The sequence below is a fragment of the Dreissena polymorpha genome, chromosome 14 (assembly GCF_020536995.1).
Source record: "Dreissena polymorpha isolate Duluth1 chromosome 14, UMN_Dpol_1.0, whole genome shotgun sequence".
NCBI classification, from domain to species: domain Eukaryota; kingdom Metazoa; phylum Mollusca; class Bivalvia; order Myida; family Dreissenidae; genus Dreissena; species Dreissena polymorpha.
Genome location: NC_068368.1, coordinates 55,883,744 through 56,008,760, shown reverse-complemented (window position 1 = coordinate 56,008,760; position 125,017 = coordinate 55,883,744). Strand labels below are relative to the sequence as shown.

At 35.0% G+C, this 125,017-nt stretch overlaps 2 protein-coding genes and 1 long non-coding RNA gene across 3 annotated transcripts; 1 reads left to right on the top strand and 2 right to left on the bottom strand.

Annotated features, from left to right (window-relative positions):
- Positions 1-21,159: 21,159 nt before the first annotated feature.
- On the bottom strand, positions 21,160-39,209 carry LOC127856938 (uncharacterized). The gene is made up of 4 exons (XR_008038240.1): positions 39,069-39,209; positions 23,070-23,094; positions 21,582-21,635; positions 21,160-21,234 (listed from the first exon to the last, which is right to left on the bottom strand). It is a non-coding gene; the product is annotated as an uncharacterized LOC127856938 (long non-coding RNA).
- Positions 39,210-53,733: 14,524 nt separating this feature from the next.
- LOC127857954 (arginine-hydroxylase NDUFAF5, mitochondrial-like) lies at positions 53,734-73,318 on the bottom strand. The gene is made up of 10 exons (XM_052394736.1): positions 72,948-73,318; positions 70,177-70,217; positions 69,108-69,219; positions 67,935-68,041; positions 63,669-63,708; positions 61,357-61,467; positions 59,228-59,314; positions 57,573-57,633; positions 56,277-56,360; positions 53,734-54,017 (listed from the first exon to the last, which is right to left on the bottom strand). The coding sequence occupies exons 1-10, from the start codon at positions 73,155-73,157 to the stop codon at positions 53,791-53,793; spliced, it is 1,080 nt and encodes a 359-aa protein (XP_052250696.1). The 5' UTR covers positions 73,158-73,318; the 3' UTR covers positions 53,734-53,790.
- An 11,085-nt stretch (positions 73,319-84,403) lies between these two features.
- LOC127857383 (uncharacterized) lies at positions 84,404-85,333 on the top strand. The gene is made up of 2 exons (XM_052393779.1): positions 84,404-84,544; positions 85,127-85,333. The coding sequence occupies exons 1-2, from the start codon at positions 84,404-84,406 to the stop codon at positions 85,331-85,333; spliced, it is 348 nt and encodes a 115-aa protein (XP_052249739.1).
- The last annotated feature ends 39,684 nt before the right edge of the window (positions 85,334-125,017 follow it).

Below are 125,017 nucleotides of genomic sequence, written 5' to 3'. Positions count from 1 at the left end.
TATAGGATAGACGTGTTTTACTACACACGTATTGGCAGTTGAAGGGATGAGATTTAGTCCCAACCGTTAATCAAAATACATTTTAAAAACGTTTTTTTAACGAATTAAATCCTATATTATTTCCTAGTAGATAATTATTATATGTGAATAGTGAGATATGTATTTTTATTTATGGTAAAAATGTGCATGTAAACATTTAAATACAGTTCTATTAATTGATTTGATTAAACGCTGTTTGCATCAAGAAACTTCAAGTTAAGCAAATTATTGTGTTTTTTATAAATTCATTAATACTCAATCGGTTTACAAAGATATACTGTATGTTTTGGACTTTGTAAATCGGTACGGAATGCCATCGTGGTTACACATTAAAATTCAGAGGGCGACAATGCGATAGTGCGACAGTACGATGGCGACAATGCGATAGTATGATGGCGACAATGCGATAGTACGATGGCGACAATGCGACAACGCGATAGTACGATGACGACAATGCGACAGTACGACAATACGATGGCGACAGTGCGATAATACGATGGCGACAATGCGATAGTCATATCGTACTGTCGCCATCGTATCATCGCATTATCGCCATCGTACTATCGCGTTATCGTACTGTCGTCATCGTATTATCGCATTGTCGCCATCGTTCTATCGCACTGTCGCCATCGTATTGTCGCACTGTCGTCATCGTATTATCGCATTGTCGCCATCGTACTATCGCATTGTCGCCATCGTACTATCGCACTGTCGCCATCATATTGTCGCACTAATGTCATCGTATTATCGCACTGTCGCCATCGTACTAACGCACTGTCGCCATTGTATTGTCGCACTGTCATCATCGTAATTTCGCATTGACGCCATCGTACTATCGCGTTACATTGTACTGTCGTCATCGTATTATCGCATTGTCGCCATCGTACTATCGCACTGTCGCCATCGTATTGTCGCACTGTCGTCATCGTACTATCGCATTGTCGCCATCGTAATATCGCATTGTCGCCCTCTGGATTTTAATGTGTAACCACGATGGCCCTAACGGTATTCAGTAAATCGGTGCCATTCATCGAAACATGCATTTGAAGTGTTGCATGATGCGTATTATCCCGGTGACAGTTAAAGAGTTTTCTTCAAGTTAAACGATCTTGAACTGGAATAAACAACACCATTTATAAAAGGTTTACCAAGACACAATTAAGTGTAATGAGGTGTTACCTTATTGAATATACACACTTACTAACTTAGTGTATCGCGTGATGACAATAAAAAACAAACGCATATTATTAAAGAACAAGATAAGTATTGATGCAAAGCATCAAAGGGCATCGGGAATTTCAGTGTCAAAGGCACTCAATGAAGTTACATGGAACGATTTTTTTTCTACTGTAAATATTAATATATTGGCCGATTATTTTAAACAAAATAGAAAAGATACTGGTATAACCATTATCTATGATTGTGTGTTATAACCCCCAAAAAACCATTATCTATGATGTTGTGTTATAACCCCAAAATAACCATTATCTGTGATTTTGTGTTGTAACCCCCAAATATTCCATAGTTCATTTTATTTACATTGGTTTCCTTTTTTACTGGCATCCGTGTGCAGTTTTCATTAATGGAACAGAACTGTGTATGTTTTAAAAAATCTGCTTCATCTTGTAAGCGTAATTTCATATTTTTCTCAACTTCAAGGGGAGATGATTCATAACTTATTCTTACGTTGCTCATTTACGATAGGGGTTGAGTACTCATTGATATGAAAACACTGTTAAAGTTTTAATGTGTTTACGAACCTCCCCCCCCCCCCACCCTCTCACACATATATTTCATGGGCATAATAAAAACAAACAAGAGCACCGCCTTGCGGGTGCAGACCGCTCATCTATTTTCTTTTTAAAGGTGAAGGGACTCTCATTTTCATTGTGCATTGTGTGGGGGTGTGGACATTTATTACATTATCTTCCAAAAATGCGAAAAAAAGGGAAAAAAAATCGGGGGTGGGGGGGGGGGGGTGGGGATTCTTGGGTGCGATGGTTGGACAGTATTTCAAACATAAAATAATAAAAATAAATATTTGTGTTTTTTAACCGTTTCAAAAAAAAAATTGGGGGTGAGGTGGGGGGGGGTATAGTGTGAGGGTGTGGTGGTAATTTGAGATGATCGTAGAAAAAAAAAATAAAAAAAAATAGGGGGGGGGGCGGATTCGGGTGGGGGGAGGGGGGTGGGGGGATTCTTGGATGCGATGGTTGGACGGTATTTCAAACATAAAATAATCAAAATAAATAGTTTTGTTTTTTAACCGTTTAAAAAAAAAATTGGGGAGGGGGTGGGGGGGGGGTATAGTGTGAGGGTGTGGTGGTCATTTGTGAGATGATCTTTAAAAAAAAAAAATCGGGGGGGGGGGCACGGGCGATGGTTTGGGTGGAGTCTATTGTGGTATGTCAGGTAAGAGTAGTTTTGTCAAAGTATCAATCAAATCTAATCATAAATAAAGAAGTTATGGCAATTTTAGCAAAATTTAATAATTTGACCTTGAGAGTCAAGGTCATTCAAAGGTCAAGGTAAAATTCAACTTGCCAGGTACAGTAACCTCATGATAGCATGAAAGTATTTGAAGTTTGAAAGCAATAGCCTTGATACTTAAGAAGTAAAGTGGATCAAAACACAAAATTTAACTATATATACAAAGTTACTAAGTCAAAAAAGGGCCATAATTCCGTAAAAATGACATCCAGAGTTATGCAACTTGTCCTTTTACTGTACCCTTATGATAGTTTGCGAGTGTTCCAAGTATGAAAGCAATATCTATGATACTTTAGGGGTAAAGTGGACCAAAACACAAAACTTAACCAAACTTTCAATTTTCTAAGTATAAAGGGCCCATAATTCCGTCCAAATGCCAGTCAGAGTTACATAACTTTGCCTGCACAGTCCCCTTACGATAGTTAATAAGTGTTGCAAGTATGAAAGCAATAGCTTTGATACTTAAGGAATGAAATGGACCTAAACACAAAACTTAACCAAAATTTTCAATTTTCTAAGTATAAAAAGGGCACATAATTCTGTCAAAATGCCAGTCAGAGTTACATTACTTTGCCTGCACAGTCCCCTTATGATAGTTAGTAAGTGTTGCAAGTATGAAAGCAATAGCTTTGATACTTAAGGAATGAAATGGACCTAAACACAAAACTTAACCAAAATTTTCAATTTTCTAAGTATAAAAAGGGCACATAATTCTGTCAAAATGCATGCCAGAGTTATCTAACTTTGCCTGTACAGTCCCCTCACGATAGTAAGTAAGTGTACCAAGTTTGAATGCAATAGCATTGATACTTTCTGAAAAAAGTGGACCTAAACGCAAAACTTAACCAAAATTTTCAATTTTTTAAGTATAAAAAGGGCACATAATTCAGTCAAAATGCACGCCAGAGTTATCTAACTTTGCCTGCCTAGTCCCCTCATGATAGTAAGTAAGTGTACCAAGTTTGAATGCAATAGCATTGATACTTTCTGAGAAAAGTGGACCTAAACGCAAAACTTAACCGGACGCCGACGCCGACGCAGACGCCGACGCAGACGCCGACGCCAAGGTGATGACAATAGCTCATATTTTTTTTTTCAAAAAATAGATGAGCTAAAAATGGTTAAAATAAAACAGCATATTTATTTAAACTAAAATGTCTACATCAAAACAAAAAGTTAACATAGAACACAAATAAAATAATTTGATTCTTCTGGGGCTCGAACCTTGTGCCTCTCACATGTGAAGCGAGCGTGTACCACTACACTACGGAACCGCTTGAAAAATTACCTATTAAATAAGATATTAATAAGCTATTAATAGTCGCTTTAATGTAAACCCGGAAGTTTAAACGCTGGATAGTGAGCGGGTTTAAAGGTCCAAACCAAAGGGTCCATACTACTGGCAAGATACGGGTCAGGCCTGCGGCCTTCTATATTTGGTTCTTAAAAAAAAACTGTAAGAGGACTTGATAGTAATGAGACTGGGGTGCTGTGAGGGTGCTCCTCATTGATAAGCGGCTGCTTCCTTTACCAAGACTCATTATTACAATTAATAATACGTGTCGCGCTTCGCGCTCTATAGCGCCTTTATTAGTAACTAGGTGGTTGCTAGGATAGTGGAACAAAGAAGGTTTTAATGTGTTTATGAACCCCCCCCCCCACCCTCTCACACATATATTTCATGGGCATTATAAAAACAAAAAATGGTTACAACAAAACAGCATATTTATTTAAACTAAAATGTCTACATCAAAACAAAAAGTTAACATAGAACACACATAAAATAATTTGATTCTACTGGGGCTCGAACCTTCGACATCTCACATGTGAAGCGAGCGTGTAACCACTACACTACGGAACCGCTTGAAAAATCACCTTCTAACTAAGATATTATGGTAGTGGGAGCCTAATGGGTACTTTTCCAGAAACACTTTTTGTTATTATTTCCGCATAGTAAATTGTATAAGACAACTAATTGCATTATTTTACAACTTTTACAACTTTTAACCAGCCGGTTAACTTTTTATACTTGGTTGAATACACCTACCCCTTGACTCGGTGTGGCATTTTCTATGGTTTTACCCTATAGCCAAAATATATAGTTTTTTGTAATGGGATATACATATATTTTGACAATTAACTTAATAAACGTACTCGACTGTATTTTGCTAGTAGATACAGAATTAAAAAAGTGTCATTGAAAAAGAATTGTGCCTTTGATGTCCAATAGTATATGCACTTATCTGGATAAAATGGCAAAAACGACAACAAATGGTTCAGTGACAAGAAACTTTAATTGCATTTTATGTAAACTGTAGTGTGATGAAATGCATATATTGTACATATTTATTTAACACAACATATTTTTGCTACACACTGAATGAATTTCAGGAAGTTTAACCGTTCCTTTCTCAAGAAATTTTACTTTGAGTATGCCTACCCCAATTCATTTTCACGCAATGAATTTAAGTATAAATTTCTATATCACTTCTTTTTGGGGGTTTTCTAGTTGCTTATTAAAAGCTACAGTTATAAACCATGACAGGTGAAGAAATTTAGCTAACTTTGAATTAATATTGATACAATAATACATTAACTAGAGCACCGCATAACAGGTGCCACGCTCGGCTGCGAAAGATTGTCATATTTTTTTTAGAGGTCACAGTGACCTTGACCTTTGACCTAGTGGCCCAAAATGGGTGCGGCGTGTAAAACTCATAAAGGTGCATCTACATATGAAGTTTCAAAGTTGTAGGTGGAAGTACTGTGATGTTAGAGACAAAGTTAAAGTTTAATATTATAGTCACAGTGACCTTGACCTTTGACCTAGTGACCAAAAATTGGGTGTGGTGTGTAGAACTCATCAAGGTGCATGTACATATGAAGTTGTAGGTGGAAGCACTATGATGTTAGAGGCAAAGTTAAAGTTTTATATTAGAGGTCACAGTGACCTTGACCTTTGACCTAGTGACCCAAAAATGGGAGTGGCGTGTAAAACTCATCAAGGTGCATGTAAATATGAAGTTTCAAAGTTGTAGGTGGAAGCACTATGATGTTAGAGGCAAAGTTAAAGTTTTATATTAGCACGACGGCGGACGTCGGACGACGAAGAGGCTATGACAATACCTCGGAGTTTTCTCCGAAAACAGCCGAGCTAATAATACAATCTTAAGGTCACCTAAAGTCAAAAGGCAACATATGAATACAGGCGCAGTTCACCACAAAATGTCAAAGTTGTCCCAATATTACGTTGCATAAAGATGTACAAGTTATCATGTTTCTTTAAACATGTAGCACACTAATATACAACTTATATTTTAATAAAAACAGCCAGATTAATGACAACTAGATGTACATAATTTAGTATCAGTATAAAGCCATTGCGTGATTTTGATTGGCCGCGTGTCATTTGAAAGCCATATTATCTCTTTCCGTCACTTTTCGTCACTGAAAAACTGACCGATTTTAGGGACCACTTCAGATAAAATATTTTTTTGCGTTTGTGACTTTGGGTAATCCCTCATTGTTTTTAGCAATGAAAGTATCCTTAAAGTCATCCTCTCCGGAACTAGAAAATATGGCTTTCAAATGACACAAGGCCAGTCCATACCCCGCAATGTTTTCAGCTGTTGGTCGCTTTAGAGTTCCTCTATGCAACAGCACGTCTAACAATCTAATGTTCTTTGCCTTTAAGGCTTTTCATGACTTAAACAAACTGAATTATGGATTGCAGTAACAGTAAAGATGTGGGCCACATTGTCAGTAATTTTACATGTTTTAAGCAAAGATCCCAGTGCTTCAACATCATCAGGAGCACTGTGGGCGTTGCAGGTTGCCTGGAGAACGCGTTCACTAGATCTTCCTGTTTGTGTGACTGTCCAGGATACGATTTTTGAAAACCGGCAAAGAGTCAACAAAACTGTTTACACAATTACAAAACGTTTCAAAACAGTGTGTGTTCAGCAATGCACTTACCAAAAACTGGAAAATCAAACCTGCGTCCATTATGAGCAACACAAATGGCTCTGGGAAACTTTGCAAGCCACATCATACAATCATGTAGAGAAGTTTTAATTGATACACTATCAACACTTCCACCATTTACACGCATTATGCCATGATCATCAACAGAGATGCCAATCATTTTCTGAGCTTCGGAAGAAATTGGCACTGTTGTCTTCACATATGTTGAGAACTTAAAACCCGTCTTCAAATGCACAGCAGCAATCTGAGTAGAATCAGACATTACTGTACCTCGAACTGAAATACAAAATTAAATTCACACAATGCTTATTTCATAAATTTTTTAATTCCCCTTAAAGTTTCATTCTGACGCTTTATATGATCGTTGGTTATGAGAAAAATCAATTTTCAGCACAACAAGCACATTACATATTTTACCAAACTATGAACACAGTGCCTTTAATAAAACAATTATGTTTCATGTTCATCTGGAATAGGAAATAAGAAGACAGTTGATGAGAAAAAATACTAAAATTTGGCACTAGAATAGTCAATAACATTGTATTAAAAGTTAGTTTTTACACTTACTCCATTTCTTTCTCATAAGCATCAATGGCAGCCTTGCTAGACGACGCAGTTGAGATTTTCTTGATGGCCTCCCCAGCACGAGCCTCCGTCTTCTTAAGATTTCTATTTGCAATAGGCGTTATGTTTAGAGAGGTTAGGAAGTGATTTACCTTCACCGGCCTTCCCAAACTGACTTTCATTGCTGAAAAGAGAATTGAAAATGATAAGAACATGAAAACGAAATAAGGCCGTAGTTACTTAATAATGACGTCACAATGTATTTTTTATAGAATCCATTCGTGTCATCATTACATTATTAAATAACATGAATGAGCAATCAATTGGATTTAACAACACAAATGCGAAACTAAATTTGAAAACTGAATATGATGGACACTGGAATGTTTCCTTACATATAACACGATAAAAAAATATTCACTGGAAATGACACTTGGAATTTTAAGGGGTCTGAAAATGTGTAAAAAGTCCAAAGATCAATGGCAATTGTACAATGATAAAACATTGATAGAAATGGCAGGTTGAAAAATGAAGACATGCATACCTGTTCCAAGGTTGGTGTTTACGTCAAAGCATGGCATTCCCCTGATCTTGAGATGGCGCTGCTTTCCATAAGCAACACGGTTGACTTTTCTAGTCAGGGTTTTCACAAACAACGAACAAATAACCACTGAGGCCATTTTTGACGATGCTGGAACAGCAGCGTCCAAGGTTTGATAACCAGTAAAAAAAATCTTCACAATGGCGCCCTATGTAAAAGACCGAGCCAGTCCGATTGAGATAACTCGATTTTTCAGTTACTTCCCTTGGCATTCGCCACTGCGTAGGAGATTGCTCGTTGATTTTCATTGATAACATTCTCCTAGCAGAGTTGTCGTTCGTGTTGATAAAGGCAAATATTAATAGAACAGCATATCTTGGGGAAACAGATTCAATAAGTGTATCAGAACGTTAATTTCAAATACATTATTTTACATCCATTTTATTTTTATGGACCAATGAAACAACTTTATATTTTCTCTATTTTGTTTGACATTTGTTCTCGATTTAGTAAATAAATTGCGAATAAAAACATGTAAAATTAACTTTTTACGTGATCACACAACTAAAGAATGCGAACGATTTCGAACCTGCAAATTGTAAACGCTGCATTGCTATGATATATATAGATAAAACAACAATTCTTTGTTAAATTGTCCGTCCCGCTAGCGCAGTGGTAAGGACGTTCGCTTTTTCACCTTTACGACACCGGTTCGATTCCCGCTACTACTTCCCCGTACCCCTAAACTTTTTTCGTACCAAAAATGTTTCGTACGCCAATTTTTTTCGTACCAAATTATTTTTCGTACCCAAAATTTTCGTACCCAAATTTTTTATCGTACACAAATGTTCGTATCAACATACACAATTGTGGTGATATAGATAAACTTAAATTGATGTTTTATATCCTCTTCAAAATCATCGTCACACCAGTACTGCCAGTACTTTGATTTAGTTCGCCAACAATGTCATATATTGTCAAAAGAATGGGACACAGATTACAAAACTGACCATACTGTAATTTGTTTAGCAAAACCTCCAGCTCAACGAGTCAATCAATCTTCTTCCATCCCCCACCCACTTCTGCTTACTCTTTTCACGCCATTTAAAATGTCAACAACCGTGACGTCATGAACATAAATATTTTATGAAACGAATTAATTTAATTTATATTTGTATTGTATAGTTATTAAATCTTAAAGAGATAAGCAAATTAAACTCTTAAATAAAAAATACAAATTTATTTCGTGTATTTAGTATAATTTCCGGACTTTACCGTAGATATCGCTTATAGCCAAAACGCTTTCCGAATACGGCGATATCGACCGACTATTCCCGATCTCACTAGGCACCTACTGCCTTAATAAGTGACTGTAGTGTAACGGTTATCAATAAAGCAATAAACCGTGTAATCGCTGTCGTCTTGTTAAATTGAAGAAAATACACGTTAACCAAAACTCGAACAGCAAAAGTCTGCGCTATTGTTAGAAAACCACAAAATAAATATATTTTTATTATGTTTTGTTTTTTTACAAAACCAGAAAGTTTCGCGTATTTGCCCAGTCCCTGTGATCTTTCCCCTGTGATCAGTTATTATTCAAAACAATTGGCTTTGCATTATTGGCAATAAATGTTGTAATGAATGTAATAGGCACAAAAGCAGTACTAATTTACACTAATTTACACAAAAAAATCACCACTATGAAAGATATTCTTAAAACAAAAATATATACATTGATCCGTAAAATAACTTCTCCCATAAGCGAAAAAAAACCGCATTACATACTAGTCGCCGCACTCCAGTGCGACGCCAATAAGTAAAAACTAACAAAGGTGAGCAGGCCGCGACAGGTGAGCGGGTTTTGACAGATGAGCTGGCCTTGACAGGTGAGCGAAGCGGGCATCGACAGCAGAGCGGGCATCGACAGGTCAGCGGGCATTGACAAGTGTACGGGCAATTACAGGTTAGCGGGCCTCTACAGGTGAACATCGACAGTTGACCGGGAATCGACAGGCGAGCGAGCATCGACAGGCGAGCGAGCATCGACAGGTGAGCGGGCATTGACAGGTAAGCGAGCATCGACAGGCGAGCGGGCATCGACAGGTGAGCGGGAATCGACATGTTAGCGGGCATCGACAGGTGGGCGGTCATCGACAGGTAAACGGACCTTTTCGTCTTAGGTTAACATTACATGTACTTGTGTAAGAAATAAAAGGCAGGGTACTTAATCACTATCAACATCACTCCATATTTAATCACATTCATACATTAAATTTTAAGAAGTCAATAAAGAACGATAATCTTTTCGTGTACAACTTTCAAAATTACAACCAGTACTCCTATATTGTTCGATAACTACATCAAAGCTTTCCGTCGCTTCTCTGTAAATACACGTTTATCATCAAAGCAATGCACTGTGTCAACTCAATTCGAACATTTGTTTTCATAAGCATATTAAACGGAATTATTCCGACTGCGAAAAAGGGGAAAGGAAAAAGTTCTCGTAATATGCATCAAAACTACCGAACTTTGGCCGAAATCTAGTTAATGAAAAATAACTATCGCTAATTTCCCACTTCAAAATCAACTTAAACGTCTACAATCAATACGCCACCTATATAAAGAAGCAAGGGGCGATCATAGATGTCCGACCAAGCTCCGTCGTGTGTTATCGTTTATAATACATATCCCATTAACCTATTGTTTTTTTCACTAAAAGTTATTACCGAACCGGATTTCCGTACTTTTTTCATTCGATTGATTACGAAATTTATGAAATACCCCAAGGAGCGTAATTTCTATGACAATACACACCAGTTCAAACAAAACTGTCCGGATTTAAGGGAACACAAGGAAGTGGTGCTCTATCAGTTAATGGTTTAAGCCTTGAAAAAAATATCGAAAACCTATTTCGGATCATGTGTAAGTCATGCATTATTGGAAACTACGATTGGAATAAAATCAATCGCTCCGACTAGTCATTCGATTTCGTATATCTTGTTTATGGTTAGCATTTGATACAAATGTTTCTAAACGAAGCAGTACGGTTACAAATAAACTTTAGATAAAGGAATGGAGCGGTATCATGCTCTTATTTTAGAGGTTGATTTTTTGTTGTTTAAAGATCATAATTATATACCTTTTCAACATTTGATGCAACCATGTAAGCGACACATTTTTGCAAAATGTCGCAATTTATTTTGAACACAATAGTGCGAGACGAAGTTACAGTCCCCACAAGATACTCTGTGTAAAAATAAATCGGTTGACCCGTTAGTGTAACTGGCTTTAGCGGTAAGGAGACTTTCACACTACACGACTTATAATATCTTGACATGCTGAATGCTAACCTTTTAGCTAAATTACCATAAATGAAGTGTGACATTCCCATTTGAGAAACGGACATAGACACTGCTGTTAGATCTACCATCCCGCTATCTTTACGTGATACATAAACATGTATTAGTTGTAATATTCTGGATTTGGAATTAACGAGTATTGCACGGAACACCACATAATCACACATGCATGAAGAATTTACCATCTGCAGGTCAAGAACCTGTTTATAGAATATAGTTTCATCCTAAGAATGTGTGTCTTACGCATAAATTCGGTCTTTAAGTAAAGAAATAATTAATAGCGTTGAAACATTTTCATCCTGAAGCTTTGCAATTAGAAACACAACAATAAAACACCATAATAAGAAATGTATAAAAGTCAGTGATAAACTGATATGTACAGATCGCTGAATCTCTGTTTACCTGTTTCCATTCACTGGCGCTGGTCGATACAGTGTATATTGATTCAAGAGGGCGGAAAAGATAGCATTTATATGCTACTTTAATATGAGAATATGTGATGACAAGTTTTGGTGAAATACCAATGGAATATTGCTGATTGCGGCTCATTAAATAGAGATTTTTAAAATTTATTCTTGAGATAATTAATAACACCTGTTGATATCGCGAAAAGCAACACATTTGGTATAAATTTGCTATTTGGTAGCTAGTTTTCTGATCAGGATCAAGTGTACAAACCTTCAAACACAGCTGCCAACAACATTGCCCCACTGTTCATGGTGGTTTTGAGATGACCATGATGAAATGAATTACGATAACTTTGAATAGTTTTTACATACAGGGAAGCAGAAAGACGTAAAATCAATTTTCTGTCAGGTTTGAGAAATTGTATTACACTTCATACCGGTATATTGCTTTTGTTCAATGAGAGAGTTTTAGTTCTACATTTAACAGTTATTCAGACTTTCTAACATGTAATATCAATATCAATAACGTAAAGGAATGTAGCATTTAGAGTTGACTTATACAGATGTATACATATAAACACAATTGATCCAATCTGATAAAAAGTGCATAATCTCTCTAGAAATTAGCAATTTCAAAAATTTGATGATACTGTAAATAATGTGTGTGTTAAACAACAAAGTTGTTGGATATAAAAACACACACAAATATGAGCAAAAATAATCGTTATTGCAATTTTCAGGTATGGTTGAACAAACATTAAGATATATATTTAAAAAAATAATTTAAAAACATGAAAGGGAAACGTATGCAAATTACTTTTTATGCCACAAAGAAGAGCAAAAACAGTAATTCTAGCAATTAAAATTCATTCTGCAAATGTTAATTTAATTCTCAAACTACAAAACATGTGCATGGCAAAGTCGAACATGCATTAAAAATGTTTTCGGTAAGTCAACAAACTTTTTTAAATACAAAGAGCTGGATTTTGATATGTGTACATGAAAGTCTGATACAAAAAGAGAATAAATATGCAAAAAAATATGTAAGGTAAAAACAAGGTATGTGCAAAACATTGGTCAAAGTCACAAACTCCATCTGAGATAACATCAAGTCCAGAACACAGGCTACTGTTTCGTCCTGGGCTATCAAACACACAGCATGGACTCTGTGAGCAATGCCGAGATTTTGTGCTGAAATAACAAAACATGCATTTTGGTTATGGTACACTTAATATTGACTTGTGAGTATCCTAAATTTGTTTGTACTGAAACAATTAGACAAACGCAATATTCTATCTGTGAAAATTGGTGTGATTTTTATTCTGAAATGGTCATAAAACAGACTCTGTGCAGAACTCCAGATAAATTTTCAGATTATGGGCGTTAAATAACTTTTTTAAACCATGTGCAAAATACAAACATTTTGTTTTTAAGAAGAAATGTATAATGCTCTATATTTATTACTCAATAACCATATGTAATACCACACCCAGACCTACATTTTTGTGTGCAAAGCAAATCCTTTCCTTAAAATACCTTAGTTCTAAAACTAAAGTTATGTACTTACAAGATTATATAATAAGCATACATTGGATTCCAAGGTCAATATTTATCATAATGTTAAGTAAGGCTTTACCCATCTTAGTACATGTGCATTTCGTCACTCATACAGTGAATTTATAATGTATATAACAACTTTTTTGTCTGTTTACTCATTGAATTCGTAATTCATGGGTATTTAGACATTTTTAAACAATACCACAACATCCGACTTTAAAAGAGCACTATAAGTGGACAAGGATAAGCCTCTTGAAAAAGATTTAATGGTGGACAATATTGTATCACATAACATATCGAGTTCTGTAAAGTTACCATTCCTTCCATCAGCCCATCAACGCGTGGTCATTCATTTCAACTGGGCCTCGATCGCCGCCACTATGCGGTCCACCTTTTTGTCTGAGTCCACATACCCGTCACTTCCCTGCAACAAAGGACAGCCATTTTGTCTAAATCAAGTAGTGCTAAAATCGCCACATCAAGTGATTCAACGACAAGATGCTTTCAAGCTTCCCAAGGAAAAGTCTGGCACACACAGTTTACACGGTTTAGCATAATCGGTCAATCAAGGAAATCCTAGCTTTGTGAAAACACCGTCAATCAATATATTGTAAGATTTATTGAGTACTTCAAATTGTACAGATATTTGTGTAATTTTGAGAAATCCGGGTCTTTTCCTGGCCATTATGGCAAAAATCAACCCATGCCAAAGAGGTTGGACCGTAGAAATTTCCTTTAAAATTTACTGAGGTCTAGTATGATTTCTGAAATTGTCAAACTTGTGTTTGACAAAAAAAATAAATGTAAAAATGTTTTGGTTAAAATGAAACAAAACTATGAATATGTAAAAAAAATACATAGAGTGGGTTTATGTTTATTTTACTTTAATCGATTATTTAACTTTAAAATAAAACTGATTTTACCAACCAGTCGAACATGCTATCTTTGCTGGCGACGTAACAAACTCCAAGTGCAATTCTTACATGTACATGTAGAACAAATCAAATATTGCACCTTGTTTTGTAATGAAGGGTACACAACACATTTTTGAACGGTTGAATTAAATTAAACTGGTTTCAATCCTTGTGATAATCGTAAATCAAAAGTGGGAAACCACACAATCGTTGCCTGTTCCATGTCAATATTTTATGTGAAAAACAGCAGTAGAAGCAGCTGTTTCAACAATCAAAAAACTTATATTAAATAAGGTACAAAGCTTTCTTCACTTTTAATTGAAAGTTTTATTGTATCTTTGAATAGAACACCTTTATATTGAGTGTATTTAAGAATGGTTTTACATTGTGAACGTCATTATAATAACAAGAGTGCTAAACTGTCACAAGATATGCCCGTTCGAAGGTTTTGGACACCATGCTCAATGCTTGAAATGCACTAAGTGACCTCAGGACCTAGTTATTGACCCGGCATGACCCATATTTGAACTTGACCTAGATATCATTAAGATGTAACATCTGCCTAAATTTGGTGAAGATCAGATGAAAACTACTTCAATTAGAGAGCGGACACCATGCTAAATGCTTGAAATGCACTATGTCACCTTGTTTTTGACCCGGCATGACCCATATTTGAACTTGACCTACATATCATCTAGACACAACTTCTGACCGAATGAGGTGAAGATCAGACGAAAACTACTTCAATTAGAGAGGGGACACCATGCTAAATGCTTGAAATGCACTAAGTGACCCCGTGACCTAGTTTTAACCCAGCATGACCCATATTCGAACTTGACCTAGATATTGTCTAGACACAACTTCTGACCAAGTTTGGTTAAGACCGGATGAAAACTATATGAATTAGAGAGTGGACACTGCTGTGGACGCCGCCCACCCCACGCCTGCCTGCCAAGGGTGAAACTATAATACGTCCCGTTTTTAAAAACAGGCGTATAAAAATGAACTTTTTAAAAGGTATTTTCTATGGTTTGGTTAGAGAAGAACAAGGTCTGGTAAAATCTGGTTAGGTCCGGTAAATTTTAAAAGTTGTCCGAGCTCATTTCCAGTAAGATTTTTTTTGTCTATTGGCTGGGGAAAACCAATTTAATAGTGCTCATAAGTCTTTGATTCACATCAAGAGAAAACAAGAGCACCGCATAACGGTAGCCACGCTCAGCTGCAGGTGCAGTTTTTAATAAATGAAAGCTTGTCAGATTTTTTTTGTAGAGGTCAGTGACCTTGACCTTTGACCTAGTGACCCAAAAATGGGTATGGCATTTAGAACTCATCAAGGTGCAGCTACATGTGAAGTTTCAAAGTTGTAGGTTGAAGCACTTTGATTTAAGAGCCAATGTTCAAAACCTTAACAAAATGTAAAGGTTTTAGCAGGACGTGGACAGCGGACGCCAGACAACGAGCTGGCTATGACAATACCTCGGGTTTTCTCGGAAAACAGCCGAGCTAAAAATCATATAAATTATAGTTATATACTTTGTTACATGTAATTGTCATGAAATTGAAATATAATAATCAGTATACAATAATTTCAGTTTTCCCTTTTTTGTAATTAGTTTTTCAAATGAGTATTTTTGTTTCCATTTCCCTTTGGGAAAGGGTTTCTAACAGACCCATAGATACACCAAGGAAAAGCCTACAATCTCATTAAATGAATTTTCCAACAAAACTGAGACATTTCGAATAGTTTTAAATTATCATAAGACACACAAATAAAGAAACAAGAACTGTCAGAGGACAGCACGCTGGACTATTCGAGTGCTTGACAGTATAACATTAGCCATCATGGGGAAATTGTTCATATTCAATAATATATAGACGATATTTCAAAAAAAAAATAAACTGCTGCGCCATGAGCGCATGATACGCCCGTCGTTCGCCAATGAAGTAGTAAGGTAATAAATAACCCTTTGAATCATTTTTTTACTTCAGTTTATTTAATGAAATCACGAAATTTTGACGAACAAAGTCGCATAACTCTGGAACGACAATTCAGAATTCCGTCAAAAATGAAAGGGGATCAGGGTTTATGAATATTAAGATTGTGTTAAAATTTGAAAAAAATCCATCGAAGGATATTTGAGCTACGGTAGGACATTCAATGAAATCACGAAATTTTGACGAACAAAGTCCCATAACTCTGGAACGACAATTCAGAATTCCGTCAAAAACGAAAGGGGATCAGGGTTTATCAATATTAAGATTGTGTTGAAATTTGAAAAAAATCCATCGAAGGATATTTGAGCTACAGTAGGACATTCAATGAAATCACGAAATTTTGACGAACAAAGTCCCATAACTCTGGAACGACAATTCAGAATTCCGTCAAAAACGAAAGGGGATCAGGGTTTATCAATATTAAGATTGTGTTAAAATTTGAAGAAAATCTGTCAAAGGATATTTGACGTAGCGTACGACATTAACAGACGGACGGACGGACGGACGGACGGACGGACGGACAGACGGACGGACAGACGGACGGACAGACGGACGCGGGGTATACCATAATACGTCCCGTCATAGACGGGCGTATAACAACAAGAGTTCCGCGGTCGGAGATGACCGCATTGAAGCCGGATTTTTGATTTAAATGACAGGAAAGTACCTTTCGTGTTTTTGTCAATGCAATACTTAAATTACTGAAATATTGTTCAAAGGTCAAAATGAAATGTAAGTACTTTTCAAGGCATGAGCAAACCTTGTGTTATGTTTTGAATGCATGCATATACATGAACAACAATAACATTAAAGGTCACAAATATGAACTTGAATTGACAATTAGGAAAGTTTGATCTCAATTTTTTTATTAGCAAATTAGTAACATATTGTTTGAAGTTTCCAGCAATTTCATTATCAAATGTAAGAAAATAAACTTAGATGAAATAATACTATTTATTGTTTTGCTTTCACATACCTTTCACAGTGACCTTGACCTTCAAATGAATGACATTGAAATGAATGACCTTGAAATGACCAGTGGTCATCTAAGTGTGCTTGCAAACCTTTACGTCAAGTTTGAGATTCTAGGTCCAAGCATACCAAAGTTATAACAATTTTAACATTTTAACATTGAAGGTCACAGTGACCTTGACCTTCAAATGAATGACATTGAAATGAGCAGTGGTGATCTTCTAGTACTGGCCAACCTTTATGTCAAGTTTGAAGACTCTAGGTACAAGCATACCAAAGTTATAACATGGAATAAGAACTTTAACATTTTTACCTACCAAAGTTATAAGAACTTTAACATTTTTACATTCAAGGTCACAGTGACCTTGACCTTAGAATGAATGACCTTGAAATGACCAGTGGTCATCTAAGTGTGCTTGCAAACCTTCATGTCAAGTTTGAAGACTCTATGTCCAAGCATACCAAAGTTATAACAATTTTAACATTTTAACATTTAAGGTCACAGTGACCTTGACCTTCAAATGAATGACATTGAAATGACCAGTGGTCATCTTCTAGTACTGGCCAATCTTTATTTCAAGTTTGAAGACTCTAGGTACAAGCATACTAAAGTTATAACATGAAATAAGAACTTTAACATTTTTACATTCAAGGTCACAGTGACCTTGACCTTCAAATGAATGACCTTGAAATGTCCAGTGGTTACTTACTAGTTCTGGCCAACCTTCATGTCAAGTTTCAAGACTCTAGGTCCAAGCATACCAAAGTTATAACAACTTTAACATTTTTACATTCAATGTCACAGTGACCTTGACCTTCAAATAAATGACCTTGAAATGTCCAGTGGTTACTTACTAGTTCTGGCCAACCTTCATGTCAAGTTTCAAGACTCTAGGTCCAAGCATACCAAAGTTATAACAACTTTAACATTTTTATATTGAAGGTCACAGTGACCTTCACCTTCAAATGAATGACCTTGAAATGACCAGTGGTCATCTGTTAATCCTGGCCAACCTTCATGTCAAGTTTGAAGACTCTAGGTCCAAGCATACCAAAGTTATACCATGAAATAAGAACTTTAACATTTTTACATTCAAGGTCACAGTGACCTTGACCTTCAAATGAATGACCTTGAAATGACAAGTGGTTACTAACTAGTTATGGCCAACCTTTATGTCAAGTTTCAAGACTCTAGGTCCAAGCATACCAAAGTTATAACAACTTTAACATTTTTTATATTGAAGGTCACAGTGACCTTGACCTTCAAATGAATGACCTTGAAATGACCAGTGGTCATCTGTTAATCCTGGCCAACCTTCATGTCAAGTTTGAAGACTCTAGGTCCAAGCATACCAAAGTTATACCATGAAATAAGAACTTTAACATTTTCGAGCACGCCGCCACCCCGCCCGCCCGCCCGCCCCCCCCGCCCGCCCGACAACATCAATCTATAAGCCGAGATTTTTTCGAAAAAAATCCGGCTAAAAGGAAAAAACAAAAAAAAAATTTTTTTTTGGGGGGGGGGGGGGGGGGGGTTGAGAGGGGGTATCATGTGGGGGTGTGGTCATTTATTAGAGGATGTTTCAAAAATAAAAAAAGTATTTAAAAAAAAAAAATTGGGGGGGAGGGGGGGGGGGGTATAATGTGGGGTGTGGTAATTTATTACATGTTTAAAAACAAAACAAATTATTTTTTTTGGGGTGGGGGGTGGGGGGGGGGGGGGGGTAGGGGGAGTGAGAGGGGGGTATAATGTGGGGTGGGGGTAATTTATTAGATGTTTAAAAGATAATTAAAAAAAAAATTGGGGGGGGGTTGGGGGGGTGGAAGGGATTCTGGGTAGGGGCGTGGGGTATTGTTTGGGTGGAATCCATTGTAGTATTCAGGTAAGTGTTGTTTTGTCAAAGTAATAATAAAATGTGATCATAAATAAAGAAGTTATGGCAATTTAAGCAAAATGTTCAATTATCTAAGTGTACAAGGGGCCATTATTATGTCAAAATGCTTGATACAGTGGTCTGCTCTTGTTTATAGGTTGGGTCATGTTGGTAAACAAGTATGCAACATATAAAAGCAATATGTTAAAGGATATAGGAAATATTTGGGGTAGTACGCAAAGTTTAACATAGATTTATCAATAATATGCATATTCTAAGTATAAAAGGGGCAATTTTTATGACAAAATGCTTGCTAGAGTTGTCTGCTCTTGTTTATAGGTTGGGGTGATGTTGGTAAACAAGTATGCAAAATATGAAAGCAATATGTCAAGGGACATTGAAAATAGTTGGGGTAGTACACAAACTTTAACATTTGCTGCATATTCTAAGTGGAAAAGGGGTCATAATTATGACAAAATGCTTGACAGAGTTGTCTGCTCTTGTTTATAGGTTGGGGTCATGTTGGTAAACAAGTATGCAAAATATGAAAGCAATATGTCAAGGGACAATGAAAATAGTTGGGGTAGTACGCAAACTTTAACATATGCTGCATATTCTAAGTGGAAAAGGGGCCATAATTATGACAAAATGCTTGATAGAGTTGTCTGCTATTGTTTATAGGTTTGGGTCATGTTGGTAAACAAGTTTGCAAAATATGAAAGCAACATGTCAAGGAACAAAGAAAATATTTGGGGTAGTACGAAAACTTTAACATTTGCACGCTAACGCTAACACTAACGCTAACGCCGACGGTCACGCCAACGCCGGGGTGAGTAGGATAGCTCCACTATATATATTTCATTTATAATAGTCGAGCTAAAAAGGTTCCAACTCTGGGGTTCAAACAAGGAACCTCAAGAAGCAAAACCCTGATAAACAAGAGCTTGTCACAGTAGTGCCAAATCCCCACCGAAATGTGTTTGCTTGAATGAGAACATTTATTTTAGAGAGTAGAATAATATTAGTAAAACATGGCACCTGTGTCATCTATTTATATTTTAAGGATCAATTAGTTATATAGTGTTGAGCAATGCTGTACAGAATAAAATATATGGAAATGAAAAAAGGGAAGTAATTAAAAAACTGCAGTTGATAAGAGTTATGGTTCATGTTCACTGCACTTCTCCTAGTTGCCATCTGTTTATATTTCTAGTTTCAAGTAAATCCCTTCAGTAGATATAGAGTTATGCTCCGGACAAAAATTTACTTTGAAATTAAATAAAGGGTGATAATTCAAAAACTAAGGTAGGTAGAGTTATGGTTCTTAGTCACTGCACTTCTTCTACTTGCCATCTGTTTATATTTTAAGTTTCAAGTAAATCCCTTCAGTAGATTTAGAATTATGCTCCGGACAAAAATTTACTTTGAAATTAAATAAAGGGAGATGATTCAAAAACTAAGGTAGATAGAGTTATGGATCTTAGTCACTGCACTTCTCCTACTTGCCATCTTTTTATATTTAAATTTTCAAGTAAATCCAATCAGTAGATTTAGAGTTATGCTTCGGACAAAAATTTACTATGAAATTAAATAAAGGGAGATAATTAAAAAACTAAGGTAGATAGAGTTATGGTTTTTAGTCACTGCACTTCTCGTACTTGCCATATGTTTATATTTAAATTTTCAAGTAAATCTCTTCAGTAGATTTAGAGTTATGCTCCGGACAAAAATTTAGTTTGAAATTATTTAAAAGGGGAGATAATTCAAAAATTAAGGTAGATAGAGTTAAGGTTCTTGGTCAATGCACTTCTCCTAGTTGCCATCTGGTTATATTTGAAGTTTCAAGTAAATCCCTTCAGTAGTTTTAGAGTTATGCTCCGGACAAAGTTTCGGACGGACAGATGGACGCACAGACAGACAGACAGACGGAGACTATTACTATATCCCCTCTGAATATTTTTCGGCGGGGATAATAATTACTACACCATACAGTCTTTGGAATAAGGAATGTATTGCGAATGCTATTTTGGTAATACATGTTCGCTCATATTGATGAAAACCGTTACAAATTGTTTAGTTCTCAAATTTCCATGTTTATCAGTTTTGAGTTTCATATTGTTTGTTTGCTTATCAGGTTACACAAAGCTCAGCATGTAGGAATTACAAGGATTTGTAGTCAGAAAAGAATATTTTACCATCGTCTGAGTTTAACTACATTGAAATGTTAGTTTGGGGTAGACTAAATTGACTAACACATACAAGTTAACTAATGGTTTTTAAAATTGCATCCATCAATACATGTACATTTCAATACTAATAATGAGTGTTCTTGAATCCAAAAAATGTTTATTTTGTGTTCTACGTAAATATAATCAATTTGAAACATCACAGTTGTATTCCAAAGGTATATCAACAAAAATAGTACTAATCAGACATGCCCATCTTTCTGCATAGCATTATTACCTTCTTGGAATGAACAAGCTTATCGCCAACAGTCACCTCAAACCAGCCGGTGGTACCAGGAGTTGCTTCCATAGACTGAAAGCAACAGACATGTACGCATATATTTTAAAGGGTATGATAATAATTGTCTTTCCCCATGACTTTTCAAATCAATACACTTTTAGGAGGCATTTCAACCTTTACCTAAAACATGTCATGAATATGCTTAAAAGAAAATATGTTAAAAGAAAAAGTTATTTAAACTTCTGTAATATTAAAAACTACAGTAATGTGCAAGATGTTCATTGTTATTTAATTTAAAAAAAAAACTCTTGTAAGCTCCCTAACACAATTTATTTTCTAATGAGAAAAGTGAAATTTTGATTGTAACAATCAATTGATTCAATATCTTATAAATACTGACATAATAATGCTTATTTTACCATTTCTATCTTGCCAGGCAACTTCTTTTCCAACACGGCCTTCAGATTGAGGGCCTGAACAAACAGAAGTGTTAACGTTCAGCTCTTTTATTGATTTTGTTACATTCTAAGAAAATCTGCAAAACTTACCAAATTGAGCCAGAGTCAAGGCGATGAAATCTTAGCTTGTACAACAGACAAATTGACACTCAATTGCAAAATTAAACTAAAAATACTAAAAAACAGAAAAGACTGTTGGAAACAAACAAGACTATTGCCAAGCAGTATAGTCCCCTACCGGCTCCACCATTGTCAGAAATTCCACCATTGTCAGAATTAAAAAAAAAAAGTTTCCATAGCAGCCAGATTTTTTTATGTAAAAACACAATGAAATGACGTGCATAATGTCCATATTGCCATCTATCCATGTTTCAAGTTTTATGAAAAAATATTAAGACCTTTAAAAGTTATAGCAGGATCCAGAAAACCACAATTTTCAGCAGTTTTTCTAGTCTATTCGTTGCCATAGCAACCACAATTTTTGACGTAGGAACAAAATGAAATGACGTGCATAATGCCCATATTGCCATATTGTTTGAAGTTTCTTAAAAAAATATTAAGAACTTTTAAAGTTATCGCAGGATTCAGAAAAGTGTGACTGACTGACAGACAGACAGAGCGCAAACCATAAAAACCAAGATAATAATCAATTCATGTATTAAAAGGTATTAATAATTAAACTAACGTCACTTGTAGTATGTATTTTATATCTGTTTTGAACTTTCTTAGACATGCAAGAAAATGTTAAGTCCAGATGGTTGTTTCAAAACAACGTTACCAGTGTTTTTTTCGTTCAAATTTCAACATACTATCTGACCAATTTCATCAAAGCTCGAGTCATATTGTTGCCCCAAGTGAGGTAAGATTCTTTTTCAAGGTTCAAACTTTGCCTTAGTATTGTCAAGAGATACATTCTCAGCAAGTTTCAAAAAGATTTAGTCATAAATGATGCCTCTAGATAACAAGGTTATTCAAAGATATGACATGTTACTTTTTTTTATGCACATGATTCAGAATCCTGACCTGTCTAGAATATGTCTCAATATATATTCTGACAAAGTTTAATAAAGATTGAGTCATAAATATGCCCTCTAGAATGGTAACAAGGTTTTTCTAACACACCAGTTATGACTAGTTTTATCAAGTTTGGATGAAAAATTAGGACTATAGAGAGGAAACAATCTGCAATATGACAATTCACACCACTGTCACAACACAACACTGGACAGAAAACCCCTTATTGGAGTATACAAGAAGTGTTTTTGTCCTTTTATAATGTCACTGAAAAATAAGTATTAACTTTTTTTGCTGTACACAATTGCTTCTTTGCTATGCATTTATTGCAACGTTCCATAGCCCTATTTGCTATGATGACATATGTTAACAAAATCCAGTAACTGGTACTATCCCACATATCAAACTATGAAGATTTAAGACTGACCAACTTACCTTGGACTTGTACCCTCACCCTCCACTGTAACAAAAAAGAAGAACAACTAAGTCATGAGAACTTTTCATTTAATTGTTATCCACTTGCTTAACAATAATTTGTAAAGCATGTATCATTAACTGCACTTATGGTACATGTCTTGACACTAACTGTTTTTACCTACTGACCCAAAGGACCACCAGCTTTCTGAAATTACTGGTCCTCCAAGATCTAAATTGGTGCGACAATTTCTGTTATTTGACCTAAATTTCAACTTACTTTCCAAACTATCCACAATGTAGTGTGCATTTATTAAAAAAAAACAACACTATACTACATGTGTATCTACTAAAGTATCTCTTATCTTTTTCATATTTTCCCTGATCTAGAAAAATTGGAATTTCCAATATGTTGCTATTTTATCCTGGTCACGAGACGGCCCATAAAATAATGACGAAATTATCGGTATTATGAACATACAAAGTTGTTTTATTGATAACTAGAAATGGCGCGGCAGAGGCCGACGCGTATCCCCACGCCGAATGTTTGACCTAGGTGTGCCCCAGGGTTGGTAATGGGGCCATGCATAGCTGAGATTGACCGTATTGTCATAAGAGAAGTTCATCATCAATTAGAAGTGAATTGGTGTAGAAATGAAGAAGTTATAGTAAAAGGCAATTTTGGGTGGGTGTGACATATGTGGGCAGGGCGCCCCAGGGTTGGTAATTGTGCCATGCATAGTTGAGATTGACCGTATTGTCATAAGAGAAGTTCAGTATCAATTTGAAGTGAATCGGTGTAGAAATGAAGAAATTATAGTAAAAGGCAATTTTGGGCGGGTGTGGTCTATGTGGGCGGGGCGCCCCAGGGTTGGTTATGGGGCCATGCATAGTTGAGATTGACTGTATTGTCATAAGAGAAGTTCAATATCAATTTGAAGTGAATCGGTGTAGAAATGAAGAAATTATAGTAAAGGCAATTTTGGGTGGGTGTGGTCTATGTGGGCGGGGCCCCAGGGTTGGTTATGGGGCCATGCATAGTTGAGATTGACCGTATTGTCATAAGAGAAGTTCAGTATCAATTTGAAGTGAATCGGTGTAGAAATGAAGAAATTATAGTAAAAGGCAATTTTGGGCGGGTGTGGTCTATGTGGGCGGGGCGCCCCAGGGTTGGTTATGGGGCCATGCATAGTTGAGATTGACCCTAATGTCATAACAAAAGTTCAGTATCAATTTGAAGTGAATCCGTGTAGAAATGAAAAAATTATAGTAAATGGAAATTTTTGGTGGGTGTGGCCTATGTGGGCGGGGCGCCCCAGGGTAGGGAATGGGGCCATGCATGGTTGAGATTGACCGTATTGTCATAAGAGAGGTCCAGTATCAATTTGAAGTGAATCGGTGAAGAAATAAAGAAGTAAATGTAAAATAACCTAAAAAAATGAGTGATAATTTCTGACGCGGCCCCACCCCAACCGCTATAACTTTTGACCCAGGGGTCAGATCAAAATTCCAAATAGTGCAGGGTCGCACATATGCTCATAGCTACCATGTGTGTAAGTTTCAAGGTTCTAGTGCTTTTAGTGTAGGAGGAGATAGTGGCCAGGACGACAGCGGGACAGACAGACAGACGGACGGACGGACGGACGGCGGAGATAACCACAATATCCCCACCTTTTTTTCAAAAAGCGTGGGGATAAAAACAACTTTCCACCAGTATTTCACAATAAGCTGGCCAGGATTTTTCACTGGTCCAACAGATCAACCAAATGTCTATTTTCACTGGTCCTCCCTATTTTTTACTGACCCCAGGTCAACGGACCTCCGTTAGTGTCGAGCCCTGTGGTAAGTCAAATTTCACATATTATCTATAATTTATTGTTTCAGGAGTCTCAAACTGTTTTTAATGATTAAGTAAAAGCATAAATACATTTTCAAAATCACCAATCAAAATCACACAAACATACATTTTCAAACGATAATTATTTAATATTTGAATAAAACCTTAATTGGTGAACATGCTCTTTTATTAACCTTATCACATTACTGAACAGAAAAATTTAACGAAGTGCCAATAAATTAACTTTATTGACAGTGTTTTTTTCATTCAAAATCGGCCCCATTCCCAATACAAAAGTACATTTAAATATTAAACCAAATGGGAGCTAAAAATTCCCAATAGAAGTTTTTTTATATGTTAATATTTTGTTCACCTCCCAAACTTTTAAGTTCAACATTAATAAATAAAATACTTAAAACACTTGTGTTCTCAATTTTGAAGCATTTTTAAGAACAAGGGCTGTTTTTTAAACATGCTTGCCCCCCATATGGACTGTCAGTTGCAGTGGCAGCCATCGTGTGAATATCAGGGGACAAAAATTCCACTCGTCCGCTCGTATTGACGAGTGAAATCTTGAAAGGACGAGTGAATTTCCCTAAAGAGTGAAAAAAAACTGATGTTACAATATATATTTTCTGACCAGTAAGACTCTTTTTCATTAAATAAAATCATTTCTTAAAGCATATCTATTCCGAAAGTAGAACGATAATGAACCAGAAATCGTAATTGAAAATTTCATACAGCGTTGTTATGCGAGACTGTGTCCCGAGTAAATATTGGCTTTTTGGTGTAAACTTTGCGCGTCCATGTTGCCAGGGAACCATCTGACTTCATTCACTGTAAGTATTGATTTTTTTAAAGAATTATTTTACTGCGAAGTACGGTTTTAAACCAGTCTGAATTTCATATGAAATATGTCTGACATACGAGCGTTCTTTAAAGGGGGCACAAGCGATGTTCAACCATCCGAAATGGAAAGCACGCAAGCATTAGAAAAAGGAAAAAAACAAATTTGTCTTCATTTATTTATTTTGTGTTCCTCATAAATAAAGTAAGTTAACATTTCTTCTGTGATCAGCTGGCATGAATAACTAAGTAAGCAGCATTTTAGCAGTGATATAGGAAACATTGCTAGTCATATCAGTCCTTTGCAATCTTTCTTTCACACATATTTGAAGGACAAGTGCATGTGTTTGCAGGACGAGTGAAAATTTTAATGCACTTGTCCTGCAGGACGAGTGCAATTTATAAATATTTTTGTCCCCTGAATATGTTGTTTGTCACTGTGACCTTAACCTTTGATCTAGTGACCTGAAAATCAATAGGGGTCATCTGCCAGTCATGATCAATGTACCTATGAAGTTTCATGAGCCTAGGCCTTATTATTCTAAAGTTATCATCCGGAAACCATTTTACTGTTTCGAGTCAATGTGACCTTGACCTTTGACCTAGTAACCTTAAAATTAATAGGGGTCATCTGCCAGTCATGATCAATGTAACTATAAAGTTTCATGAGCCTAGGCCTTATTATTCTTGAGTTATCATCAGGAAACCATTTTACTGTTTCGAGTCACTGTGACCGTGACCTTTGACTTCGTGACCTGAAAATCAATAGGGGACATCTGCCAGTCATGATCAATGTACCTATGAAGTTTCATGATCCTAGGCATAATTAAGCATTCTTGAGCAATCATCCGGAAACAATTTTAGATATTGCAAAACTTTAACCAAGGTTACAGTTTTGGACAAACACAATTAATGAACTACTGTGACCTTGACCTTTGACCTAGTGACCTGAAAATCAATAGGGGTCGTTTGCCAGGCATGATCAATGTACCTATGAAGTTTCATGATCCTAGGTGTGGTGATGTTCTTGAGTTATCATCCGGAAACCATTTCTCTATTTCAAGTCACTGTGACCTTGACCTTTGACCTGAAAACCAATAGGGGTCATCTGCGAGTCATGATCAATGTACCTGAAGTTTCATAATCCTAGGCGAAAGCGTTCTTGAGTTATCATCCGGAAACCATTTTACTACTTCAAGTCACTGTGACCTTGACCTAGTGACCTCAAAATCAATAGGGGTCATCTACAAGTCATGATAAATGTACCTATGAAGTTTCATGATCCTAGGCCTAAGCGTTCTTGAGTTATCATCCGAAAACCATCTGGTGGGCGGACGGACGGACCGACATGTGCAAAACAATATACCCCCTCTTCTTTGAAGGGGGGGGGGGGGGGCATAAAAACAATAACAACACTTATTTCCCAATTTTAGTCAAAACGGCGCTAATTTTCCAAATCCAAAGGGACCCTGTCGCATTCCAAAATCGGTGAAAAAAAATCACTGATTGATTATGATTATAGAAGCAATGTTCTTTAATGAAATATGTAATATGAATTATAAATATGCTATAATAGAAAATATGCTGACAGGATAAATTTCAGTGCTCCAGCTAGGATTTGAAAAGGGCAGTAGGGCTATTTTTCCAAGAGCAGTATTTTGTCAAAAATGCACTTTCGAGCAAGTGGGCAAATCTGGAATGCTCCCAATTGCATATTAATTTACATGTTAATATTGTTATTAATAATTGTTAGAATATATTACTCCCAATTTTGGCATTATTATTAAAACATTCAAATAAAATGTCAAAAGGGAGGAATAAATTTATTACAATGTAATGAGATTTATAAATTATCATGTCGAAAAAAATATATATAAAAAGCACCCTACCGTTTAGGCCTAGCTGGGATAATGCATGTGCCATTTTTGAAATAAGAAGTAAACTGGTAAAATTGATATCCCCTGCCAAATTGTTTTTGTTTATGGATCGGTGCAAATCTCGTGAATCGAGTTGTGATATACGTTACAATCCTAAAATTATAATTAAGAGTAGGGTAAATGTTTTTCATTCATTGCAATTCTCCTTCTTGATACATGTATCTAACTTGTTAACAGTCATAAATTTTTATGTTGAAATTTTGTAGAGAATTCTGAGATATTGCCCTGAATAGTTGCATAACCGGTATACAAAAAATAAAGGGCAATATCTCTTATTTAAGAAAGAGTTGCGTTATGGTTCTTGTGCATGGCACTTTTTCCCATTAATCTCTACACACAGGGATTTCAGTAGATTTTGAAAACCAGGTCTTAAAATTATAAGGGGTCAAAATAAAAATAATTATGGTCATAATACTGAAGTAACTTGAAATGGTCCTAAATGCATGTTAAGAGTTTATTATAGGATATTTACCATAATAATGAATAAAATATTTTCACAAAAGCTTTATTATTTGCATAAAGGATCACGTCTGTTCCTTTTTTCTAGTTGGATTGGGGAAAACAAATGTTTCAAAATGATGCAAGGCTAATTTTTTGCCAGAGTCAAAAGTGAGAAAATTGCAAATTGCTTGCATCAAAATGCAGGATTCTGCTTCATTTGAAATCACTGTACACACCTAATAAAAAGACCATGAAGTTTAATGATGAAATATTTAATCACAACTGATGCCAAGTGCCTGAGTGAAAGCATTTTATTACTGGTTGCTATTTACTGATCTGATAAACAGCCCTCTTAAGTAGCTAGTTTATGGTGGTCACTTGAAAAAGCAGTTTCAGCCGGTCAAAACCCATTCCAAAGCTTACGGCTGATGTCACAGATAAGTCTTTCACATGGTTAAACACACTAAAAGAGTTAGAAATCTTGCAGACCGATTTTGATTTTAATCTCCTTACTAGTTATAATTCTCTTATAAGGTTGCAATTGTTCAGGTTGTTATTCAAAAAAGAACAAAAGAATAACATAAAAGCACCTTCATGAATGTGGTTTTCTTTCATTCACGAAACAACAATGACACTAGGACTGTAAGCTAAGAAGCCACTTTTGTCTGGATTTATTGCAGAAAGCATGTCACTGCCTGTTTTCAGTAATGATGCATTAAAACATTAGCAATGGACAGAGTAATTATATCAACTAACACAGATCTTAACTGAAAGGAGGCTTTTGCAATCTGCAAATAAAGAGCTATTTTTGTATTTGTAAAACATGTTCCCAACCCTACAAAAAATAGACCATATTTGACAACAATTTGCATTCATCAAGAAGTTAGATTTAATGTTGAAAACAGCGATCTTGATAAGCTGGGTATCAGCGTAAAGTACGCATTAGAAATATCAAGATACGCTCAATTTATCGCGTTTCCTTGCGTTTACATTTAAGCAAGCCAATTTGGACTTACGCAAATGATGTAAATTCTCTGCGTACAACGTAATAAAAAATATAAACAGCTGATTGTCTTTCGCAAAAATATGAGACTTGTTATCGTAAAAATTATATAGAGCTAGTTTTTGCACTTGATTGTAGAAATTGTTACCCCGTCGGTATGTACATGTACCGGTATACTCTGTATCATCTAGACACATGGTTAATTTAGTATTGATTTTTTAACAGACAGTCAAGCGCTTATGTGTTTATTTACATGAAGAGGTCAGCATGGCAACAAATTACTTCTCAAAGTAAAATTGATTATTTTTATACGGCAAAAGTTGCATTGAGTAAAAACATTGTACTGCCAATACTGGATGATTTCATTTCCTCTGTTTTCAAATCAAAAAGGACACACTAAAACGCTAATAAAACAACTGTTGAAAGTTGGCAAAAAAGTTTTCCGTGGCTCAAGTTCATAAACCAAGGACAGTTAAGAAACAAAAACACTTTAAAAAACCTACTTCTATGAAGGAATACACATAGTTAATGGTTTATTGTGTTTAACATGACTAAAGTAGTGTGTCTGTAACCTGGCTATATTCTTGGTTTACTTTTAGCAAATTACCCTTTAAGCAAGGCAAAATTTGACCATTTACCCCCATGCTTTGAAAAGTGTGGGTATTTACCCCATGGTTCAAAAATTATCTATAACGCTGTGAAAAGGCCTACAATTCCTTAAGCAATCGACTGTTATTCAAAGTTATTAATGCATATAAATGTAATACTCACTAATAAGTAATTATCAACATTATATTATGATGTTTATTAATAATTACAGTTTGTCAATCAGTTCCGATTATAAAGCAGTTCCGGTTAACTTTCATAATTAAACCACAGTGTTTCAAAACTATCGAAACAATATAGGATTTTCTTTACTTGCTTTCGTATGATAATCTTTTTTGAAAACAAATTTGCAAAATTTTTACTTTTTTCCATTGTTTACATCCGGACAAGTGCCTGTTGAAGAAGATCACTGCAGACGCTCACGTGCAAATTTTGCCGGCAGTTGACGATCATGTAATCAAATACTCATAATTAAGAACCCGAAATGGCCCCCCCCCCCAAAAAAAGGTAATATGCATAATGTACATCTTTTATTGCTGTATGAACACAGAAAAAATATTATGCATTTGTTCATACAATCTATTTTTATCGATGTTATTTATGACGCATGTCTTTCAATCAGTTGCGAATCAGCCATTTATGAAGTGTTGGGGTCGGCTCAAAATTATTAATTTCAATTATATCATTGAATATGTAATAAAATGATGTGTTTTGTCTTGTTTGCATGTATTGAAATACATGTAATACTGTGATTTATAAAAGGTGGTTTAGTTGTTTAACAGCCATTTTATTCATAGTTATACATTTTCTATAAGGTAGATCTATACAATTTAAAACTGATTTTCTGAATGGTCCAATTAAATTAAACTTTCACTCAATATGTATTTTTTGCTATTGTAGGCTAACCTTGGGACCATGAGTCCAGTGGTGCGGTCAGCAGAAAAGGTTAAAAAGAAATACAGAAAGCATGTATTACCCAGAAAAGACAAGAAAATCAGAACAAGGGGTGCTTTGTATGATGTTCAAGTCAAAAAGGTATCTATACATAGGCTTCAGTAGAACATGATCTCAGTTATAGTTACCTGTACAGAAGAGTTTCAAGTGAGACTGCAATAGATTCTAAGAATGGACCAGAAACAGTGTTTTCTACTCAAGAAGAGAAAGAACTAGCTGAATTTCTGAGTGAAATGGCCAAAAGGGGTACGGTTTTGAGAGCTGGTGAGTTCATGATCTAGTCCAGAATATTGTAGTGATTGAAAAGAGAAAGACTCCGTTCACAAACAATAGACCGTCTTATGAATGGTATAAGCGATTCATGTAGAGAAACAAAGACATTGTTGGGTTAAGAAGAGAAGTTTTGCTGGAAGCTTCACGAAGCAGACTATATAGTGAAAGAATGGATAAGTGGGATTCAAACTTCAGAGATTTTCTCGCAGAAAGGGATCTTCTTAACAAGCCAGAAAAAATCTGGAATGCCGACGAAACAGGCTTTCAGATGGGAAGTAAGGCTGGATATGTAATAGGACCATCCGAGGAGAAATTTCCAACACAAGTTCCGCACATGTCAGGATCTTCAACCAAAGCGCTTGACAGTTATGTTCTCAGCTTGTGCTAGTGGTTCTATGATGCCACCGTTCTATGTGTACCCTGAACCGCCACCAAAAGGAGTTAATCCTTTGAACTGCTCATTACCAGGTGGATCTGTGACATAAACAGAGAAAGGATGGATGGACTTTGTAACATTTGAGAAATACTTGGATCACTTCGACAAGCACATAGTTACAGAAAAACCTGTTGTATTGTTGATAAACTCTGTTGGATCGCACATCAATCACAACATTTTTACAAAAGCGCAGTCAAAGGGTATTGAACTGTATAGAATAGTGCCAAACGCAACGCACCTAATGCACTGGACAAAGGTGTTTTTGGACCCTTGAAGAAACAATGGTATACAACTGTCAGGAAACACAACAGAGAACAACCAGGTGTTGTGATTAACAAAACAAACTTTGCAGAGAAGTTGAAGGAGTGCTTTAATGACTTTTACAAGCCATGTTCAATTGTTAGTAGCTTTCGTACATCTGATATCTTTCCTGTCAATTGTGAAGTCATCACAGATGAACAGCTAATGACAAATTTGACATTCAGGGAATCTGAAAAGGAATCCATACTAAGTGTTTATGAGAAGGAAACAGAAAGCAGGTCCTTGTCTGAGGTTCAAATAAGTGTACATGAACAAGTATTTAGTGCTTATGAAAGTGTGTTATCTACATCTGTAAAGCAGAAGTATGAAAACAGGCTGCAAGCGGGATACAATGTCAAAGGAATATCACCTGGTTACAACACATATGTAATATTGAAATCAAAAGTGACATCTCAATCTATTCCTGACGAAACTGTACAGGCAGGAAGCTCATCTTCTGTGTACAAAGACCAAGGTGAATGCAGTGCACTAGACCTCTTAGGGAATGTGGCCACTGATCTCATCCAAGAGTCTGATCCTGTTTGTGAAACACCCAGCAGTAATGTGTCACCTGTATTGAAAGAGGCATTGGTATTACCTAAAGCCACAACAATAAAAAGAAACGCAAGAGCACTTTAGATGAGTTGCCAGACCACTTGACCTCACCTGAATGTATCTGAAGCTTGAAAACAAAAACCTTGATAACATACGTAAGTTTGCTCGGAAAGAGAAGAAAGCGAAACAAGCTTATTTGAAAAATAATGAGAATTCATCTGTAAGTAGTGCTGTGAAGAAGACATCTGTAAACGCAGCTGTTAAAGGGAAATCCTCTATTAATACATCAAAAGGGAAAGCAGCTGCAAAATCAGTTAAACGCAATAGAAAACAGATAGCTGAACCAAGCTTGGACCCGAACTCTAACAATAATGACAAAGCTTTTTGTGTTGTTAGTAAAATGTCATGGGCGGAAGATCAGAAATTAATGCTTGGCACCACATGGATTCAGTGTGATGATTGCACATCATGGTTACACGAAGACTGCTTACCAATAGGATTTGAGTATGATACCACAGAAGAGAAGTTCCTTTGTCATAAATGCAAAAAAGACAATTAAAAAGGCACATAACAGTTTCACCAAATTGAAAAAGACTTCTTAGGAAAGCATATAAAGAGGGTGAATTTTATGTGTATGAATACAGTACACTCCACGCGTTTTCCCCAAAAAACGCGCTCCCTCCGCGGGTTTTTTCTGCTAGCGAGTGTTCACGCGGCGTTGGAAGAGCGACGTGAACTCGATAAAACGCTCGGCGTTACGCCGCGTTCGCTAATTCCCGCGGCGTGTATTACTTTAGGCTAGTCGGTAAATGCAGACACTTTCCGTTCTAATCAGTGATCGCCGCGCAACGCCGCGTTAGCAGTGTGCTACTGGGCATGCCAAAAAATAAAAACATTGTTAAAATAAATTGTAGTTTTTTAATCTACATGTATAAAAAAGATAATTGTATAGAAATTAATACATATAAAAATTATGTTTTTTAATTCACAGGTACGTCTACAATATGAATTAGTCTAATATAATACATTTGACAAATTAATATTTAAATCAACACATATGACACAAGAATAAATGTTCCGTAAAATTTCCAAATGAGAATAATAATTAGTAATCCGAAACACACTACGATTTTTAATTGTTAACACGACGTTTACAAATGCTTCCAATATACAGTCCTCATGTATATTTCCCGACAAAAGCGCGCGAAAATTATGCTGCAATGTACAAGGTCAAGGTACAACGTATACTCCTGCAAAGCGTGCGTGTATTGATTTTTTTTATACAAACTTTGTAGCGCAGAGAACATTGTTGATTTCGGTTAAAAGTTTCTTTGGTATTTATTAACGAAATTATATCTCGAATAAGTTGATATTTCCTCTAAAATAATTTCAAATCGAACACGCCGAATCTTTATCCATACGGTATTTTAGTAGAGTAATTTTTTTAACACAAATTGTACTGTAAACTGATTACAGAAGACATCTGGGCAGGACTGGATTTTAAGTGTTTGACGTTATGAAAACACGCAAAGCTTGTCTACTGACCTATTGTGTAGACTGCTGTCTGCGGTGTTTTGACAAAAGGGATTAACACGTGTGAATGTCACTCTGCCGATTTGGTCCATAATTACTGGTAAACATTGTTTAGAATGTCGACGCAACAAGAATACATGTACAACTGTGAATATTAAATGCAATTATCAACTCAATAGTTACCACCTTTTAGCAATCAATGGAATAACCTACAAACAAAGAGAAAATCAATGCATTAGCGAGCAGAGAATTGACTTTGTTCCGACAATTAAAACCATTCCTTATGTATTCGTTGAACGTGTTTACTTGAGTACGTTATGCCTTTAGACAGGAAGCGGCTTTTCTTTGATTACGTCAAACTGTCAATTCAGATTTGCGAGATTTTTAGGGTCCTTGGTCATTTGTATACATGTTCAGTATAGAAAATCACCTGCTAACATGAAAACTTTGGATTAAATTATTTAAAAAAATGATGCAAACTGTGTTTATATTAATTGGTAAGCATTAGTTAAAAGACGACGTTTTGTGTGTCGTAAATCAACGAGTTTTCTATACAACAACAACTACTTCTACAACCACGTCTTGATCGATCTATCTTGGTTGTTTTTTTTAATTGTTAACATTATACTACATGTACATGTATGTACTTTTAATAAATGTAATTTTATTTGAAAATCAGGAAGTCAAACAAAATTAAATTGATCGTTATCTCGTACAACGCGGAGTTTCCCCCGCGTTGCCAACGCCGAGGGCCGCCGCGTCGGCTTATCAGTTTTGCCGATCGTTAACCGCCGCGTCCAAAATAATGCAAACGCCGCGTATAGCGGGATTTTCTTAATCTCCCTCCAGGTCGAAACCCGCGGAGTATGGAGGGAAATTGGGGAAAACGCGTGGAGTGTACTGTATGTGGTACTGTTTATAAGATCAAACATCATATACAATTGTTGTAAAATAAAATAATAAAAATAAATATTTGTGTTTTTTAACCGTTTCAAACAAAAATTGGGCGGGGGTGGGGGTATAGTGTGAGGGTGTGGTGGTCATTTGTGAGATGATCTTTAAAAAAAAATTAGGGGGAGGGGGATTCGGGGGGGGGGGGAGGGGGGGATCATGGTGGATGGTTTGGGTGGAGTCTATTGTGGTATGTCAGGTAAGAGTAGTTTTGTCAAAGTATCAATCAAATCTACCGTAATTACTCTATGTTTTCGGACACTTAAAAATAATAAAAAATTTTCGTGTCCGAAAAATTTGAATATGAAAAATATTAACAAAATACAGGTGTCCGAAAACTTAAGAGTCGAAAATGGAAGTGTCAGAAAATACATGTAGCGTCAATTGTATCAACGACTACCGGTAATAGCACGCGCTTGTTAAATACCATGCCGTATAAATTACAGTTATACATGTTTGCACTGCATTTTAAATAATTGTAAATGCTTAATTTATTTGACAGAAAGTTCCTTCAAGGTTGAACCTTGACCAACGAGTTCAAAAATGAGCATGTGATGTACCGATACACGCTTGTATGAACCTGTAATTAACGCAATAAAAAAGCAAACTATGAATTCTTTGTTTGGTCATTTCCGATATTTGTTGTGTAACACCTTCCATTGTTCGTAAAACTTGTAATAGGGTGCATCACAATTTGATATATTTAGTATTTGTCACAGTTATTTTACTGAGAAGGGGTAGTACCAATGCTGTAGATAATTGAACTGTTAATTGGCACTACCCATGGTAATTGTCATAATGCTTATGCCATCGGACGAAACCATTGTTTAATACCGGTTTACAAGGTTATTTACCCCTTTAACGCAAATGTAATGGTCCATTGCCCTCAGGCATGCACCCGCAATGTTTTATGATGTTAATCTGGTTGTAAAACCCCATGATCGAAGTATCATTAGATCGAATACAGGTTCGAAATTTGGTAAAATAGCGCTGTACAATATACTGTCCGAAAACGTAGAGACATAAATAACGGACGAAAACTCGTGTGTCCGAAAATAAAGAGCCACAAAAAATAATTATTTTTGCTAAAAAAAGGGGTGTCCGAAAACTTAGAGTATCCGAAAACATAGAGCAATTACGGTAATCATAAATAAAGAAGTTATGGCAATTTTAGCAAAATTTAATAATTTGACCTTGAGAGTCAAGGTCATTCAAAGGTCAAGGTAAAATTCAACTTGCCAGGTACAGTAACCTCATAATAGCATGAAAGTATTTGAAGTTTGAAAGCAATAGCCTTGATACTTTAGAAGTAAAGTGGATCGAAACACAAAATTTAACCATATATTCAAAGTTACTAAGTCAAAAAAGGGCCATAATACCGTAAAAATGACAACCAGAGTTATGCAACTTGTCCTTTTACTGTACCCTTATGATAGTTTGCGAGTGTTCCAAGTATGAAAGCAATATCTATGATACTTTTAGAGGTAAAGTGCACCAAAACATAAAACTTAACCAAATTTTCCATTTTCTAAGTATAAAGGGCCCATAATTCCGTCCAAATGCCAGTCAGAGTTACATAACTTTGCCTGCACAGTCCCCTTATGATAGTTAATAAGTGTTGCAAGTATGAAAGCAATAGCTTTGATACTGTAGGAATAAAGTGAACCTTAACACAAAACTTAACCAAATTTTCAATTTTCTAAGTATAAAAAGGGCACATAATTCTGTCAAAATGCCAGTCAGAGCTTCATTACTTTGCCTTCACAGTCCCCTTATGATAGTTAGTAAGTGTTGCAAGTATGAAAGCTATAGCTTTGATACTTAAGGAATAAAATGGACCTAAACACAAAACTTAATCAAAATTTTCAATTTTCTAAGTATAACAAGGGACAAAATTGTCACAAAACCAGGTTTTCATTGTGAAAAAAAATCTGATAAAGGGAGACAACTCAAACTGAACTTTTTAAATGAACAAACAAAATTAACCCCCTTTGTAAATTTGTTTTAAAATAAATCTATTTTTAGTCATGGCGACCTTGACATTGGAGATATTGACGTGATTCTTTCGTGCGACACACCGTCCCATGATGGTGAACAAATGTGCCAAATGATTTTAAAATCTCATAATGAATGACATAGTTATAGCCCAGACAAGCTCATTTATGGCTATTTTTTACCTTTGAACTCAAAGTGTGACCTTGGAGATATTGACGTAATTTTTTCGCGCGACACACCGTCTAATGATGGTTAACAAATGTGCCAAATGATTTTAAAATCTCACAATGAACGACAAAGTTATGGCCCGGACAAGCTTGTTCCGCCCGCCCGCCAGCCAGCCCGCATTGGCCAATCTAATAACCAGTTTTTTCCTTCGGAAAACCTGGTTAAAAAGGGCACATAATTCTGTCAAAATGCACGCCAGAGTTATCTAACTTTGTCTGCCCAGTCCCCTCATGATAGTAAGTAAGTGTACCAAGTTTGAATGCTATAGCATTGATACTTTCTGAGAAAAGTGGACCAAAACGCAAAACTTAACCGGACGCCGACGCTAACGCCGATGCCAAGGTGATGACAATAGCTCATATTTTTTTTTCAAAAAATACATAAGCTAATAATTATATTTTTAATGATTTATTGTCTAAAATTTATATAATATTTGTGATGTAACCACTTTATGAAAATTACCCACGACTCAACCAGCATGTAGCATATTCAGGGTTGGCACCAATCGACCACCCCCCGGTATAAACCGGGGGTTTTTACCGGTTAAAACCGCCCTGGTCAGTACTCCCGAAGTGGTCATTACTGGTCAATACTGGTCGATTGAACTTTTCCCCAAATTTTGATTTATATTCCATGCCTAATTAAACAATATTGATAATATAAATTAAACAGACATGTTGCCAACAATGTCTTAAGCTATTAATACCCACTATTTATACCTGTTATATAGTCAAAGTTGGTCAATTGGATTTTTCTGGTCGATTGAACTCTTCTAATGAATTATGAATGCTTAGATAATTCTGTGCTTGATTTAACAAGAACCTGAACCTGTCAATTACTGTGTATGAGTTGTTCCTCATGCCCCACTGTCCCCACAGTCTTCTAACAGTCTTCTCACCTATACAGGTTGGGGTACCCAAAACTGATGATAGGGCCTTAAATGGCACCTTTTTGACATGATCCTTACTTGTCATGTATTCTTGCATTGATTTCTTTAAAGGGGCCTTTTCACAGATTTTGGCATTTTTTAACTTATTCATTAAATGCTTTATATCGATAAATGTAAACATTGGATCGTAAAAGCTCCAGTAAAAAATCAAGAATAAAATTAAAAAAAGGAAAAGAACATTGCCCGGAACAGGTTTCGAACCAGTGACCCCTTGAGTCCTGCCAGAGTCCTGAAGTAAAAACGCTCTAGCCTACTGAGCTATTCCGCCGAGTACACGTACTAGACGTATTTTATACCTTATATAAGCAATCTTCGTAGTTTCACAAAATTTAACGACAAAAACAGAACTCTCCAAATTATTCAATCGTTTCGCGTTGCAACGCTTTATAATTTTTAGGTTTTAAAATCGTCAAAAGATGCATATAATGGCTATATTAGACCATGGTAAATGTTCAGTATAACTGTTTCCTCACAACTTTCATAACTAAAACAAAAATGTGCGAATCTGAAACAACTTTTTTCAATTTTGTCAATTTACCAAAGCGTGAAAAGATCCCTTTAAATAATTTTTAAACAAAATAGTGAAAAAATCTTTTATTTTCCATTGATATAAAAATAAAAAACATATTAAGAAATAATTATTAAAAGAAAAAATTATTTAAAAGAAGAGTAGACCCACAATTGGAAAACATATTCATTTAATATAAAATGGCTCCTTTGTGATGTTTAAATGCTACAATTTTCAATCGACCAGTATTGACCAGTAAAGACCAGTACTGACCAGTTTTCACCGGGTATTGACCGTCGGCCTGGTCAATACTCAATTGACTGGTCAATATGCCAACCCTGAGCATATTACATTAAAATAAACATCAAAAAGTGCCTTTTATATTTTGTTCGACACAATGAAAACTTTTTAAACTATGCAAAACAATGTGGCAACACTTTTTAAGCTGACGCAGGTATGTGTATTAATACACATACCTGGCTGACGGTAACCTGAATAAAAAAATGTTCTCAAAATTAACCTTAAGTCTTAAGGTTAATTTTGAGAACATTTTTTTTTCTTAAGTTAAGAGAAGTCCAAAGGCTAAGCACGCAGCATACATCAGCATAATTAGAAATTTTAACATCTATAAATAAATCACGAACATATTAAACGAAATAAAAACATACCAATATAAAATGTGCACTTTCACCATGATCTGCCTTAATAATGACAAGTTCCGACTTAAATCAAGACTGAAATTCGATCTAATGGAGACGCGTCCGCACCCGACTTCTCGAGTTGTAAATATATAATAATTTGTTGTAACACCCGCAAACAAGGTTAAAATCCACCTAATGGTTACATTACACTGAATTATTTTGTATCCTTTCATGGTAGCGTCGGAAGTAGGGCATATTTCTAAAGAGTTCCTGTCTTTTCTTGTATAGAGGCACTTTAGCGATCGCACCCATGATTTTGTGGTTATTTCCTTAATCCTATGTGCGTCTGCAAGATTTTGGTGTATTTCATAGGGGACTGCTGTGAAAGATGAACGTTTGGAGTGCGTTTATTTAAGTACAGTGCTTTTTTGCGAATCGCACTGTCGAAACCATATTTTCCACGGGTGTTTGCATTTGGGCGATTATAACAGTCTTAAAATTTAAGAAATGGTTTATTTTTGGTAACGAATTGGAAGATGGCATATTTATATTCAAAATGATAACATCCTTTTTAAATTTGATAAAGGCATGAATTATGCTTTGACATTTGGCAGTTTAATAATGGAACCCTACTGTATGGGAAGTGGAACTAGTGTAATCCAGCATTATCGAACAGAGTATCGAAAGCATGAATAATAATTTCTGAGGATAGTTTATGTCTATTAAAATAGTTAAATCTTTACATAAAAAATATCTGCTAACCCACATAAATATCATTTAATGTTTTATTACGTTAACGACGGCATTTAATAGTGAAACACATTAGATTAAAACAAATAAATGTTTTTTTTAAAGAAAACAGTGGCTTATGATTTGCTTATTTCAATTTATTTCAATAACATTAAACATGGTACATCTATAATTAACAAGCAAATTCGTTGAACTGATATCCCCCGCCAATATGCTTCTATATAGACACTCATACCAAGTTTCAATGAAATCCGACAACGCGCTTCCAAGATATGGCTCCGGACACAAATCAAAGCGCTGAAGGCACTGAAATTGTTCGCTGTTGTATTATCTTAGACGCAACTCAGTTTTCAAAATTATGTTATAGCTTTTTATATCGCAAGTTTGAAATGACCACAACCCATTCAAGTTTATAAAGAGTGTGTCTTAAAACACAGGTCGAGATGTGCTGTTTTTCAAATCATTGATACAGCTAATCAGTGTGCACAAGATAATCTCATTTGACATGCATTAAGCCCCGTTTTCCCTGAAAGCAGCCAATGTGTTCAAATGATAAACACTAGACTGGCCAACGTTGTCTTACAAGCTGCTGAATACACACTATGTACTGTACCAGTGAGAACAGGCAGATGCGGTGGTTAAAGCAGACGATTTTAGCATTCTTCGTCTGCTAAAGTTTACTGCAGTTATCCACACAGGCAGTCACGGGTTACGGTTTCTGCCGTAGCTAAGGCATAATGATTTGCAAACTTGCGTCTGCATTAAATAAAAAGCATTTTTCAAGATACAAAGGACCATAACTCTGTTATTTACAGATGGTGTACAATGCCATTTGACGTGCTTCATCCTCTTATCCATATCTATACTCTTTCCAAGTTTCAATGAAATCCGCCTAAACATTTCCAAGATATGGCTCCGGATACAAAAGTGCCGGACGGACGGAAAGACGGGCGGACGGACGGACAGACGGACGGACGGACAACGCCAAAACAATATTTCCCCCCGCCTATGGCGGGGGATAATAAACACATCTTATAACTTCTATTATATTTAACCATAATATATTTGTTGACCCATATGAACTGTATGACTTGCTGAACACATGAAGGGGTCATACCATAAAACTTGCCTTTGTTATGTTATTTATAAGAGAAAGTATGGTTATATTTTAGCGCGAAAAAAGCACGGGTTTCTAGTTAACTGTTTATCGTGAAAAATTCACGGGCTTCTTGTTTAGGGTTTACCGCGACAAATACACGGGTTGCTCGTTTTGGGGTTTACCGTAATTACTCTTAGTTTCGAAAAGTTAAAAAAAATACGGTATACGGTATTGAATTGGTTTTTGCATGATATTTATAAGAGAAGGCGCGGTAATGTTTAGCGCGAAAAATGCACGGGTGTCTCGTTAAGCGTTTACCGCGAAAAATGCAGGGGTTGCTCGTTTTGCGGTTTACCGTAATTACTCTTTGTTTTCGGACACTATTTTCCTTGTCCGAAAAATTAAAATAAATATATTCAAAATTTTACCTGTGTCAGACAATTTAGAGACGACAAATACAGGTGTTCGATAATTTAGAGACATTGAAAATATTGTATTGATAATCGGATAAGGGTACATACCGATTATTCAAACTACTTTTATATATGTTTTACTTTATGCTGTTGGATGAAACCATATTCTATATCTGGTATACATTTCGATATTAAGTTGATTTTAAGTCCAGTTTTTAGTTCATGAGAGATGGGATAATAACAAGAACTGATTCCTTTACTGTGAAAATCATTGGATGAATTTTTATTTAAGTCTAAAGCAGCTAAAATTTTCTTGATTATTGTGTTCCATCCTTTACTTCATTGTGTGCCTTCTTTAAAAAAAAATAATTATAAGGTATGGGTTTCATACTTTACACTCTCACTTGCAAAATTCCTTCATATGTTTATATTATATTTAAATACTTTTCATGAGCCATCGGTACTTAAAAGCCCCCCCCCCCCCCACCCCCACCTGCCGTTAAAAAGAAAAACAAGAGGGCATGAAAGGCCCAAAGTCGCTCACGTGAGATACAATGGAACTGACCTGCTCAGTGCAGCCCTAAGATATCATATGAACAAATGCTCTTACTTAAAGTTCATTATGAGTGAACTATAAATGTAACTTTTTGAGTGCTAACAAGGTTTTACTATATCCCTATTAGGATGCCCCATATCGGAAATGTTTTTCAACAGAACGGAACTATTTTCGATCAGATCCAAGATATCCTTAAAACAAAAGTTCTGACCAAGTGTTATGAAGATTGGACAATAAATTTTACTTATTTTAGAATGTTAATAAGTTTTAACTAACGACATAAGGAAAAATGCCCCGTCCCCCTGACAGCCATGTTTGTCAACCAACTGAAACCATTTTCAAACTAGTGCTAGATATCATTGGGTCAAATATTTCTGACCAAGTTTCATGAAGATTGGACACTAAATGTGGCCTCTAGAGTGTTAACAAGGTTTTACTATAGCCATAAATAGCCATACAAGGAAAAATTCCAAAGCCCCCCCCCCTGGCGGCCATGTTTTTTTAAGCAACCGGAACCATTTTTGAACTAGTCCAAGATATCATTGGGAAAATGTTCTGACTAAGTTTCATAAAGATCGGAAAATAAATGTGGACTATAGAGTGTTAACAATGTTTTACTATAGCCATATATAGCAACATAAGGAAAAATGCCCCGCCAAATGTCAGCTATGTTTTCCAAGAAACTGGAACTATTTTCGAACTCGTCCAAGATATCATTGGGACAAATCTGTTGACCAAGTTTTATGAAGATCGGACAATAAATGTGGCCTCTAAAGTGTTAACAAGGTTTTACTATAGCCATATCAGGAAAAAAGCCCCGCCGCCTGTCGGCCATGTTTTCCACGAAACTGAAACTATTTTCGAACTCGTCCAAGATATCATTGGAATGAATCTTCTGACCAAGTTTCATAAAGATCGGACAACAAATGTGGCCTCTAAAGGGTTAACAAGGTTTTACTATAGCCATTTAAGGAAAAATGCCCCGCCCCCTGGCGGCCATGTTTTTCAACCAACCGGAATCATTTTCGAACAGGTCCAATATATCATTGGAATGAATCTTCTGACCAAGAATCATGAAGATTGGACAATAACTGTGGTCTCTTGAGTGATAACACATTTTTACTACAGCCATATACCTAAGAAAAATGCCTCGCCCCTTGGCGGCCATGTTTTTTTCAAGCAACCGTAACCATTTCCGAACTCGTCCAGGATATCATTGAGACCAATCGTTTGACCATTTCATGAAGATCAGACAATAAATGTGACCTCTAGAGTGTTAACAAGGCAAATGTTGACGCCGCACGACGGACAAAAGTCGATCACAAAAGCTCACCATGAGCACAATGTGCCCAGGTGAACTAAAAAGAAAATGGAAAATGAACAGCAGGGTTGCGTATTCCGCTCGCGGTAAAACAATAATCGTTCATTACTAACTATTATTGTTTGGGGTGTAAGTGAACTCGCGTACATTTCTCTTGATTGGTGGTTATGGATAAATCTTGTATATTTCGCAACTGCATACCATACACGTGCATCTTTAATTATACATAATACGATATGTTATACAAATTGAGTATCATTTCATTTCTTTACATAATTCAGAAATATGTTACAACGTTTACGGACGTCTCGAGACTGCAACTGAGCGGTGCCATTGCACATTGAAGGCACACGGTCGTCAGGAGAATAGGTTTTTTCATTTATGTGTAGAAAGCCCTGTTAAATACAAACGACCAGTATGTGTCTTTGTGTTATTATTTATTAGGAACGGCATTGTTAAGTTAAACGAGGATACTAATGATTAATTCATTGATGATAATGATGTTGATGAAGATGACGATAATGTTGTGATAATTTTGAGGAGTTTTAAGTATTTTTAGGGCATAGAATTATAAAAAATTTCAGGACTATGAGTACATGGTGTATAGAAAATACTTTTCAAACCACAACCAGTCAATTGTTTGTATTTGTAAACATACATGTAATGTAATGAATGTAATGAGAAATGTTTTTGCAGGCATTGATGCTGATATTCTGGACATTATTTTTATTATTTTAATACTTTTGTTGCCAATATCTCTTATAAAACAAAACAAAAATCGATTTGTTTGTGTTGAAGCAAACATATAATTTTAACGAAAGTATTACGAGTGAAAGTAATCAACTATAATGTCTGTATATTATTCTATGCAAAGATCTAAAAACAAGAGCACCGCATAACGGGTGCCAACGCTCGGCTGCGGGTGCAGTTTTGAATAAATTAAAGCTTGTCAGATTTTTTTAGAGGTCACAGTTACATTGACCTAATGACCCAAAAATGGACGTGGCGTGTAGAACTCATCAAGGTGCATCTACATATGAAGTTTCAAAGTTGTAGGTGGAAGCACTTTGATTTTAGAGCCAATGTTAAGGTTTTAGCACGGCGACGGCGGACGAGCTGGCTATGACAATAACTCGGTTTTTCTCCGAAAACAGCCGAGCTAAAAACATAATTATTTATGTATAGATTTTTTTTCTATGTTATAACAGAAAATGATCACGATAAACGGCACATTTGTGTAAATTCTATTTGTAGTTCTTCCACTTAAATACTGTAATGGTGTTTATAAATATGTGTTTTCGGCACCACTGATATTGAATTAAAAGAAAAGAGAACCCCAACAAACAATTAATATAATGAACCCATAGCGTATAACTTTATATTGCGCGCACAGTGGTTCGCAATTAGAACTTTTTGTTTCGAGAATTTTTTTTCGTTTGCTATCACGAATAATCAAAGCGGTCCCATAAAAAATATGCACACATATACTAGGCCCAATTGACCTGCGAAATGACACACGAAATGACACAAGTCTTCGCAATGAGCACTGTTTCGTTTTTATTACAGAGCGCAATATTAGAGCGCCATGTGATTTTCCGGCCTATTCATTGGGAAACAAGAACAGAGGGCCATAGTGGCCCTTGGTTGCTCACCTGAGTAGCATAAACGTTAAGCAAGGATTGTTAACGTTGTTTTGTGAAAAGAAAGGGTTTGTTGTTTTGGCAAATATATACACATATGCGTTATAAATATAATTGTGTGTGTGTTTATGTTAAAAAAAAAGTCATTTTGTTTTTTACTACCAAATTGTTCACATTTACGACAGTGTTTTTAAACAACTAGAACAATTTTCAGACTCACCTTGCAGTAATATTATTTCCAATGAAACAACAATAAAACCTGTTAAAATCACAAATCTTTCATAATCACACACAAACTACTGACTGACTGCACGCTGCCTAAAACGTTTTAGTTGTAATCTATTTCATGAATGGTATCCATCTAACATCAAGACAGGGATCTTTGCTGGAATTGCCTAGTTAATTGGGGCCAATCATTATCATCATCGTGCACCAACATCCTCATTACAACTAACTAAGTGTTAACATAGTCATATAAGAAAAACTGCCACTCTCCTGTAACTATTGTGGAACTCAGCAGAGCTACCATTAGAACAAATCTTCGGACCAAGTTCCATGAAGATTGGATTATAAATGTTACTTCTAGAGTGTTAACAAGATTTTACTTAAGCCATATAAGGAATATTGCCCTGTCCCCTGGCAGCCATCTTTTTCAACTGACCAAAATCATTTTCAAACTCAGCCTAACTATCATAAGAACAAATGTTCTGACCAAGTTTCATGAAGATTTGACTATACATGTGACTCCTAGAGTGTTAACAAGATTTTACCATAGCCATACACGCAAAACTGCCCCGCCCCCTGGCGGCCATGTTTTTCAACGAACTGGAACCATTTAAGAACTCAGCCAAGATATCATTAAGACAAATGTTATGACCAAGTTTCATGAAGATTGGACTAAAATAAGACTTCTAGAGTGTTAACAAGGTTTTACGAGTAAACGCGTGACGTCACACGCACCTGCAAAGTTAAGACTGTCAGTGCGCATGCGCGGAAAATCCCGAATGTAAACAATAACAATTTACTCGGCAATATAAAGAAAACTGCCCCGGCCCCTGGCGGACATGTTTTTCAACGAACTGGAACCATTTAGAACTCAGCCTAGATATCATTAGAACAAATGTTCTGACCAATTTTCATGAAGACTGGACTTAAGATTAGATTTCTAGAGTGTAAACAAGGTTTTACTATAGCCATATAAGGAAAACTGCCCCGCCCCCTGGCGGCCATGTTTTTCAACTGACCAGAACCATTTTCGAACTCAGCTGAAATATTTTTGGGACAAATGTGACAAAGTTTGATGAAGATTTGACAATAAATGTGACTTCTAGGAAGTTATCAAGCTTTTTCTTTATTTTGGCCTAGTGACCTAATTTTTGTTCTCAAGTGACCCAGTTTCGAACTCGACCAAGATATCATTGGGATAAATCGTCTGACCAAGTTTTATGAAGATCAGACAATAAATTTGGCTTCTAGAGTGTTAACAAGGCAAATAATGACAAGGAACGACGGACAACGGTGATCCAAAAAGCTGGTAAGCTAAACATAGCTCCTTTTTATAACAATTATTTTACAAATTGCGGAAGTATTCTATTTGTGTGTCCTTAAACTATGCCTTTTTGTCATGACAGATAAACATGATGATGATGTTCCTGTTCACAACGACTTTGTGTGCTCATGATAGTGATAAACGGCCAAGGCAAGCGTATAATAAAATTAAATCCACCACATTATTAAACAAGAGCTCCGCGGTCGGAGATAAATTTATGATAGATATAGAGGATATTTGTTCATGTCAGTGTAAGATCGTTTGTTATTTCACAAGTGATCATAGAAAATATATTTTCACGAGTGGCGCAGCCCTTTTGCTGAGAAGTTACCCTTTCTCGGAGTTTCTCCCGTGGCGTGCCTCAATACATTTTAAAACACAAAATGACGTCATTATACCAGCAAAATTCTCCAGTTAAACTCTTTTACAATGTAAATAAACGGTGAAAAAGCATAAAATAAAAAGAAAATTTGTTGGATTCGGTGGAATGTCGATTTAAGATCACTCGTGATCATAGAAAATATATAAAAATTATTGATGATAATCTAAAAATAGAAAAAGGAGTTCCGAAAATTTGTTCTTTTCACTAGTGAAAATAACAATTTGTTCTTTTCACTGCTGTTATTTCACTGCAGAAATGTCATATTGTATCATTAGGTATAAAAGAAAATCTTATCATATTAAAGTGACTTCACAACTGAAATAAGTTTTTAGTTGACACAGTATTATGCACTTCTGTTAAATCATTGTCAAAGTTTATGGGTTGATAATAGTATAGTATTATACTAGCATCTAGGGGTCATCTATTGCCAAAGGCCTATTCAATGTGAAGTATCAAGCCAATTACCTTAGATTACCTTAGATGAGTTCTTGAAGAAGGCCCTCAGCCTCTGACTCAAGCTCTTCGTTTTTTTTATCTCTTCCGGTCGAGATTTTAGCTTCAAAGTTGTAAACAATTTCTTGGTTTTTCCAATATTTATCTAGTCTTGCCTCAAATGACTTTATAGATGTAGCTGTAATAACGCTGTTTGGTAATGAGTTCCAGGTGTCATCGACTCGGTGGCTGAATGAGAACTTTCTGATGTCCAAACGAGGTCTTGTCTTATATAATTTCTTATTGTTTCCCCTAGTTACGCTTTCTTGATTCAGTTTTAACAATTCCTTTTCATCAAAATAATATTTTCCATTCAGTAGTTTATAAACTTCTATCATATCCCCTCTTACTCTTCTATAACTCAATGTTGGTATGTTCAATTTCTTTAATCGTTTTTCATATGATAGGTTGTTTAGTCCAGGAATCATTCTAGTAGCCCTAATCTGCATGCTTACACTATTTATCATTCCTTCCTCATTGCTGAATACAACGTCTAGAAGTGATGGATCTGCGTCTCCCCTTCCACGCGTTGGCTCATGTACGTGTTGATACCAGAAGCTGTCTCTGATGCACTCCACAAATTCAAAACTGAAGTCACCTGGTCCCTTGTCTGTAGACATATCACTCCAGTTGATATTTGGCAAGTTCAGATCACCTACTGTAACAAAGTGTGTGTATTTCATAGCAGTGATTTCATTGATCAAACTACAAAGCTTTTGACATTCTTCTGTGCTCATACTAGGGCTACGATATACTGATGTGAAGAGTAACTTGTCACATTTATTCAGGCTAATTTCAACACTTAGATATTCATTGTAGACTGTCTTAAATGATACCTGGGTGAATTTCAATTCTTGATTGACATAAATCAGTAGACCTCTTCCCTCCGAGTCTTTACTAAGGTTTTTATACACAGTTTCATACCCGTCCAGGTTATACTCTGCAATCAGTCTTTCATATCTGAAGTTTTTAGCTTTTACCTCTTGTAATGCAATTATTTTAGGCTTTTCTTTCATGTCTATTAACTTCATTTTCAGTTCATAAAACTTATCATTTGTGAACGTATCTACATTTGTGAACAGAACTGGAAAACTATCTACAATGTTAAAAACATTTCTACACTGGTCACTGTGTTCATTTACTCACCCGGGCTGAGCGTTAGAGAGCCTAGTATGGGCTCGTTCGCCTCCATCCCTTTGGCCTTGAATGACTTTACCCTTACAATTTTTCTGTCCCACTGAGGGCCTCTGACCAAATACCGAAAATTTGGATCTTTTTCTGCCTCGGTTTTATCCTTCGCTTCTTTTCTCAGTTCTTTTTCCTTTTGTCGTTCATCGTAACTCATGTCATGTTTCACACCAACTTTCTTAATATATGCTACTTCTGAAAATTGAAGTTTATAGCAGTTTTTCATAATCGTTGCTTTAATGTTTTCGGTGAAAGTTGCGACTAGGATTCTTGGGACTTCAACATCTTCACCATGAACTTTTCTCCGTAAACCAGTTTTACCTATGCGCCGAACAACCAAAATGTCTTCAGCAAGAATCATGACACCCATTTCCTTTGCAATTTGTCTGATCTCGTGTTTATCATGTTCGATTTTTTCATTTTTGATATTGCCGGATCCTTCAGGTATGTTATAAAACGCTATATTGTTTTTCCTATCAATTCTTTCTTGAATTGAATTCATTATCTGCTCATCAGATTTTCCTACGATTTTCTTAGCACTAACCTTACTTACTCCAGCATCTGTCTCTGCACTGCTTACCGCTTCATCTGCACTGATCACCTTAGTGTCCTTAATCTCTTTCATTAGTTCTTCCCGCATAACTCCCATATCATCACGTATGCCAACCATGTCAGCCTCCATCTTTGTCAGCCTTTCTTCAATCTTACGACGTGAGAAGTCTGAAAGATAATCTGAACATCGATCCTCAATACTTTTTTGATCTTTGAGAGTTTTCAAAGTTTTTTCAAGGCACACTGTACAAAACCATGGCATATCAATTCTATTACCAACAGCTTTGTATGCAGTCTTTGGTATTCCGAGACATTTCAAACACCTATGGTTAACATCACAGTACTGACAGGTAAACAGGCAGTCATTTTCATTTGAGAATTTTTCATTACATGTATCGCAAGTCCAAACCTCAGATTTACTAGGGGAAACATTTCTGGAAGAGCTTTTCATGCTGTCCCTTGATGCTGATCTTTCCCTGTCCGCAGTGTTTGCTGAGGCCTTCCTCCTTGCTCCCTTGTTTACAACTTTAGTGGGTGGGGGGTGGCCGGTGGCCGCCATCTTGTCCCTTGTGTTGCTTGAGTCAGATTGTTTATCGGACATTTCTCTGTGTTTTTGCAAAAAAAATCTTTGCAATGGATCTTTACTAGTGGGTTTTATTGTCAATATAGACTAGGTTTACCTATAGTTTACAAGCTACTATTAACATAATTAATAATTTTCTTCTGCAGTTTTACCACCAACCGGAAGTACGGGTTACACACCACACAACAGGTGAAATAGCTGACGAGTTATTGATCTGACAGGATTTAACACCATTTGTGACAGTGACCTTTGACCTAGTGACCCCAACTTCAATAGGGGCCATCTACTGTCCAACGCCAATGCACATGTGAAGTGTCAATCCAATCGGTCAATTCGTTGATGAGTTATTGATCTGAAACGATTTTCACACTTATTGTGACAGTGACCTTGACCCTTGATCTAGTGAATCCAATTTCAATACGGGTCATTTACTGTCCAAGGCCAATTTACATATGAAGTTACAAGTCAATAGGTCTTTTCGTTGACGACTTATTGATCGGAAACAATTTTCACACTTATTGTCAATCTGTCTTTTCGTTGACGACTTATTGATCGGAAACAATTTTCACACTTATAGTGACAGTAACCGTTGAATTGTGACCCCAATTTCAATAAAGATTAGCTACTGTCCAAGGCCAATGCACATGTGAAGTATCAAGCCAATTGGTCAATTCTTTGACGACTTATTGATTGGAAACAAACTGGTCTTTCAACAGACAGAAAGACCGACCAACATCCAGCAAAACAGTTCACCCACTCTTCTTCGAAAGGAGGCATAATAATTCTAGAAAATATTTTGCATATTGTACTGATACTTACTCAAATTAACCAAATATTTCATGGTATATACTGAATTGTGTTTCATTTAATAATGTATTTCCAACAGAACATAGGTTTAAAATAAACCATATCTAAGTTGATCTTTTTTTCTTTTTTTTAACAAACACATTATGTGATATTAAAATTTAATATTTTCTTCCTTTTCTCTTACTGCAATTGTTTTAAAATATCATAATTCATGTTAATTGCTTGATTATTTGTACACAATTTTGTATATATAAAAGACAAGAGGAATACACACGAATCATAGGTTAACATGTGTTATCTCTCTGTTGCTTTTTAGTCTTGACAAAGATATGTCAAAAGATTGGTACCGGTATTATGGTGCAGGGATGTGTCAGATAATATATTAACAACATTAAAGGGACACCAAAAGTGTTGTTATGCAGCATGTAAAATATTACAACGGCAGTGACTGGCGGGGACTTTGCTTCATTCAGTGGTGTTAATGGATAACTTTTTCTCTAGACTAACTGTATAAACAAGTGATTGTATTTCTTTTTGCATAATCAAAACAAGGGTATGTATGAATATAATTGAATATTTAGAATTTAGTTTAAGTCCATGTTATTTCTGACATTGATTAAATGCATATTAAAGCTATTGGTGCACGCAAATAAAACAGAGGTTTCATAACAAATACCAAGATACACACAATGATGTTTGTTTGTGGTCTATTAAGTTTCTTTAATTTTGTCACAAACGTGACATATACCCCCACATGCTGCATTGACACAGACTATTTTGCATGCTGTCGTCACAAAACAAGAGAAGCTAATTTATGGAGATTTTTAAGAATTATTATGCCATTATCAGTTATGGCCATTTTGACCTTTGAAATCTTGAATTCTTTCGCATGACACGCTGTCCAATGACTGTGAACAAAATTAATGTACAGAGTCACTTTAAAATCTCACAATGAATGACATAGATATGGCCCAGACAAGCTCATTTATGGCCATTTTTGACTTTCGAACTACAAGTGTGACCTTGACCTAGGAGATATCAACGTAATTCTTTCGCATGACACACCGTCTAATGATTGTGAACAAATGTATCAAGTAATTTTAAAATCTCACAATGAATGACATAGTTATGGCCTGGACAAGATCATTTATGGCCATTTATGACCTTTGAACTAAAAGTGTGACCTTGACCTAGGATATATCGACATAATGCTTTAGCATGACACACTGTCCAATGATTGTGAACAAATGTACCGAGTAATTTTAACATCTCACAATGAATGACATAGTTATGGCCAAGACAAGATCATTTATGGCCATTTTTTACTTTTGAACTCAAAGTGTGACCTTGACATTGCAGATATCAACGTTATTCTTTCGCATGAAACACCATCCAATGATGGTGAACAAATGTGCCAAATGAATTTAAAATCTTTCAATGAACGACATTGTTATGGCCTGGACAAGCACATTTATGGCTATTTTTGACCACTGAACTCAAAGTGTGACCTTGACCTTGGAGATATCGACGTAATTCTTTCGCATGACACACCGTCCAATGATGGTGAACAAATGTGCTAAATGATTAAAAAAATTCTCAATGAACAACATAGTTATGGCCCGGACAAGCTCATTTATGGCCATTTTTGACCTTTTAACTCAAAGTGTTACCTTGCCCTTGGAGGTATTTACGAATTCTTTTGCATGACACACTGTTCAATGATGGCGAACAAATGTGCCAAACGATTTTAAAATTTCACAGTGAACGACATAGTTATGGCCCGGACAAGATCATTTATGGCCATTTTTTACCATTGAACTCAAAGTGTGACCTTGACCTTGCAGATATCAACGTATTTCTTTCGCATGACACACTGTTCAATGATGGTGAACTAATGTGCCAAATGATTTTAAAGTCTCACAATAAATGACAAAGTTATGGCCCAGACAAGCTCATTTATGGGCAAATCCAAGTGTGACCTTGACCTTGGAGATATCGACGTACTTCTTTCACATGACACACCGTCCCATGATGGTGAACAAATGTACCAAGTCATTTTAAAATCTAACAACAAATTACATAGTTATGGTCTGGACAAACTTGCGGTTAAAACGCACTAAGTAACCCCGTGACCTAGTTTTTGACCCCGCATGACCCATATTGAAACTTGACCTAGACATCATCCAGATACAACTTCTGACCAAGTTTGGTTTAGATCGGATGAAATTTTCGGGACAGACAGACCGACCGACAAAGTGACTCCTATATAGCCCCCATTACCAAAGGTAATGTGGGTATAATAAAATTACATTATAATAAGCATACAAAACCTACATGTTCAGCACACAAGTAATTCAATATCAACTATATAAAGAAGCACTGCAGTGCTGACAAAGTAAGTTTAATCTGTAAATTTATAAACTTAAAAATCTTGCAATACAAAAATATAAAAGCACCAATTAACATTTAACAATCATCACCCTCGATATGTCTTGACTTATAGGTTTACTGTACCAACAAACATATTAAACTGAACTAATAGATGAACTCAATTTCAAAATATGAAATCTGAGTATCTGATCATTATTTAAGATGCCTAATAAAAATACACAACAGCCCCAGTCAAAAAAGGGGGTTGCCATTACATCAACCAATCAACATAAAATGTTGTTCAATTTTATGGTTAATTGATTTTTTTATTCCTTGAATAGCCTAAATATAATTAGTTTCCACTAGCATCTGAAAGAAACAGAGTATCTGTCATGTGATAAGGAGATCATTGGAAATATTCCCACTTAAAGATCTTTAAACACCTTACCGGTTGTCCCCAACCCCCCTCCTAAAAAAGAACAAGAGATGTGTTTGTCCGAAACACAATGCCCCCTATTGCGCCGCTTTGAAGCCATATATTTAACCTTTGACCTTGAAGGATGACCTTGACCTTTCACCACTCAAAATGTGCAGCTCCATGAGATACACATGCATGCCAAGTATCAAGTTGCTATCTTCAATATTGCAAAAGTTATTGCAAAACTTTAACCAAGGTTAAAGTTTTAGGTTAAAGTTTTGATGACAGACAGACAGACAGACAGACAGGCCAAAAACAATATACCCCCGATCATTCGATCAGGGGGCATAAAAAGATGAATGCACTCTAGCACTTCTAGAAGCCTCAGATTTTTCAATACAGTAAAGTTTGTATCAATGGGTTCTGACATATGCCCATTCTTTCAAACAAGAAACACTTTATTTTAACTAGGGGATGTGACAAAATTTTGGAAATTCTCATACTTGTTTCAGTATCCAGATACTGTAGGAGTAAGAAAGGATCCAAATACCAGATTGCAGAAAAAGGTTAAATATTATTGGATTAATTTATTCAAATAAACTTAATTAAACATATTGTATAGATAGGCATCAAGTCTTTTTTGGATCCTCTTCCATATTGGACAACATATCGCTGATTTTCTTCGCATCTTCAGGTGTCAATGTCTCTGTGATATCCGCAAGATTTGCGATGTCTTTCAGAGACATTTGACCAGACCCTCGCTGGGCAGGCTTTGGTTGCGACGGATGGGGTTTCCAGCCAATGAAGTAGATTGCCTGGAAAGTGGCTGGCAGGCCTTCCTTTTGTCCATACATGTCTGGAAAGTGAACAATGACACAATATATCACTTTCACTTTTTAATCTTCTTTATAAATAATTATGAATAATCGTAGTAAACTAGTTTAATATATTTCTAAATTACATGTTTTGATAGGAGTATTAAAGCGATGGGTAAATTACAAAAATGCGTGGGCTTTTATTGTTTATCATCAACTGGATTTTTACAATGACCCAAAAATCAAGACTACATACAATCAACAACTGCATTTAACCATAATCACTTATATTCTACAGTGAAAGCATTTACATTTTGTTATGACAAGATCTCAACAAGTTTGTAACCTTATTATGTTTGTTTTTCTTAAAAACTAAATTAATACAAGAGCTGTCAGAGGACAGTGCGCTCGACTATTCGAGTGCTTGACAGTATAACGTAAGCCATCATGGGGAAATTGTTCATATTCAATAATTTATTAGACGATCTTATCTTAAAATTATTTTTTTTTTTTGGGGGGGGGGGGGGGTGAGAGGGGGGTATTATGTTGGGTGTGGTAATTTATTAGGTGATGTTTAAAAAAAAATGGGGGGTAGGGGGGTGGGGGGTGAGAGGGGGGTATAATGAGGGGTGTGGTAATTTATTAAATGATGTTTTAAAAAACAACAAAAAAAATTTTTTGGGGTGGGGGGGGGGTGGGGGGGTAGGGGGGTTGGGGGTTGAGAGGGGGGTATAATGTGGGGTGTGGTAATTTATTAGATGATGTTTAACTAAATAAAATTGGGGGGGGGTAGAGGTTGGGGGGAAGGGATTCTGGTAGGGGCGTGGGGTATTGTTTGGGTGGAATCCATTGTGGTATTCAGGTAAGTGTTGTTTTGTCAAAGTAATAATAAAATGTGATCATAAATAAAGAAGTTATGGCAATTTAAGCAAAATGTTCAATTATCTAAGTGTAAAAGGGGCCATTATTATGTCAAAATGCTTGATACAGTGGTCTGCTCTTGTTTATAGGTTGGGGTCATGTTGGTAAACAAGTCTGCAACATATAAAAGCAATATGTCAAAGGATATAGGAAATATTTGGGGTAGTACGCAAACTTTAACATAGATTTATCAATAATATGCATATTCTAAGTATAAAAGGGGCAATAATTATGACAAAATGCTTGAAAGAGTTGTCTGCTCTTGTTTATAGGTTGGGGGTGATGTTGGTTAACAAGTATGCAAAATATCAAAGCAATATGTCAAGGGACACTGAAAATAAATGGGGGTAGTGCGAAAACTTTAACATTTGCTGCATATTCTAAGTGGAAAAGGGGCTATAATTATGACAAAATGCTTGATAGAGTTGTCTGCTCTTGTTTATAGGTTGGGGTAATGTTGGTACCCAAGTATGCAAAATATGAAAGCAATATGTCAAAGGACAAAGAAAATATTTGGGGTAGTACGAAAACTTAAAAATTTGCACGCTTACGCAGACGCCGGCATGAGTAGGATAGCTCCACTATATATATTTCATATATAATAGTCGAGCTAAAAATTTAAGAGAATGAATCCTTACAACCAAAAGTTACAATTCAGAAATTGAGTACTTTTAGAGCTTTACAACAATTACCGGTACATGTAGTAATATGACCAACTACTTGAAAATACATGTATAAAGCATCAAAACAAAAAATCTTTTTTTAAATAGTGAGTTTTGTGACTAATGTGACTGATACCCACACACGTCTTTAAAATAGTCATTGTCTATGGCACATAGCACCTAAAAATATTTTTTCGCGCCAATGTGTTTAATGGCGATGACAAAATGGAAGTTTCAATTGCTTGAAAAATATTGCACAACACTTATAATATTATACATTGCCAAAGGGTAAATAACAAAAGAATAAATGGATCACCACATAGAAATATTAAGTATTGCGCATCTAAAATTCACCATGAAGACATATACCAATATGCAAATCAATCCCACGAGAACTGTGGAAGTAGTTTGCTCCACAAACTTGTATCATTCTATTGGAAGGATCGACCAACAAACCCACAGACAGATCGACTCCAATATACGCTCACAAACTTTGTTAGTGGAGATATGGAAAATACAATTTGAAAGAAATTTTTATTTGCATATTCTTTTTTAAGCAAAAATTAGAAAAACCAGTATGCTAAATGATCAAAATCAGATAATCAAGTACATTCAATAATGATTTGTAAAATTCAGTTTGCTTGTTAATGATGCCATCAAAAAGCAGACTTCCCAATCATAAGAAATCTCTGCAACCTATTTCATCATTATGCTCACCTCTGTAAATAGCATCGGCAGCCATTATGGTGTCCCTTCGAAGTGCTGGCTTTCTTGACCATGTACAGTTGTTTTCAGCCATGCCTACAGGGTCACAAACTTTTATTACATAGGTATGCTACATAAGACATACAGGAGCACACCATTTTTCATGTATTACAAACATCTTTGTGTTTTGTTTTACCTTTCCTGTTTCTTTATCCATCAACACTCTAGCATACATTTTCCATCATTATAGGTTTATAGATATACATGCATAAGGTTACTTACATCACTCAACACAATAAGGCCTTTTAACTGAACATTTAAGTCAATGGTAAAACAAGATATATGTTTGTCAGAAACACTATGTCCCCTCCTGCGCCGCTTTGATTGATTATTTTTTTTTAACATTTGGCAGGTACAGATAATTATCTCCTTTAAAACTTATTACTTCCCTTGGATTTGTTTTTTACCGTTGACCTTGAATGATGACCTTTGCTTTTACCACTCAAAATGTGCAGCTCCATGAGATACACATGCATGCTAAATATGAAGTTGCTATCTTCAATATATCAAAAGTTATGGCAAAATGTTTAAGTTGGAGCAAACAAACACACAAACAAACAAACCAACAAACCATCAGACAGGGCAAAAACAATATGTTCCCCACTATAGTGGTGGGGGACATAAAAAACAAGCACATGTGATAAGACAATTGACCCACAATACTATTTTTCCAAATTGCGGTCCATCAAATTGCTTCAATAATTTATTTACTGGGTAATACTGTTAGTTAATAACAAAACATGCACAGGCAATAAAATAAGGGATGTACATTTTATTTCAGTTATACATGTATTGAAGTCGCATACACATGGACAATAAAGAGACCCAATCAGGTTGATATCTGACTAAGAAAGGTGAGAATAGACCTTATTCTGAACGCAACAAATCACTAGATACAAACAACTTTTTACTGTTGTATGAACTTGTTTCACAATAATATTCCCATATCGACAAGAGAGTTGAGGTCGCTCTATTTCAAATTATAATGCATAACCCTATAGCTTTAAAAAAAAAGTATTTGTACCCGATGTAAATAAGCAGAACAACCAGTGTCCAATGAGTACAGAATTACAACCTTCGTAGAAATAATATATTAAATATCTTCTAGCATGTACAATAACCTATCCCATAAGCATTGCAATGCAAGGACATTTTCTTTCTTAACCAGAAGGTTATTGTAAACATGTTACTAAAAAAGTAAACATCAATAACATTTCACTTGAATTGTCATTTGAAAGCTTACATTACCTTTCAAGTCATACATCAGTTCATAAATTGATGGATATGTAATCTTCATCTCATCCACATCCTGAAAATAGATGGGAATTCTTGGAATATGGCGAAATGCCTTAATTTTTTAACATAAGAGCCTATGCCCACCCAGGCTAATCGGAGATGACACTTCCCAGAATTTCTTGTTTAAAAGTGGTCACTTCCAAACGAAAATCCAGTTTAGGGGAAAAGTTTGGTATCTAATTAGCATGTGCTGACTGCACAGGCTTAATTGGGACCACCTGCATAAGCCCTGTTTTTCAAGAACAAGTGGGAACTTATAACAAAAATGTGTCTAAGGTCCTTATCTAGAGGATATAAATGAAATTACGAGTTATGTACAGGATGTCAGTTTTGAATGATTCATATAAAAATAGATAGAGGATATCTTTTAGGGCAGGGCAATATGGTATGCTACAAAGTGTAACTATTTGTTTTGGCGAGACATTAAAAACAAGAGCTGTCAGAGGACAGCGCCCTCGACTATTTGAGTGCTTGACAGTATAACATAAGCCATCATGGGAAAATTGTTCATATTCAATAATTTATTAGACGATCTTTCAAAAATAAAAAAAAGGAAAAAAAAATTTTTTTTAGGGGGGGGGGGGTAGGGGGAGGGGGGTAGGGAGGTAGAGAGGGGGGTATAATGAGGGGTGTGGTAATTTATTAGATGATGTATAAAAAAAAATGTTTGGGGGGGGGGGGGTAGGGGGGGTAGGGGGGGGGGTGGGGGTGAGAGGGGGGTATAATGTGGGGTGTAGTAATTTATTAGATGATGTTTAAAAAAAATAAAATATTTTGGGTAGTACACAAACTTAAACATAGATTTATCAATAATATGCATATTCTTAGTATATAAGTGGCAATAATTATGACAAAATGCTTGATAGAGTTGTCTGCTCTTGTTTATAGGTTGGGGTGATGTTGGTTAACAAGTATGCAAAATATCAAAGCAATATGTCAAGGGACAATGAAAATAAATGGGGGTAGTACGAAAACTTTAACATTTGCTGCATATTCTAAGTGGAAAAGGGGCCATAATTATGACAAAAATGCTTGATAGAGTTGTCTGCTCTTGTTTATAGGTTGGAATCATGTTGGTAAATAAGTATGCAAAATATGAAAGCAATATGTCAAGGGACAAAGAAAATATTTGGGGTAGTACGAGAAAACTTTAACATTTGCACGCTAACACTGACGCAGATGTAGACGCCAATGCCGGGGTGAGTAGGATAGCTCCACTATATATATATTTCATATATACATTATTATAATAGTCGAGCTAACAATATTGATGGTGAATGCATTTTCTTTTTTGGCAGAAAAGAGACATGATTTAAATTATAAGTAGTGATTTATCATGTGCCTGCTGAACACAAAATGCTTACAATAACAAGTGTACATCAGTTTTATCTAACTGACAAAACTTAAACTAATAGAATGTTCTCATTTTGCACAGGATGTGAAAATTTTTTTTTTATATAAAATATAAAGTGGCATAAAAGAACACAACATTATATTGATTCAATTATGATATTTTCCCACGACACAATATAACAAGCATCACGATAACAATACAGAAACTCTTAAGTGCTTCCTTATCTCATTAAAGACATAACACTTCAGTGTACCATTGTTAACATGGTGAAGCCAGCTCGGTTCAACAAGTTACCAAGATCTTGAACACTCGTAAATGGGGAGATGTGCGGTGAAATGCCCTGAAATAAAAATAAACCCTTGCATTAGAATTGACTGGATCTGATAAGCAAAAACAATTGGCAATGATCATTAAATACAAAATGTAAAAAAAAAGGTTTCAAAACCCATAATGCATCATGACTTTGAATTGACAATTGCTAATTATAACAAGGGCTGTTTGTAAAACATGCATGCCCCCCATATGGGCTGTCAGTTGTAGTGGCAGCCATTGTGTGAATACGATTTTGTCACTGTGACCTTTGACCTAGTGACCTGAAAATCAATAGGGGTCATCTGCCAGTCATGATCAATGTACCTATGAAGTTTCATGATCCTAGGCCTAATTATTCTGAGTTATCATAAGGAAACCATTTTACTGTTTCGAGTCACTGTGACCTTGACCTTTGACCTAGTGACCTGAAAATTTATAGGGTCATCTGCCAGTCATGATCAATGTTCCTATGAAGTTTCATGATCCTAGGTGTAAGCATTCTTGAGTTATCATCCAGTAACCATTTTACTATTTCAAGTCACTTTGACCTTGACCTTTGACCTAGTGACCTTAAAAAACAATAGAGGTCATCTGCCAGTCATGATCAATGTACCTATGAAGTTTCATGATCCTAGGCCTCAGCGTTCTTGAGTTTTATCCGGAAACCATCTGGTGGACGGACCAACATGTGCAAAACATTATACCCCCTCTTCTTCGAAGGGGGGCATAATTATATAAATTAATTACAAAGTATGTATAGCACTCAGATCATTGAGATAGGTCAGTATAGTATATAAATATTACATGGCTGACAGGGTGACAGTAAATTTGTCAACTTGAGGAAATACTGTCAACCGAGGCGAAGCCAAGGTTGACAGTATTTTTCCGAAAGTTGACAAATTTACTGTCACCCTGTCAGACATGTAATATTTATTTTATTATACTGAATAAAATTTTCAAACATGAACAATTTATATGAACCATGAACAATTTTAATATTTAATAATTGAATTTAATTTCAGCAATGAACAACCATTAATATGTTGAGTGGTTCAGATTTACAGGCAGAGTAAAATGAACTTCGCTTTATTCGGCACCCACCTAGTAATCAATTTATCCCATCAATTTTCTTAGTCGTCAATTATTTCTTTAAAAATATATATCTATTACAGAACCAGCTTTCCGTATTTTATTTTCATCACTTGATTACGCAATTTATGACGTACTTGTGTGACGTCATTTCGGTGACGAAACATTTTGGGACAACAATATGGACGTGGTGGTTTTTTTAACACTTAAATATTTGTTTAAAGCATCGAACGAATCCAAAACGTATTTTGGATTGTGTGTTTGTCATGCATAACGCCTTAAGAACAGACACTGGAAGTGTATATCGTTGTAACTTTATTGTTATTAGCATTCGATTAAAGTTGCCTTTGAGGTAAGCGTGTCGTTTATACTAGAATCTAAATTGATTTTCTTTTTGACTCCTGTCAAAGCTTAAATAATGGCATTAATCTATTCTACAGCACAGTTTCAGCTGCAATCGATATTTTAATTATCCAAATACAATGGACACGCAAAACTGCGTACTGCGCATGCGCAAATGGGACAGTATAATTTTCTAACATTCCGCACGTGATTGCTAAGGCAGCGGGATACAGTATTTTTTTTTCTGTAATTTTTTTCCCGCTGGTGGCACGTGATTGCTATGGCAGCGGGATACAGTATATTTTGGACAGTTAATTTATTCCCGTTGGGTCTGACAGTATTTCTATGTCACGATGGCCTATGGGAGTTTAGCATTGTAAATAAAAGTGAGGTATAATAATTACATATATGCACCTACAAAAGTACAGCTTGTATATGGCTGCCTTAGCATTGATTGGATTCAGATTAATGTGAAGTATTCTCAAAAGCTATCGTGGATTGCACACACTTGTTCAGCCAATGTCAATCTTTGATTCTGGGCCAGTAGGGTTATTGTTAAATGCATGAATGACTGTGATGTAATAATGTGTAAGTGAAAATCTGAATCCAACTGGCAACTTTCACTGATAAAAGGCATACCCCTTCTCTCTCCTGTTCAGCCAGCTGTAGGGCAACTCTCAGCTCAAACAGAGTGTCCCCTCCAAACATGCAGCCTAGAAACACCCCATCAGGCTTCAGTGCATTAAACACCTGCAATTGGGAGATATAGTACAGTTGAACATGTAAGGTCACAAATCGGTCCTTAACTGGTAGAACACAAAATAAAGCTTAAATAATTGGGATATTTAAGTCAGAGTTTATCTACAGCAGATGTTAAAATAAAACATAACACGCAAGTATTTATTTTAGTTTTTTAATAAATGTTAATAACCAAGATCTACATGTGTATAACTGTAATCACCCTTTAAACAGGATACAACAATAGAAAAAGGGTAAGTAGACAAGTGAACTTGCGCAGTGGCCATCGCCCCCAGAAAGACGTGTTAGTTGGTTACGGGGGATAGTGCAAGATACAGGAGACACCCCGTTCCAGAGGTGACCCTGGGTCTTTTTAGTGCCCAGTGTATAGCACCTAGTACACAGCACCTCGGTTTAACGTCTCATGCGAAAGACAAGTTAGAAGGTAAGGTGCAGCGGGGGATCGAACTAGCGATCTCTGGATTGTGAAGCCAGTGTGTTACCACTAGACCACGGATCCGCTACAACCACAATGCCCTCTACTGCGCCGCTATGAAATAAAATTTCTATTTATCATTTGGCAGGTAAAGAAATCATCTCCCTTTAAAGCTTATTACTTCCCTTGGATTTTGTCCAATCTAACCGGGGGAAGGGGTCGGGGTCTGTATAGAGTAAAAAATGACCAAGTCAGACACCACTGACAACCAAGGCCTGTGGTTTGTCAAAGAGATCATAGCCAGAGTTCATCATGTATCTATGGACATAAGTCCACAGGTATGTAATGAACCCGACTATTCACAGATGTACGAAGAAATGATAATTATATCATTAAAAAAAAAAAAAACTTTGACAAATCAATCATTTGAGTTATAAATCATCAAAGTAAAATATCTGTACAGTAACTGTGAAAAGAACTTAAATTCTTGTTAAGGAAATATATAATATGAGATTTATAATTATATAAATTACTTCCCTTAAAATAGTTGTCTCTAACAAATCTCTATTTTTACAAGCACATTATTAAAAGCCACTATCAATTTTTTAGTAGCAAATAATTAAAAGCCACTACCGTGACTGTAGATTCACCACTCAAAGTGTGCAGCTCCATGAGATACACATGCATGCCAAATATCAAGTTGCTTTGTTTAATATTGAATAATTATCTCCCTTTAAAGCTTAGTACTTCCCTTGGATTTGTATTTTTGACCTTAGACCTTGAAGGATGACCTTGACCTTTCATCACGATCTGTTTCTCAGAAACACAATGCTGCCTACTGTGCCTCTTTGATTTATTTAATAAAAATATATTATTTGGCAGGTCAGATAATAAGTCCAGTGCTCCAGCTAGGCCTAAATTGAAGGGCGCCACGCCCTGCCCTCCCGAACCTCCGCCCTGCCCCCCCCCCCTCCCCCGAACCTCCGCCCTGCCTGCCCCCCCCCCCCCCCTCAAAAATTTTTTTTTTTTTTTTTTTTTTTTACATATGATAATTCATAAATCTCTTATTACATTGTAATTAGTTTAATCCTCATTGTAGACATTATATTTGAACGGTTTAATAATAATGGGAATAATACAATTATTTATAACATATAAATTAACATGCAATAGAAAGCATTCCAGAAACACCCGCGCGCTCGAACATGCCCTTTTCACAAAATACTGCGCGTCGAAAGTGCCCTTTTCACAAAATACTGCGCGTCGAAAGTGCCCTTTTGACAAAAAAGCCCCCCTGCCCTTTTCAAATCCTAGCTGGAGCATTGAAGTCATTTTAAAGCTTATTACTTCCCTTCGATTTGTTTTTTCAACCCTGTGACCTAGTTTTTGACCGGGCATGACCCATATTCGAACTTGACCTAGATATTGTCTAGATACAACTTCTGACTAAGTTTGGTAAAGATCTGATGAAAACTATTTGAATTATAGAGCGGACACGAAAAGTGTGACAGACAGATTTACAGACGGACAGTGCGAAAACTATATACCCTTTTTCTTTGAGAGCAAAAAAAGTCAATTAGTTAAATTGTAACAAGTATTTTTTTAAACGGTTCAGAAAAATAAAATAAAAGAATTTGTTTAATCATGCCATCTATGATCTACGAGATTACAATAGTATATAGTCTAGTAAGGGTATCTTACAAAAAAGACATCAAAGTACATTTTTAAAGAAATTAACAGCTGTAAACTTTTAAATTGCACATGATATGATACAAACCTGTTTAAAACAGCCAGGTAAATCGTTCACCCAGTGAAGACTGTAAGAAACAAAACCATACACAGTAAATAAGCAGTGAGTACGGTTAATTTAATTATACAAACAAAATATAAATATGCCATCTATGCTGAAGTTGCTGTTTTTTTTATTTTTGTCACTTGGCAAAAAAAATTAATTAGTGACAACGCCAATCAACATGGAATTTACATTCCCTAAAATATTTTTAAGTTTCCACCAGCGCCCAGTTAAGTGCTAATTGTGGAGACTGCACACACAATTTGGGAACTATATAACCTATGTTGGAAAAACTAAGAGCAAAATTTCTGCCAAAATGAGTCGCAGCCAAAATTCCTTTCCTTACAATTATAAACACGTTAAGGCCACTCAACTATGAATGTTTTAGCGAGATTCAACCTGTAATTATTATCACAAAATTTTTGGACAGTATATTCTATTGGGGAAAAACATATAAACAGCCATAATTGCGGGTGCAGACCACTCATCTATTTTTCTTTTAAAGATGAAGGGACCTATCTCAATACTTCAATCACAAAGGAGGGAGGGGTGGGGTGGAGAGGGGTGTATAGTGTGGGTGTGTGGTCATTTATTACTTAATATTCCAAAAGGGAGGGGGGGGGGTATTCTTGGGTGGGATGGTTGGACGGTATTTCAAACATAAAATAATTTAAAAAATATTTTTGTTTTTTAACCATGTTTAAAAAAAAAAATGGGGGGGGGGGCGGTGGGGGGTATAGTGTAGTCATTTATTAGATGATCTTTAAAAAAATGAAAAAAAAAATTTTTTGGGGAGGGGGGGGGGGGGATTCTGGGGTGGGGGATCTTGGGGGATGGTTTGGGTGGAGTCTATTGTGGTATGTCAGGTAAGAGTTGTTATGTCAAAGTATCAATCAAATCTAATCATAAATAAAGAAGTTATGGCAATTTTTGCAAAATTTAATAATTTGACCTTGATAGTCAAGGTTATTCAAAGGTCAAGGTAAAATTCAACTTGCCTGGTACAGTACCCTCATGATAGCATGAAAGTGTTTGAAGTTTGAAAGCAATAGCCTTGATACACAAAATTTAACCATTTATTCAAAGTTACCAAGTCAAAAAAGGGCCATAATTCAGTCAAAATGACAACCAGACTTATGCAACTTGTCCTGTACTGTCCCCTTATGATAGTTTGTGAGTGTTCCAAGTATGAAAGCAATATCTATGATACTTTAGGAGTAAAGTGGACCAAAACACAAAACTTAATCAAATTTTCAATTTTCTAAGTATAAAAAGGGCACATAATTCTGTCAAAATGCCAGTCAGAGTTACATAACTTTGCCTGCACAGTCCCCTTATGATAGTTAGTAAGTGTTGCAAGTATGAAAGCAATAGCTTTGATACTTAAGGAATAAATGGACCTAAACACAAAACTTAACCAAATTTTCAATTTCTAAGTATAAAAAGGGCACATAATTTTGTCAAAATGCATACCAGAGTTATCTAACTTTGCCTGCCCAGTCCCCTCATGATAGTAAGTAAGTGTACCAAGTTTGAATGCAATAGCATTGATACTTTCTGAGAAAAGTGGACCTAAACAAGACGCTGACGCAGACGCCAAGGTGATGACAATAGCTCTTTTTTTTCAAAAAATAGATGAGCTAAAAATAAAAGCAGCACAAATTCCTTTCTGTGAAATCATCTACACAAAAAGGCCATTCAAATGTGAAAGAATGAGCATGATCACTCAGAAATTAAAAGGAGTTAAATCAGACAAAGGATCAGAATCCCTTTTTGAGTGTGAAAGTTCCAACAGGATCCACTCAGTAATTAAAGATGTTCAAAACATAAGCTTCTCTTTGTACCAATATACAGACAAATCCAATTCTTCCCATGTTGAGAGCCATAACAACTTTAACCCTTAAAGCGCTGGAGCTGAATTTTAAAGGCCTTTGCAAACAGTTTGGATCCAGATGAGACGCCACAGAACGTGGCGTCTCATCAGGATCCAAACTGTTTGCTATTCTGATAGTATTCTTTGAAAAAAAATGAAGAAAATGCTAATTTTAGAAATTCTGCAGACGACATTTTAGCAGAAGACAAATTACCCAGCATGCAAAGGGTTAAAATTATTAAACCAACTACCGGTACTGGGATACTGATTAGGATTACCAGAATTGTCATGTGCAGAAGACACAAGACATGTTGTCAATAATTATCCAATCAGGGTTTTGAAATAAATCAATCTATAATCAGTTGTTAAATACGAATTTAAAAATGTTTTCCAACTATATCCCATAAATTGTGTTATTCTTTATTTAAACTACAAAACACAAAAGTCCAAATCAGCCTAATAATTAAATAGAACATGTTATATGCATATATATAAATACATGTATAAATTTTCTGTTGTTAACTCACATGTACACAATTTGAAAAGTATATTTCATTAAACTGCAATATCAATTTTTAATTGTTTTGAAACACTGTCATGCCATGTTAAAATCTCAGAAGTTTTTACCAATAGTTGTTTCTTTTCATACCAGATTTTATTAATATGTTTTTTTCAAATCAAGATTCTGTGTTCTAATTATTGTAAACAAGCAAATGCGTTGAATTGATATCCCCCGCCAATATGCTTCTGGACACAAAAGTGTTATATTTGACACTAAAAAAGCATTTTTTAAAGATACAAAGGGCCATAACTCCGTTATTAACAGATGGTGTACAATGCCATTTGGAGTGCATCATCCTCTTATCCATATATATATCACACCAAGTTTCAATAAAATCCGCCATAGCACTTCCAAGATATGGCTCCGGACACAAAAGTGACGGACGAACCGAAAGACGGACGGAGGGACGGACAAAACCAAATAACAATATCCCTCGCCAACATATAATTAAAGCACAGGAGATTATTTCTTGAAATACAAGAGCTGTGTTTGTTAAACACAATGCCCATTACTGCACTTTGAAGCATCAATCTTTCAATCAAGTTCATTCAATCTTTACCAAACGTCACACTTGACCTAGATATTGTCCAGACAAAAAACCTGGTCAAGTTTCATCATTATTGAACCAAAACTCTGGCATATGGAGTGATTTTGTTTTGGTAAGATTTGACCTGGTGCCCTATATTTTGAGTTGACCCCCTTTACCAAACATCAAACTTTGCTTACAAAATAAATATTGTGATCAAGATTCATAAAATCTGAAACAAAATTGTGACCTCTAGAGTGTTTACAAGGATTTTGTATAATATAATGAAAATTTGGACAATCTAAAGGCAATAATTATGGCATTAATTATGTGATATATATAAAACCAATCTTTTCACCAAGTTTCATGATGATTGGGCAAAAAATGTGACTGCTAGAGTGTTCACAAGCTTTTTTTACTATATAAATATGAGAAAACTGCCCCCCACCCCCTGGCAGCCATGTTATTCAACTGACCGGAACCATTTTCAAACTCAACTCTCATATCAAGGAAACAAATGTTCTGACCAAATTTCATGAAAATTGGGCCAAAAATGTGACTTCTATAGTGTTCACATGTTTTCACTATATACATATAGAGAAAAATGCCCCGCCCACTGGCGGCCATGTTTTTTCACCGATCTGGAAAAAATATAAAAAAATAGGAAAAACTGCCCCACCCACTGGCGGCCATGTTTTTCAACGGACCAGAACCACTTTTGAACTCATCCAACATATCATTAAGACAAACATTTTGACAAAGTTACATGAAGATTGGGCATGAAATGTGACTTCTACCGTGTTTACAAGTTTTTTCTTTTTTTTTGACCTAGTGACCTAGTTTTCGACCTGGCATGACCCAGTTTGAACTCGACTGAGATTTCATTGGGACAAAGCTTCTGACCAAGTTTCATGAAGATTGGACAGTAAATGTGGCCTCTAGAGTGTTTACGAACAAATGTGGACAGATGACAGACGGACGGACGACGGACAAAGACTGGTCACAACAGCTCACCTGAGCAATCAGGTGAGCTAATAAAAAATCAAACCGATAGTTTTGACATCTTCTGATTGGTCAATGTTTGCAACGGAAAATACTGGTGTACTTCGTCACAGTGTTTTTGTGGGGCATTAATACTAATACCATGCGATCGGAGCTATTTTGTTTTGTGAATGCAGAATCGGGGAAAAGTGGTTCGTTGCAGTAACGGACTTCTTTCATCTGTACGTGTATCAAATATTATGTTACCTATGGGGCAAATTGCAGAAGGCCATCGCACTAAAAACATACCTCAGACTGCTGACAACAATGTCAAGAGAATTGTCTCTGAATGGAAAGTATTCCTCATCTGCTACAATTCTATATGTAGGTACTTCAATAGATACTTCACTCTGACTCTAAAATATACAATTCTATATGTAGGTACTTCAATAGATACTTCACTCTTACTCTAAAATATACAATTCTATATGTAGGTACTTCAATAGATACTTCACTCTGACTCTAAAAAATACAATTGTATATGTAGGTACTTCAATAGATACTTCACTCTGACTCTAAAATACAATTCTATATGTAGGTACTTCAATAGATACTTCACTCTGACTCTAAAATATGGAAGTTAGTACAATATAAGATGTCAATGTTACAATCTACAATATTTACAATACTGTTACAAAGATTATTACTTATATCCATGTGATATTCAAATAACTAACTATTTGTGATTGTATTATGATATTGTATACCATTGGAAATTAAAACCATTAGAAACCCTTTTAGAAAACTTGGTGAATTTTGTGTAATGCATTATCAAATTCAACTTATCAAGAATAACAATTCTATTATTGGCAAGCAAAATAATTACTTCATATGAACATTGACTTTAAAGTGAGACCCTATAACTTGTGACACAGTTCTTGTGTGTGACCAAACTGGCTATGCACAGTGATCATTTGTGACTATTTACTTTAAAATTGCAAGAATAATGACAAAAGGTGATTACAAAAAACTAGCTATTATTTGGCCTTAAAGTTTGACCTTAAACTTTGAGATTGGAGCTCAATAAAAATAAGCAACATGTAGCTATTTTGTGGAGAACGTGTGTTGCTATTATTTTAAAATTCACAGGTGAATGATTTATTAATTCATTTACGAAGACAGTTTTTTAACAACACTTTTCAACACATTTAAACTGGCTTCAATTAAAAAATCAAATCAAGAAATTATAACTGCACATGTGTTTTGTTTTATGAAAGCTAAAGTGAAATATCACAAATACTTTTTTAGGTCCTAAACCTTAGCAAACACATGACATTTAGATTATATATGCATTGCATACTCTGTCATGTGTCTTAATGTATAAGAGAAAGATAGAGAAAAAAGAGAGAAATAAAGTCAGGAAAGCATAAAAAGGGTGATTAAATTTCTTATTTTTTTAAGCAACTAAGATAAAATCCTAACCAACATTTTCTCAGACAGTTCACACTGATATATTGTCTTCACTGTGTCTTTCAGGAGATGTTTGGATACATAGCCTCGGCCACAGCCCAAGTCCACCAGCACTTCAAACTCCCTGAATAGCATAATCATAACCTAATTACAACTGGTATGTCATAAAACTAAGCTATATGGTAACAAGGGACAAAATTGTCACAAAACCAGGTTTTTATTTAAAAAAAAAATATGATAAAGGGAGAAAACTCAAACTGAACTTTTGAAATGAACAAACAAAATTAACCCCCTTTGTAAGTTTGTTTGTAAAAAAAATCTATTTTTAGTCGTGGCGACCTTGACATTGGAGATATTGACGTGATTCTTTCGTGCGACACACCGTCCCATGATGGTGAACAAATATGCCAAATGATTTTAAAATCTCACAATGAATGACATAGTTATGGCCAGGACAAGCTCATTTATGGCCATTTTTGACCTTTGAACTCAAAGTGTGACCTTGACCTTGGAGATATCGACGTAATTATTTCGCGCGACACACCGTCCAATGATGGTGAACAAATGTGCCGAATGATTTTAAAATCTGACAATGAACGACATAGTTATGGCCCGGACAAGCTTGTTCCGCCCGCCCGCCAGCCCGCCCGCATTCGCCAATCTAATAACCAGTTTTTTTCTTCGGAAAACCTGGTTAAGAATGACTCAAGTGTTTCTGATTAATAGTTCAGCATAAATAGTATAAGCAAACACATATTTTCTTGAGGACATATCAACCTTCATATTCCTAACCTTTTTATTTCTGAATATATTTTATCATAACAAGTATTTATGACAAACTGTTTTCAATGACATTTAAACAAACGTTTAACACTTTACAGTATTGAATGACCTTTATATACAATGTATGACAATCTTATGTGTGGTATGAGGTTAATTTAAATCTGTTTCTATTTCTGCACAATTCAAAGAAATCTTCTTTAATCCTTTGATAATACTTTTAAACATCAAATGTACATGTACAAACCTCCCATTGAAAAATGAACTTCCTAAACAAAAGAGAAACAAACAACTAGATTACCTTTTTATATCTCCCACCCGGTCAGCAACTCTGTATCCAATCTGTAAAATTAAGTACAAGGTCAATATATATAATGAAATACAAAAAGTACAGGCATAAGGTGGTTAACCTCATCACTGAACAGATATAAATGTCTTGGAGGCAATATGGGTACACAGAAGACATGAGTGTTCTGGCTACCATTACTTTTCATATTTTTTTTTACTAAGCACAACATAAAGAGTTGGAAAAAATCAATAGCAAAGTCTACCATAACTTGAGTGTTGGTAATCAGTCACAAAAAAAGCATGAACAGTGCATTAATACATTGCTCAGTAAAAAAGGATGCATAAAAGGATAGACGGATAATTTTTATCATAATTTTGATAAAATAATGTGTTAAAACCTTTTTTTCATAACTATTTCTAAAACAAAGTATTGTTAATAATTGTGAACAGAGAATTCATTTGGAGAATGATAATGAAACTGTATTTTACGCTTAACTGACTTTTAATCTAATTTTGGAAAAAAATGCTTTTTCTGTTTTGAAAAAAGGGAATTCTATGTTCAACCTTGCTGGGAACTGTTTTATGGAAGGACAATACTTTTTACACAATTAAAAAATAAACTCAAACAAATACCATTTAAAACTGAATGCAGGTGTGAGACCGGACCACAGTTTTTGTCAAGGGTATTGTAATTACTGGTGTACTTTAAAACCAACACAGTAAAATAAATTGGACTTTTTTATGTTTAAATCTTGGCTGTAATAACCTGCATCCACACTTCCAAACATAAATAAATATGGATATCATGGTTGTTTCAAATGTATCAAAATAATGTTTCTTAATTTTTTAAATTGTTACCTTTATTTAAAATCAAAGAAAATAAAGTAAAAGAATTTGAGTCCCAAGGGACTAATATGGTTTGAAGTCGGCTAACAGATCTTAAGATCATGAATTAATTAACAATTTCAATATTTTATCCCTAAGGTAGCATGTGCCCCTTCATCCCCCACTCCCCAACAAAAAACATACCAAAAAACCACCAAATATCAGAGGGAATGTGACAGTTCTTCTTGAATTCATTGATACTTTATGAGTACATACCTACAGCTCTATGTTCTCCATGATAAAAACAAATTCCATGTAATTTTTTTCCAAGGATTTCTATTAAATTGAGTTCAATCAATCAAACACAACGTAACAAACACAATAAATGTTACCATCTACATCAATTTGCTTGTTTTTGTGTGGATGATTGCTCAAAACAAAAGGTTTAACAAAAGGGTTATCAAACTGAAAGCCAAAGTTTTGAATGGATGATTTAATGTATCTCAAGGAGGTTCCAGAGATAGTCAATGTAGCACGATTGGTTGATAAGACACAAGATCTATCTTGCCACGGAGACAGTCAATGTACATACATGTATTTGCATATTTTAAAATTCCGAATACTCTGCATTTTCCATTGCAAAAACTTAAACATTTTTTGTGAACCGTTGATGTGTTTGAAACTTGGACTAATATTATATTCTACGAGCATACCATATTATGTAACCTGTTCTAATTTGAGCATTAGGGATATATTTATGATCTGTTTGTCTAAATTTATGCCAGAAAAAAGTTAATGTGTTTCATATTACCTGGCAGCAAGTTTTCATGAAAAAAGCCTTAACCAGTTGCAACTCCCAGTAGTTGCAATAATTCAACTCTCAGCTTTATAACCCTAAGGGTTGCTGAGAGTTGCAATGTGCCGTCTATTGTCCAAAGAGGCAAATTTTTGATCCCCACTGAAAAGGCTAAGAGACACTGATACTGCAAAAACTTATCAACGTTCACCTGTCTAAAGCACAAACTCATGCAAATGGTACCATTAAAGCAAGAATTAATTGCTTTTTAATTACTTTGTTAATCTTTCGCACCCTCTATCAACCATATTGGGAACTGCTGTAATGTTGCAGACAAACAAAAAATGTAGCTATCGGTTAGGACTCAGTACACCAATATTTTGCTTATGGTGATTTTTTTTGCAACCAAGTCGATAACGATGCCGAACAGTCGTTGAATATTTACATTGTTTGAAATTTCAAAATGAAAATGTCAGCAGGGCTTTTTTTCCTTCTTTATGAGTGGCCGTGGAAGGACATTTCACAATTTTGAAAAGGACAATTCACAAACCTAACATGGCCGTGAATTTTTACAAAATGGGCCGTTTTTCACAATTTTAATAATTTCACGACTCGGTTTTTCACAATTTTAAGAAGTTCCCGACTCAATTTTTCACAATTTTGAAAAGTTCGCGACTCAATTTGTCACAATTTTGAAAAGATTGCAACTCATTTTTTCACAATTTTGAAAAGTTCGCGACTCATTTTTTCACAAAGTAAGGGGGCCAGGGCCGCTTCACAAAGTCAGGAAAAAAAGCCCTGGTCAGCAAGAATAGTGTGTTGAAATATCGTCATGTTTTATAGGTTGCATGCAAAGAACAACTTTTGAAGGTTGCCATTCAGGTAAATTTAATGTGTTTTTGAAGTTTATTCATCGCTTTCCTCAATTGGAAAGCAACGAGGTCTGTTTAGTGATGCGCACGAAATCTGAGCGCAAAACTGCGATTGTGTTCAAGAAGGTGCGCATATGTACTCCCAGAGTTGCCAAAGCAAAAATTATCAAATCCTCTTTGAGTACATTACTATGGACTACAACTCCCAGCAACACTGAGAGTCAATACCTGACAGTTGCAACAAGGGGACAATTTCTGATGAAACAGGTTATGGATGATTTATTGAGTTACCTCTTCCTTAATATATTCGTAAACTTTGTAATCTGGCATAACAGCAGACCTGTCACGATGCATTCGCTTTGCTTTCCTATCGAAAACATTCATGATCACCTCTCCACGATTTGATTTCAAACATGAACTTGAACTGAAGTTTCTAAACAACCGAGAAAATGGATAGTACATCCGCGCCATTGCATGGCATCTGCACAAACAGAGCGCCATATGTATGGGTTCATACACACTATGAAACGTCAATAAACGAATGTTTTCAACTGCTTCCAATTATTCAAAATCAATTAATTATCACAGACATGAAAAATATATTTTCCAAGCAACGGGCGCTGCCATCTTGTCGTACCGCACTGCGAATGTCCTTTAATCCCATTGGTCAAAAATGGGACCTCAATCACTCTTGATCCAATCTCCACGCAGAGTTGTCGTTCCTTGCTTTCACATGTAGTTTACGCATGCGCAATTAATTTCCTTCTATAATATGATTATAGGTGCTACCTAATTTACGGGCAAAAGCTTTTTAAGTTTTTTTGATACTCATGTATTTTTAATAAATATATGGACATGATTGTGTTCAAAATATTATATTTGTTGCAATAATTAAGTAACGCATCCAAAGAAAATCAATCTTAAAACGAGTTACATGTTCTTAGCTTAAAGATCTAGCATCTTATTTTTTTTGTTTTCTAGCCACAGGAATTTAGAGCTGGTTCGGTGGCTGTGGTATAGTGGATGGGGTGTCTGCTAACTGGCTTAGTCACTGGGACTGGGAGGTCTCTGTATTGGGGTGAATATTTGATTAGGTTTCATTTACTGTCCATATTCAACAATTATCTAAATGGTAGACATTAACAGAGATAAGTTTCATAATTACAATGTTAAATAATATATAAACAGTATTGGATAAGAGTTCTTAGCAGATCACACGCTTAAAGCAGTTTTATGCTTTGTCGAAGCAACTAACCCCCATGTATTTTAGTAATGGTGTGTTGTCTGAATTCTTAAAGGGTAATTTTCTTGATTGTTTTATAAAAGAATGTCAAACGAAAATAAAACAACCCAACCATATGGAGCTATTTTTATACTTAAACTTAACTTTATAACAGTTACATTTAGTAGCTTTATATGCAGACTATTTATAAATGGTCAGTTATGGCTCTGTCCGTAATTTTTCAAGTCGACACCGTTACGGAGAAACTTTCATCTACAGCACGGGAATGATACGGGGATACAACTTTTTCCGAAAAGTAAACATTCTTTCAACCTTTTACGTCATAATTAAGCAATGAACAGAGCGCGAACAATGTGAAAATCATCAAAAAGTAAGTAAAATATTGAACGTACTTTTATTCAGTGTCAACACCGTTCTTCCATTTTCTTTGATATTTCCACTTCCTGTTCTTTTATGATTTTTTAAATATTATGTATTCTTAGATGCCACAAAATAATGTGTGCGTAATGTGTTTTTTGAGACAAGTAGCATGCTGTTTGTGGATGATCAAATGCCTGAATGTCATCACCGTTACAGTCCACACCGTTACGCTGAATGAGTAACGGTGATGACAACATCGTAACGGTGTGCACAAATATATACACACATTATGGTGTGAATAAACTTCGTTTTCATGTCGCCGATTGTTTTCCAAACAACATCGCAAATTTTACATGGAGTTTATCAGACAAAAATGGAGAATTAATACAATTGGAATCAGTTCTGTCAGAATTCCCGAATGTCATCACCGTTACGTTCCACACCGTTACGCTGAATGAGAAACGGTGTTTACAACGTCGTAACGGTGTGGAGAAATTTATACAAACAATATGATGCGAATAAAGTTGGTATTCATATCGCCGATTGTCTTTCAAACAACATCACGAATTTTACATGGAACATATCTGACATACTTTCTAGTAAAAAACACGATGCGAATAAACAAGAATATGAAAGTATAAGATAATCTGTCCACACCGTTACAAATGTGACAACACCGTTACGCCGCATAGAATAGAAGACTTTTATATACATTAAGATTCAACAAAAACTGCAAACGTGTTTTAACATCATAAAGTCTTCAAAAAGGTGTCCGATGAAAGAAGAATTTAGTATATAAACATGTACCCAAACATTTTATAGAAATTCTTAAAGCTGTAAAACGTAATTGAAATGTGTATTTACACCGCTACGCGCTTAATGTTCTGATAAAGTCACTGACGATTTGGAATTGATGTAATAGCCACTCATGATCACTTTATACAATGAAACAACGCCAAAAATTTTATTTAAATTAAGTTGAAATATAATAATATTATCAAACAAGTATTTATGTCCGTAACGGTGTTCTCTTCACAGCTTTTGACGTGCGTCAAATAAGCCTTCATAATCGCGATCTGGGTCACATTAGGTCGTGCCCAGCTTAGGTTGACGTCCGTCTGACATGTACCTAACCGATAAACGGTCTGTCGACACTGCTTTACTAATTGTGTATTTGATTATTTTTTTTATTAACAATGAAACCTAATCAAATATTCACCCATTGATCCGTTAAGTGGGAGCATTCTTAAGATAACCCTAAAAACATACTATGGCGTACCATATGGGTTAAAAGTCAAGAAGACCTACAAGGTAAAAAGAGAAATGTACGTCGAAGTACAATAATTGTACGTCGACATACAAATATAAAATACACTTCTAAGTATATATTTGTACGTCAAAGTACAATTTGTACTTCTACATACATGTTTGTACTTCGACGTACACATTTTCTAAACAGCCAATCAAAACATTTGTCTCTTGAGCCGCTTTTCCTTCAGATTTATTCATAATAAATGTTTAAAATCTCTTTTAATTGAGGACAAAATGAATAAAAATATCAGAATGGCAAAAAAAAAACACATAGAAGTTTCAAGTATTTAATGCCTTGAAATAGATTATATACACATTTTAAGAAGATTAAACTGTTACCTTTTTAAAATAAAAATTATTCAGCATATTGCGAGTATTTATTGATCATGCGGGGCGGAGTATCACGACTGTCCAGCGCATTCCTGTGTAGGAAATTCCCAACGGTAACCAAACAGTTACCAAACATTAACGGGATAAATAATGTATAATAACCTCCCCGTTGGTCGTATTTTGTGATAACCTTAACTTGCATAAGTCAGAGGTTAATTCCGCCATGCCAGGTCAATAAATACGCACAATATCTATGAGTTAGCGGTTGATAGTCGCATAATTTGGTATAAATTATAATAATAATAATGTTTAATAAATACGCACAATATGTATGAGTAAGCGATCGATAGTCGCATAATTTGGTATAAATAATAATAATGTTCAATGTCAAATATCTCTAAAAGCAACAGATGTAAGGTGTCTTCTGATTGGCTAACACTCAATGGTCGGTGAAAATTGTACGTCGAAGTACATTTCTCGATTTAACCTATTAGGTCTTGTAGACTTTCGACGTCATGGTACGTCGTATAGACACTAAGAACTGGTCCTACCCAGGAAACAGTTTGTTTCTTCAAATGTCTCAATTCAACTTGACAGCTTGTTAAAGCAGTTGCATTTAGCATACAGTTACTGATTTAAAATAATCAAAATCATGTGATGAGTCAAATCAATTTTGATTGACAAATTTGACAGGATTTTTTAAAAATCCAATAAGTCTTAGACTGTCAAATAACACACGCTACGTATTGAAAGTCATACCTGGAGCTTTCGTCTGTATACCACTGACTTCATCAGAAGAATGATTTCTACTGTTGGGAAACGTTAACACCGCTAATTGTCTTCTTATTTAATATCAATGTATAATTATGTGTAACAGCATAACAACATACTTGTTTCGCAATTAAAATATTTGATAAATACAGGTATCTTGCAGGTTTCTAATTTTCTTTCGCAAACTATTGTTGAATAGTTTAAATTTTGTCGCCACTAAAAAACTAGCCATTTTGTAGCAATTCTTAAATCACAGTCTAAACTGCATACACTTAGCTCTATAGTTACAATTTGAATGCAAATATTAGAATGCATCATGTTATATCATCCATATATTTTTATTTAAACATTCAAATAACACATAACACAGTACATATGTAAAAAGTTATGTGGTATTGTGTGGAGATACAAAACACTTCACATCATTTATTTGCACATAAAATAATAGTGACAAAATGAGTAATACTAAAACACTGTCATCAACCTACAGTACAAGAATATTTACGTATATGAAATTACAAAGTGGTGTTATTTTATTACCTTTTACAAAATTAACAATGCTGGTTTTCTACTAGCCATAAAACATTTATCATGGATTAACAAGTAATCAACCAATTTATTAATTACACAATAGAAAGGAAATCATATTAATTGCATTATGCATTTACTAAACAAGTTATTTGCTACTGTTTAGAATTACACTATCTTACTAAAAATGATCACAACAGGTACTTAGTGCTTTTACATACTTGTGGTAAGTTTTGTATTACTAGTTTGACATTTATTGGCATACACTTGTCGATATATAGACTAAATTTGCATGGGAACTTTCATATTTTTTCAGCATAATTGCCCTCAAATTGTTAATTTAACAACCCTTTGACATTGTTTGCACATCTGATCTTATTATACCATAGCTGATTTTTGTTTATAGATAGACAGATATAGACTTTTCAAAGTTCTATAAAAGTTCACACATGTTCCATCCAAGTAAACTAACAGAACCAATAAAGACCACCACAGATAATAACTGTGTATACAGCTTGGAAATTTTGATAGTTCAGGAATCCCTCCTTTGTTGATTTCTGTAAACCAAAACTGTCAGTTTTGCTGGATAGAATGGCCTCTTGCCTTGGCAAAACAGCTTCTAAAAACGGAAAACCAACAAATATCTTAGAATTTGATCAATAATGCAGACAATTTATAAATGTCTTGTTTTTTGTTGATTTCGAATCTGGAAGATTTTTTACGTAATATTGTGGTACGAAAATCGGTATCGGATTTTGTGGTTGTAGGCCTAAACTTATTATAGTGATATGTAACCTTTTGGGATATCGGTAAAGTGCGAGCAGACGAGGTGTAAATACGTTAAAAATTAAAGCTAAAAGACTAAAAAGTTAGATCGGAATATCTTTTAATTTTGTGAATAAATGTGTTTCTGATGGATAACTACCACAACTTACCAGAATATTGCTCATGATCACACGTAAAACTTCTTTCTGAGAGCGAATGGAAAATGCGTTACGAATTCTGACAAATAAACAGTAGGGTGTCGTTATTGGAATACCGCGAGAATACTGGAAGAATAGACATGCCAACTATAATGTTTAAAACAAATAATTTTTTAACAAGCGTTTGTGATTTGTCAGGATAATAAAAACAATAAGATATTGAAAAGATCAAAGCAAATAAGTTCGACAAAAATCTAAGATTCGGCAATATATCTAAGACGGGTTATGTTCACGTAAATTGTTCACTATATGTAGTGAACCAGTCTTCGGCTTATACCCACTGAAGAGTATTCAAGGGAGATAATTGAGTAATGACTTAATTCTGGAACGGTTGCGAAGAAAAACAAATTATGCTAGAATATTAAGTGCGATTCGCTACACAATTATGATGTCATTGATATAATTTTTCCTGAGGTATGTATTTACATGTGATTTAGCATATGTCAAAGTTTTTTTGATTTGTTCAAGGTCATAAATAGCATCGCGAAAATATATGTCGCGTGGCAAATTTTTTTTGAGACGCATCCCTATATGGTATTCTTATGTAATTTTATGGTCTAAATTTCCATATGTATGAACGGTCAACGCCCGCTTCGCGAGCTTTTGCCCGTATTACATATAAAATAGTTGAAGTTCGATATCAATTTTTACCATGATCAAGCAATGACCCACTATATCATCATACATCATTGGAAAGATAAATGCATAATCATTTGAAAAAAAGGATGTCATTAAATTCTATACGTTGTAACTCAAAATATTCACCTTAGAATAGGCACACCGTTTTTGACAGCTGTGCAGGCGACCATTTAGGGCTCAAATAGTATGACCTACTTTCAAAGCCGGGAACCATCAACAAAACAAGTAGAGCATTGTGTACACACCGGTCTTACTGCATTATGTACACACCGGTCTTACTGACAATAACGTAGTGACGTCCCCATCTATGTACAGAATGCAAGTAGAGCACAAAAATGGCTTTTTTTTACTTACAAATATACCTTCAAAATGATACCTAAACATCCCATTTGCAATGTATTTTACAAATCCAATGCAGCATGCACTGAACAATGTGTGCTAAGTATCAAACTGACTGCATGTAACCCTGTTCCGGTTTTGGGGTTATGTGACCTGTAATGTAATGTAACCGTCGTAAAAGAGATTTCTTTAGTCTGGTTCCTAGCTTCGTTTGTAAACATATGCGAATGGCATAAGACCCAATGTCGCATTACGCGGGTCTTTTTAAATCTCGTTGCGAGTTGTAAAAGGCATATTTTAGCACAATGTATGTCGATATAAAATTTAATTTAAAAAAGCAAGCACAGCACACTGGAAAATAATGGTAGCCTATCCTGGCGTTTAGGAACGATTTCCAGACGTGCTAGTCGAGTACGCAAACATTTGTGGTAAGATAAATAAACGATCTTCTCTTGACGTGACATTAAACTATTTCGGTAGTGTTTTTTTTCTCATCTTGAAAGCAAAACTGTGTTTATCGAAAGTCAATTATGCCTTCCCCTGACGATTTAAATAGTGACCAAGTTCTGACCATGAAATTCTGCGAGATGGATTTTAACGCGGAATTGTAACTGGGACACAATTTGTGTCTATGTGTCGTTTGAACATTCAGAGAGTAGTCCGTAATTCCGTACATTGAACAGCGTTGCATTCTTTACGCTGCACACAGACAGTGATGCAGCCAAATTTCAGGGGATTTCTCTCCAATCAGCCTTTAAAATATTCGAATGTATTCATTCGTGCCTGCTGGCGACATGCAAAGGTCATTTAAGAAGAAAAGCTGGGTAAAACAGCCGCGCCGCAAAAGCGCACGAGTGTTTTATACCGATGTTATGGTAAGAGACTTGTTATAACACCGTGTGCAGGGGCGTAGGTAATGGGAAGGCAGGGGAGACGGACGCCTCCCCAATATATCGGCTAGTCGTCGTTATATAAATAAAACGTAAAATCCCCCAAAATCGCCGCCCCAAAACCAGTATTTTCGTAATCACGCGCCGTCAGTGCAGAAGCCATGTGTCCCCTCTCCTATTCTTAATTTAGTCGATTTATATACATAACTAAGAAACTGTGATCTATTATGAAATAACCGCATGCAACAAACATCACCCAATTTTCGTTTTAATTTTATTTAATGTAACTTACACCTGATTATAAAAGTAAAACTTTTTAATTACAAGCTAAATTTACTTTAACTGAATCGTGCGTGGTATACAACACCCTTTACAACATTATCCGTGTTTGTGACAAACATTAAAGTATCACTGATTAATTATCATACCAATGTAGTTTAATTGATTATTGCTTTGCCATTTTAATAATTGTTAGTTGTATATAAGACCAATCACACCTCTTACACATATTCATATATCCCGTGAAAAACACCGACCACAAGTGTAAAAGAGCCATTAAATGTGATAACCGTATATTCAGATTATAATTTCTATTATTATTACTTATAAACTACTTATAAACTACTGATCATATTACATCCTTCATCTATTTCTATATATTTTTGGAGGGGTGCGAGTTGACTTCGTAAAGTGCGAGTTGACCAGAAATGCCGTGCGAGTTGACCAAAAAACGTGCAAGTTGACTACCGTGCGAGTTGACTTAGGTACGAGTTGACCGGCACCCTCTGCTCCGAGGTTGTCAATAGTGATGTGTCAATATACCTTGTTAGGTGTCATAACCAGGGGCCCGGGTAAATGTCATTGCTTAAATTGTTTTATTGTTCTTTTCCGTGATTGCGCTGTCGGTGTTTTGATTAAGGACAGGCTATTCTTTTAATTTTAATTAATCGCTTTTATTCAAAGGTTACTAGTAGCTGCCATTTAACAATTTTGAGTAAATACACGCGTGGAAAACATTATTTTGATTGAAAATATTCTCGTATTGTTGCTTAATAATGTTTTTTATCACTATCATTAATATTTAACACAAAATGTATTACATTAACAATGTTATTCTTTTCAGAGTAGGGACCTTGCGTTCATTTTTAACATTACGCGAACAGTGCATGATAAATCGTGTCTTCAATCAACCAATAATTTGGCGTGGATTTAGTTCTTGGGACTTTAAAAATGAATTATGCCTTAATTTTTGTTTTTTTAACTTAATTTAATCATATTTATTCTCCCTGCTTCAGTATTTTAATAGTGCTCGAAATGTGGATATATTCTTTACCAGTCATGTCATATTGTATTGGTTGTTGTGTATTTTCATGTTATTTATTACAGTCTTCCCATTTCAGGTGTTAAACATGTCCATCAGTAATAAAATAATAGTGTTGTGAATGTAATGTTAATGTTATTATTTCTCATATCACTTGTTAAACTCCGTCATGAAATACATAAACATTTACTTTATTTTATGTTTTAATTAGCACGAGATTTGGAAAAGAAAAAAATAACTGTTGAGATTTCTGGGTCGTCGTCTGCGGCATTGGACACACTGATATTATGACAAACTGAGAGTGAGACACAAATCGAGCATTTATATCAACATGAACATTCCCCCAAAATGCACCATATTAATTGTAATTGTAATTTTTTTTGGAACCACGGGAGAGGACAACCTCTCTAACGAACCCCTTTATGTTCCCAGTACAGAAACTGTACCGCCTCCCCAATGCTTGGAGGTTATCTACGCCCCTGGGTAACAAGTAATGCATCAAAAACAAAGTAAGAGTAAACAGCGCTGTCTTTATGACTGCCTATTTCGTGAGAAAAAACTACTGCTTGCAGATTTATTTTTTTTATTTATTTTCATCAATTATCTTATTGTACATTTTGAATTGTATATGGTGTCCAAAAAAAGTTTTGTAAAGGGAATTTTCGTCATGAAATTATATTCTTAGTGTGATAGGTATTCGATATTCAAACAATATTTATTAAATATGATGACGATTGTCAATTTTTTTTAAACTGTTTCTCATTATACCATTTTCATAATATTTTTAATGCTTTCAGAAAGTCAAAAAAGAAACATGTTGTTATTTTGTCTAAGTTATCTCTATTACATAAATATGGGGATAAACAGTTCGCACACATTTCGTTATATATAAGCATTGGCAGTTAATTCGGACAACCGCTATGCTTTATACGTGTATATCTTTTGCTCGATCAAATTTAAGTGGGAATCGAACGGTTGGTGATGACTGACGTCGGACACAAGGGGTGCTCAGACCGGCGGGAACAAAAAAATATCTGGATGGCGCACCTGTTATTTGATTTTAACCTAGAGGATCTTTCTCATGCAGGACTGTACATTATTGCAAAGTGAATTCGCTAAAAAAGGAATCGAGTTTTTGCCGCCGCATTTAAATTCTGATTTCTGTACAGGTTGCCGTCCTATGTCTGCACAGGCTTTGCCCGACACCTAGATGATAACTGAACATTGCTCCGTGCCTTTCCTGGCACTAGATGCCAACACGATTTATTCGAAATCTGACGATGTTTTTACCGTATAAAACCTTCACCCGATTTACCCTTTCTCACTCAGAAGCACATTAAAAATGCCTATGTGCAAACAGCAGAACAGCCTGCGAGTGACTCCCAGTCTGTTCAGGTTTTATGTTGTTTGCTGCTCATCAGTATCTAAGGGTTGGAAATGAAGCCTTTAAATTTGAATTAAGTAAGTAAGGTATTTAATTTATTTTTACTTTCTATGGGACTACACATGCGTCAAAATACGTTCCTACGTGGTAAAGGGTTAAATATGTACCACCACTTCATCTGTTGAGTTGTTCAAATGGCGTGTTGCACTTTTCTGAGATGTGATCAGGTGATATGGTTAGGTGTGACTCTTGACTGTTCAGACCATTGGTTGTCGGGATATTGAATTGGATGTATGTGTAGTTGACAAGGTACATATGAAATTGTGTTACGCATGCTGTATCGGCGTGTGCTTTGCAATTGACACGGTCCTTGTGAAAAAGATACATAGTTTAGAATATGTTTTAGTTAATTGAAAATAATACATAATGAAGATGTAAAACTAGTTGTAATAAAATAGTTTTAGGTGACTAATTTACCACCAACGTATAAAAAACATGATGATATTAATGAAAAGAAGCATTACCTAAATACAAATTTATATATGTTTTGTATTCCGCATGAAAAAAGATAGGTATTAAACAATTTACATGTGCGCCTAAATGTGAATGTGTACTTATACGGATCGTTTTGAACTTTCAACATTGTCAATTATCGTAAATGGAAGGTTTTTGCGCTGCAACTAATTAGGAATAAATATAACACATTGTCAGTTCGAACACGTTTAAACTTTAATCAATAGATTTGGACAAAAAAAAATATTGGGGACAAATGATTTGTCTGTATCCAATATACGTCGCGGGTGATATCGCTAACATATTTTTGTTCAACAGCTGTCCGGGCATTAGGATAATGAGACACCATGGTCAACCGCTGAAGATCACCTGTACCAGTCTGAAGTGTGGATCGTCATCACTGCCATTGCTGTGAATACAAAGATAAGTGATATCATTTTTAAAGTTCAAATATGACGATAGACAGGTCTGTTTAAAGAGATAATTGTTATGTGCGATTGTCGTTGACTTTCTTTGGTAAGCATTTCTGCTGTTGGTATGCAGACAGACAACACTGTCCATTTGACTTGGTTTATAGAGCTAGGACGTTTTAACATTGTTGACGCTCAAACTCGGGCAAGGCTCCTCAGTTTACAGCGAGGGACACACTTTTTTGCCCGCAAGCGTAAACACACTGACGTGGGTCGATGGTGGTTGTGGAAATGGTGATGGTGATTGTGGTTATTGTGGTGGTGGTGGTGGTGATGGTTGTGATGATGGTATAGTGATGATGGCGGTGATGATAGTGGTGAATGTGATGGTTGTGGTGATGACGGTGTTTGTGATGGTGGTGGTGATGGTTGTGGTAATAGTTGTGAAGGTAGCGGTGATGGTTGTGATGGTGGTGGCGATAGTGGTTACGGGGGTGGAAATGGTGGTGGTGGTGATGGTGTTGATGGTGGTAGTGGTGATGTTGGTGATAATGGTCGTCATGGTGACGGTGACGGTTGTGGTGTGATAGTGGTGATTGTTATGCTGGTGTTTGTGATGACTGTGGAGGTGGTGATGATGGTGGAGGTTATGTTGGTGGTGATGGTGTTGGTGATGGTGATATTGGTTGGACGGTGGTGAGTTAGTGACGGTGTCGGTGATAATGATGGTGGAGGTTGTGGTGGTGGTGTTGGTGATATTGATGGTGATGAAGGTGATGGTGGTGGTAATGGTAGAAGTGATGGTTATTGTGATGGTTGTGGTGATGGTGGTTCTGATGGTGGTGATGATCGTGATCATTTTGATGGTAGTGATAATGGGTATGGTGGTGATGATTGTTGTAGCGGTGGTGATGGTGGTGTTGGCGGCGATTGTGGTGGTGGTGGTGGTGATAGATGTGGTGGTGATTGTGATACAGGTGTTGGTGGGGATGGAGGTGGTGATGGTTGTATTGGTGATGGTCGTTGTGATGGTGGTGGTGATGTAGATTGTTGTGATGGTGATGATGGTGATGGTGTTGAAGGTGATGGTGGTGGTGGGGATGGTGGTGGTTATGGTGATGGAAGTGGTGGTGTTGGTGATGGTAATGGTGGTGATGGTAATGGAAGTGGTGTTGGTGGTGACGATGGTGCTTGTAATGGTGGTGGCAATGTTGATTGTGGTGTTGGAAATGTTGGCGGTGATTATGTTGGTGCTTTTTGGGTGGTGGTGATGGTGGTGGTGAAGGTGATAAAGTCATGGTGGTGTTGATGGTGGTGTTGGTGGTGATGATGATGGTGTTGTCGAGATGGTGGTGGTGGTGATTTTGGTGGTGTTAGTGGTGGTGGTGGTGATGATGATGATGGTGATAGTGGTGTTGGTGATGATGGTGTTGATGATGGTGTTGAAGGTGATTGTTGTGGTTATGGTGGTGGTGGTATTGGTGATGTTTGTGGTGATATTGGTGATGTTGGTTGTGGTATTGGTGGTGATGGTCCTTGTGACGGTGGTGGTGATGATGGTGATGATGATGGTGGTAGTGATGGTGGTCGGGATGGGAGTGGTGATGATGGTGGTTATGGTGGTGGTGGTGGTTGTGATGGAGGTTGTTTGGTGACGGTGGTGGTGATTGTGATGGTGGCGATTTGGTGACGGTTGTGATGATTGTGATGCTGATGCATGTTCTCAGGTTACTATCTGTCGTCAAACTGTAATTTTCTCCGTCCAATCGGTTTCGAGAATGCTTATGAGGGCGGTATTATCTGGCAATTTTTTAGGATTTTTGATTGACGTCGGTCAATAACGTCAGCGTTTTCAGCAGATTGTTTAACACATAATTACCATTTACTTAATATAAAACGGTAATTAATACAGTACATTTAAGACAATGTAGGGCATCATTCTCACACCTTTTAACTCTAGTTACTTATGAACAGATAATAGCAAATGGTGAGCAATTGAATTCTTATGGCGAGTAAGTTGTGAAAACAACAACCTTTAACGAATCTACGCGGTAGCAATTCAATTTCAGTACATGTATATTTCGATTTTCTATAGCCATGTGTTAATATTTGCTGATTAAAGTCCTTCGTACGCATCTAAAAAATCCCGTGTTTTTATATAAGTGCGACATTTTTACTGTCGTCTGTCAAGTTCCATGCATGAAAAGCGTGCGTGTTGCAACAGACCAGGTGCTATAACTAAATATAGACGTGCAATCCAGTAAATGTAGTATTTTATGATGAAAAATCTAAATCGGAATAAATGCACACGATGAGAAAGTATCAGAAAGTATTGACCAATTTAAACTATAGAAAAAAATATGTTAATTTACGACTTCAACATTGCAGTAGATGGTACGTTCATAAAAAATATTTGTGACGGGTGGGAGAGTAGAGGAGTTACACGTTAATGTCAGTACATGGAAATGAATAAACAATGACATGGAAATACATTAAATGACGCATTAAAAAAAAAAATTTTTTTATGTGGTTTGATTGAGAATTAAATACACGTACAATGCTTTTTGATACCAAAACATTTAGTATTGTACAATTATTATTAGGATTATGTTGTGGTTCATTCCTTGTTTTCACTGACTTTTCTTTAGCGCAAACTTAGATATACCTTGAATTTTGTTTTATCTTTGTAATCATATATGGAGTTTGTGTGAATCCTTTATAAAATTATGAGAGATCGTTAATCCATCGCATTTTCTTCCTGATGTTTTTTTTTTCAAAATCTTACCACTGTAGACAAATAAAGGTAAAATAATGTGTAGCAGTTTTCGTGGACGGTCGATTGGCCTACGTAAAAAAATCGAATTTAATGTCCTGTGGCTGTAAGTAATATCAAATACGTTGAAAGAGCGAACACCTGAAGTGCCTTCAACGATTTGATAAACGAATGAATAAAATTGAACATAATGTAGTAAAAACGGGTTCAGTGCAACTGCGTTTAATGCGCATTATTTTAAGAAGCGTTTTTCCTTCAGCAAGATAAAATGAAACCAAAATGAATATGAGCTTCATCTTGTCATTGATAATAAAAAATGACAACACGATTATAATGTTTAACAAATATCTGCGCGCTGTCATTTTTCTCTTATTTTGTTTTATAAATTAATTTGGGAAAATAAAAATAGAAACAACTGAGCCGAATAATGAATCTCTGCTTGATTAAATACTTACTGTTCAAAACCTTGAAAGTCACATTTCCTATGGAAAAAATCCTCGCCCAGAGTATTTGTAGGTTCGTTTCTTTGTGAATGTCAGCAAATAACATTTCCAGTCTTGCACAACTCTTATAACACGTATAACATTAACAACTTAAAACCACAAATAGTGCGACCATGGCATCCGCGGTTGCCAGCGACGTCCTCTTCATTGGTTTTAACCCAAACCGGTAACGACGAATTTTCAAGTCGTCATTCACGATACCTTCTTTTTTTTCGGTATATATAAATCAACCAGTTGTTCATCTCATGCGTGATAAGTCCCTCGAGTTTCGCCAGTATGTGCGCCCCGAAACCTGTGTTTTCAACACATGTTCAAGTGCTGGATGGTACTTCTACACAACGTCATAACAGAATAACGTTAATGTGAAGGTGATCGTAAGAAATGAATATTGCAAACGACAAGTTTTAGCAGAATTTTGTTTGTTTTATCACTATGAAATAAACCAGCCTCAACATTTCATCTCCTTTTAAACTGATTTTCATATTTCGCTAAAACTGCACATCTGAATGACATTAATGTGTATATATGGTTTCACTAAGTCTAATTAATATGTATGCCTATTCTCTCTACAATCATCACAGCTAAAAAACATTTCGCAACAAATAATATGCTGTATAATCAACTTACATTTTTATCGCATAAAAATGTCTGGCAGTCTGCAACGTGTGTTTTGCATCACTGAACACAACACACATAATGGCGATATTCTCCATCTATGCCGAACAAATTTGATCTGCTATTTGTTATTGCCCATTATGTTTGTTACATAACGAAACACTTTAACATTAATACACCAGTAATAGCCAGTGTTTAGAGACAAAACATTTATCATACAATATAGATGGAGTAGATAAGGTTAGCTTGATTAATTGTGTAGTCGGGTTTAATACGACAATGCACGCCTGATGATGGAATAAATCAACTCTTTACCCGTCCGAAAACATAGCGCATACAACGATTCTAAAAAAAGTATACACGCAAGAAGTACTATCTACATGTCTTAGCATAAATCAACTGACTACAGAATAACATATTACAAAGTTTGTGATATCCTTTTTTAAATACTGATTGAAAAATATATATTAATCACAACATAAAGCTTAAGTGGGTCTAGACAACCGCCCATAAAGATGCCACATGAATATCTTTCGGGTCCTTACAGGACTTCTGACAGTTCTGATGATGAAGTAATTAGAGATGAGGATGTTGTAGAATGCATGGACCATGATAAGCAGAACACATGTCAAACTCATAAGCTGACTGTGTGGATTGTACTGAAGTTGTCGCATAGTGGGGTGTGCTGAGTTGTTGCTGCCAATTTAACACCACTTACACATAAAGGGAATACCGTATTTATTACACAAACACGTTTGTATGGCACACACGTTTTATGGCAATTATGCTAATTGCTGACAAGTGATTTTCTAAATCTCATTCTTCTCTAAAAATGACGAATGTCCTCGTTAAATAACTTAAACCTATTCTACGTATAAGCTCAAGTTGTCTTTTTTTTTCGTTTTAAACTAAATGACAGTTGATTTGGAAAACAGGTTTCAAAAATATTTTTAAGCGTTTTGAACTTTTTTAGGAGTGACTGCGCATTTCACAGTCATTTTTTTCCACATTAAGAACCTTTTTTTTCTCCTTTGCCAAAATGTCGAAATGTTCCCAAAACATACCAGCAATTGCAAATTGATCCTAACTAAATGTATATGCATTTCACGTGCCGAAAGGTTAACCATTTTTCAAAATATCGTAAATACTTCCACAATGTGGCGTGATTAAGCAAAGCACTAGTCGACGAATCATTCTGTTTTTATAACTGCCCCTATAATGATTTCAAAGCAACACATTTATTACTTGTTCAACTACAAGCCAATGTATTTATTTTTTCAGCATTAGCAATACCATACCCGGATGAAACTCAAATGAATGTTTTCTCATATTGCTATTCTTTAGACGTTAGTGTCTTTGGAAAGATAATTTATATTATGGCAACCAAATCTAAACGAGCCCTAAATAAATTAATTCGACTATATCGAATATGTTGAATATATTGATCCATTAGGTATTGTAAGACCAATTATGAGAATAATTAAAGCATTAAATAAATACACAAGCTTTTTTAAGCTGCTTTGATCATTATTCATTTGCGGAGTTGTAAGACATGCTGATGTACATACATGAATGTTCCCATCAGAAATTCGTTGAAAACCAATAATAACTTTGTCAGTTATGATGAATGACGCCATGCCCTAGTTGGTAAAAGATAAAATAGTAGATTCGTTCGCATGATGGCGGGTTGACGGTACTCGCGACATTATTGAGATTGATTTGAGCTGTTCAAAATTTCTTCGGAAGAGATTGTAGAGTATTTTGTTTCAGCGATACATTGGGGAGTCGTATAGCCAACGCCAATATAGTAATTGATGTACAACAGTAGTCGGAAAAATATCATAAATTAATATTTTGCATTGGAATCAATACATTTGTCTCGCCCGCGGCGGAAATTACCCGGTACCTAACAGTAGAAGAAAATAATGATTACCGTAATAACTCTTAGTTTTCGGACACTTATTTTTTGGACATCCCTGTTTTTAGCCAAAATATTTTTTGTGACTCTCATTTTTTGGGTCTTCGCACATAAAAAAATACTCTAGATTTTTGAAAAGTTTATTTTACAATGCTATTGTACAAGAATTCTGCCCTGTTGCGCTTATCTGGTGGCATTTGATCATGCGTTTTTTTCAACCGAATTACGTCATAAAGCCTGGCAGACGAATGCTTTAATGGGATGGACCATTTCATATGTGTTATTGGGTAAATAACAATGTATACCTGTAATAGACAATTGTTTCACCGAACAGCTTAAAAACACAAATAAACGTCAATTATACTATTTTACTAGCACGTGCTATTATCCATTGAAAAAAATCGGCGCTATACACATTGCATGACGTATCCGATTGTCAAACGCAAATTTTTAGAGTTTCTCTTCATTTTCGAACATCTGTAAATTTGTCTCCAAATGTTTCTATATCAAATTCTTTGAAAACATTTTGAACCGAGATTTTCGGACACAAAACATGTAATCATTTTAAAGGTTCATAAACTTTATTATTACATTTATTATTAATATATATTTTCTAACCGCTTCCTTACTGACAATATGCTTATTTCAAACTGTTATCCGAGCTTAAAAAATAGTTCACTAGCCGTAAAACAATTCGTCAACAATTCAGTCAGTAAACGCTGGAATGACAGGTTCAGGCTTTTAATCGTAAACCGCAATTTGCATCAATCTAGATTCCATAAACTAAATTTGTTAATCAGAAATTTGCATTTTTTTTATGCACAAAATTGCCTTAACATGAGGTGCGTGGTCAAGCTTGCTGTGCAATTTCACTCACATGCTTTGTTGTCATTCATGTGCAGTGAAACAAAATGTTTGAACACGGACCCTGACATTTGTGAACAACATTAGGTCACGTAGTTCTTTATTGGAGAAGACGTATTGTTATTAGGGATGACTGCTTCTAAAGTTTAAGCAAATTTCTCAAAAAAGCAGCGCTTAACTAATAGCATATACAGTGTAGTAAAAATGAAAATGGAAGACATGGTGTTTTTATTCATATCAGAGTCAAATAAATGTTGTTTGATAAATGAAGTAATAATAATAAGATTTAAAAAAAAGTGTTCCGCGATTGGCAATCTTACTGTACTTTAAACCGAAATACAAATATAATAAGACGTTAAAAACATTCAGGGTTTTATTAAACATTATCAAATACACGTACACACTGTTCTAGAACACTTTAGATAATCATCATCCGAATAACACGTGCTCACACAAATGGAATGAACTGATGTTTTATCAATCAATGACAAACGAATTAAAAGTGCGAGCCTCAATAGAACTGGAGGTATTTTTTATTGGGATTTTTTTTTCTCTCGCCTCGAGGAACGTGAAAAGAGCGCTGTAGTTACCACAAGTGACATTCAACCGTATCAGTGATGATACAGTTGGGCGATATTTCAGCAATTGTGCAATACATTTATCAAGTGATACGTTGTTTTTGTAATAGTAACATAACAATTGGAATTAAAGACGAAGGTTATACATTTTAAGAACTCTGAATTCAATTTAATAAATACTTTTGTGCATTGACAGGAGAGAAAGTATATTGATCGATGGGAAAAATGGCTTTTGATTGAACATTGTATTTTTCTATAACATTTTACATCTTTAAAAATACAACTGTATAATACTTGGACGGTGTTTTAGAATTATTGGATACAATTGAATAAATTGGTCTTCAGACATTTAAGAATACAAAAATAGACAACATGAATGCCAAGCGTGAGGTTTTAGGAGCGTGGGGTGATGATAACAGACAAACCTCCAAGCTTAAGAAGCTCATTCGGCCACTTCTGGTTGTTATGGCTTTGTGTGGATGCTATAACTTTAGCGATATTGTGTATATTAATGTTGGTCACAAAAAAAACGTCAAGACAGTTTTGTCGGCAACTTTCAGAATGGTGTATTTGTTGATAATGTTTGTGGTTTGCATAAAGTACGGAGTCGCAATTCACTATGTTTCGTCCGAATATAAACTTTTTGCTGTCGAGTGCTTTCTTGTCAATATTAGCATCGTTACGTTCTTCGTTGCTTGTTTTAAAATGACAAATCGAAGGTATGGTAATCTTGAAAAAAGTTTTAAAACGTGGGAGGATGATATTGTTCCCGAATTCATGGCCATGGAACTACGATGTCAAGATAGTATGATAGAAGCTAGAACAAAATTGGTAGTGATTGCAGCATTTGTCATTACAGTCATCAACGTAGCTGCTGTTGCAGTACTGGTTGAAATATACCCTGAACTTGCATGGATACATTTATTTCCACTACCTTACACCACTTGGACCAATATTGGCTTTATTCTATTAATATTTATGATCTGTACCGTGTTTATTGTCACTCAGGCTTACACGGTCGTTCTTTCGAGAACTCTAACTATACTCTTCAAGATACTTTCAGAAAAACTCGAGCAGGATATCTGCTCAAATGGATCCAAAATTCCACCAAATTTTCAGAGACTGCGCTTGCTTCATTTGAAGCTTACAAAACTTGTAGTCGAACTTGACAAAGATCTAGGCTGGTTTTACGCCGCTAACTTTGGGTACGGGACGGGACTCGGAGTGTTTACGCTCTACCAGATCACGAAAATTACTATGGACACGCACTTATTGATTGTAGTCGTGGTCTGGTTACTTTCATCTCTGGCAGTAATTGGAATCGCTGCAACCTTTGCCGCCTTGCTACATGACGCGGTAAGCCTTATACGACGGAAACATATTGATATTTCTGTTTAAACTTACACCGATGTCATTTTGATGTTAGGTGTGATATTGCTTTAAAATCCGATCAAATTTTACTGAGTGAGCCAATAATCTCAAGTGAAATTCACAATTATACAAAATCATATATTCCTAGCATGTTATTTTAAGAAAGTTTAAATATATATGGATATGATAACGGTTGTCTTATCAAACACAGCGTTAATGTATATAAAAAAAAAATTCAGCTTAAACAAACTCAATTCTTAATATTTTAATTGAAAAAAAAAATTGATGTCACCAAATCAACTTTTTGTATCCAAACAACAGCTTTTGACATCAGGACACATTTTGTGTTATATTTTGCTATAAAGAAATCATAGATATAAAAATGTTTGTATTTATATTATGAAATGAAATTGTTGATATCAGAAATTCCTTGCATTTTTAATATAACATAATCGATTTATTTTAGAAAGGCTTAGTGTCAGCAAGGCTTAACTTTCTCATGTAAAAAATTGCTTATTTTATATGAAATGATTTTCAATTATTCATATTTCGTTTTTTTTATTATTAGGAAATCATTTTTTTATTTCACAAATTCAATGTTCTTATATAAGAAATTATGATCGAATTTATGAAAGCCAGAAAGAAACAATATACATTTATTTACTAAAAAAACGTCTAAAATTGTAAAATGGTTCCACATAGGCTTCAAAGGGATTTGTGATACTTTATTTTACTATTGGTAATGATAAAAGCAAAATGCTTGTATATAATGAGATATTTGATTGGTTGGAAAAATGAGCGTCCGCGCTTTAACCGAAACGTAAAATAAATAGGACATTTGATCCTAACTGCGACAAATAATTTAGTGAACCATATATTTTGATTTAAATGAGATTGAAGAGTTTTCGCATCAATATTACATAATAATATTTAAAAACACGTACATGAATTAAGAAACAAATACTGTTACATTTCAAAGGCCCATGGACCACTAGAGCACATATATGACATAAAGGTACAGGACGTGTCGGTGGAGAAACTCGCTGAGGTATATACACATGTAAACTTGTATATTGTTGTTTATATTTCTGCATACCAAAGAAACTCCTCGACATGTGTATTAACTTTGTTTTTATGTGTGCTAAGAGTGTTTTCTTTCTCACTTCCTTTCACCAGGCATTTCACCAGTTTTTGTTTTATACATTTAAACGCTTTATGTATGAATTAAACAAAAAAGTCTCATGCATCATATTTGTTCATAATAGACATGCGGTGCCGAGATGGTCTAACTATATATTACATCAACCCTCCAAGATTGAGGACTATACAAAAAATCAATTGTGACTCTCGGCAAAAATAGCAAATAACCATCGAATTAACGATGGAGATCATATATTTAGAATGGATAAATGAACTGCCTGTGATTATCAACGATGCATAAAAACGTTTTAGATACCAACAACATATTTATTAGTAATTACTCATTGGATGTATGTCACGGAAACGAGTGTTTGCAAATTTTTATTGTTCAGCTTACTCGCATGTTTAAAACATCTGACAAGATTATCGTTAGAAAATGGGATAAAACAAACATGGTTTCATTAATATGTTAGTGGATCTGTGTATAATCAGATTCATATATTGCTATATTATGTTTGTCTTGCTGTACAGTTTATTGAGACAACATGGAACTTATATGGAAATTACAAGGTAAATATATTAATATAAATTAAAGTAAGTTAAAAACATCAATTACCATTATCTGTGCTTGTTTATATTTTTATGTTTTTTTCCACAACTGCATCTGATGCGATTTTATGTTTCTCACAACACCAGGTATTTACGGAACGCTTTTGCCCTTATTTGCCTAAACTGTGCGTTAAAATACCCTTTTTGAAAGTAATGTGCCATGCCCCTTTGCCCTCCTGGAAAAAAACACTACTTATATTAAGAGTCTTTCGAATGATCTTTAATTCTTCGTTCTCAGTTGAACCTGTTCCTGTCAAAGCTGACGGGGAACCAGATTGGGTTCACCACTTGTGGCCTCCTCACTATCACTAAGGAGTTCATTCTCACGGTCAGTAGTTAAAACAAGTCAAATAGGTTCATTTTATTTTATAAGCGTAATAAATTGTTATGTTATGGCTTAGAATTAATTGTAAATTCCTGGAATGGATTAAGCAACTTGAATTAAAATATGACCTTCAGTTCAGCTTAGCAAGCTGCATTACGTGAGTTGAATAAATGCCAATCGTTTTGAATGATTGAACTCATGTTGATTATATATGTCCGTTAACAAATCGTGTTATACGAAACCTTTTACTTACTTCAGATTGCAGGAGTGTTTCTTACATACTTCACTGTACTGTATACACTGTGATGAGGCCTTATGTTACTTCAACATCGAGATGTGAGAGAATCTTCAGAGACGATGACTGTTGAATAACATGAAATGTGGATGCTACATAATTTTTGTGTTTAGTGCAGCAATAAGTAAATGAATTATACAACGACTATATTTACACTGTACTGTGTACACAGTCGATAATTGTTTGGTTCAATAATCCCTTTGTAATATTATTTTGGAAATGCACTGTTAGGAGCAAACTAAACATGTAATAAGGACCATTTTACATTAAAATTGGGATCGACATTTATGTGGTAAAGCAATGTCGTCGATTTAGGTCCTGTGCGGCAATGATAATTGAACATTGTCAGTCGAAAATGGTATCATGTCATATGCGCTTGTAAATGAAACATACACAATAACAGTTAGAATCTAACAGCAATAATTGTTATTTTAAGGTACACTGTATATTGCTTCGCCAATAATGCACGTCAATAATTACGATCGCAGAAAGCATCAAACTAAATTTAACAGATATGCAAGACCGGTCAATATATTTTTGTTTTCATTTTTGGCCGACCAAATTTGGTATGACAAAATGTACCCTGTGTATTTCATGTAACACCGTCTCCCGTGTGAGGACACAACTCTGGAATTTGAACAATTAATATAGGGATAATTCACGTTTTCGCGCACTTGGGCCAGAACGGATTTTTCGAGCGCCCGCAGATGATCATGTCCGAGAAAATGCGTATTTCGCTATTATTGCATAAACAAATCACACATAGCAAAATAATTTTAAATAACATTGGAAACAATATGTCTTGTTCATTCGACATCGACAAAATAATTCGATTATATCATATGACGTCATACAGTTCAATGTTGTGTTTTACATATGCCTCACTCGGTCATCATCAGAAATGACGAGGCTTTACCTTCGGATAGGCAGTTTTCGATTTAAAATGTGATTAAACAGTGGATAAATGCAAATTTGAAATGCAGCCGCGCAAAGTAAGAAATAAGGAATTATTTTGGAATTTACTGGTCGTAACGGATAAATATATCGTCAGAATAAGTCATTGTTTTCATAGATATTTCTTTCGTACAGGTCTATCTTATTTCGTTCCAACTAAATTTTCTAAAAATTAATACTGCCCACATATTGTCATTGAAGTATTTCAAGCATACAGCAGGAACGTTGAAGGTACGTTAACACTTTCATTTACAGTATAGTCTTTTGAAAGTGTTTAGTCAATAACCTTAACTTCATTGACGTTGCCAATAAAATAAAGCTGTTGTCAAGAGAGTGCATATGGTATAATTTTAAAAGTGGATTGAAATATTCATTGCCTTTATCCCTGCATGCATGAGAAAACTGGTGCTCATTCAATTCCCCATTTATGCTTGGAAAGTCGTCGAAGGCTGGAGTTATTAACAAAGTTCATAATAACTTCATTGAATCCACAAAGAAGAACTTAAAGAAGACAGAAGTCTTAGGGAAGTAACTGCGCGTGGACCACTTAATGGATATGAAAAACAATAACAGGGCTTGAACGGCACGTGAATCGCCTTGTTAATACCCGATTTCTCCTGATCACGCCCTCCTTTTGCCAAGTGTCTGCACCCCGCCAGAGGGCATTATAGATATAGAGTTTATGCAATAATACGTTGTAGACACTTACAGTGATAAATCCTCATTAAAAACTCCGTATCAAACATGTTTTCATTAATTTGAGTAATCTAACTCTGTTGAATCTGTGGTATATGTGCTAATGAGCAAAGCATCACATGTGTCAATGTAGGCCTCTGTCAGAAAATGACATAGTGTTCAATCGCCAATATAATATGACGTAGTGTTTGCTTGTTATTTAACAAATATTCGGGGTTTTTCCTTTAACACATATCAATAAGTAAGTGAAAACATGGTGTAGCTAGCACTATGCTATCTTTATCTAGCGCTTGAGATATGTTATGTTGATGGTCAAATAAAACTACTATATCTTCATGGCTAACAAGATTTATGCTATTATGCACCAATCCCAATCACCAATAAGAGCTTCGCTTTCTCTATCCTGATTGCACATTCCGGAAAGAGAAGAATTCGTTAAGCGTTGTTAATAAATGAAAAACATTATTTAATTTCACATTGAAACACAAACACATACTTGCATGTACGACCAGAAGGTTAATGCGCGATACGCGCGTAAGATGTGTGTGTGTTTTGTGCGGTCAGGTGTACTTGCGGTCATTTGACGATTGTGTCAGTGTGTTTTGCGAATATGCTTTGATCGGAGATTCGTGTTGTGAATCAATTTTCCCTTATTCTAACCGAGTGATTTTTGAGTAAGCAATAAAGCAAGTTTTGATCAAAGTGTAAAATGGCGGAAGTAAGGGTAGAATCTGTTGAAGACTATTTAAGCAGGAACATAGATCGTCAGCAATAAAACAAAATGTGCCGATCATGCGATTCTTAGATTCCATTACATTCCGTTATTTAAATAAGCATAAAAACTGCTTTTGATATAATTATTTATATTTAATCAAAATATTACGGTTTTGTAAGTATTAAAAATTAATGTTATTTTTTTAAAAGATACTTACATATCCGAATTCATCCGTTTAACTATACATGTTTTTGTTTGTGCACACAAAACTATCCTACTTCTGGCGTTATAATGACTCACAGAAAATGAGCCTTATTGACAAAAATAGCCAGTAGCTAAAAGTCACTGGTGTTTGATATTCACACTTTTTCTAGTTCTCCGTTTTATACTTTTTTGTCTGTATTGTATTGTATTGAATTGAATTCTATAGGTAAGTGGTCTCTACCTATAAATAAAAGACTAGCTTTTGTTAAAAAGAAATATAATGTTAGTGGAGTTTTATTATTCTTATATTTTATATGAACTGAATATTCCAAATTTAATGTCACATTTTTTTTCTGATTCCATTCAACATATTAAATGCGTTCGTTTTGTTAAATTGTTAGTGTATTTACTAGTATAATCATTCGTGATATAATAACTAATTGACATCGGTAATGTACAAGCCATACAGTGATAAGGGCACGAATTGACACGATACTAAATAGATGCTTTACTTTTGACACGCAAGAATATGTGATGAACATTTATTAAGTAACAACAGGCGCAATTAAGCTTTAAGTTTGTGCCAGATTGTGATGTAAAGAACTCACGCGCACGGAAATTACTGTATGTTTGTAACGAGTAGCACAGTAACATAAGCAATTGTCATATACCAACATGAACTTGTAATTTTTCGACAAGGAGTTGTAATAACGAATATGCAATTGTCGTTAAGCAATTTGTAATAGCTATTTAAAAACACGACATTCTCTTCCAGTTATAGTGTTCTTTTGTTTCTTTTATACAATGATGAAAAACATGTTCGAGTATGATCAATTGTAAAACAGGCGTATCAAGCAGGAAATATGTATCGAATACAATCGTGCCACAGTTTGGTAATAGACATTTTTTATGTTGGAACGAGCCTGTGCGTGTTAAGTCTCTTGGCTTCGCGCTGACTGAACTCTTGATGCACATATTAATAAGCTTTATACGGTGACTCCACCTCCCCATTTGAACGCATTTTCCTTCAGCCACACTGCATTGATAAAACGGACTTTTTCGACGCAAACTTATTAATTTTTCAGTTTCACCTAATCATCATGCCTATTTGTTGGTTCTTTGAAGCCCTCCTGTACTGACCATTTGGGTAATTCCAAGCCAGATATTCGAGGGAGCCTGTAGAAAATGGTCGCTTGTGTTTTTGTAAAGCAGTGCTTTCGTGTTACCGTAGCATGTCACTAGACATAAATAATACTGAAGTTGTATAAAAAGGTAATTTTTACCTTTTGCGTAGGCCGTGAATCAATTAATGTAAATGAAAAACATGTGTTCTAAGACGTGATGTATAGTTTTTTCCATTACGGTTACCAACTTATTTAATAACAAAACGCCATGTCACATCATAACATTGAAATCGAATAAAAGCTAATGGGGGCTTATAGCTTTTTTTCCATTACGGTTACCAACTTATTTAATAACAAAACGCCATGTCACATCATAACATTGAAATCGAATAAAAGCTAATGGGGGCTTAAAGCACGCATTTCCGATGTCATCATTTGCTAATGGTTGTTGTTCGCTATTTGCGCCTTGTTTTTTTTACTTTGAGCAGGTAATCACACAGGTAGTTAATCAAGTTGCATAGTTTTCTAAGCATTAGTAATTAATACTTTTTTTTACATCCCTGAGAGATAAAAACCCAGAATTCCGATGATGAATGCGATTGATTGTCCGCGTAATCTTTACCAATTTTAAAACAAAATGAAAATAATTATAAAAACAGTAGACAATAATATGTTTTCGATATGCTGAGTTGAACTGACTAATTGGTAAATAAAAATTAAACAGATATGAATGAAACTTAACTTAACTTAACGTCCTTAGAGATTATCGTTTGGAAGAGAGATTTTTTTTAAAGGTTATGTACAATGATAACTTTTAACATATTTCCTTTTCCATAAAAAATAATCAATTTGTTTGGACGAAAAATGCGTAAGTCTCAAATAACCATAAAGTAACGAGTCGGAAATGCCGTCCTAGGTTTGCATGTACACAGGCTGATCTAGGACAACGCTTACAGTTGCAAAAGTCAAACTATATTGTTGTGTTAAAACAGAGAACTTGGTTTTGAAATTGATTGTGAACATTTACTCTATCTTCCTCTGTTTGAACTGTGTCAAATATTTCGAAAGATAGCACTCGCCAGCACCCGTTTTCGGAAAATGGACTTTACACGGTTTACATTTAAATCCATTGGGAGGGATCGCATTTATTCGTTGAGTGCATTATTATTTCTGCTTGCATCTGCGTAATAACTAAGACTTATGAAGCTGAAATTCGGTATCGCTATGCGTATGTGTTAATATAGCGATAACGTAATTAAAGTTATGTACAATTTTTAAAGACATTCGAGATATTTGTAGGTAGGAAGTTAGTTTTTTTTTACTGTATTTTAATTTTTATTTAAATAAAGCACAACAACACAGATGTGTTTTAGATAGAAGTGTAGTTGTTTTCATATATGTCTATATTCTGAGGAAAATATCACTGATGTGCGTTTTTAACAATTGAGTTGATAATGTAATGGTTTCGAGCATTAGAATTTCATATATAACCAAATGTTACATATCGTAACTTTAAAAAGATCTAATCACACAACATAGCCTGCCGAGTTTTCATATCTGAAAATAATCGGATTTTGCGGCTTCCGTTGAACAGAAACGACTTCCAAATTGAATCTTAGCCAACAGTGATAAATAACACATAAACAATCATTAAAAAAATCATAAACGAAGAGTCGACATTAATTTAAGAGCATAATTGGGATAATTAAAATATCGATTGCAAATTTAACTGTTCTGTACTGTACCGTCGAATAGATTTTAGCAAACGATTTTCTGAGAACAACAGATTTAATTAATTCTATGACTTAATTTAGAGCCTTATGGTTATTTACCGTTTCTAACTAAAGGATATATAATTTCTTTAAAATCACAGCATTTAAAAACAACAAAATGTTCAGGTCTTTCAATTCATTCAAATATATTATTAAAAGGAGTATGAGTAAGTAATTTGCCCATATACAATACGTCACGTAAAGCTATGTTAGCTAACATAAATGTTAAGTGCATGAAAATTCCAATTCCAATTAGCAACAGAGTTTTGTATTTTACAGTCTGTGCTATTGGATATATAAATACCGATTCACCAGGAATAAGATGTACAATAGCCTAAAAAGGATTCTGGGGGCCGTTTCATCAAAGATCGTACGACAATCTTAATTTACGACCTAATTTTGGAGACTGAAAATACAAAAGCTGTTCATCAATATGCATTCAAAATATAAACCATATGTGAGAAAACAATGAAATGAATAGATATACGGAAAAAATAATTAGTAGTATTATTACTTGATGTTAAGTTAAAATGCGTCTTTGAAATATGTGTCGTATTCCAATTTTGTCGTACGATCGTTGATGAAACGGACCCCAGATCCATATTCCCAATAAGTTGTATTATGCATATCAGGGATGAACTGTGTGTCATGCAGACAATCTTTATTAGCATTTAATTCTGTTAAGAGTACCACAAAATGTGTTTTACCAAAATAGCATGGCAATGTTCTCAGAACGGGCACACACTTTTAGCCGCTTAAACACATGAAAGCTCTCAATCGACAGAGATTCAGTTCTGCAAACAGTACCTTTAAGAAAAATATGTATATTTTGTCTTAAAGGTCTCTGTGGTTCTGCACACAAGACATCGTTACACATTATCATCTTTCTGTTAATTGAATGCAGGTATCAAGTTGCTAATTCTAAATACATAGACAAATTTATGTGACAAATTACATTACACATACTTTCAATTATAAGTAATTAATCGTTTTCAATATTTGATTTTATGATCAACGAATAGTGTTGTATAAACACAATTCTGACAACTTTAGCAGGTACGTTTCCCATTCTTAAATTAGCATTATTTTCAAGCATTTTGTTCGTTGAGAAAAAAGCGTTTAATACACATGTTTCTTTGACAAGAATTACAGGCTCTACAAGTATGTTGTAGTCTCCATCCTACGCTTCGGCTACGAGACCTGGACGCTTCACGCGGACACATAACGCAGGATAGAGCCATTCGAACATTAATGTCTCCGAAGACTGATCAGCATCTCCTAAACGGAGCACAATACCAACGAGTACGTACGGAACACGACTGCAACACTTGTTGGTCCACAAGAGCCCCTACGGTCGAACAACGAACAATTGCCTGGTTTGGACACGTCACCAGGCACGACTCTCTGTGCCAGACTGTTCTCCAGGGCACGCTAGAGGGAGGTCGACGTCGAGGCCGTCAGAAGAAAAGTTGAATAGATTATGTAAAATAATGGACATAACTTCGCATGGATGAATTATTCTCAGCAGCACACAAAAGACCTGGCTGAATGAGGATTTATGTATCGTCGTCCCTCATTCCCCTCGAACGGCCAAGCCAGTCAAGGGATTGATGATGCTGCTGCTGATGATGATGGTGATGATTTTTGTTTTCAATAAAATGCATGAAACTCACTGAAATAGCTATAATTGTATGTGTATTAGAACATAAATATTATTATATGCGAGTTTGATTATGCATATTGCAATATTACAAAAATGGCAGTTTTTACAATCACTATTAAAACAAATTCAGACCATGTTAATTTAGTGTTTTGACAAAGTTTATTCGGTAATAAAACCATAAAATAGGTACTTTCATCTAAGAAAAAAACGACAATTAATTATGTTCACGTGATGGCAAAGTATTAAATCGTTAAATATCGGAAAATATTCACAGTGGTCTAACATTTGCAAAATTGCGGGAGCGCGAAAAGTATACGAAAAATATAATACTCCCTAAAACAAATATTTTCGGAAAAAAGCACTTTTATGAAGGATCTTAGCTACTATTACGTTATCGCTATATATGCACAAACGCAAAGTTGCGCCTAATTCCAACCATTTCAAATCTCTTTATTCCGAAGATATTCTCTTAGGCCGCCGATATGACCCCTTATGTTTTATTTATGTGTTTATTCTTTTTAAGTGTTAAGTAACACAAAGCACATCGAAATCGTATACTTTCTACTATTTTTATTATAATTTCCCTTGCGTATTCAAATTTATAACATGACGACACGTTCAAACTCAATAATAATCACCGGATTCATGGGTTTTTATGTCGAAGGGAAGGTCTGAAAACAAGTTTTTATTTGCTAATAGAGAGAAAACTGCGCGACTGCATTAACTACATAACGTGTGCTATTGACTGTTTAAAATCAAATACAAGCCGCAATTAGCGTACAACAAACATAAGCTGTATAATATAATGATGACATCGGAATTGCATGCAAGAAATCCCCATTCGTTCTTTTTCATGTAAATGTTTTGATGTCCTGTGACGTTTTGTTTGCAATTTGTTGTGACCAATAACGACAGAACCCATATAAAACGTACAGTGATGCCTGTTTCTCGTTTGCATATAATGACTCACCGCATACGGAAAAGCAATTTCCGATGTACGTTTTTTTTAAAATTATTTCTGCCCTGTGTCATGGTTCATCATTGAAACGCACCATCACTGCCTTCAAGAATGAAAAGCGACCCTTTGCCATTGGCTACCCGTGATTATCTGGCTTGGGATGACACTGACGGTCTATTCAGATATAAAAAAACATCAACCCATCTGCATGATGATAAGGTGAAACTGACACTGTATAGGCCCGCGACAAAAATAGTCCCTTTAATCAACTTAATGTTGCTGTCAAAAAAGTAGTTCCAAATGGGAGGCAGTCAACGTATCAACCTAATGAATATGCGCATTTAGAATCCAGTCAGTGCGAAGCCAGGATACTTAAAATGTTTAGGCGCTTCCAAACTTTAAAAACTTAAATTACCAAACTAAAATATGTTTTCAATAAATGTTTATGCAATATGAACCAAAAGGATTAGACGCAAATGTAACATAAATATATGTCGAAAGGTTTAATTCGAACCATTTTTTTTTTGCTTTATACACCTGTGTACAATCGATAATACTTGCACATGATTTTCATTACTTTAAGCTCGAAACGATTGAACATTGTGAAAGGCTTAAATCTGCTTCTATTCCGTATTGATATGTTATATTATAATATGTGTAGGTATGGTAGAGAATGTCACGTTATAAATTAATTTATACATTAATTTGGATGATAATTCAACGTTCAAAACTTTAACAGCTTTTAATGTGTAACGTGTAAGGATACGTCATTATATTACATCACACGGTTCGACATTTACTTTTTGCTCTTAAAGAGTGCTCTTTATACTGTAATGATTTTAAAACCACACTTAATACTAGAACCACTAATTGTTTATTTGTTGGGCAAATTTGCAGGCTGCACAAGTGACATGTGCATTCCAATTACAGATTCTAGGTCGAGCAACTTTTTTACACCCGCGTACCTTCAAAGTGTATTTAATAAGGTCGAAGCGTGAACAATCTTTTGCAACAAATTTATTGCTTTCAATCAACAGACTGTTTAATCGCATAAACATTGCTAGCAGGTTCCAGCATCTGTTTCGCATCATCACACGCAACACACTTAATGTAGATATTCGAAATAAAACAAAATTGATCTTCGGTGTGTTATGTCCCAAGATACATCCTACGTTAAAAAAATAAGATTGATTCCCAGGTAATCGACATTGTTAATTTACAAAACAGCCATCAATTATATACATGAAACGAATTTCGCAAATTATAAGCTGTAATATGTTATCTAAGAATTGCCGAAATATAATGAGTTTATGCCTTGGGGTTTATTTCGACAATGTGCGCCAGACGACGGAGTAAATAAACGTTTCCCCACTATAAAATATAGCTTTAACATAAGTCGAAAAAGTTGAACGCGCAGTTAGTGCACTTGAATGTTTTCTTGCATATAGCTACTGCCTACATAATAACAAAAGCAAGATATGTGACTTTGTTCCGTTTATGAAAACTATGCTTATCAACTTATGATTGAGCTGATGGAACCAACCGTTCTCAAAAATGTCATATGAATGTCGGCCGGACCTCACAAGACCTCTGACATGTCTCATGATGAAACATAATTTCTGAAATATCGGTGAGTTGGATTTCGTCTTAACGGATGTAATTATGTTTCAGAACGCAGGGACAAGTCATGCAAGTGACATTTTACACAACAAACAGATATGATGACTGTACATGAATTGTATTTAATTGTCAGTATTTTGGAGATTTGGTAGTCGCAGCTGCCAATTCAACATAATAGCATGCACAGAGATAATTCCGTATGTAGCAAACACGTTACCTTGGCCATTATGCACAATGCAGTCCGTTTCCTCTCATGCTATGATTACTGACCTCGTTATGCCACTTGAACCCTGTCTATTGATCGCTGTATTGCTTGCTACTGGACATTTGTCAACTCAAAAGGTTACAAAGACTCCTTCAAATCCAACCTATTTCCAAACAAATGTATGTTATGTGTTTAGGCTTGACAAAAAAGAATGCTGTGATCTGGGTCAGCACTGACATCACCACATGTTGTCAACGTTTTTAGCTTCCAATGAGAGACTCCAGCGTTTATCACCAACATGCATGTGTAAGCAACATTATTTATTTCAAACACGTTTCTTTGATATGTCATGTTGTCTCCTTTAATTTCATCAGTTTCAATCTCCTCATCCTCGAGGGTATATATTTGGAAAATATGTATACATGTTTATTGCCATGATAAATCAAACTAGTATCTTGACAGATGAATCGAGTGTTCCTAGGTATGTATTATATTATAATATTACGTCGATAAGTTCTTAATTTCATCATGTATAATTGCATTTTTAATTATAGATTTATTAAGCCCCAATGCATGCCTATATACTATACTGGTGACGAAATTAATGCACACTCTATAATGGCATCAATCACAATCTTACAACGAAAAATTTGCTGTTGTAGTGCCTCATCCAAATTAGCATTTTAATATTTTGGGTTTTTTATCTTGATTTATACTGATGATTTTCTAAACCACGCTCAACTTTTGTGTATTGATGCGGCTTTTTATGTAAACCATGTAAATACATGACAAAGTGGTGTGTATGTTTGAGGTCCATGATACAGTTTAATCGTGCTATGTGGATGAAGATTTATTTATATTTAACGCTTTTTGCAAGTAAATTTTCGTAAAGAAAACTGCAAATTTATCTCGTAAGTTCATGTTTGATTTTAGGGCAAATCACGGCGTTCAAGTAGAACAGTTCAATCACACAATTTTCAGAACTTGCAGAAAGAACTATTTTAGCAACATTTAGGCTTTTTAATTAAAGGTTGAATGAAAGCATTAGTAAACATACACGAAAATAATCTTATCAGGGTTCCGAATTAAACATCGAGAAATAAACCTCGTTGAAAACAAATTCTTCTTTTTCGTTTTAATAAAAAGCAGATACTTTGGGGAAAATATCGCATCAAAAAATATTATTGCCAAGCGGTTGAAACTGGTTTAAGATTGGTGGCGGATAAATTCCTGTTTAAAGTGCTTTTCCACAATGTATGCATTGATTATCGCTTGTTATTATTTTAATACTTTTTTGTCACGATAATGGCTTCATATCGACACAATTATAGTCGGTTCAACTAAAAGCTTTTCATTAATTTTGATTAATGGAGTGCAATCAAATCTCATGAGCCTAAAATGAAGCAAGCCGATGATTTCAAAAGTAATCTAGATCAATTGAGTATATATAGAAGTTCACATGTGTTGAATATTTTATTCATTTGATATTGGAAGGCATATTCTGAGTATCTATAATAATTTTTAATTAATTCGCTAGTTTGTTTGAGCTGCTTTGAAGAGAAGTGCATACTTTTTCTAATAATAATATTATACGACAGAAATGCGATCAGAAATTCGATGAAAAAAAAATCATAACGTTGTCGTATGCTGCCCTTTCCTAGTTTATAAAACATTATATCCTTGATTACTACTCATTATCGCGATTATTGAACGTACTCTCGTCATTATTGATATTGGTATGGGCTAGTCATAATAAATAAAGCTTCATTCTCAATGGCAGCTGACAAGGTTCGAATTAATAATAAATAAATCCTCTCGGCTCACAAATAGCTGTAGAGATCACTTTGTTCGAGCGATACATTATGGGTACGTTTGGGAGTTGTATAGCCAACGCTAGTAATTAATGTTCAAAGTTCGGAACAATGTCACCAATTATGTTCTGAATTCTAGAATCAGTACTTTAACCCGTATGCGAATAAAATAGTACGTATACAAAAATACAAAAGTTAATTGGAATTGTTCTTCAACATTCCAGAATTCATGTACATTTTTTCTAGAACTGTTTTACATACCTATCATCCATATAACATGTCCTAAAATAATAAAGCGTAGAAGGAGCCATCCAAGAGGTCATCTCTCGAACATTGACCGGGAAAGATGTAGAATGGGTGTAATCTTACTCCTGCAGCACTGCCACCAGCAACGATGGTGACATGTTTACCTCTGGCTGACGTAACTGAGTTAACTGTCTGCCCTTTTAAGCAAACCACCTTTCCAATGTTGTGCTTTATCATCAAATCCGTTTCCTCAATGTTCCACATATTTTGAGGCTTACAACTTTGTTGTTTGCCTCGAAGACGTTCTTCAGTTCAGAAAAAATATGATTCTATATCTTCAGCTGAAGTGCATTTCGCCATTACCTTTGACAGTTTCTGCTGCTTATCAATGGTGATAATTGGGTTGCTGCCTTAAAACCCATTGTACCAGGAAGGGGCAAGTTGGTATGTTCTTCTCAATGTTTTTGGCAAAGTCAGTGGCCAGTCTCAGAAGCTCACGCCTTGAATAGCCGTACCCTATCTTGCTAATGTATTCCACGTGACTCACCAGTTGGGCCTCCTCCTCCTTAATTAACACAGGCTATAAGCCATAATACAGGAAATCAGGCCTAACTCGTTGATTTTCTAATGCCCTGTTTCTAAGGGAACTTTCGGGCATACCATATACCCTTGCAGCCTTGTAGACTGACACCCCATTTTATCTGACATCATGGTAAGCCTTTTCCAGGAGTGTTGAATCATACTGCAGTCTCTTAAGTTTAAATGTGGTGATGGTACGCAACTGAAAATAAAAATATATTATAAAGAAACAACCACGTAAAATATTCGAGAGAAAAACAACAGCACTTTATTTGAGTAATCGTAATCGTAGTAGTATGCCCATATATGGCCCTATTCCACTACGAAAACAAGCCCACGATTCGCTACGATTTATCACATTTATTGAATCTGGAAGACTCGTGTCAGTCTACGATTGAGTTACGACACTGGTAGGATTGAGTTACGACGAATCGTGGGGTTCGGTTGAAGTTTTGCGACTTCACTACGATGTGTAAGAATCTACTGCGACTGTACTACGAACGATGCAGATCGGTCACGACTTAGCTAGGACCTAACGAACGCACCCATGAATTAGGCGTCAATATCTATTGATATTGATCTAAATCGCTAGAATCTTAGCGGGCTCGCAACTCACTCGTGGTGAAATCGTGAGAGCCTTGATCTAAATCCCGAGAATCTTAGCGGACTCGCAACTCACTCGGGGTGAACTCGTGAGAGTCTTGACAAAGTCGTTGCTGATTCGTAGACAGATCACGTGATCACCGATTTCCCGATTGAGTCACGACTTACCATTACGACCTCCAAGAACGCACCACGACGCTGTTACGAGTCAACTGCGATTAAATTCAGTCTTGGAGGTCCTGGCGAAATTTTAAACACGTTTAAAATCTTGCCACGATTTTTCGGGAGCTCACGAGTTAAAGGAATCACTTACGACCGGCCCACGACTAGCTACGAATGAGTTAGGACCTTCGCCGATTGAGTTACGAATGTCCCCGACCTCAAAATATTGGAAATCGGGACAAATTGTGGGGAATCGGGTCGTAGTGGAATACCCATAATACAAACCTACTTCTACAAGCTCCGATGATCTTTATGTGTTATTTGACTCTTGAAACCTAGGTATAGACACCAAATTCATCCAATTTGATTGTATAGTTACATAGTTATGATCATAAATAGTAATTTTCCCCGATTTTGTTAGTTTCTCGTTAATATTCATGAATATGCAAATGAGATAAATATATAATTTGGTCTTTAAAATAAAGCACAATGTGTAGCCTTTGTTCAAACACTAATTTGTTTGTATTAAGATAAGATATAATATGATAATGATGTGATATATTCGCCCTGGTCCGTTTTCCAATTTTGAGTGGCGGTTGCCATGGAAACTGGTTGATATGAAAACTTTTAATTGACTTTATCTTTGAGGACAAGTGAAAAATGTACTTACTTAAGTTACTGAACAACTTGGTATAGGTGAAAATTAATCCCAGGGGGGGGGGGGGTGCATGGAGAGCCCTATTGGGACATGGCCTATAATGATCAAAATTGTTGTTTATTGCAAGAGGAAATTTGTTGCAAAATCATTTTGATGACATATCTATAGAAGAAATTATTGTTATATTAATGTTTTTAAATAATTTAGTTAAAGATCGATACAGTAATTCAAGATTTGAAGAATCCACTCGTAACGGAGGTTGATCACCAGAAAGGTCATCAAGATGTAGAAACAGTGGACAAAATAAAGGCAAACTACAGTGTTGGATGCTCTGCAACAGAAATATCATCAGTAATGGAGAAGTTCATATATGTATATTAAAAATATTGAGACAAATTTTACCCGTGTCAGTAAAAATAATAATAACACAGTTTTTCCTTGCAATTCGCTTCTCATTTAATAGATTATGCTTACAAATGAGTGTTTTTTGTGCTTTTTTAATATACATGTGTGTTCAGTTGTTGTTTTGAATGAAAACCAATAGTAAAATAAATAGAAAATTGCGTGTGCATGATTTTACTTGAAATGTTCATGACCTGGATTGCTTTAATATTGATAAATTCTCTATGAGGAAGGGAAGAGCATTCATAAATTAAAAAAAAATCAAACTGCGTGTATCTTTTCAGGTGTTGTGTTAATGATTTTATTGTCCTCGTTATGAATTCTGCACAGTAGCCCTGTTGGCCTTCTACCCACTGAGGACCTGCCAAATGGGGAAGCATACCTACTTTAGTTGAAACAAAGGATACAAAAAGGAATGGAGAGGCCTCGACTCAGTAGTTAAAGTCAGATTTATCCCTGTGATTCAATATTTTATCTGTGGAAACTCATCGCAGAGTTAAAAGGGAAGAAATTCCAAGAATGATCCAGGTTGCCTGACAATCATCAACTATCACGGCAATAGGATAAAGTATGGAATGCCATAGCAATGAAAAATAAACATGATGTAAAGATAAATATAGTCATGTTATATCCGTTGTCGTGTTAAGACAAATATGGCGTTCCATAATAAATGGTGATTTCTTTACAAAACCAATCCTGTATACCTACCAGAAACAGACTCACAACATAAACCAATGAATGGCTACATCATATTATATCAAGTTTCTCTCACTTCAATGAGTTTCTATAACATTAGAGATATGATAAATAAATGTAAACAGGAAATTGCTTCCTTAAACGTGTTAGGTACATTGCTACTGAAAGTGGTTACCAATTCGTTGTTAAAATCAACAGTATTTAATGCATTTCAAAATTATTACTTGTACAGAAATAAATATTTTTTAGATACAATAATGGTTTGATTCAATACTTGTGTTACCTCGTTTATTATTTTGATATTAATACTTATGGACAAAATATTGACGTATAGGGTGTTTGTTGGATTTGGTATAAAAATATATAATAAATTATAAAAAAGTATTGAAAAAATATTTTTTCAATGATCACGAGTGAATTAAAATCGATATTCCACCAAATCCAACAACTTTTCTTTTTATTTTATGCTTACAAAATGATTAATTTTGTATTTTTGCCAGTCAGGACTTTCCGATTCCCCGTGTGGCGACCCGCTATGTTATCACATGTATTTTTAAATGAAGGTAACCCGTATGTTTTTATAAACATCAATGCAGAGATGTCGCCCTTGGTAAAAGTGTCTTTTATTGGGGTTGACAATGGGGGAACCAAAGATATCTAAAAATCGTTCCGGTAAAACAATGAAAATTATGATAATTTTCAATGTTATTTTTTCTGTTTAAACCTGTGAAATATCAGTTTAAATTTACTGATATTTCTGTATAAACCATCGGAAAGCATAATATAAAGTTAAATCAACAAATATATTAGTTATTTATAACTTAACAATAAGTTTGTGCAGCTCTCACGTAACGTTGAATGGTTTATAAAACATATTCATAAAGTATATCTAATTTTAAAATGTCTCCGATCAAATATACGAATGATTTAAGTGTTTAAGTGTGAACTTAAGTCGTGAAAGGTCGCATCAAAGTAATGGATACGGTGTTCGCCTAGCGATTTTGGGGTCACGGGTTCGATCACCACTTTGGGAGCGTTCTTTAGATCTTCCACATAGACACCAAGTTCCGGTATAAATCCCAAGAAACGGACGCGATAGCGTTTCAAATAAGCCTAAAGATTTCCATGCAATCGAGCTAAAACAGATACCGATAGGTTTAAACTAAAATAACTAGGTTTAAACTAAGTGCGAACAGCCTGGAAAACACCTCCCATTTGGACGTTAAATGTGTTCAAAACATAAGTTAAAAAGTGGGGCTAAGGTTATGAAAGTTTAAAGTAAACTTGACGCTTAGTATTTCGTAATTAGGGACGGCCGACTTTTTAAAACAGATCTGCAATCTGAATCGCTCCGCTGAATCCATTTAAAGTTAATAAAATTGTACTTGAGGCTATACATTTGTATTTTTCGTATGTTGACTGTAAGTGTACATTAATTTAACCAAACGATTTACGCATTTATTTGATCTTAAAAGATATTGTACTTTCCCCGTGATATCAAGTGAAAATCAGCGTTTATATGTTGCCCATATCCAGATGTATTTTTTTTGTGTCGTGGGGCGTGTTGAGATAGTATCGAAAACAAACACTTTTTCGATGATTGCAAGAATTTTTTGGTTTTAACAAGCACGAGTAAAATATGGTTACGTCGCAATGCATTTATGCTATTTTAATTAATAAGGCAAACAAGATTTAACCTTTATATTGTTTAAAAGATATCAACTTTTATTTCATAAATGTTTAAAGCATTTTTTATTAATTAACGCTATAATGCTAATCGTTTTAAATTGCCTGGCACTTTCATGTATTAACACTGTTACGCACAATACAAATGATACGTTTTTCACATATCACAGGTTCAAAATAGGCGTGTTCGACGGTTGAACGCTTTCTTAAAAAGTTTATACCATCATGTTATTACCGAAGGTGGTCGCCGGTTGGACGGTTTTCTTCAAAACGTTTGGTCACCGGTTAAAATCTGGGGCGGTCACCTGTTGAATGCTTTCTTAAAAAGGTAAGTTCGAAGAATATATATTGTCGAATGCAAGAGGTCTCTATTTCATAGTCAAAGTCAAAATGGGTCATGTTTGACATACAGTTGTTGTGGTGACAGTTGTGGTTTTTATTCTTCACGGGAAGAACTTTTTATTTGATTCGCACATCGTTAATTAATATCACAACATTTGATATACAACATGTGTTAATAATAAGAGAGTTTATTCAACATACATTAGGCTTTAAGCCCATGAGTAAACACATATTACAACACAACATATTCACAAATGGTCAATGGCGTACAGAATTGTTAACATAACGTAGATCAAATGCTTAATACAACAAATTCATGTACACTTTATCGTATATTGTATTTTTTTAAATATAAATTAGATAAATAAATGAATGTACTTGGAGAGAAACTACTGATAATATAAGTCAGCTCTCAATTCAAATGCTTAAAAAAAAACAAAAATGGATAGATTTCGTACACTTGTTTTCATTGTCAGTCTGTAAAAGTTCGATAAACTTTATCATGTTTGTATTCTTCCAATAGTATTTATTTATGTATTTCTTACGTAAATTAATAAATGTTGGGCATTCAAGTAAAAAATGAAATTCATCCTCAAGGATGTTACAGTGTTTGCATTTTCTATTTTGAAAAGGTATCTTTTCAGGCTTATGCCATCTCCCTGCTTCCACTTCAAGTCTATGGGCAGATACTCTAAAACGAGTTAACGCCATCCTAAATTTTGAGATATTTACAAAATTTAAATATGGTTGTAACTTAAAGCTACTAAAAAGTCTATAAGTTCTACCTCTGGTCGTGTTTTCCATTTCACTTGACCAGGTTTGCAAAAACATATCAGAAATTCGTTGTTTAGCTACTGATAAAAATATCTTAATATCTCCTACCCCTTGAAAAAAACCACACATCACTAAAACCTAATCTGTCTAATACATCCTTGAGAGATTTAACCCAATACTTTTTTTTCTGGGGATATGTCATGATTATGTAATAACATATCGTAAACAATTTTTATGTACTTGACATCATCGGATTGTTATATTTTAAACCAGCACTTTAAAACACAAATGATTCGTTTATTTATTATTGGTTCACGTCCCAGTTCTCCATAAACGAAGTTATTTTGTGTTTGCAACCTCACACCTAACACTTGTTTACAGTATCGTATATGTATTCTTTCAATCTGGACACTATTTTTTAACCCCCATACTTCACAACCATAGCTTAGAATAGGTTCAATAAGTTTATTAAAAAGATCAAGTCTATGATTAACTGATATATCTGGGTATTTAACTAAATTAGATTTCAGCTTGTATATTGCTTTAAGAGCCTGTCCTGAGAGTGCATCATACGTTAATGAAAAAGAACCCCCAGTGGTAAATACTATGCCTAGGTATTTAAAACTATTCACTATTTCTACAATGTGTCCTTTGTAATAAAAATTTAAATTTCGTCTATTCTGTCCTCCATTTTTAAAAATCAATATTTTTGTTTTATTCACATTAACGCATAGCTTCCATTTAGTACAATACTGCTCTAATAAATCTAATCCATTTTGCAGTCCGGCTTCCGATTCTGCAAATAATACAATATCATCAGCATATAACAATAAAAACAGTTTTAACATACCAAGATTAACTCCTTCAAACTTATTTAGCGTAAAATGTTCCTCGATATCATTTAAATACATTGAGAACAAAAATGGCGATAAAGATTCACCTTGTCTCACTCCCAAATAGCATGTAAACGAATCGTGACTGATTTCATTATTAAATTTTATTTTCGATTTAACAACATTGTACATCGATCAAACTATATTCAACATTTTACCACGTACCCCTAATTTTATCAATTTATACCATATGATATCTCTTACTATAAAGTCAAATGCTTTCGTAAAATCGACAAAAGCTGTGTACAGTTTTTTTATTTTGGTTCAAAATATGGTTAATAATACCCTGCAGTACAAAAATATTGTCAACAGTTCCCATACCTTTTCGGCATCCGGCTTGAGCTTCTATGTACATATTGTATGTTTCATCCCACATGTTCAATCGACTATTAATTATTTTACTAAATAATTTTCCTATTGTACTTAGCAGTGTTATTCCTCTATAATTATTAGGGTCATCTAAATCCCCCTTCTTATTGCGGAACAATAAATCCTTTGCTCCAAGCCTCTGGGAAATAACCTATATCAAACATTTTATTAAAAAGTAAATGTAAAACCCTAAGAAAGGATTCATTTGTAACACCGTGTTTAAGAAACTCATTTAAAACGTTATCAGGACAAGCAGATTTACCATTTTTTTTTTAAAGATTTACATGTCTTTTTAATTTCGTCTTGAGATATTTCAATGTTTAAATCATCGAACATTACCTGAAATTCCTCATTTAGGTATCTTTCATTAAATAACAGAATGTCTTCATCTGGCTGATAAAAATGGGTGTCTGGATCATTAATGGATTTAAAGTATCGAAAAAAATCATCAGTCTTTAATTTATCTGACCTGCATGGCTTTACCGATCCCTTTAATAATTTCTAATATCGTTTTGCATCTAATAATCGGTTATGTTCTAAAATCTTTGTCTGCTCTAAATCATAATTATATTTATGTTTTTTAACTAAACATTTATAGTTGCTCCGGGATTGAACCATCAAAATTCTATTTTCATCCGACCTGTCCGTTCTATATATGTTCAAGTTATTATAAAATTCAGATTTTGCTCTTTGACACTCGTCATTAAACCATTGATTACTGTTATTATCGCGATGTTTACCTCTAACTTGAGTGTTTATGGTCTTGTTGAATATAGGTGAACAGACATCATCAATTACAGTACAAAATTTTTCTAAACAATTATCTAATGACGCCGAACTATTTGTAAGATCGATATCATTACATATATTAATCAAACATTGAGTAGTTCCTGAATTATTGAAAGATTGTTTATAAATATCCGTTTTTTCATTATCCCATTTGAATACGTGCGGTACTTTATCGCACTCATTTATAACCATGTCATTAACACAACAATTATTTTTAACAGAAGTCATGTGAAATTGTACTTCACTGGTCAGATAATACATTCGGATCAAGAACTTCAAACTGATCAATACATGAAAATAACAACGGCGTACACATAACCAGATCAATAACACTCGATCCTCGACTCGTTACACAAGTAAACTTTCCTAATTTACAATCGACCCCTACTCTACCATTTAACACTTTTAAACCAGACATTTTACAAAAATCAAGTAAACATTTACCATTCTCGTTTACATTTTTATCTTGACTTATCCTCAGTAAAATAATATCTACAACATAATCATCTGGTAATAAACTGAAACGGTGTAAACCATCATTTTCGACATAATCAGGTTTATTACCAATTCTTGAATTAAAGTCACCACAAACAATAAACTCATAGTTATTATTAAAATTTCATTGAAATTGAATCATATCGTTTAAAATGAGATCAAATATGCTTTCATTAACAAACATTTCTCTACTACTTCCTTGTGGCACATTATATGCTAAACAGAGTAAAACAACGCTCTTGCTTTTAAACAAATTGCCTTTTAATTTAACCCATATAAAACAATCATCGGTATTTTTTAAGAATTCAACATCGTTTTTCACTTGATCAGAGATAAATATTATTATTCCCCCACTATCTCTTTTTGAGCCTTTTAATTTAATACTTCTGTTTAATATATAAGAATGAAACCCGTCCACAGAATAATCGTACACACACTAAAATTAGAGTAAACAATACATTTTAAATTTAATCATTTGAAATGTCGCATGTTAATTTATTATACTTTTTTATATGCGTAGATGTCTAATAAAGCCTTTTCATCTTAAATGACCTTTATTAACAGCTAATACAATGCTGAGGAAATTTCCCGACAGTAGATTTACTGTCTGATTAACGAGAAATTCCCCAGAACAATGGTCACATAACTTCATCCGTTGGAAGATGAGTGTATATTATGTACAACTCGGTGAAGGAAAATCCAGACAATCTATGTAAATACATCGGGTTGTGTGTACAGCTAATAATCATTAAAGTTGCTATTATACAGCGCACATGTGTAAACAGGTCCGTGAAACAACATAACATAGGTTTACAAAGTAACGTACATCCGTTCTTTAATTCAGAGACGGCTGGTGACCGGTGCAAAGACTTTTTAGGCGGCGTCTGCCGGGACAAGTCCATACCATGTGACGGCGGACGTTACTATGCGGGATTTTGTGATGGACAAGCCAACCGACAGTGCTGTGTACATGGTGGGAATATTTGTTACAATCACTTTCATATTCACACAAAATAAACATTATGACTGGTTTTACTTCTGTTAAATATACATGTTTACTCAAAGTACACAATGAATAGTGTTTGAAGCAGACTTGCTTTGGTCTGCGTTGTGGCTTGTATTTTACACGACAATAATTATATATTTAATTCGTTTATCGCTCATAAGCCACATTTTATATGAAAAATGTGTTTATAATTTTGCAACCTTAAATTATGATAATCAAATGCAGGTTTAGATTTTATGCTTTGAAATTTCTCATATAAATGTATAATACGCATTTGTATTTAATGTACAGGTTAAAAGGCATCTACTTTGAGATTGTGTATTGACCATGTTTAAACAGGTCAGCGTAACAACATAAATGTAAAAGCACATCAAACTTACATAAACAAGTCCAGTATGCTTTCTACCCACTTTATGCAACTCATCCTTATTCATAATTATTCTGTTGTTTTTTTTTCTTAAAAATCACAAACGACAAAAGAAAACAATGCATATTAACTTTTCTGTTTTTTAATCAAAAGGAAACCACAATGTCAAAAAGAATATATTAGCATATCTTGTATAACATGTTTTGAACATTATCAATTCTACATGATATCACTTTGTTTTATGATCATATACATGTATACATTGTATGTCTTATATTGAATAAAAAAAACATAAATGTAAAAAGTATACAATAAAGTGAACTCCGTTGTTTAATTCAGAGAAGACTGTTTCAAATCGTTGCAAAGCACGTTCAGGCGTCTGCAAGGACACGCGGTAACCATGTCACGGCGGAAAATACGCGATGGGACCAGAAAGATTCCAGTGACGAATACCAGGTGAGAAATATTTGTAACAAATACGTTCATACATGACAGAAAGATTCCAGTGATGTATACCAGGTGGGAAATATGTGTAACAAATACGTTCACACACGACAGAAAGATTCCAGTGACGTATACCAGGTGGGAAATATTTGTAACAAATACGTTCACACACGAAAGAAAGATTCCAGTGATGTATACCAGGTGGGAAATATTTGTAACAAATACGTTCACACACGACAGAAAGATTCCACTGATGTATACCAGGTGGGAAATATTTGTAACAAATACGTTCACACACGAAGTGTTGAGCACGCAATTTTTGCTGTTTGTATGGCTTTCATTTTTCACTGTCAGAACTATATAATTGATTCGTAAATCGTTCATGTTAACAGAGATGTTTTCTATGCAAAAAATGTATTTATAATATGACAACCTAACAATTAAATAGCCAAATGCATTTTCAGCCTTAACTTAACTTGTATATAGTTTATGTAAATGTATTATGCAAACTTGTTTTTAATGTACTGGTATCGATGCTTCAACGTTGAAATTGTACACCGCCAATGTTGACCATTCCCGTGTATAAAATCAGTTTATTAGATTTACATTACCGTGGGTTTCGCTCTTTTATTCAGATACGACTGGTGACTCAGAATGCAATGCCATTTTAGGCGTCTGCCAAGACACTTCCATTCCATGTTCCGGCGGAATTTTACACGAGGTATTATGTAATTGATCAGTAAACAGGCAGTGCTGTTCAAGAGGTGGAAAATATGTGTAATAAACACGTTCACACGATATTAACATTTACAGCGGACCATAATGCATTATTTTACCGATGCAACTAATTGTGAAAATTGGCCGTAAGTAAACGGAGTGGAAGGATCTGCTTTGTTACAAAATAAATTTTGAAGTTATCAGGTTTCAAAGATAAACGAAAACTAGAATTGTATACGAGCTTGTTGAACAGGAAACATACCAGTTTGACAAATTCGTTAGATCCATCATTAAATAGTTTTGGACTGACTGAGTCTGGATCACTGGTGTTCGAGTGGTCGAGGGCAGTAATGGCATCTTTAGCATCTTGTTCAGAAATCATACTCGAGAATGGAACGATTTAAGTGGAAGTAGGAATAGATTTGGGGGATTGGTTAGAACTTTATATCATATTTTGTCCATGGAAGTGTTCATTCAGTATGGCTGCCTTATACTCATATGTTACAGCGTTTTTATCCTTTATCAATAAATGTTGATGTTGAAGTTGATCTTTGTCTGGAGGTAAGGCGTTTTGCCTGTTTGAACAATTTCGTGACAATGATGTTATATGAGTGGATTTCCTATTATTCTAATTTTGTGTGTGTTGATCTTTGATATTGAAGTATGTTTGAAAGAGCATATGCTAGGATCAATGATTGCATTTTTTTTAAATTTCCAACAAACGAAACTCAATTAAGCGTTACAGAACCGTGTATATCAATTGTGCGTTAGCCGGGCGGTCAATATTGTGCAAGCGCGGTACATAATTTAGCACGTGTCAGAAATAGTGACTAGTCCATGAACTCTTCATCATCTCTATCGAATTGTACAGTCCTTACCCGGACATAAATATAAACGAGGACAGATTAATGTAATACACTATTAAATAAGTAGACAACAACACGGACGGCCTCTGAAAAGTAGTAACTATTGAGGCAGCCCCAAATTTATATTGACCCACTTGTTAACGAAATTTATTCTGCGTTTTCATTTTGTCTGACACTGACCTTGTTGTTGCAACATGTTGTTTCATTTATAGCTTGCTTCTGGTCGGGTCAAACCAAGACGGTCGTTGTTGTTATGCCTGTTGTGAGGTATACAAAAAATTCCGATACTATATTACTTCATGCATGTTGAAATTGTAAATATGTAATGTTTTAGTTTGTTCCTGATACATAATCATTTTAATACTTCAATAATAACATTAATTCGGTCATTTATTTCAGTGAAGGTTACTGATACTGAACATCGTTGCAAACAAGTTTCAGGCGTCTGCAAGTCGAAGTTCAACCCATGTTCCGGAGGAAAATACATAACGGGATTATGTACTGGACCATCCGACAGGCAATGCTGTGTACCAGGTGAATTTCTTTTTCCCTAAACACCTATTTCGGGGATGATGTCTTTAAATTGTACCTTTACATTATTGTATTTCAAAGCTTTTTTAGGTATAATGTCTTGAAAATTTATATTTACATTATTGTATTTCTAAGCTTTAAACACATAAAGGTAAATCTTAGTACACATCGCTTTGTAAACAGCCTTCATTATTAATTACTGAAAGCAAGTTCATATAAGCCCGGCAGGTCAAGGTGTTGATTTGTCACGCGGAAGGACATGTCACATACTGCACGGGCCCATAATATAATACAATATCTCCCCATATCCAGACAATATAGGTTGAATGTATACCCAGACTAGTACCCATTCACCCTATTTGTGTCCCGTCATCGACCTTTACAATTTGCCCATCCAAATCTCTATACAATTGAACATTTAAGGAATGTTGTCGTCTCCATTGCTTCTATCTTCAATCTCAATGAAATTTGAAATGACAACCAGTCCTGCATAAAACGGTTAACCCGTTTATGCAAAGTGGACTCTCCCATCCTTCTAAATTGGATCAATTTATTTCCAAAATTAGGGATGTCTAGTATATTTATTTCTATATTTAGAATATTTAGACCATCTGGGTCTACGCTGTTTGCCAAGGCCTTTTTTCTAGACGACAGGCAAAATGGGTTAATTAGATACAAAGATAAGTGGTATGTTGACCGTTTTAATACTGTTTCACTACTACATTTATTTTTATTGTATTGCCTTCAATAACCACCCCTCTCCTTAATAAAATATCAAAATGATCGTCTTTTACAAAAAATGTATCAAAAGTGCTCCAAAAAGGCTATTCGATTTTAAAATATACACTCTCCTTTTATTATTATTTCTACATGAATACTTAATTTAAGCATATTAGTTTTACATATATTGCGACCCGGATGTTCACTTATTACGGGGAGTTGTAAACTTCAATGTATTGATAGAAGATCCCATTAATATTTAATTATTAATTTATCTTACATTATGTTTTAAAGAGCTTGAAACGTTACACGGTAAGAATGTAATTATGTTCAAACATACATGTTTACTGAATTTGATGCAAAATTCATTTTGTATGCGTTTCATTTTAAAAGCGTCACATGGTATCATGCACATCATTTAGCATTATATATCTTTGTTGTAAATAATTATTTGGCCAAAGAAAACGTTTGTTCGTGTTAGCAATTTTTATGGTCGCACTAAGAACTTTATTTGCTGTATCGCGTGCATTTTAGGTTGTTCCGGCGTTAGTTTTGTAAAAATAATAAACTTCTGATATAATGCTCCAAAGTCATGTTCGACCATATTATTTTGTGGGCTATAATACTTATATGTGTTATATGATTGATGTAAGTTGCATTGGCATTATTGTGTGGATCACTTTTATATTATGTATTATATATATATTATATATATATAAGTCATGTTCGACCATAATATATATATATATATATATATATATATATATATATATATATTATGGTCGAACATGACTTTGGAGCATGATATCAGAATTTTATTATTAAATTATATATTAGTAATATGAAAGAAAAGTTAGGGCAATTCAATAATGATTGTATTATAAAGTTATATATTATTACTTATTAATATTTATAATTGTATTAGTTAGTTATATATTAGTAGTATGAATGCAAAGTTAGGGCATTTGTATAATGATCTAAACCATAATGGACTTAGCATCTGATGTTATAGATCACGTGACACATAAACCAAGCTTTTACAACATTGAAATTTTAAAATTATAAATACAGACATAGAATCGGAGTTGCAGTTTTTCCCCGGCTCGGTGTCTCATGACTGTTTGGGATGCATTTGCAAGGTAAACTAATAAATAGGCTGTGCAAATAAATATAACTTCGAAAATATAAAGGGAAGAAAAATAATTTAGCTTTTATAATAACTAATAATATTAGTTGTTATATCAAATATAAGTGTGATTTGGAAGATGCTACAATAAATGTTTTTTGGATAAATATATATATTTAATCCAGGGTATCAACGTATGTTAACACTAAGTCAATCATGTGTATTTGTTTGTTTTTTCTTGTAACAGCTGGAGTCCGGTTGCTTGCCTACCGTATGTAACACCAATGACGTCGGGTTGGAGTCCTGTGGTTACTTCCAAATTAATCCGATAAACTGGATTAACTGTGGAAAGCCTGGAAAAGGTAACCTGTACACGATGTCAATCGCTTTCTCAATGATGATGTTTTGAATCTCTAAAACGTTTGATCAGTGTTGTATTTTGGATAGTTGCTTGTGAGTCTTTTGTGAAACAATCACGTCAACAGTTGAACAACATAGAACTTGTAATTGACAGAAAGTGGGTAGTTTCTGGAAACAAGATCATTCGATACTGAAGGTTATAATGTATGCGCGCATGGTATAAAATATTTCATCAATTCATTGTAAATGCATGCTGGATACTTTCCGGTCCAAACAGGATCAATTAGGACCTATTCGCAGCAACTCATTTTAAAACAAGAACGCTTGCTTAACACATTCGCCGAAACCGACGACATGCGTATGACGGTATTACTTAAGCAAAAATATTAATCAATAAACATTACAGTTCTATTATAAAATACCTGTATACAATCGATCAATAGGTTCAGCGCCATTGAGCGAACTTTGGTTCCGCTTATGCCAGTATACAAGCCGTGAGTGTTTTGAAACGCTGTGCCATCTTTTGCAGACTGGAAGTCGTGCGCAAAGGATATTCAGTGCTCCTAGCAGTGCGTGCAGAACTACATGACGCGCAATGCCCGCGAACAAAGGTGTCCGGCCACTTGCGAGGGGTACGCGCGAAAGCACAACGGCGGCCCCGGTGGCTGCAATAACGACAACACAATCCCCTACTGCAATAAGATTAAGGACATCCCTGGGTGTGAACACATGTAGGCCCACTGACATTATTTAAGGATCAGCTTGGAACTGTATATTATATTGTTTTTTTTTTTCAAATATTTAGGTGTACTGTCTTAAAGGATCTTTCAAAATACAAAAAATAACGTTGATGCAAATATTTAAATCGAATAACTAACGGTTGTATTATGACCAGCCCTCATTCGGCTTTATAATCTGACAGTATATAAAAAAATTACCAGGTTATCAATATGATTCTCTTATGATATAATAAATCACTTAAATTTCAGATTTTTATACATTTGACACTCGAAAATACGATGCTATACGCGCCCTCATTTACATTGCAAGAACAACATGGATGAAAGGTCAGGATGGCATTACTTCGCCGCCTCATTGCTTAAAACATTTGACGACACCAATAATAGTTTGTGTGTACAATGTAAGATGTTTGTTTTGTCTCATGATAAATTGGACATGATTATTTAGTGTCATAAATATTTGACCATTACTGGCTTTTTTATGAACCCAGGCTTTTCTCTTATTGTGAAGCTAGTGCCTATATAACATCGTTCGATACAGACAAAAAGGCATGTAAAGAGGAAGACAAAATTTATTGTGAGGATCAAACTCCGGGCTAACAGTTGACTTTTAAACCGCTGGATATGTGTGTAAACGAAGACCCGCAAGTCAGTAAATTATTAGAAGCAGGCTAGTTTTGTTCACACAAGCAAATTGATGCATATTTAAGGGAAGATTTGTATATCTTGCAAAAAACATCATACAATTAATATATACTAACAAAACGGTAATACTTTGAATTAGTTAACATTATAACAATCAAAATGAATAAAAACACACAAACAATGTTTTCAGAAAATAGAAAAACTCATATTAGTTCATAATATCTTTAAAAAATCGTTTCTTTTGTCTAAGCAGTTTTAATTCTCAGATAAATAACTGACTGGAGTTTTATCTAAGGATCACGTGAACGGCTAAAACGTGTTTATGATCCATGTAACAGCTTAAATAGTCTTTAACATAATTTATCCTTTATTCCACAAGTGTTCCCTACGTGAAAGAGTGCTTAATTGCTCACTTGAACACCACTTGGTTCTGATTGGTGCCTTTTCACAACACGAGCCCTCGATCAACGAAGCTTATCAAAACACACTGGCACAATCGCCGAACGAACACAAACAACGTGAACACACACAACTAGGATAAACAATCCGTACGGACCACACTGATATTGTTGTTGGTCCAACATTGTATTCTCTTGAAGTCAATGAAAGTGCGAATGTTATGCTGTACTCATCATTTGTTCGTAACCAATGTCTCATACTATTCATTTTGATAATACTTTTTACGCATACAATACATAATGTGCAGTATTGAATGTAATACTTTTCAATGGGAGGTTATTGCGAGATTGCCAATAAGCTATATGAGACAGGAGTAGTTTAGACTTCGCCACACATTCAATCAGTCACAAAAAATGTATTTAATTAATAATACGTTGCGAATTCAAGTAGTTTTACGATGTGCATTTAACCACTGACATGAAGTGCATTCAACCAGGTACACGAAATGAATTCAACATGTTACACGAAGCACATTTTTTCAGTTTTGTGGTGGCAATTTATCTTTTTAATTCAGTTATTTTGCACTTGAGCAATTATTGTTTTTGTAAAATAACTTAAAGTTTATGTTGATTCGTTTGATGAAATTTTAAACAGTGCATATCATTGCTAGCAAATTATGACTTTCACGTGTCATTGTGCTTACAATGTGTGGTCCCACTTTGCAGAATGAAGTATTGGGTTTAAATGTATGGAAACACATATATGACTAATAATTAAACTAATTTTACTTATACAATACTATGCTCAATTTCAATGAAAGTACGCGTTATTTATAGATAAGCACAAGTAAACACATCGATGCAATTAATCAATACGAATATTTGAACTATCAATCTGATTGACCATAACCAGTCCGTTCTGCTGTTTAGATGTCTCTGTGGCATTTGGCGATTTCGACTTAATACTTCTACGGTATCAGACTGGAAAAGGCGACGAAATTACTTATTTAAATTAAAAATACAGTACGAAGAAAACAATCCAAATCGTTATATATCAGGTGCTTATAACTTAGTACCAGTTACATGATTTATCATTATAATATGTTTGTAACTGAAACTTTACAGATTTAACAAGCTATTAAACGCCTCACGTGACTCTGGAAAACTGGCCTAGATAATGGACTTTTTGGTGATCGTTTGGAGGCCACGCGTGATACAACTGGTCTGAGTCTCAGTAATCAAATGAGAATTACAACATGCTCGAAAATCTGTATAACATTTTCAGATTTAAAAATGACAGGCTGTAATTATATTGACCTTTTTACACTTTATGCAGTCTTATTTAAACTGTCGAAATAAATTAAAAAAAAAACAACACAAAAACGTTCGCATTATTCGAGATAATCAGTACTTTGTTTATAATTTTTAAAACTTGTATACAAGAGTTATTGCATTGATGCGCCGCAAAACTTTTTACATCTTTTGGAATCTCGTTTTGTTTGCTATATAGACTGCAACACAAACGAAAATAGATTCAATAAAGTCACTTAAGCCAACTAGTCTGCAAAACACCAGCGTAAGAACTTTTTTATTCGTAAAGATAACACAAACCTTATTAGGAAAAAAGATCAAACCATGTTGTTGGTGCACAACTAGATTTTCAATCTTTCGAAAACTACGGAAGTAATTAATGTATATTTACGGGGATAAATTGCCCATGAATATGCGAATTTTTTTAACGGGAATGCCTTGTGCATGAATGAAACATGTTGTTTCTAACGGATTTTGAACCTGAAAATCAAACTTTTCTATGTAAACAAAATTTAAATCGTATCCAAAGTTGCACCATACCTATATTACAGTATTTGAATTTCAGTCGACCACATTGTCAAAACGTTAAAAAACATTTAACGGACTGCGGGCAAACTTACCTTAAAATAATATTTCGAAAGGTTCGACCGGTACTTATGTCACTGAAATACCGCTATACTTTAATGAAATAAAAACACGCT

Coding starts and splice junctions, on each gene's coding strand:
- LOC127857954 (XM_052394736.1), bottom strand. CDS start 73,157: ATGGCGCTCTGTTTGTGCAGATGCCATGCAATGGCGCGGATGTACTAT. Junction 70,218..72,947: donor ACGAATATATTAAGGAAGAG/GTAACTCAATAA, acceptor TTAATTTTACAG/ATTGGATACAGAGTTGCTGA. Junction 69,220..70,176: donor CGGGTGGGAGATATAAAAAG/GTAATCTAGTTG, acceptor TATGCTATTCAG/GGAGTTTGAAGTGCTGGTGG.
- LOC127857383 (XM_052393779.1), top strand. CDS start 84,404: ATGGTGGAGGTTGTGGTGGTGGTGTTGGTGATATTGATGGTGATGAAG. Junction 84,545..85,126: donor TGATCGTGATCATTTTGATG/GTAGTGATAATG, acceptor ATGGTGTTGAAG/GTGATTGTTGTGGTTATGGT.